Raw genomic sequence first — 143,043 nt, 5'->3', positions numbered from 1 at the left:
GGAGTTGGCCTCCATTCCCAAAGGTGGCTCTCCGGTCACCTGTCTCCACCTGCCTTTCCTCCCTGCGCCGCGCCCCCCCCGCCCAGATTCAGAGCCCAATCCCTGGAGCCCCAAGAAGGTGAGCTGCTGAAACCCAAGCCCAGCAGGACTCAGCTCTGTCCCAGCCTCTGGACGGCCTGGGCCCTCATAGGGACAGGCAGCCCCATTCCTGGACCAGGATGCTGACTGGCTTCCGGAGCCACTATTTTGGGTCCTGCTGACCATGCACAAGCAAGAAATAGCAGCAAGACTGAGTTTTGAGGTGGAGAGGGGTCTGAGGGACCTGGGGCAGCAGCTTGGGCTGCTGACCTGGGACGAGCTCCGGCTGCTGTGGGGATTTGGGCCCCTCCAGGCCAAGGCTGAAGGGAGAGCATTTTCCACCCTGGAGCGGAGCAGAGCCCAGGCTGAGTGTGGCTCCTGCTGCACTGGCCCTTCTGCCATCCCCCAGCGAGGGCCTGGGGCAGCCAGCAAGGATGGGGACCGAGTGCCATGGAGAGCTGGCCAGAAGAGCTGGCTGGGCAGCAGCTGCCCTTGAGCCAGAGCCTGGGCATCCTGGACCCAGGAGGAAGCTTTTCAGCCCTGTCTCCTTTCTTCTGAGCCTCGGTTTGTCTACCTGTGAAATGGGGATATGAGTCCTCCCAACCAAGCAGTGTAATGTGCTGTGTGGACTGAATTGCAAAAGGGATGACTGAGAACTAAAACCCTGCCAGTGAGTTTTAGCCCCTAATGCGGGGGTGCGTCCACTCAGGAGGAGGATGAACATGGTTCCTTCACTAAACTGGCTGTCCCGGGCTGCTTCTGCCTGAAGGTTTGGTTTGCTTGGGGATGAGTTTAGAAAAGGGAACACCTGTTCCAAATGTGGATAGAGCAAAAGCACTTGCTGTCCAGGAGCAGAGCAGATGGCAGAGAAGGCAAAGGCTCTGTAAGCCCCTGGGAGTGGGCAGAGCTGGCCCAAGACCCTCGGTGGAGAGGAGTGGGGTGGGAATGTGAGCAGGTGCTGGCTGGCATGGGAGGTTGGCGGAGACTCCCAGAAGTGATTTCTACAGTGAGGCCTCAGGGAGAAGCCAGAGTTCACCCAAGGAAAAGGTGAGCTCGGTGCACTCAGGTGCTGCAGCCTGAAGCCTGTGCGGCACAGAGGCAAGTGGTGGCCCACACCTGTAATTTCTGGGAGGCTGAGGTGGGAGGATCACAAGTTCCAGCCCAGCCTGGGCAACTTAGCAACTTAGTGAGACCCTGTCTCAAAATATAAAAGGGCTGGGGAGGAAGCTCAGTGCAAAGGCCCTGGGTTCACTGTCCAGTTCTGCAAGGCGGGGGGGATGGCACACATTCTAAAAAATGGCTTATGATTTCTTAATTGCATAGTATGGGCAGGAACAGAATTACAACATGCCTGGAGAGGCCCCAAGTGGTGGCACACACCCATAGTCCACACTGCTTGGGAGGAAGAGGCAGGAGGATCTCTTGAGCCCCAGGAGTTCCAAATCAGTTGGGCAACATAGCAAGGCACCATCTCTAACAACAACCAACCAAACCAACGTGGCTGGAGACAGGAGGAGGTTTTGAGATGCATGAAAGGGGAGCACCTTTCTACTTTGTCAAGGTGTCTGTATTTCAGAAGTTTGAAGAGTGAGTGTGGCTGATCATTTTAGTACTATGTCTGCCTGTTCCGGACAGCCCACTAGCAGGGTTTTGGAAGAATCCAGGTGAGGAGTCATGAGGAAAATGAAGCTATGAGAGCACATCTGGATATTTAGGAGTCCAAGATGGCACCCGTCGACGGCTTGGGAACAGTGTCTGTGAGAACCTGTCACTGAGATAGGGAACTAGGAAGAGCGGAGTGGCCACAGGTGGTGAAAAGCTCTTTGAGTTTGAAGCTCAGGCACGATATTCCCGTGGAGGTGGCCAGTTGGAGGCAGAGGCTTTGAGCTCAGGAAAGAATCGGGGCAGATCTGTGTGGGATCTTTAGCCTGGAGACGTTCGCTGAGGCTGTGAGAGCAGAGGGAACCTGGAGAGTGGGGACTCCAAGCACAGCGGGGGGCACAGGACAGGCCCCAGCATTCCAGGGCCGCCCAGGGAGAAAGAGGGAAGGCAGCCATTGAGTCCTCATGGGCCCCTGGGGTGGCGCTGCTTATGGGTGAGCAAGCTGGGCAGCTTTCTGTGCTGCTTTATCTTTTCAGGGCACCCAGAAACTCAGGGCTAAACATCTGCTGCATCACGGGACACTGCTCCTTCACCCAATGGTCTTTCACCTAGGACTCCTGCTGTGTCGCCACCCCACCCCCAACCCTGTCTTCCTCTTGTTTAATGGCTCTAGGGCTTAGGTGGCTGGAGTGTTAAGCTGTTCTTTGAGAAGTTTAGTGTAAAGGAAAAGATTAAACCAGGTGTGGTGGTGCAAGCCTGTAATCTCAGCACTCAGGAGGCTGAGGCAGGAGGATTGTTGTGAATTCAAGGCCAGACTGGGCTACATTCTGAGACCTCATCTCAAAAAAACAAAAACAATGGGGTGGGGGATTTAGCTCAGTGGTTTAGCCGCCTGCTGAGCAAGCACAAGGACCAGAGTTTGATCCCCGTGTATCAAAAAAACAAAAACAAGGCCAAGGATTTATCTCAGTGGCACCGCACCTGCCTCACAAGTGCAAGGTCCTGAGTTTGATTCCCCAATACCAAAAAAAAAAAGGAAACAATTGGTTCCAAAAGACACAATTTTGCACTGTGTGTGTGTGTGTGTGTGTGTGTGCTCGCGCGCGCGTGTGCACGTGCTAGGCAAGTGCTTACCATTGAGCCCCATCCCCTTCCCCACCTCCAGTTTGGTAACGGCTCTGGGTAGGGTGGGCACATGGAACTCTTCTTTATCACATAACCCGACCCATGGGCGAGGGCAGGACAGGGAGTGGTGGAACCCTCAGCTCTGTACCCAACTCCTCTCTCTGGTCTGTGAGAGCGAGTCGCCGTCCCTCCAAGCCAGGCTCCTGCTGTCTTTACGTCGAACCTTTTATTATAGAGACAGACTGAATTCTCTTCCGCATAAAGAATCTCTGGGTCGGTCGGGTCAGGGGAATCCACTGCTAAAGCCCCCCACCCGGCTCTCCCCGCCTCTGCCTCTGCCGAGCCCTGTCCTGACCTCTCAGGGTCTCTGGGAAGGGCAGAGGCTGCTGTCCCCCGCCGTGCTCACCGGGCGGGCCTTTGCGGGTGCAGGGCCCGGCTCCGGTGCTCACGGTCACAGCTGCTCCGTCTCCCGCCCCAGCCGGTTGTCCAGCACCTGGAGCTGCCGCAGGAAGCCCGAGTTGGGGCAGATGTCCCGGTGGGCCTGCACCGTCTGGATGGCCTCCACCAGCGTCATGTTCTCGCAGATCATGAGGAAAGCCAGGACCAGCGTGGCGGAGCGGCTCACCCCCATGGCACAGTGGACCAGCACGCGGCCTGCGGGAGAGCCTCCCCTGTCAGCCTGGTGGGCACCCCCACCTCGGCCATCACCGCCCCCTTCCGGCCATCCTTTCAGCACTGGTGCGGATTCCAGGAACACGTAGACTGACTATCCTCACTGAGGCCCAGAGAGAGAAGGAGCGGCCCTCCAGGTCACACAGCAGGTTAGTAGCAGGGCTGAGGGTGGCAGCTAGGATTCCCTCCTCCTGGTCCAGGGTGCTCCCTCTAACATCCTTTGCAACCCTTGAGAGGGATGGTTACTGAACTCCTGGGGAACTCTAGACTTCATTAGATCATAGAGGATGCCTGCCCACCAACCTCTCCCCCATCCACTCCCTCCCTGTCTGTACTAAGACCTCATCTTAGAGGGGCTGCTGGGGCCAATGCCTGGCCTCTTATTGAGGGATACAGTTACACTGATGGCCACGGTACATCTTTTTCTATGTGTGTTTGGTTTTTTGAGACAGGGTCTTGCTATGGAGCCCAGGCTGGCCTGGAACTCACAGGGATTCTCCTGCCTCAGCCTCCCCAGTACCGGAGTCACAGGCCTGCACCACCACACCCAGCAGTGAGTCTCAGTTAAACCTGAGGTTGTTGGTTTCTAAGGTGGGAGGGTTGCTGATGGGGCCAGTGGGTTGGACTCCTCGCCCCTCAGTGCTACTGGGGAATGGGGGAAGCGCCAGACCCACCCTGTGCCCAGCCTGCCCAATGCCACCCCAGCAGCTGACCTCGGGGAACACTGAGGGCAGCTCGGATGTAACGAGCCACAGGCAGGAAGTAGATGCTGATGTCGAAGTTGGGGTTGTCATCTGCCTCGACGCCATAGTACTCAAGGGGCAGCCCATGGTAGAACTTGGCACCTGTGTCCACCTGAAACCTGCCTGCAGCGGCATTCACAACGTGGGTGATGCCCATCTGCATCAGGCGGCTCCTGTCCCGGGCAGCATACCTGAGGGGGATGCGGGGGGCTGACTTCAGTGGATGGCTCTGGTTGGAAGGGGACCTGCCCTGCCCCCTCTGGGCCCCTCCAAGGGTCCTGCAAGCTGCCCTGGCAAAGGGGCTGCTCCAATTGGAGTTGAAGGCCCCCTTTCAGCCGGGCGTGGTGGTGCACCTCTATCACCTCCACACTCAGGAGGCTGAGGCAGGAGGATCGTCAGGAGTTCGAGGGCAGCCTGGGCTACCTAGTGAGTTCAAGGGCAGCCTGAGCTACACAGTGAGACCCTGTCTCAAAAACAACAAGGGCTGGGGCTGGGGATTTAGCTCAGTGGTTTTGCTGCCTGCTGCGCAAGGGCAAGGACCGAATTCAATCCCTGGTACAAAAAAAAAAAAAAAAAGGACCAGGGATTTAGCTCAGTGGTTCAGCCACTTGCCTCGAAAGCACAAGTTCGATCCCTGGTACCAAAATCAAACAACAACAACAAAAACACAGAATTGTACATATGAATAGGAGAACACAGTGTATCTAGGCTTTATTACTGTCTTCGGTTTCAGGCATCTGGAGAGCTGAGATCTTATACCCCCACAGGGGGAGCTACAGGGCGTCTAAATGATGAAATACGTGCGACCACTAAAATGTGGCAGACACGGTACATAGGACAAGATGTTTATGTTATATCAAGAGCCTGTGAAATGCAGGCTACAAAACAGAATGTTACATTTTAAAAAAATGTGTAGTGTGATCTCATATATAAAGCAGATCACCAAACTTGTTTTGTGAAGTGATACCATTTTTATTTTTAAAAAAACCTATTAAAAGCATGTATATGTATATGCATCTTAGAATAGCACACAAAAGCTTTATCTGTATGGCAGGAATAATATATTCATCATATTGTTAACAAGTTATTAATCTATTTTTCTAAATGCTTATATTAAGGATAATTTCTAAATTCTATATATATTTGGTCCATATTTTCTAAAATTTAAGACAAATAACTCAGAATTCTATTCTCTGTTCAACCTAGAGAAATGCATGTGTTTTCCCAGTATACATGTCCTTAAATATTCCCAGGATTACTTTTTTTTTTTTTTGGTACCGAGGATTGAACTCGGGTCCTTGTGCTTGCGCAGCAGGCGGTGAAACCACTGAGCTAAATCCCCAGCCCTCCTAGGATTACTTTCATAATAGCCCCAAATTGGAAATGTCTCAAATCTCCATATATAATAGAATGCCTAAACTGTGGTACAGTCATGTGGTGGAATATTATACAGCAGTAAAAATGAATGGACTGCAGCAGCCAGTAATAACACAGGTGTCTCATAATTTTAAGCAAATAGTGCTAGACACCAAACACACAGTGTGATTCCATTCATATAACTTTAAAAGGCAAAAGAGATACATAGGTGGTAAAGCTGTAAAGAAAAATAAGGAAATAATGATACTGCCACTTAGGGAGTAGTTATTCACTGGGAAAAGGGAAAAGTTATAAGGAGAATTCAGTAAAGGCTTATGGAATACAAGTAATGTACTATTTCTTGGCCTAGGAAATGAAACTATCCATCTGTGCTCTGTGCACTTTTCTTACATGTGTTCTGTTTCCACAGGTGAAAAAATCATAAATGTGTGAGCCTGTACATAATAGTGTGATCCCAGCACTCAGGAGGCTGAGGCAGGAAGATCTCTGGGAGTTTGAGGCCAGCCTTGGGTGCATAGTGAGCTCAAGTCCAATTTGGAATATATAGTGAGACCCTATCTCAAAACGAACAAAAAATCCCCAAACAAAACTAAAAAACAGAATAATATAAGAGGGAATAAAAATGGGGAAAGAGACGGTGGGAGGCAGAGGGTGCCACTTCACACCCTTCCGCCACCCCAGGCTCCTGTGGGTCTCACTCACGCGTCTCCCAGGAAGAGGTTGGGCCAGACCTCGTTGACGTGGTTCAGGGTGGTGGCCCTGCGGACCCACAGCAAGCGCTGCAGTGAGCCCAGCGTGGGCGGCTGGTAGGGGGATGATACCCTTCTGGCCCCGTGTATCTTGGGCCTCCGGAGGTCCTGCTTCTGCAGTGAGTCCATCCTGGAACAAAGTAGACAGTGCAGTGGCTGGGGACAGGCTCCCCAGCTGACAGGGAGGCTGTGGTACAGGTCCCAGGGCCCACATGTGCTGTGGGTGAGGCCCCAGATTTTTTTTGAGACAAGGTCTTGCTGTGTGGTCCAGGCTGGCCTCAAACTCAAAGAGATCCTCCTGCCTCAACCTCCCAAGTGCTGGGATTACAGGCCTGCACCACCATGCCAGTAGCCCCAGCTATTCTGGATGAGGCTGTTAACTAGCTTAGCTGGTCTTTTCTCCAAGAACAAACTTGTCACTATGGTGGCCCTGAACACACCTCTCTCCTAAAGCCACAAATGTTGGAAGCTTTGGGGTTGGGTTCCCCATTTATGGCAAAGCCAGTGCAGCCTTAAAGGGCTGGTCAGTTGGGGTTTGTAGGGATGGGAGCCCCAGGTGGCTGTGGCTCTCAGAGGGCACCCGGGAAGGCCCCCAACCTGGGCAGCTCAACTTCAGCCCCACCCTTGCCACTTCTGGTGTGCTCCTCAGCCCCACCCCTCCCACTTTCAAAAGCTGGAGATCAGAGCTTCCCATGAGGGTGAGAGCAGAGATGTGGACTGGTATTTGTGAGCACTGCCCACGGGGGATGAGTGGGGCCTCCCTCCGGGTGTCCCTGTCTTACACAGGAGGTCGCTGGGGCTCAGAGTGCTTTCCACACAAAGCCACATGGCTGATGAGCATGAAGGCTGCAGTTTCCATCCAGGCCCAAGAGCCTTCCAGTCCCACCCCAAGCTGCTCAGCCGCCCCCTTGGAGACTTGAGAATGGTCACAGCCCTTCCAGACCTTTCCTGGGGAGCCTGGTGTTGCAGAGCCCTGCTCTCCCTCCTTACCCCCGAGACTGAGACTCGGGCCCTCGAGGCTCCACAGGCCTGGCCCGGGTGGGCTGGGCTGTGTCTGTGGTCGGCTGGCCCAGGGTGTCTGGGGCTCTGCAGAGCTGGGCTGTCAGGGGCACCAGAACCTGGGCCTGGTGCTGCACTGGGAAGGAGGGCCTGTCCTGGCCGACCATCCCTGCTCCCCTCAGCCAGCAGCCAGGGAAGGTACAGACTGGGAAAAGCATCTTTTCCCTCCGGTCAGCGGTGCCAGGACCAGCAACGGCAAGAGGCACCCAGGAGACCATGGTGTTGGCTGTGCCTGCCCAGCGGGTGGCTTGTGGGCAGGGCGGAAGTGAGGGTCCAGCTCTCCCCTTCATCCCCACTGTGACCTCTCGGCAGGCTGGGTGGCCTGCTACCAACCTAGGGCATGGTCTGGGGCAGGGCTCTGGTGTGAGCGGAACAGGGCCAGGGCAGGTTCTGTCCGGAACACACGTGCTGTGAAATGACCAGGATTCCAGGCCTTGGGCCCTCGGGGGTGGGGCTGGGAGCGGACCCAGCCTGTGGCCTGAGGTGGCATCCTCCCAACCCTGGCCCTGTCCAGAGCACCTCTGGGACTGAGGGCCCTGATCCCTGTAGCCACCCTGAAGATGGGCGGCTACCTGAGACAGTGGCCAGGTACTTCAGAGTCGGGGAGAAGACTGGCTCCTCTTAGAAACAGGCCGCCCCTGACTGTGGCCCCCTCAAGTCTGCTGCCTGGCCAGCTTCTCCCTCTGGCTGAAGATCCTGGCCTTGCCTGACTTCTCAGGTCTCTGGGGCTCTGTCCCAAGCAGAATACAGGGCATTAGGCAGTGTAGCATGTTGGGGTGAAGAAGGCCCAATGCAGGGGAATCCACAGCCACCCTGGTCTGCAGCACCCAGGTGGGGCTTCCCCAGCTGCGGGCAGGACCCGAGGGGCCTTGGAGCTTGGTGTGGGGTAATGTTGCCCTCTGGTGGTCCGTGGGTGCCATGCAGCCCAGCTGTACAGGGAGCAGGGAGCCAGGCTCTGGCTGGACCCACTGCTCCCAGGGATCAGAGAGGTCAGGGATGGGGGCTGCTGGGGCACAGCCAGGGCCTCAGCATCCTAGGAGACCTGGCCCAGGTCTGCAGCATGGAGCTCTTCCCTGGAGTCGGGCCATTCCTGCACAAGTCCCACTGAGGCCCCGGTCCTGAGCTCAGGGTGACCGGTCCATCAGGTCTGCCCTGGCACACCCAGGAAGGGGAGGCTATGGGCACACTGCCTGGGTCCTGCCACTCCAGCCAGGGTCTGTAGAGGGCGCTCCCTGCACCTCCCTCCAAACCTCAGCCACAGCAGGTGAAGCTCGGCCGGAGTCCAGCAGGACAGGGCCCAGGCCCAAGCCCTTCTTATCCCACCCCTCACTCTGCTCCTCACTCCCCTTGGCTGAGCAGCTGCCTCTGTGAGCCTCATTTTCCAGCTCCTGCACTGCTGCTGTTTACAAGCTCACACTCCCATCTTCTGTCTTCATCCAATTTTCTCCTCTAGGTTGCTCACCCTCCTTGCCTGTCTCCCACCCTCTCCCAGGAAGTGCACACTCCTATGCAGCTTCCAGAACCATGCCTTCTATGCCCATAGCTGAGATGCTGTGAGTATCCCAGGAGATACCTAATATAAAGCACCGTGCTCCCATGGGATGTTGCGTCACGGTAGATGCCTAGTGAATGACACATTTTCCTATTGTTATTAACTATAATTACTCTTCCCTCTTCAAGCCTCAGCCAATGGGAAGAGAGCAACTTTTTTTTTTTTTTGGTATCAGGGATGGAACTCTGGTCCTTACACTTTCAAGGCAGGCGGCGGCACCACTGAGCTGAATCCCTGGCCCCAGACATCAGTTGGTTTTTTGAGACAAGGTCTCACTAGGTATTCCAGGCTGCTCTTGAACTTGCTGCATAGCCCAAGCTGGCCTCAAACTCACAGTCTTCCTGCCTCAACCTCCCGAGTGCCAGGATTACAGGCCAGTGCCACCACGCCTGGCTTTCCACTCACCGCTCATTAGGGAAGGACGTACTGTGTGGCAGACAGAGGAAGTGCTTGCATTTTCTCACTGACTCCACGCAATGCCTTACGAAGGGGGTGCTGTTATTATCCCCATTGCACAGAGGAGGAAAGCAAGGCTGGGAGAGGTTAAACCATTTGCCCAAGGTCACACAGCCAGTCAATGCGTGTGGGGATTCAGGATTTGGGCCTGGGTCTTTCTGACTCTCTTGTGCTTTGTCCTTCTGTCTCGTTCCCATTTGGTAGCCAGCCCACCCTCACCCTCGCCCCATACATGGGCATGAATGCCGGCACCCATTCCCTGGGTTAGTGGTGGTCACCCACCTGTGGGGGTGTCCAGCCCGGGCCGAGGTCTTCTCCAGCACACAGCTTGTGCCTCCGGCTGCCAGCCACAGGTCTCTGCACACTTGATGCTGTTTCTATTTTTTGATTTGAGTGTAATTATAAAGCATGCCGTCTGCCTCCCCTTCCGGCCACCCTTGCCACTCCCAATCATCCACCGGCCCCATGGCATGGTCAGTGCCAGGCCTGGCCTCAGCTGGGCCCACTGGGGAGACAGCTGGGATGGCACGGTCGGACAGAGGGTCCCACAAGCTCTCTGGGGCAGGAGCACCTGCCTGAGTTCCATCCTTGGCACAAAAACCAACAACTCCTGGGCAGGGGATTTAGCTCAGCAACACAGCGCCTGGCTGGCAGGTGTGAGGTCCTGACTTCATCTCCAGTACCAAACAAACAAACAAAAAACAACTCCCTTGGTCTCAGAGGACAGGAAGTGGGACCGGAAGGATTGCTGGAGGGCAGAGAAGAGACATGCCTGAAGCACACACAAGTTGGTGGACTTGCCAATGTCAGTGCCCAGTCCCAGAGGCCTTATTGGGAGCTGAGGAAGGTGGGACCGGACCAGGATTAAAATGTGGAGATGCAAAGGGTGTGGTGGTACATGCCTGTAATCCCAGCACCTGGGAGGCTCAGGCAGGAGGACCGCCATGAATCTGAGGCTGGCCTGGGTTATATACTAAGTTCATAGTAAGTTCACTATGCCTGGACTGCAGAGTGAGACCCTGTCTCAAAAAACAAAACAAGGGCGGGGGATTTAGCTCAGTGGTTTCGCCGCCTGCTGTGCAAGCGCAAGGATCCAAATTCAATCCCCGGTACCAAAAAAACCAAAAACAACAACAACAAAAAAACGGCCGGGGGTGTAGCTCAGTGGCTCCACACTGGCCTGGCAAGTGTAAGGTCCTGAGTTCAATCCCTGGTACTGCAAAAGAAAAACAAAACAGAAAAAAGATCTGGAGCCACAGGCCAAGGGCCACAGTGCAGACAAAAGTGTCTGTGGAGCACAGATTGGGGCAGCTTTTGTCCAGGGATCACTCCCACCTTCCACCACCTTCTCCTGCCCTCAAAGACAAGAACATTACCAGTGTCGCTGGCCCTGGCCCACAGTTCCATGGGGAAAGTGAGAGCCTCCTGAGGCCGACTATAATCATTAGAGTAGATTTGGACCTGTTAGGAACCCTCCTTGTTGCCCAGAGACCATTTTTTTTAGATAGGGTCTCGCTATGCATCCCAGGTTGGCCTGGAACTTGTGGTGATCCTCCTGCCTCAGCCTCCCGAGTGCTGGAATTACAGATGTGCACCACCACTTTCGGCTTTTCCACCTACCCTGTGCCTGAAGTCTGAGCTCCAGGAAGCTGGGACTCAGCCTGCTGGGGTCCCCTGAGCCCTGGGGAGGACTGAGGAGGCAGCTGTGGTCCAGGGCTACCAGGGACACTTCAACTCCTCCTCCCCTCCTCTACCTCCAGGGAACTGCTGGTCCCTGGCCAAGGAGAGGCCCACACCCACCTGTGGGGACTGAAGGCAGCCGGTTTGAGGGGTTGCGGGGTACAGGGAGCAGCAGATGGAGGCGCAGGCTGCAGGGGGCGCCCCCTGCTGGGCTCTTAGTGCCTTCTGGGCGTCCACCTGGACCAGTGCCTCCAGCAGCAGCAGCAGAGCCAGGGCCAGGGTGGTGAGGTGGCAGAGCCCTGTGGTGAGGAGCAGGGACAAGCTCTGGGAGAGAGAAGCTTTGTGTTACAGGGAGGTAAAAAAAGAGCCAGGCTGGCTGGGGCCTGTTAGGACCGGGCGAGCACTGTCACCCAGACCTGCTTCTGCCTTGGGTCCTGTGCATCAGGTCAAGCAGGTGCGGGTGTGAGGAAAAATGAGGAAGCGATTGGTGTACATGACTGGAGAGAGAGGACCTCTTCCACAGTCTTCTCATCTGCAGGGTCCCCAGCCACAGAGCTGCCAGGTACACCTGCACAGGCTGCGCACTGCACAATTCCTGGGGGCTCCAGTTACACAGTTACACGGTTTTGTGGATGGCGCTTCCATGGGTTTTGCAGTGCTGCAAACCTCACAGACCAACTACCCCAAAGCCAGCTGCCTAATCGGCAAGATGCTGAGGTCAGAGGTCAGGGTGCCTAAGGGCCCATGGTGAGAAGTGGGTGATGGGCATATGATCATACCCCTGCTGCTGTACCAGGCTCCTGGATCCTATCTAGCGCAAGCTGTGTACGTGCCACTCCCAAGGGGGACATGTCCGCCTGGTGGCCTCCCACCACAGACAGGCCAGCCAGCCAACCCCACTCCTTGTCCCCCGCCCAGGCCCGAGCCTGACTTCCCACTGCCAGCCGCACGCACCCAGCCTCGCCGCGCCCCTCCTCACCCGGCCCCTCAGCTGCGGCTTGCACCCCCAAGTCGCTGGTCCAGCTGGCGGAGTTGGTGGAGGAAGCCGCGGTTGGGGAAGATCCATCGCCGCTCCCGCACGGCAAGCACGGCCTGGCGCAGGGACAGCCGCTGGTGCAGCATGAGGTAGGCCAGGACCAGCGTGGCCGAGCGGCTCACGCCCACCACGCAGTGCACCAGGACCTTGGCTGGGAAAACGACTGGTGAGAGACACTGTCAGTCTCACAGCCGGCCCACCCAGGGCACCTTTCCCCGCCCCGCCTGGGTGTGGGCCGCATAGCAAGTTGCTCAACCTCAGCTTCCCCATCTTTGGTTTGTTTGTTTGGTACCGGGGATTGAACTCGGGTCCTCGCACTTGTGAGGCAGGCGGCGTATTTGGTTGGTTTTTTTTGAGACAAGGTGTTGCTGTTTAGCCCAGGCTGGCCTCAAACTTGCAGGGATCCTCCTGCCTCAACATGTTTCTGATCTTTCACATGGGTAAACCAACCCCCATTTTTCTGGCTTTGGGATGGTGCCCAAATCCTTAACATGGCTTAGAAGACCCCGAGGTGAGCCTGCAGCCTGTCTCATTGGATCCCCAACCCTCAGCTCTGGAAACACTGGTCTCCAGTCTCCAGCCTTAGCCAGTGCTGTTCCTGCTTCCTGGGATGCATCTCCTGCCTTCAAGTGTCAGCCGAGACAGGGCTTTACTGACCCGGCAGGTGTCACCTGAATCACAGAGCAGCTCACCGATTTTGCATGTGGCCCAGCGGCCCTAGCTGTGGAGGGGAGTCCCCACTTCCTTGACTCTGGGGACTCGGCCCTTGCCCTGTGTTCTCGTATTTGTTACCCTGGGAGCAGCACTCAGGAGACTTCACTATCTGACTGGCAAGTCCTGTGAGTGTGGGGACCCTGCCTTGTGGAAGTCTGGATTCTCAGAATCTAATTCAGTGCCTGGGATAGCAGATACTCAGTGAATAGCTGACAGATGAATGGATGAAGAACAGAATGTCTAGGTGCTTTGGACATTAAAAATTGGTATGAGGGCCAGAGATTTGGCTCAGTGCCGCCGCCGCCTGCCTCACAAGTGCAAGGTCCTGAGTTCAATCCCCTGTACCAAAATAATAATAATAATAATAATAATAATAATAATAATAATAATATTTTGTCTGGGGATTTAGCTCAGTGGTTCCGGCGCCTGCCTCGAAAGCACAAGGTCCCAAGTTTGATCCCCGGCACCAAAAAAAAAAAAAAAGTTGGTATGAGCTGTAGTCATGTCATTCCCATTACAAAGATGAGGAAACTGAGGCAGAGAGGGACACTGGCTTGTGCAGGGTCACGTACCAAGGGGCACAAGCTGTCTCCCAGGATGAATACAAAGCCAGGGCTCCAGCCAGTCTCTTTTTGTTTGGTTGGGTTTTTTTTTGAGACAGGGTCTCTCTATGTAGTTCAGGATGGACTTGAACTCACTGTGTACCCCAGGCTGGCCTCAAACTCGCAGCAAACCTCCTGCCCCAGCCTCCCAAGTGCTGGGATCACAGGGATGTATCACCATACTCAGCTAGTCTTCTTTGTTGTATTCTGGGTATTTGAGGGTTTTTTGTTGTTGTTTTTAAATTTTAAAGTATGTCAGGGTAGACATTAGGTACTAATGGTGATTTCTTTTGCTTTTTTTTTTTTCACTTTTCTTTTTTGGTACCGGGAATCAAACTCAGGGCCTCAGGCTTCCCAGGCAGGTGCTACACGGCTGAGCTACACCCCTGGCCCCCAGTGGTGATTTCTTGAGGCTATTACAGAAAAGGAATTGTCCTGCTAATTTGGAGAGCTGGCTCCCCACCCAGGGCTGCTGCTGACCCCCCTCGTGGCCTGATACTGTTGTCTGCTCCTCTCTGGGAGGCAATGAGGAGTAGTGCTGGAGCACTGAGGGGAGGGTTTTTTAAAACCAGGGAGGGAAAGGCACTGAAAAGTGAGGGAAACGGGGCGTCCTCCCCACAGATGCACAGGGTGGGGCCAGGGTTCCCACCCACTCCTACCCCCCGGGCTGCTGAGGGCTCGGTGGATGAAGTCTGCTGCAGAGGAGAAGTAGGTGCTGATGTCGAAATCGGGGAGGTCGTAGGCCGGCACCCCTAGGTAGCTCACTCTGCTGCCGTAAAAGTCGGGGCCGCCTTGGCAGTAGAGGCCCCCGTGCGCGGCGTTCAACACGTGGGTGATCCCCAGCTTCCATAGCTCAAAGCGGTTGTTTGCCGTCGCCCTGGGGAGGGCAGGAAGGAGCTGGAGGCTGGCTGAACCGTGGGATCCAGGAAGGAGGTGTCCGTGTCTCCCTCCCTCCCTCCCTCGGCCAGAGGGAGCCAGAACCCAGTAAGCCCCGCTTCCGGCGCTTTCAGGAGTAGAGCTGGTGCGGGTTTAGTTTGGATCCTTCCTGCTTCCTTGGGGCATCTACCCCCGGCCAGGTCAGGAGGGAAGGGACTGTTTCCACCTGGGACCCGGCTGCCCTGCCCTTCTTGCCCCATCTCCTCCCACACACATCCTGCCTCACTTGGTCACAGCTGCATACCTCCTTCCAAGCTGGAAACGATTAGAGCGACACCTCTGTGTCTCACCATCATAGGCTTCTCCACCCACTCTGTGTCCAGAGGGGGAAGCTGGGACCAGGAAGGGGTCTCTCTGTTCACCTGGTCTCAAACTCCACACACTGTCCCTCAGGCCTTTGTCCCCAGACTGGCCCGTTGTCCTGGATGTGCCAGGGGCCTCCAGAGCCCTGTGGGAAGTGCCCTTACCACAGGCGGCGACAATCCCCGCCCCTCCCCCATCCGGTGGCCACACCTGGTCCCTGCACTGTCTCAGGCAAATGGAAGTCCAGGAGAAAGGCCCACCGGCCCAGGATTTCTCCTTGTTCCCACCCACCCCCTTGGACCAGCAACCACTCACGCATCTCCTATGAAAAGATTAGGCCAGACTTCGTCCACACGGCTGCAAGAAGCCTTCCCGGCCCTCAGGAGCTCCTCCAACTCCAGGACACTGGGACAAGGCGTGGCCTCTGTGTCTCCCCCCAGCTCTGGGAGTGAGGCCTCAGCCATGGGCCAGTCTGGCCCACACCTCTGCCTCTGTGTTCACCCCCTCTGCGCTTTTCCCATGTCGTTTCTCCTTCCCCGAGACTGGCAGGGACAGGTGGGACAAGAGTGAGTGACTCAGCGAGTCCCAGAGGCCTCCAGAGAGAGCAGGACTGGTTTCTCCCAGGCCAGAATCACCCCCAAACTCCTTGAGAACATGGAATTGTGGGACTGTGTGATTCAAAAGTTAATTACTCCCCTAGATTCTGTTGTAAATTTGATGGTTGGAGTGTGTTTGCCTCGGGACAATGGACAATCAGTAATAGGGCGAGGTTACTCAGCCATCTGTTTGCCCTAAATCCAAATGTCCCGGGGCGCAGTATCTATAGGACAATCTGTAAACAGGGTGGTCGTAACTGTCAGTCAGGATGTCTGCTGAACTTTGTTGTGCCCAGATTAAGAAGTCCCAAAGACCACCAGGAGGCCGTTTCCGATGTAAGCACACGAGGGTCATTTATTCAAGCTTAAGCAGGGAGTCTCAATTGTCACTGACACAGCGGATCAAGATTGAGAGCCCCGAGTTCCAAATTAGCAGGGTTTTTTTTGAGATTACAGCAAGCTTCAGTCATTAGCAGCCATATGATTGATTAACATTTAGCAAGTATGAAGTATAGAATTTTGATTGGCTAGGCTCATTGGAGGTTGAAGGGGATTACGTATAGGTTTTTACAAGAAAAATGGGGACAAAGGTTAGTGGTCTACTGTCACATACTGATGGTCAGCAGACATCTTGACTCATGGTCATGACCACCTTGTGTGGATAGTCAGCACGTTAACAGATTGTCCTATAGATAGTGGTCCCGGGACACTTGTTTCTAGGGCAAACAGATGGCTGAGTAATGAGTTTAGGAATCTTGAGTTACAGATCATGTCTTTTGTCCCAGATCAAGCACAAATTTGAGAGAACAAAGGAGACTGCTCCATTTTGGACAAAATGGAGTCATTCTGGTCCCACAAACATCAGCATGTGACAATGAGCCACTAACCTTTGTTCTTTTTTTTTTCTGTGAATCCGCATGTTAAACCCCCCTTAACCCCCTATAAAACAACCTCGGACTCTGAGCCAGGTGCCTCTCTGAGCTATTTTGCTTCGGGAGTGCCGTCTGGCCAGACTAATAAAGGTCTGTTTCCCAACATGGCCGGTGTGTTCCTTCCTGGGTGTGCTCCACTCCAGCTCCTTGGAGCGTTTGGTAAGGCCTTTGGTCTTACATTCTGGAGGCACCGCTGGGATCCCCGGGTGTGCTCCACTTCAGCTCCTCGGAGCGTTTGGTAAGGCCCTCGGTCTTACATTTTGGAGGCCCCAGCGAGATGCCTGGGTAAGGAACCCCGGTTCAGCCGAGACTCTGTGGCGGGATCCAGCAGGAGACTCAGGCACAGACCTCAGAAAACCTCCGGAGGTAAGTTTTTGGCCGGTTGCAACCGTTTGTTGTCAGGAGTGAGGTGGCTGATGGGCCGGTAAGCCTCCCCTGACCCCGAGGTTCCTGACGAGGAATAAGGGAAGGTTTAATTTCAGTTTCGTCGTGGCGCCTATTCGTCTTGTCATTCGTGCGTTAGTGTCCTGTCTGTTGTGTGTTTAATTTTGTATTTCTTTCCAAACCATCAGGACCGAGATGGGAGGATCCTGCTCCAAAAATACCCCATTGGATTGTTTTCTCACTAATTTTAAATTGGCTTTTTCCCCCGAACAGGAGAACGAATATAGGGTTAAATTTTCTCGCCGAAAACTTCGCTCCCTGTGTCAATTGGAATGGCCAGCCTTCGGAGTTGGATGGCCAGCTGAGGGCTCTTTTGACCCAGGTCTCTGCAGAGGGGTATGGAAAAGGGTCACCGGGCACCCTAGCCATCCTGATCAGTTTCCATATATAAATATCTGGGTTCGGGCTTGTCAAGAGCCTCCGGCATGGTTGCAGCGTTGTTCCCTGCGAACAAACTCTCGCATTCTGGTTATGGCCCCAAGGGAACCCCAAGAGGCCAAAACCCGGGCTCCCAAGCCGGTGCTCTCACAAGATCCTGAACCCTTAGATCTTGTTATAAGACCTCCACCCTATGTGGAGCCATCCTCCTCCTCTGATAAAGCCGGGCCCAGAGCTCGAAACTCTCTCTCCCCTCCTCTTCCCGAAAAAGGAAAAATCTCCAGAAATTGGCTTACAGATAAATGTTATTAAATTAAAGCCATGCCCTCCTTCCCAGGTTGCTAACTGATCAAAGTGCCACCGAGATTTATTTTATAAAAGTAATATATATTGTCACCTACATGCAATAATCAAATTGCAATAAACAGTTGTAAAATAAAAAGATATATATATTCTTATTCTTTGTCAAAATAAATAGAGACTGTGGGTATTCCCTTTGGTGAATAAAGAAGTGGCCACCCAGAAAATAATTATCTGGTCTTAATTCACTAAAGGGACTCCCTAGTAATTTTTATAATCTTATGGGAGACACACCACAACAAATATTGTCTCAATGTGTTATTATAAATTGATTACATTGGTTATCATTGAAGTTTAAATACTAAATATGTTATAAATTGATTACATTGGTTATCATTGAAATTTAAATTCTAAATATGTTATAAATTGATTACATTGTTATCATTGATGTTTAAGCGCTAAATATGTGATTGTAAAATGTTTACATTGGTTACGTTCTGAATATGTTATTGTAATATGTCCACATTGGTCATCTTCAAAAGCTTAATTTCTGTCTCATAAAAAAGAGTGTTATTAGAAAGATGGTTTTGGTACCAAACCACAGTGAAGAACATAAGGTTTTATGTAACTGTGATATTTATTACTGCTCTTTTTCTGGTGTACAAAACGTATTCATGCCATCTAATTGTATGGGTCTTCTAACATTGTTTATGGTAAAAAAAAAAAACCCTTTTGATTCAGGTATTTGCCCTTCTCTATGCTCCAGCCACCTATGAAAATAGGCACACTTGTATGCTGATATATTTTCCTTAGATGACATCCTATAAAAACCTACTCAGGGATTCAACCACAAGAACAACTATCATTGGCAATAATAACAGTTTATATTTTTATTCCAAAATGCTTATATCCAGGTAAAATTATAATAGTTGAGTTCACTACTCCTCTTACAATCCTAATGTTATTGATCTTCTCTTCTGGGTGTTCAACAACCAAAGTTTAGAGACCAAAACTAAAGAGGTATCTGGGCTAAGAAGGCAGCCAATATTTTGGCCCTGGCCCTCCAAGGTCAACTACAACAATAAGATCCAGGACATAAGGGAACCATCTCCAAGATCCTACATTTTTGGTGAGTCACCCAACCTCCTGAGCAGGGAGGTTGCTGAACACCAAAACAGTAAAAGATCCAACAGAAAGTGTGCCAAAGGAATGTCACCTGGAGAAAAAAAATCTCCCATGCTTTCGCAGGAAGCAACATGGTCAAGCAAGGCCGTGACATATCCTGATGGCTGACACTGACAGAGGAGCTAAGAGGCTCTATACATGGTTCCAAGACAGCGCCTACAGAGATTCAATTGACCTTGTTAGAGAGCAAGAGGTTGATTTATTTAATATAGGTCTCACCGTAACTTGGTCTTAAACACCCAGTGGAAAAGTATAACTAAAGACAATAGTTATTTGAGTTCAACAAAAGTTTTAAGTTTTTAAGCCCAATGTTTAAAACAAATTGTTAGATTTTTAATCCTTTTACAGCCCCAATGGAGAGAAATTATGCTTATTATAGACAGCTAAGCCGGGAGATTTGGTTTTTATTCACAAGTTTGGTTCCAAGTCCCTGAAACCTCATTGGAAGGGACCGGTTCCTATTGTCCTGTCAACTCCCTTGGCGGTAAAGGTGGCTGGACATTCTGTCTGGATACATAGCAACCATCTAAAACCAGGACCCCCCGCGGACATCAAAAAGGACAAATGGAAGATTATCAGCCAACTGGGCGACCAAAAGCTAAGATTGGAGCGGGTTGGATATGCTTCGCCTTCATGATAATATTTTCTAAGACATTGACAGTATTGCCCTCAGGAGAGTTAGATCACACAAAAAAATATATAGATTCAATTGGCAAACTCACTTAATCTATCTGAATTCTGTTTAAATGTTGATGTAAATTTCCATTATGTATTAGGAAGTTGTCTTATCCCGGTATGCACCCCTTTAGAGTCAATACGGCCTTATACTCTGTTTAAAGATATTCCAAAAAAAAAGAACCTTACTTATATAGATAGTTATAATTGGGGACCTGTCACATGTCGTAAGCCTAAAAATGCTGTAAAATTGTATACGCCTAAAGTGATCATGTCAAATAAGACTGAATGTGCTGCATATGAAAATTGTACAACTAAATGTTTAAGGATCAAACGGTTAAAAGAAATGTCCTGCCCTGTAAAACAAAAAAATTGTATATAACAACTGCCATATTTCCTTGCAAATGGGATGGTTCTATACCTGTAAAAGAGATAAAACAATTAGAAGATCTGGCTCAAAAAGTACATGATAAAGATGGCGGGGACTTATTCAAATGGTTGACTTCGTGGTTACCCAATCTACAATGGTTGAAACAACTATTTGTTGCCATTATAATATGTATTTGCTTATTATTATCATGCTGTTGTATACAATGGATGCCTACATTTATGAGTAAGATTACTTAAATTACAAAAAATCAGTGGGGAATGTGGGACTGTGTGATTCAAAAGTTAATTACTCCCCTAGATTCTGTTGTAAATTTGATGGTTGGAGTGTGTTTGCCTCAGGACAATGGACAATCAGTAATAGGGCGAGGTTACTCAGCCATCTGTTTGCCCTAAATCCAAATGTCCCGGGGCCCAGTATCTATAGGACAATCTGTAAACAGGGTGGTCGTAACTGTCAGTCAGGATGTCTGCTGAACATCAGCATGTGACAATGAGCCACTAACCTTTGTTCTTTTCTTTTTCTGTGAATCCACATGTTAAACTCCCCTCTTAACCCCCTATAAAACAACCTCGGACTCTGAGCCAGGTGCCTCTCTGAGCTATTTTGCTTCGGGAGTGCCGTCTGGCCAGACTAATAAAGGTCTGTTTCCCAACATGGCCGGTGTGTTCCTTCCCGGGTGTGCTCCACTCCAGCTCCTTGGAGCGTTTGGTAAGGCCTTTGGTCTTACATTCTGGAGGCACCGCTGGGATCCCCGGGTGTGCTCCACTTCAGCTCCTCGGAGCGTTTGGTAAGGCCCTCGGTCTTACAGAATCAGACTGATCCCTGCTAGTCACTACCTCTCTCAACCTGGGTGTCTTTCTCTGTAAAGTTAAGGATGATCCTATTGCAGATAGGTAAGTTAATTAGATATCTTGTAGGCAGTTAGACAGGGCCGGCCTGCCAGGAACCAACACGGAGGACAATCAAGACACATTCACTGAAGGCCAGTATTGTGAAGAGAAAGCTACCACACCCACGTTCTCCTAAAGATGAATAGCAGTGATTGATATTCTAAATAGGTGTCCATCACCTGGGTGGGGGGACCAAGATCTTACCCACCCCTTCCAGGAACAGTCCCTGACTGAAAATCCTTGTATGCTTGCTAGGTGACTTGCTTCCCCATTGGATCCCCATCTAATGGATATTACCTAAGTGACAGGGATGGCAATTTAGCTCAGTGGTTCTGCTGCCTGACTCAAGGGCAAGGTCCCCAGTTTGATCCCCGGTACCAAAAAAAAAAATTACCTAAGTGACTGTACTTCTCATAATCTTATTGGTTAATCATAGTTTTGTCCACCTTGTGATTTCTCATTGGATCAGTATTACCTAAGCAACTGTACTTGCAGTTTTACTAGTTGACTAGCTTTTTTTTTTTTTTTTTTGGTACCAGGGATCGAACTCGGTACCTTGCGCTTCTGAGGCCCGAGGCAGAACCACTGAGCTAAATCCCCAGCACTAATTAACTAGTTTTATCCCACCTTGAACCCACCTCACCTCATGGCTCTGTCCCATAAAACACCTTTGAGAAGCAGGGTTGGCATGTAAGACCGCTGTCCTTACCAAACTCTCCGAGGAGCTGACTATAGTGAAGCACACCCAGGGATCCCAGCGGTGCCTCCAGAATGTAAGGCCAAGGGCCTTACCAGATGCTCCAAGGAGCTGACTGTAGTGGAGCACACCCAGGGATCCCAGCGGTGCCTCCAGAATGTCAGGCCAAGGGCCTTACCAAATGCTCCAAGGAGCTGACTGCAGCGAAGACAACCGGACAAGTTGGAGAGTGAAACAGACCTTAGTCTGGCCAGACGGCACTCCCAAAGCAAAGTAGCTTAGAGAGGCGATCAGCCCAGAGTCCGAGGCTCTTTTTATAGGGGGTTGCAGGGAAGTTAACAGGTGAAATTTACAGAAGAAGGAACAAAGGTTAGTGGTCTTACATCTGTATGTTAATTAGTCAGCAGATGCTTTGTAGATTGTTCTATAGATGGTGTCCGGAACAAAGAGTTGGATAATTATGGCTGATAGGATCTTATCTAGTGTCCTGGAACTAAGAAGCATCTTTATCTATTTACTCACATTCAATCACAGTTGGGGCTAGGGGAGTTTTATGATTACAGAGTTATGCAGTTCTACAGGCGGTAACCCATTTCCCATTAGACAGAGGTTATCTTTGTCTCAATACATTTTTTCCCGCTCTTAACCTCCGCTGTTCTTATAATTCATTCTTAGATTTTAGAGAACATGAATTCGTGCTTCAGCTATCTAGCAGATTGGGGAGTTACATCTATTTCCCCTATATCAGTCACACCTTCCAGAGAACGGTTGCAAAGGTTAAATGAAGTAAAGGATGTGTTGGGTCTAACACATAGGGGGTGCTTTGAAATGCTTGTTGGATTGATAGGTATAGAGCCCTGCCTAAGGCCATTTGGTTCAAGAGCCAGGGTGGAGCTGGATCCAAGGATGAATGATAGAAAAAGCTCTGCTAGATCCAGGTGTGGTGGCACATGGCTCTGATCTCACCACTTGGGAGGGCCACAAACTAGGTGGGAGCCAGATGTCTGTGGTGAGCCTGTGTGTTGCTAGAGCTCAGGGGCAAAGTTTGTAGAGTCAGAGAAATGTGGGGAGAAAACAGGAGGGACAGCATCTAAAAATGCCCACAAGGTTTATAGTGGAATCCACCTGCCAATGCTAGGTCTGGGCTGGGAGGGGGCCTTTCCTCGGAGTGGGGTGAAATAGTGGAGTGAGAACATAAATTCTCATATTAGACAGATTTGGATAGGAATAGCAGCTTGGACATATAGTAACTGTAATATGGTAAGAGGGACCTAGAAGCTGGCCCTGCACCTGTCCAATGGGTAACTAAAAGCAGGATAAAGCCTAGCATCTACCTTCATTTTACCTGTTTCCCTTTTTACTTTAGAACTTGAGATCAGATCTCTGCTCAGGTCTGCACACGGGCATGCTAATCACTTAAGGAGTGCCTGAATTACAAGGCTTATTATCCCTAAATTTACCTAATCTTTCAACCCCCTTTAAAACCAAGGACACCAAAAGAACAGTAAGTAAAGTAATTTTTAGGATTTGAAGGTCATCCAATTGCCAGCTTTTACAATGTGCAGTTCCAGACCCCCTGCAGTAATGCCCGGAAGTCTCCAGTCATTGACCTAAACCTGCAGCCATTTCGGATTCCAGGAAAGCAGAGCCTGGAAGACCAGCTCATGATGAGGTCATCCCTCAAGTGGAAGCAGTTAGCCCACTTGCTGACAGGATAGGAAACTGCCCCTCAAAGCAAGAGTCCCCACCTCACAACCAGAACGGAATTGTGCCTCAGTCCATGGCTCTCCCAGAACCTCACAGAACCAGTCCTGAGATGCCCACCAACCAGGCTAAGGACATGGCCAGGGCGACCTGTGCTGCCAACTTGCCAACTCCCAGCTTTGTTCCCATTTTCTCTAAGACCAAGCATCTGTAAGCCTCTTAAGGACAGATCCTGAACTTTATCCGCACTTTCCAGCATGGCCATGTTGATTAAAGGTACTTTCCTGCCCTTTGCCGTTGCTCTTTGATTGGAGTTATGGAACAAGTGGCTGAACTTGGTCTTCTGGGACCCATTAGCCAGAGTTTTTGCCCTAAAACTCTGGTAACAACCTGTCAATATGTTTCCTGGCCTCTCTGTGATGTATCATCTATCTACCTTGCAGAGCTGAAACCGGATTGAGTAATTATTTGGCATTTGGGATAGACACTGTCAAAGAAAAGGGGCAGTACATGCTAGCAGTACTTGAAAAGGAGCTGGCCCCCTCCCAAGGAATCCGGACAATCTTCTAGGCTCTGACCCTATTTATCAAGCCCACAGGTCCCCCTGTCTTCCCCACACCCCGTTGTCCCGGGTCGGCCCCGAGTCTGAGACGGGCACTCTCAGGCTCTCCGGGCGCGGTTTTCCCCCGGGCCCTCTGAAGTCCAGAGTCCCTTCCGGTATTGGCCCCGCCCTTCGCCGGTAGTGCTCCGCCTCCCGCCCGAGGGGCCCGCCTCCCGGAGCAATTCCGGGTCGGCTCCGCAGAGCTGCCGGCGCGGCGGCGACTGGGCCTGAGCGATGCCTGCGCGCAGCCGCCACCGCCCCCGCCTCCACGCCGGCTCCCCGCCCTGGGCCCCGCCTCGGACCCCGCCCCCTCCGCGCGGGGCGCTCCACTCCGGCGAGGTGCGGAGGCCGCCGGACTCCGACGGCGCCTCGGACGCCGACTCGGAGGTGGGTTCGGGGACCCCGATTTCCACCGCGGAGGTGAGCGGGCGCCGAGGCTGAGGCGAGGGGAGGCTGGGGGGCGCCTGCAGCAAGGGTGAGTGGGGAGTCGGGGCGGAGCCGGAGTCTGCGGAGGGGTCGGGAGCCGGAGGGGGAGACGGTTGAGCAGCCGGGAAGGCCGCTCTAGAATGGAATCCGGAGGAAATGGAGATTGTGGAGTCGGCGACTTGGGGGCGGCGGGGCCGGGGGTGAGGGGCTGGGGGGCGAGGGGAGGCGAGGGCTTGGGGGCTTGAGAGCGCGAGGGAGGGAGGAAGGGCCGAGGGGTCCTCGGGGGTGTGCACGGGAGGCAGAGATGCTGAGGGGTTGGGGTTGGGGGTGGGGGTGGAGGACCCGAGGAGAAGGCCTGGGGCCGGTGTGAACCCCGGGTCGAGGGCGAGGGCACCAGGCTGGGACTGGCAGCCCCCGAACAGGTGGCGACGGTGCAGCGGAGGGCAGGAGTCAGGGTTGATTGGAAGAAGGCGGAGGGGACTTGGGTGAGAAGTCGTCCGGCTTGAAGGGTTGAGAGAAGCATCGGAAAAGAGAAATGTGGTTAAGAAAGAAGAGGAGCCCTTGGGGATCGGATTTAGGGCTTTGGCATTTTTACAGGTTGGTGTCTCTTGAGGCAGAGATCCCAGAGCCAGGGCGGTTGGATTATAGGGCTCTACTCTTTGTAGACAGTGATGCTTTGAAGAATCTGAGAGGGGCGTTGTTCATCACTGATTTGCCCCCAGGCCTGGGGGAGGTAGTGGAGAGGAAGTGATGCTTGTAGAAGACAGTGAAAGGAGTGCTTCTGAAAATTAAGATGTCATTCGAATTTCTTCTCTAACAGTAATGGTGTACGTCAGTCTTTCTTTTTGTTCTTCCTTAAATAAATTTAAGTATCAGTCCAGTTTAAAGTCCATTTTAAAAAAAAATTTTTTAAAAAGATTTAGTACACTAGCTTTTAATTTCCTCCTGTCTCAGTCTTCCTTGTGCTGGGATTGCCTTTTAACTTTAAAAATCAAGCTTGAAGAGGAATTCGGACACTTGGATGTTACATATGGAGTGTTTGACTTGACAGTTTTACAGCTTGAGTTGAAATTTTCGACCGTCCATGAGCCTACCAGATCTTCCTCTCACTGATAACTCCGGGATTAGAATTATCTTGAAAATTTGAGGAGTACTTTTGACAGGTTTGCAGGAGGAATATTTATGTGCTATTTTGCAGATAATGTACAAATATTTTTAGGAGAGTGATGTAGAAAAATAAGTGTAAAAGACGGTTGTAGTTGGCAACTAACTGGGACAGATGAGTACACAGGTGGTTTTTTTTAATGTAATTTTTTTTTTTTTTTTTTTTTGGTATGGGGGATTGAACTCGGGTCCTTGCGCTTGGGAGGCAGGCAGTGGAACCACTGAGCTAAGTCCCCAGCCCCATGGGTGCTTTTTTTTAATAGAAGATAGTACCAGAAACATAATTGTGGCAGAAAAATGACTGCAAAATTTATATTCATTTTACCCCAGTGTGGTGGCGCACACCTGTAATCCCAGCACTCTGGAGTCTGGAGACTCAGAGTTTGAGGACAGCCTGAACTACATATGGAGACCCTGGCTTAAAAAACACCAAAACCAATTTACATTAATTTTAGTTGAAATAAGTTGATTTTCTTTTGTAATTGTTAGATTATAGCATGACTCCATGAAGTCCTTGACTGTAGCCAGGTGTCTCATACAATGTGTGGCTTTTACAGTTTTTTCTGATTATAGGTTTTTGCAAAGTCTTTGGCCACTTTTAATCAATATTTTCTTTTTCTACTCTGTCGTTTAATCTTCATGAGATGATAATTTACTAATTGCAATAACTTTTCCAGTTTATGTGTATAGAGTATATGTCATACCTTCAAATGATCAGTGGAATAATAATTATTTCTTCAAAGAGGTGAATTCTTAGCTTCACTTTTAGATTAGATTAACTTCTTTTTCTTCAACTAAATGAAAATGAAGTTTATGTAATATTAACTGAGCTTCTCTAGGGAACTTTTATACTTGGCTCTGAATAAAAACCTTGGCATGTAAAAATTTGCTGAACAGAGCAGTAGTACAAGAACTCTATTGTAACATCTTAATGTTATTGCAAAATCCAAGAGAAACTGTTAGAGTTGTACAATTAGATTAAATGCTTGCGATTATTTTATTTTCATTTCCCTTTGCCAGTTCTTACAGTCACTTGGTTATTTAAAAAAATCAGTTTTATAGTAAAGCATATTATTAAGGCAGAAGCTGCCATCCTGCACTGGCAGAACTTGCAGGCATGCTTGGATAAATCAGTTGATTTCAGTAGCATACTCTTCATTTTGCAGACTCTTATTCACATTGCACAATTGTTTGTAAATGTGTTTATTTTGTTAATTACTAGATCCTCAATACTGCTTCCAAATTTTGCCATAACTAATTGAGAAATTTTCATGGCTTTTCTGCAAATTTAAAATTTGAACACTGCTTTTGAAAAAGTGTTTAATCACAGATATTATAATGAGTAATACTATTTTGTCTTATAAAAAATGCCATATCAACTAGTTATTCTTTCAAGATTTTTATACTTCTAAGCCTGATATAATATGTGATGTTACTAGTTGGACATATCTAGTGTGGCTATTACTTAAAGAGATGGGATTCTTTCCTGTCTTCCATTTCTACTCCCTTCATTCTTCAATACACCATATGATGGTGTGTTGTTAGTGAAGGTTGAATTCACTTTTTTTTTTTTTTTCTGAGACAGGGTCTCACTACGTAGTTCAGGCTGGCCTTGAACTCACTATGTAGCCCAGACTGACCCTGAGCTCATGGCAATCCTCCTGTCTCAGCCTAAAGAGTGCTGGAATTTACAGGTGTGTGCCACCACGCCTGGCTAAAGCTTATACAGCTTTTGATTTTTTTTTGACATCAAACTGGCTTATATGAGAACACAAGTCTATATATTCTCCTAAGTTTCTTGTGAGGCTTTTTAAAAAAACTACCATGTTTGGTGAACTTGAGGTGATTTAAATTCTTTTAATAGATTTAGGCTATAGAAAAGGGACTGTACTCTTTGATTCCTAGATTAAGTGTTTTAGTATTCACAGAGATTTTGGGGGAGGGAAGCCTAGATTTTTTTTTCCTGTGTGTGTTTGTGTGTGGGGGGGTGGTGTGTGTGTATGTTTATATTTATTTACAAAATGCTGCCACCTACTTTTTGCTTGCATGTGATTTGGGGAACTCTTGTGTGTCTAAAGGTTTGATGTGACACATTGAGGCGTATGGAAGTTGGAGAACAGAAAAGCATCTGACTACTAGTATCATCATGACAGTGATTCTTACTTTAGATCTTGTGGTTTTTCTTGGCCTTGAGAAATCAAGAAGTGAACTAAAAATAGGAGAGCGTGGACCACGCACATTTGGAAAAGAAATCAGTGTTTACGTGCTGCTTGTCTGACTGCTGATTTGATAGCGGATTATGTGGATGTAGATTTGTAGAAGACTTGCGGTGTAACTCTTCCTGTGTATTCCTCTTGTATAGTCAGTACCACAGAGGCAGCAGCACACTCTTTTTTTTCCTGTGCTGGGAATTGAACCCTGGCCCTTGAACTATCACCTTTTGTCTCTGTTCAGTGATGATTTGTGCTTCTGTACTGAAGTAATGTGACTTCAGTATGTCTTAGCCCTCCCAATAATGTCATCACTTTGTGTGACTGTAATAACATGTGAATCTATTAGCTAAGAAACCTTTCTTATAATAATCTCACTGTAGTGTTTCATAATGAAATAATGCTTTATGTGTACCTCAGATGAGTGATGTTGTGGGGGCTGTGAGACATAGTTGTCTTACGTTTTTGTGAATTTAATTAAATTTCTGACTTGTAAAGAGAGGTAGTAACATAAATATATTATCTGGACACTTTTCCTGTTCTTTTGTTTTTGTTTTGTTTTGTTTTTTATGTTCTTTTGTTTTTTTAGGGATTGAACTCAGAGCCTTCTCACTGAGCTACCTCCCTAGCCCCTTTCCTTTTACTTTTAAATTTTTAGACAAGGTTACTAAATTCCCCAGGTGGGACTTGAATTTGAAATCTTCCTGTCTCAGTTGCTCAGATTGCTGGAATTACAGGCTTGTGCCAACCAACTGGCTTGAAATTCTTGAAGATAAGAAATTCTAGGGCCCGGGGTTTGGCTTAGTGGTTCCACTGCCTGCCTTGCAAGTGCAGGGTCCTGAGTTTGATCCCCGGTACCAAAAAAAAAAAAAGAAAAATTCTAATCGAGCACTGTGAATTCTGCTAAGTTAGGGGCTTTCTCTGGGTTCAGCTGTGTCACTGAGTTATTGGAAATCCTGCAAAGTGGTTTCACTGTGCAAATTTGAAACTAAATTAAGTTGATGTCAGTTTCAATAAAATGTTGGCATGAAAGCAGAGATTGTCAAAACCATACATTAATTAAAATTTGAGTTGAAAGTATGTTTTGGAGCAATAGAGTATGAAGTCTTGAGCCATTTTCTCATTTTCCATTAGAGTTGATTGGATTTGGGGATGTAGCATGTTTAAAAATAAAGATTTTTGGGCAGGGGATTTAGCTCAGTGGTTTCGCCGCCTGCTGCACAAGCGCAAGGACCCAAGTTCGATCCCCGGTACCAAAAAAAGAGAAAAAAAAAAAGATTTTACCAATTAACATGGCAAACCACTAGCCTGCCCAAATATTTTTGTTTGATTAGAATAAGAATTAGAATTTTACGTGCTTGACTTCTTTGCTGAAGTTCGGTGGCATGTGGCTAGGTCAGGAACCCTTCATTAAGTTTACCACTAAATTGTGATTGTTGCATACTAACTTTTGGTATGACTTAGGGTATAAAGTGGGCAGCAGTATCTGTCACATTCTTATTCACTGAGATGAGACAGCTCTGTATAGGTGTAGAACTTGTGCAGCCTGAGAATGGAAGTCTTCATTTAAAGCTAGGAGCAAGAAAAGATTTGCATTCTTTTATATGCATGAAAGTTTTGAGCAGTTATAAGAGGACATAGTATATAAGAGGACATGGTCAGGTCAGCAAAAAATGTCTCAGAACTGAACTTAATGCTTTCAATTGTGCTGCCCCAAATTCTGCTGCTCAGAAATAGGACAACAACATAGTAGAAAATCATTACTAACAAGGTGCAAAAATGGATGGTAGGAATTGGTTCAGGGTCTTTGGAACTTTTGTAATTACTGTATTGCAGATTCCATAGATGTTTTGGGAACAATGCCCTGTAGTTACTAAGAAAAATTAAAATGTCTTTGGAAAAATACAGAGAGAATAGTTTCTTGTTTTCTCACTGAAAATGTTTTCATTTATTGCCGCAGATCAGCTGTAGTCGGTGCAGGGTAGGAAGGGGAGAGGTCTCGGGCCGGCTAGTGAAAAAAGAACCTTCGCAAGCAATGTGCAGGTTCCCTCTGAGAAGTCTCAGGGTCTGATTTATTTTTATATCTTTAAGCAATAGCTAAGAGGCATTGGGCAGAATATGTTTACATTTTAGGTTGCCTTAGCAACATCTAGTGAGGTAAGGTTATTTTTACTAAACAATATATTTTTCTAAACTGATTCATTTCATTGAACATCATGAATACATTTCTTAAAAATCACAATTGTCTCCTTATTTTCCCATACCTAGGTAGAACAGAATGTAACTTAATCAAAATCTCCAGAGGGTAACTTAATTAGAATCTGTAGCAGCGGGGGTACAAGCAAGATTTGATTAATTAAATGTCAAACTTGTGGTCACCAGCTAGCCCTTGAGAAACTGCACAACAGTTAATATAGTTTGTTATTAGCTCTCTACCTCTCTATACCTCTGTTTATCTTAACTAACTGTCATTTGGGTTCATAGTTCATGAGCAGGAGATATTTTCAGCACTGTGAGAAATATTGAATAACTTGCCTCCTTAATGCATTTACCTGTCCCAACTTTCTCTCTGTTTCTTATTTCCCACTATTTCTTACATCTAAAGTCTGTCCTATCAACCTCTTCATAAGACCCCTTTAGTAATAAGAAGGTCAGCAATAAGAGGGGGGAGTTATAGTAGTGGGAAAACAGAGGGAGTTTCAGGAGAGGTTTCTTTAGAAGTGGTTGTGGCAGTAGAACTAAGAGAAACTGGAATTTGGGACTTTTGAGCCAGACCAGACTTCAATACATCATTGCCAATTTGCCTTATGGAGAGTTTGTTGTTAGTCACAAAGACAGTGATTCCTGTGACCAGAGTAACAGTTTTAAACATTATGGCATGAAAAAAATAAAACATGAGGGTACGATGTGTTCCACCCTTCTCTTCCCCAAGCTGGAACTTTGTCAAGCAGCCTTGGAGGTCGGTTGGGCTTCACCATCCCCCGCTTTTTTATTTTTATTTATTTTGGTGGCGTGGATTTTAAGTTGGATGGATATTCTTGAGGGCTCGAATTAATTGTCTGAAGATGACTGGAAGACAAAATAGGAGGATTAATATGACTACAATAGTGATTCCCAAATTGATAATAAAAGAGAAAAAGGGTTTTGTTGAAATAGAGGAGGAGAGGGAAGACAGGAAAGAGCTAGCTATTACTTCTGCCAAAGAGGTTTGTAATCGTGTCTGGCTAATAGCACTAACTTGTGAATGTAAATGTTGTACATCTATAGACAGGGGAGTATTTTTCCATACTCCCTTTAAATGGGCCTGTACCTGTTCTCATGTCATATGACTATCATTATAGGGTAATGGTGTGACACCGATCCAACGGAAATCTGAATGGCAGGCAGCAGCTGTACAAACTTTAAAGGCCTGTAGCTGGTTTCCTATATAAAACACTGCTTCCTCTAAAGCATTTATCCTGGATTCTAACTTTTTATCAATAATTTCTTGAGTGACCAATGCTAGAGAAACATTTTTTGTCAGATCATTAACATGATGTGTAGTATGAATTTTTTTTTACCAGGGCAGTCGTGGAGACAGCAAGTGAAGTTATGATGCTTATTAAGGCAGTAATGCCAAGAATGAGAGCTGCAACAAACCATTTTGGGCGTGAAAGGGCATCTACAATTAATTGAAGAGCCTGTAGGCCTGGATTATCATACCATTGTCTTGTAACATTTACTGGAAGCATAACATAAGGTGGCTGTCTTACCAAGAGGAACGTCTGTTGTCCGAAAGAGGAATTAAGGCCATTAGTTAATACACAATTATTACATTGAGTATCATAAGTAGAGTAATTAGTGACAGAAATGGACATAAAACCTGTTTTACCAGTACTTAGAATAGCGTAAGGGGAGAGTACACAGGCCTGTAAGGCTATTAGGGAAGTATTTTTTGTACTTGGTCATATAAAAAGTAACAAGGCCTGTGGAAGCAAACAGACGATATAAGTCTGTCTGTATCTTACTTGTGTTTGTTAAGGTATATATGGGAGCCACCCATCCAGGAGAATACCAACGCTTTACAGGTCCGGTTAAGGGTAAATTGGAGCTTGACCAAGAATAAGTAAAGGAATTTCTTTTAAGATAATCAGTATAATCATAGTTGAGACTTGACACGGACCAATCATATAAACTTTGATTAGAGAATGGTAATGGTGAGAAATTGTGGAGGTGATAAAACCACAGGAAAACCACGTGGGAAATCCGTGGCGCCTGTCAGTATTTTTCCAAATATATTCTGTATCGGATGCTGATTGACAAGGGGAGATAAGATTAGGCATAAAGCTAGTGTGTTTTGAAAACTGGGTTAAATTTCCAGGTAGCCGCAACCGAGAGGGACCATAAATCCCGTTTGTTTCTTCCCTCAGCAGGGGAGTCAGCATACATATTATTATAATGTAGAGGGATACATCCAAGAAGGGAAGTTTGGATAGTAGTAGCACAAATAGGTATGTCATCAGCATGACCTGTATAGTTAAAATGATGAGTATATTTGAGGGAGATAAAGGAATTATCTTCTCCTCCCATAAGTTGAGGATAATTAGTTACTATTTTAACATTATCATAATCCCAGGTGACTGGGTGAAGTAAAGGAGGTTCTGGGACATAAACCCAATAGGGAGAGGTCACGGCTGAGCAGGGTAAAATTACCTGAGTAGCAATGATAGCTAACATTGCAACAAACAGCCTATCAGAAGTCACAGGGAGGTGTTGACTATAGACGAGACCCTTGGCCCTTTTGGTGAGGCTCTTAATTTGGCCCCAGGTTGGTGGAGGACTTTGTCTGGTAGAGCATGCAGGACGGTGAGGATGTCTCTGTAGTTGAAGCTGGTGGAGACGAGCAGACAGCTGATCAACTCTGAGCTCTGATCTTTTTATAGGACGTCATTTAAGGAAAATAAATCAGCCTACAACTGTGTTTATTATCATAGGTGGTTGGAGCATAAGAGAAAGGCAAATATCTGAATCAAAAGGTTATTACCATAAACAATGTTAGAAGACCCATACAATTAGAGGGGATAAATACATTTTGTACACCAGAAAAGGAGCAATAATATTACAGTTATATAAAACATTATGTTCTTTAATGTAGTTTGGTACCAAAAGCATCTTCGTAATAACACTTTTGTTTATGGCACAGAAATTAATCTTTTGAAGATGACTAATGTAGACATATCACAATAACATATTTAGAACTTAACCAATGTGAACATTTTATAATAACATATTTAGAATTTAAACTTCAAGGATAACCAATATAATCAATTTATAATAACATATTGAGACAATGTTTATTGTGGTCTGTCTCCTATAAGATTATGAAATTTACTAGGGCGTCCCTTTAGTGAATTAAGACCAGAATAATTATTTTCTGGGTGGCCACTTCTTTATTCATCAAAGGGAGTCCCCACAGTCTCTATTTACTTTGAAAAACAAATAATATGAATATATATATCTTTTTATTTTACAACTGTTTATTGTAATTTGATTATTGCATGTAGGTGACATACACATTACTTTTATAAAATAAATCTCGGTGAAACTTTGATCAGTTAGCAACTTGGGGGAAGAAAGGCATGTCTTTAATTTAATAATATTTATCTATAAGCCAATCCAATAATAGGTGAATATCTTTCAAGGAAAAAAAATTTTGTTTTTTCAAAAGGTGAAAAGGAAAAGAGAAAAAGAAAAAATTGAGCTCAACTGTACAAACAGACAACAGACAAACATATAAGACAATTTATAAAATTAGAGTGCACTCAAATATATTTGGCCAAATTGAATTATAATATCCTCTTTATGATTATTAGATTTATAATTGTATGGCTGGTCAAAACTTTGGAATAGTCAATTAACAGAGATCTCTTGAGATTAGAATCAGAAGGAATAAAAGCGCTTTTATACCTGTAAATATAAAAAGAGCATTTTGAAGTTGTCCCCCCCCTTTTAAAATTTTTTACCATAAATCTATAATTATTATTTCTTTGGGGGCATCATTAGGTAAGTGCATCTGTTCCTGGGCAGTTACCCATTTCCCGTTTCCAAGAGCATATCCATAGTGATTTTCTTCTTTTGTCTATGTGAATGACCTAATTCTGTTTTGACCTTATCTTCATATTTCATTTTCCACAGTAAATAATCCCCTCCAGGTAGGCAGGCTTTTGCTACCTGTTGTCAATCGTATGGAGTCATCCATTTCCCTCCTAAGGTTTCTAGCAAAGTCATAGTATAGGGAGAAGAAGCCCCGTAAGAATGTACAGCAGCTTTAATTTCTTTTAGCAGTTTAAAATGTAAAGGCTCCCATACCGGCTCATAGTCCCAATCTGCGTCAAAGATGACAGGAAAACAGGAGAAAGTGGCATCGCCCGCCGCAGCAGCTTCACGAACAGCTCCTGCAAAGCCAACCTGATTTGGTGGTGGAGGAAAAGGTTGCCTGCGAGCCTTACCTTTAGATTTTTTAGGGCTGCACAAAGCTGTGGGCTGCAAAGGTGGCCAATCAGGATCGTGATATCAAGCTGTTTGTTCCTCTAAATCCTTCTCCTTAGAAGGAGACAAAGGCTCATCTGAATCATTTTCATTTTCTATTACACCATAAATGGAAGGAGATTTTTTAGTCTTTAACAATGGAGTTTCCTCTGGGGGTGCTGAAGGAAAAGTATCTGAGGGAGAAGAATTAATCATAGAAGAGCCCATAGATTGATTAATCACAGACCAATAAGAGAAAGCATTAACAGGAGTTTTATCTGGCCCATATTCAGTATAATATTTCTGTATGTCTTTTCCCACGCGTCCCCAAGTATCCGTGTCCAAAGTTCCTGCATCTGGGAACCAAGGACAACATTCCTGAATGAAATCCAGGAAGGCTAATAAATCTTTGGTAGCAACCTTAACCTTATGAGATTGCAAACAGTGTTGTAAAAATCAACAAAGAGTCCTCTTTCTTTAGACCCCTTGTGGCCCATTATCTTCTCTGTAAGTTCTGACTATTCACCGCTCTCTAACGCCTACTCTTTTTCTCTGAGTGCCGGGCCTGCAGTGCCCTATGGGGTGAAGACCGCCCAAGACCAAACTATAATTAATTGATTACCCCCCTTACCTGCCCCGCGTTGGGCGCCACCTGCCGCAGACCAGCTGTAGTCGATGCCGGGTAGGAAGGGGAGAGGTCTTGGGCCGGCGAGTGAGAAAAGAACCTTCGCAAGCAATGTGCAGGTTCCCTCTGAGAAGTCTCAGGGTCTGATTTATTTTTATATCTTTAAGCAATAGCTAAGAGGCATTGGGCAGAATATGTTTACATTTTAGGTTGCCTTAGCAACATCTAGTGAGGTAAGGTTATTTTTACTAAACAATATATTTTTCTAAACTGATTCATTTCATTGAACATCATGAATACATTTCTTAAAAATCACAATTGTCCCCTTATTTTCCCATACTTAGGTAGAACAGAATGTAACTTAATCAAAATCTCCAGAGGGTAACTTAATTAGAATCTATAGCAGCGGAGGTACAAGCAAGATTTGATTAATTAAATGTCAAACTTGTGGTCACCACCTAGCCCTTGAGAAACTGCACAACAGTTAATATAGTTTGTTATTAGCTCTCTACCTCTCTATACCTCTGTTTATCTTAACTAACTGTCATTTGGGTTCATAGTTCATGAGCAGGAGATATTTTCAGCACTGTGAGAAATATTGAATAACTTGCCTCCTTAATGCATTTACCTGTCCCAACTTTCTCTCTGTTTCTTATTTCCCACTATTTCTTACATCTAAAGTCTGTCCTATCAACCTCTTCATAAGACCCCTTTAGTAATAAGAAGGTCAGCAATAAGAGGGGGGAGTTATAGTAGTGGGAAAACAGAGGGAGTTTCAGGAGAGGTTTCTTTAGAAGTGGTTGTGGCAGTAGAACTAAGAGAAACTGGAATTTGGGACTTTTGAGCCAGACCAGACTTCAATACATCATTGCCAATTTGCCTTATGGAGAGTTTGTTGTTAGTCACAAAGACAGTGATTCCTGTGACCAGAGTAACAATTTTAAACATTATGGCATGAAAAAAATAAAACATGAGGGTACGATGTGTTCCACCCTTCTCTTCCCCAAGCTGGAACTTTGTCAAGCAGCCTTGGAGGTTGGTTGGGCTTCGCCACATTTAGGATTAAATTATTTATTTTTGTGGGTTTTTTTTTTTTTTTTTTTTGAGACAAGGTCTCACCATGTAGCATTGGCTGGCCTTGAATTCACTATTTACTGAGGCTGGCCTTGAATTCCATCTTCCTGCCTCAGCCTCCCAAGTGCTGGGATTACAGGGGTGTGCCACCACAGCCTAAAAAATTTTTTTGTTTTGTTTTTTGAGACAGGGTCTTGCTTTTCAGTTCAAGCTGGCCTTGAACTTGAGTCATTCTCCTGCCTCAGCTTCCCAAGTGCTGGGATTACTGGTGTGTACCACCATTTCTAGCTAGGATTAAAATTTTTTTTTGTAGTGGGGGCCAATCTAACTCAGATCCTTGCTTGCGAGGCAGGCGGTGAGGCAGCGAGGCAGGTGAGGCAGCGAGGCAGGTGAGGCAGCGAGGCAGGTGAGGCAGGGAGGCAGGCAGTGGAACCCTGAGCTAAATCCCCGGCCCAGGATTAAAATTTTTTAAGTGGAGTGGAAAGGCTGGATAGTCCCAAATACTTTTGCTGCAGTTATTAATCATAAAGTTTGTATGTAAATGCCCAAAGTAAACCTCATCTTCCCACATTGTGCTCTTTGTCCTTCATAATGATTGCTTTGTGCTCTTGTTTGTGGATCTGCAAATGGATGTAATTTGCATTTGTTGTGCACATGTTAGGTAAATTTTATTGTGTTAAATTAGATTTAAGTTTATTTTAGCAAAAGTGCAACCATAATATATAATTTCATAAGGAAAATTTATTAACACTAACTTTATATAACTCTTAAAAATCATAACTTGGTTGTGGTGGCACATCCCTGTAATCCCAGCTACTCCACAGGCTGAGACAGGAGGATTGAAGTTCAAGGCCAGCCTGGGCAATTTAGGGAGACCTTGTCTCAAAATAAAATTTTTAAAAAGGTTAGGGATGTAGCTCAGTATAGAGCACTTGCCCAGCAGACACAAGACCCTTGGTTTAATCCCTAGTGCTGCCTAGGAAAAAAACCAAAGATTAAAAAAACCTTTCCGGGGCCGGGGATTTGGCTCAGTGGTTTCGCCGCCTACTGCGCAAGCGCAAGGACCCGAGTTCAATCCACGGTACCAAACAAACAAACAAAAAAGAAATAAGAAAAAAACCTTTCCCCATAGTTTTGGGTTATAGACGTTGTGTTTTAGGTATTTTTTAAAACATTACTTGGAGGGCCGGAGATTTAGCTCAGTGATTTCGCCACCTGCTGCGCAAGCTCAAGCACAAGCGCAAGGACCCAAGTTCAATCTCTGGTACCAAAAAAAAAAAAAAAAAATTACTTGGAAACAGTAACTTTTTAAAGTTTTTACTGCGTATCAAATCATATCACTACTACTACTTTGTTTTTATAAATCAAGTTTTTTTTTTTGGCACCAGAGCTCGAACTCCCGTCCTTATACTTGGAAGGCAGGTGGCATAACCACTGAGCTAAATCCCTGGCCCTATAAATCAAATTTTATCAGCTGTGATCCTTACATTTTGATGATTAGCTTTTCAGGACAGAAGTTAGAGTAGAAGATAAGTGCTTCAGACAGCTTTACTCTGATATTTTGGAGTGTTTTGTGTACACAGATACTCATGTATGTATGTGTATGTGTGCACGGGCACACACACACTTTCTCTCTCTCTCTCTCTCTCTCTCTCTCTCTCTCTCTCTCTCTCTGAAGCCCCAGGGATGGAGTGGGGTGCTCAGCATACTCAAGACCTGGGATTTGAGCTCTAGGCCGCAAGACTTATCAGCACCAACAAAAGGCCTGGATATTTCAGTCACATATAGATACCATCTGGATATGGACATTGGTTTTATAAGATTAAACAGATTATATACAAAGGCTTTAATTTGTTGATACAGCCTCTGTATTGTAAAAGATTACCTAATGATACAGTATAAGCCAGTTTGATTTCTTGTGTGTTGATATAATTAATCCCAATGGAACTGTTTTCTTGCCAGTTACTTTCACAAGTTTCCCAGTTTCTTCTTAGACTGTATAGAAGGTATCAACAATAAACAGTTGCATTAATCTGTGGCATACATTTATTTATTTATTTATTTATTTATTTATTTATTTATTTATTTATGGGTACTGGAAATCGAACTCCGGTCCTTGGGCTTGTGCAGCAGGCGGCGAAACCACTGCACTAAATCCCTGGCCCACATACTTTCATTTTTAATTTTATTCTTTTCTTTTTTTTTTTAATTAAATTCTTTCATTGGTACATTTTAGGTACACAACACAATTACATTTCTCATTGGGAATTGTACCTTTACATAATGCATCTTGGTTCTTATTTTTTCCCCATTCCTAGCCCTCCCTTCACCCCCTCCACCCTTCCCTACTTACAAAGACTTTATTTCCATTTTTTCCATTTCTCATCATTTTTCCTTTCCCTTCTTTCCTTTCCCCTGCCCCTCCCACTACTCCTACCCCTTTGGACTTTTTCTTCCCATTTCTCATTATCAATTATTCATTCTAATCATTGGTACATTATAGGTATACAATATAATGACATTCATCATTGGAAATTTGCACCTTTACATAACCTGTCTTGGTTCTTATTTTTCACCGTTGCCCAGCCCTCCCTTCCTCCCTATTTACAAAGATTTTGTTCCTATTTTTCCATTTTCTCATATTAATCCCATTCCCTTCTATCCTTTCCCCTAGCCCTCCCACTTCCTTCCCCTTTCCCCCTTTTCTTCCTATTTCACATTACCTATTATACATTTTACTCCTTATTTACACTTTCACTTTCTCACACCAGAGAAACTATTCGGTATTTATACATGTGTGTCCTATTTATTTCACTTAAGAGTATTGCCTCAATGTGCATCCACTTAGCTATAAATTTTTTAATTTTTTTTCTTATTTTAATAGTACATATTTGTGAAGTACAGTACAATAATTCAATACTTGGATGCCGTGTAATGATCAAATCAGGATAGTGAGCATTTCTATCACATTAAACTTTTAAAAAGTTTTAAATTGCCACATAATAATTATACATATTTCTGAGGTACAGTGTGATATTTCAGTATGTGGATACAATGTGTGGTGATCATATCAGAGTAAATAACATTTCCATCCCTTTCTCCATACTTTGTATTTGGCGCCTTCAAGCTTCTCCATCTGTTCACGTGATCTGCAGTAGTTCCACTGTGAAATACAGTCATCCCACTGTGCTTTAGAACCCTGCAGCAGTAGCCATTATCCACCCTTCTCCTATCCTGTTTTCCCTGCCCTCCCCACCCTCTAGTAGTCACTGTTCTACATTCAGACTGACGTTTTTTAGCATCCATATGTGAGAGAGAATGTGTTGTCTATTTTGCTTTACTTAACGTAAAGTCCACTAGCTCTATTTTGCTGTAAATTATTATCAGTTTTTTCTTTTTAGACAGTCTCACTATGTTGCTTAGTCTAGCCCCAAACTCTTGGGATCAGTTCTTGATTGTAGCTGGGACTACAGCCATATGCCAGTGCACCTGGCCATGGATAAACATGGGTTTTTGGCTAAATATTTGTGTATATATTTCACATTTTCTTTAACTCTTTATCTATTGATGAGCACCAAGGTTGATCTCTGTATTTTAGCTATTGTGAATAGCGCAGTACAAAATGTGGGTGTGCAGGCCAGGCATGGTGCCCCATGCATGTAAACCCAGCACTCAGAAGGCTAAGGCAAGAGAACCTCCTTGAGTTCAAGGCCAGTCTGAGCTATATATAGGGCGACCCTGTCTCAAAAAAACAAAACAAAACAAAAAAATGTGGATGTGCAACTGTATTTTGATATACTGGTATCATTTCCTTTGGACATTATGTTGGTCAGCCTTCTGTTACTATACCAAAATGCCTAAGATAATTAGCCTATAAAGAGAGATAGGTTGATGGCTCATGGGTTCAGAGGCTCGGTCCATGGTTTGTTGGCCTTTGCCCTTGAGCCTATGGCAAGACAGCACATCCCTACATGGCAGGGAGCCCATGGTAGAGCAGAACTTCTCAACTCATGAGTAGGAAATGGGGGCAGGGTAGATGGGGTCCTATAATCTCCTTCAAGGAACCTCCAATACTGCTACAGGCTGAGGACCAAGCCTTTAACATACTGGCTTTTTTTTTTTTTTGAGACAAGGTCTCACTATATAATCCAGGCTTTCAGGCTAGGCTTGACCTTGCTGTGTAGCTCAGGCTGGCCTCAAATTCTCAAAGATCTTCCTGACTCAGCCTGCCAAGTGCTGGGATTACAACTGTGCATTACCCATCTCGCTAGGACTTATAGCTGTTTACAAATACAATATTTTTCTCCTTTCTGTAGGTTGTCTCTTCACCCTGTTTATTGTTTCTTTTGCTATGCACAGTTGCCTTAGTTTGATATGTGCCCATTGTCTGTTTTTGCTTTTGTTGCTTGTGCTTTTGCAGTATTTTATGATATACTTTAAAAAATAGTGCTGAGAGCTGGGGATGTGGCTCAGTGGTGGAGTACTTGCTTTGCAATTGGTGAGGCTCTGGGTATGATTCCCCAGCACTGAAAATAAATAATTATGCCAGACAGATGTTATGGTGGTACACACCTATAATCCCAGCACTCAGGAGGCTGAGAGAGGAGGATTGCTGTGAGTTTGAGGCCAACCTGGACTATAGAGTGAGTTCAAGACCAGTCTGAACTACATATTGAGACCTGGTCTCAAAAATAAAATATATGGGCCGGGGATTTAGCTCAGTGGTTCTGCCGCCTGCCTTGCAAGTGCAAGGTCCTGAGTTCGATCAATGATATTAAAAAAAAACAAAACTAAAAAAAGAACAGTAAATAAAAAATGTTGGTGAGTGACACACTCCTGAAATATTTATGAAGTACTTTTTTATTTAGTTGAGTTTGATGTGTGGAATTCTCTATTGGATAAATGGAATCATTTATTGTTACACTTTCTCAATTTAGGTTACTTAATTACATTGTTGGGTTTTTTTTTGTTTTTTTTTTTGGTACTGGGGATCGAACTTGGGTCCTTGCGCTTGCGCAGTAGGCGGCGAAACCACTGAGCTAAATTCCTGGCCCTACGTTGTTGTTTTAATGAAAGGTAATTCCATCTTGAGCAAAGCCTTTATAATATTTAACAACTACACATTTTCACCTATTCATATTTTTTTTGTATTATTCCAAAGATTTCAAGCCGGAAGATTTTTCTCTTGCTCTGTGGCTGACTATTTATTAATGATGACTTTTTAATGATTTCAGGCCTGTGTCACCACTGTCTAGCGAAAAGAAGAGTTGTTGGTTATGGCAATACTAGTTTACATTTATTGAGCAGTTTCTATTTGCTAAGCATTACTGTAAATGCAGTTTACATTATTCTCTGTAATCTTCACGATAAGGCTATGAAATAGGAACCGGTCTTCTCCTGTTTGTGTGTGCTGTGTGTGCACATTAGTTTTTGCGGATTGAGCTCAGGGAGTGCTGTGCTACATCCCCTGGGCTGACCACAAAATTGGGATCCTCCTGTGTCAGCCTGTGGAGTAGTGAGATTACAGGCATGTGCCACCAGGCCAGCTATCTTCACATTTCATAGATTAAGTCAGTGAGTCTTATGTAGGCTACAGAAATTCTGCAAGGTCACATGGATGTGAGTGGTAAATCCACAGTTCGAACCTAGGTAGTTTGATTCCAGAGTCAGTACTCTTTAACTGCTATGCTTAAATGTCACATTCTCTCCCTGAATAGCTCTGAAATTTAACTAGCTAGCCTTAAGTTTCTTCAACTGTAAATTGAAAAATTGTATTAGATCTCTCAGTTTGCTTCTGACTATAACATTGTAGAATTTTGTTCCTGCTGATTTTCAAAATGTGATGTATTTAATGCTTCAGATAATTTTTCTCCTGCTAATCTTGATCCCTTACAGTATGAGGGTTAAGCCACCTTCCCATGTCACACTGTTAATGAATGATGAGCTAGATCTAGAATCACATCTGTTTTTGGACTTTCCTGGTTTTGCTGGTTACCGCATAGGCATACAAGGGCTAATAATTGAATTTAATTGGTTTTCTTAATTTTTTATTCATATCTATTGAAGTGTGATATGGTTCAGTGAGAAATAGTTTTCATTTTAATTCTTTTTCTTTCTGATCAGTTATTACATACTCTTTGTATAAAATAGACATTTTAGGAATATTTAATCTAGAGAGTCAAAGAGCCTACCAGAAGAGTAGCTATTAATAGTTTGGGGTTTTTTTGGTACCGGGGATCGAACTCAGGACCTTGCACTTGCGAGGCAGGTGGCAGAGCTATTAATAGTTTGATATTTTCTTTTTTTAAAAATACACGTGCAACATGTTATTTTTAGAACATTCTACTCCTTTTAAGAAGTTTTTAAACTTTTAATTTTTAAATATAGATTTACAGGAAATTACAAAGATTGTAGAGAGAGGGCCGGGGATTTAGCTCAGTGGTTTCGCCGCCTGCTGCGCAAGCGGAAGGACCCGAGTTTGATCCCTGGTACCAAAAAAGAAAAAGATTGTAGAGAGATTCCTTGTACTTTTACTGTTTCCTATAATAGTTACATGTTACATAATTATAAAACAGTATTAAAACCGGGAGACCGACATTGGTTCAGTGTGTATGTATAGTTTTGTGTCATTTTGGCTTGTGTAGATTGAACCATTGCTCCAATCAGGATACAGAGCTATTCAGTCACAAAGATCTCTGTGCTTTACCCCTTCATAGTCACTCCCTAGCACCCCCCAATGACATACCATCTCATCCCTGGCAATCACTAATCTGTGTTCCATTTGCATAATTTTGTCATTTTGAGAGCACTGCATAATCACACGTGTGACCTTTTTTTTGGTACCGGGGATCGAACTTGGGTCCTTCCGCTTGCGAGGTGAGCGGTGGAACCACTGAGCTAAATCCCCAGCCCACATGTGACCTTTTGAGATTGCTTTTCACTCAGTTTAATGCCCTTGAGACTCATCCAAATTATTGTATCAATATTTTTTTTTTTTTTGGTACCGGGGATCGAACTTGGGTCCTTGCGCTTGCGCAGCAGGTGGCAAAACCACTGAGCTAAACCCCCGGCCCCTCAATATTTATTTTTATTGCTGAACAATATCCTATGGAATAAGTGTAACTATTCACATATTGCAGGGCATTTTGGCTTTCTTCATGCTCCCACAATTACAAATAATGCAGGTGTGAAATTTATGTGTAGATTTTTGTGTAGAGACAATATATAAAAATACAATTTTTTTTCTTCTCAGTCTGGAAATTTAACCCTTGCTTTTTCAGTGCTGGCAAGTGCTCTGCTACCGTTGAGCTGGACCTCCACCCTATTTTGATTTCTATATGCTGATTTTGTATCCTGTCTAATAATCTATTGAACTTTTTTTTTTTTTTTTAAGACAAGGTCTTGTTACATAGTTTAGGCTGGCCTGAACTTGCAGCAGTTCTCCTGCCTCAGCTTCCCAAGTGCTAGGATTACAGGTGTGGACCACCATGCCTGGCTAAACTCATTTATTCTAGGAATTTTTTTTTGTAGATTTCTTGGGATTTTCCATGAAGACTATCATTATCGGCAGATAGCAAAATTTTTATTTTTTCATTTCCAATCTGTATATTTGATTTCCTTTTCTTACCTTACTGCGCTGGCTTACAACAATTGTGTTGAACAGCAGAGTTGAGAATGGACATCTTTTGCTTCAGTCCTTGTTTGAGGAGGAAAGCATTCATTCTCATTAGCTGTAGGGATTTTAAAAATATTCTTTATCAAATTAAGAATTTCTTCTATATTTCTGTATTACTAAGAGTGCTTATCATTGATGAATGTTTATGATAATTTTCTTAGATGCTTTTTCTGTGACAGTTTGTACTCTTGTGTGTTTTATTCTTTAGCTGGTTAACATGGTGGATTTAGCAAACCCTAATTGGTTATATAGGTTTATAATTTGTTTTAAGCACCGCTGACTTCTGTTTGCTCATATTTTGTGAAGGATTTGTGTGTCTGTATTCATGAGGGACATGGGGTCCTCGTACTGTCATTTTCTTTTTGTTGTTTTTTTTGTTTTTTGAGAAAAGGTCTGACTGTAGTTCAGACTGGCTCTGAAGTCACTTGTAGCCCGGGCTGGCCTCAAACTGGAGGCAATCCTCCTGCCTCTCGGCCTCCCACGTCACACTGTCATTTTCTTTCTTCTTTTTTTTTTTGGTACCGGGGATCGAACTCGGGTCATTTTCTATAGGCAGCAGGGCAGAGGTATACCTCACTGTTGGAGGAATGAGGAGATGGAGTTTGTGGGTGGTCTCATTACCTCTAATAAGGACTGAGCCTGGTGTTAGTCCTCATCCCCAGGAGGGGAGGAGGGGAGTAGGGAAGGGGGCTTCATCAGTGCTGCATGGACTGAAGGCCTAATTCCCCACATTCTCTCCTCTGACCCATGCTGGGAGGAGGGAAAGCAGTGGTGACTGTCCTGGCTGCCTACCTGACCTCTTGACACCCTGACACAGTGCTGGTGTAGGGGGAAAGGCAGAGCCTTGTTACTTACAAGGTGAAACATCCAGGCTCTCCACTCAGCCTTTGCTGGTGTGGGTGGGGTAGAAGTGAATCCATAGTTTTTCTCTGTAGTATTTGGTTGGAATAGAATAATGGGTATTTTCTTAAGTTTTTTTGTCTTGCTAGAGTGCCTCTTCTTTGGTTCTTTGGCTGGAGAAAAAAATGCTTTTCTTAGGCCTCTTTTTGTCTGTATGTTGGCTCTCCAGGGTGCTGGCTTCTCTATTATTTAGTCGGGGGCAAATGTGGCAAAACAAACAAAAATACCCAGAGAACTCACCACTTTGTTGTTCCTCAGGTCCCAAGGTGTCTATTGCTTTTCCTCTCCATTAGGGTTTTCTTGTTTTTGTTTTTTTTTTTTGGTACCGGGGATCGAACTCGGGTCCTTGCACTTGCGGGCCAGGCGACGGAACCACTGAGCTAAATCCCCGGCCCTGTTAGGGTTTTCTTAATGTATGTTTTATGTAAAATGTCCATGAGTAATAGAGAAACTATCTGCTTCGTCTTCCTGCGAGAAAAAGTACACAAACTCACTTTCTCTTTTTAAAAAAGTGAACCTGCCAAGACAGTTTATAGAGTAAAAACCATATGCATAGTGAAGATAACCTGAAGGTAACTCTCCTGCCTTCTGTGCCTCTACTTTTTTGTTTTTTTGGTTTTTTTTTTTGAGACAATGTCTTGCTATGTAGTTCAGGCTGGCGTTGAACTCACTGTGTAGCCCAGCTGGCCCCAAACTTGCAGTGATTCTCCTGCCTCAGCCTCTTGAGTTCTGGCATTACAAGTGTGTGCCATGATGCTGAGCTTTGGGGTTCTACTTTTTAGAAACAGTTTCCATCATTCAGTCAGTCACTAATTATCATCCTGGCCTTGGCCTTCATAATCTGTTTTAGGCTCTTCTGACAATCATTCTTTCTAAAGCATACTCTGATTATGTCATCCTATTGATCCAAAATCTCTGGTGGCTCCCATGGTGTATAATTTGACCATAAAAGGTTTCCATGATCTGGCCCTGTTTTTAGTTTAACTTCTTTATCCTGATATCCCTTGTACCCTTTGTGTTTTTTTGTTTGTTTGTTTGGTTTTGGTTTGGTTTGTTTTTAGTATATGTGCTGCCGAACCGAGCACAGGTTTGGTTTGTTTTTTAGAGGCAGGATCTTGCTATGTACTTCAGGCTGGCCTGGAACTCATGGTGATCCATCCTCCTGCCTCAGGCTCCCAGATGCTGGGACTACAGCTGTGTGCCACCATGTCCCTCTTCCCTTGTACCCTTACTGATGATACTACATTTTTTCTATCTTCATACCTTTGCTCTTGCAGTTTCCTCTGCTCGTGTACCTATATATCTCCAGCTCTATCCACAGTGTTCATTGAAACTTCCTGCCAGGCTCAGCTCAAATGTCACATTTAAGAACTCTTTTTCCGAGCTCATCCCTTAACTTTCCAAGATTTTAGCAAGTTAATAAGTAACTGCTTTATTAGTATTGTTTTGAGGATTTGGTGAGCTAATTGTGTACCTTTTACTCTTTTTTTATGACTTTTGTTTTTCATTTTTTCTAAGACAGGGTCTTTAGTTCAGGCTGGCCTTGAACTGTAGCCCAGCCTGGCTTCAAATTTGCAGCAGTCCTGCCTCAGCCTCCCAAATGCTGGGATTACAGGTATCCACCACCACGCCCAGTTTATGATCTTTTTTTTTTTTTAATCTGTTTTTAGACTGTGAAATCATTGAGGGCAGGATCTGTTTTAGGTTCATCTAGATATCTTACTCATTGCCTAGTACAGTACTTTTCACATAGTGTGGACAAAAGTATTTAATACATGAATGAAGCTCACATGTGATGACATCTTAGACTCCCTCCAATGCCTTCATGTCTAGCACTTACAGAAAGCAGGTACTTGGTGGGCTGGGGATTTAGCTCAGTGGTTCCGCTGCCTGCCTTGAAAGCACAAGGTCCCGAGTTCAATCCCTAATACCACCCCCCCCCCCCAAACAAAAGCAGGTACTTGGTAGATAAAAAAATTGTGATTGTAAAGTGCAAGATCTGTGATTCAAAAAGGTTTTGTTAAACTGGGCGTAGAGGTGCATGCCTGTAATCCTATCACTTGGGAGGCCGAGGCAGGAAGATTGCTTGTGTTCAGGGCCAGTCTGGGCAACATAGTGAGACCCTATCTCAAAACCGAAAAGAAAAAGAAAAAAAGAAAGCTTCTGTTATTAGGCAGTCTCATTGCTATAATGTTTATTTAATATAACTGAATACCTTTGACACATCCTTTTGCTGATAACTAGAAAATATTTTATATTTATGAGCTCATCTCTGATAGTGGTGCAGTCTTCAGTTGATGTAGGGCTGTGCAGTGTAATAAGAACATGAACTTTGAAATGATACTGCCTGGGTTGAAAACTTATCTGTACTGCTTACTCTATCTAGAACAAGTTGATCTTGGGGAAGTTGCTTAACCCATGTATATCACTTATCTCATCTGTGAATAAGGACACTGTCCATGTGGTGCTGAGGCTCAAACCCAGAAACATGCACATGCTAGCCAAGGGCTTTGTCACTGGACTACACCCCCACCTTCGAAAGGAGGGAATTAATGGTGCTTACTTTGTATGTTGTTATAGAACTGCTTCATGATAAAACTTGGGCGGGGGATTTAGCTCAGTGGTTCTGCCGCCTGCCTCACAAGTGCAAGGTCCCAAGTTCAATCCCTGGTACCAATAAAATAAAAATAAAAGTAACCATTGCTGGGTGGTGGCTCGCACCTGTCATCCTAGCACTTGGGAGGCTGAGAGAGGAGGAGCACCGTGAGTTCGAGGCCAGCCTGGGCTACAATAGTGAATTGAAGGGGAATCTGAACTACATAGTGAGACCCTGTCTCAAAAAAAAAAAAAAGGAACCATTTCAGAGCTTAAGGAATTTGTGGGTTAATATGTACTACCAACTCCTTTTTCCTCCCCTACCTTTCCTTCCTCATCCTCTTCCTTCTTCACTGGGGATTAAACCCAGGGCCTTTGCACTGAGACACATCTCCAGTCCTTTTTTATTTTTAATTTTTGAGACAGGGTCTCTAAATTACCCAAGCTGGGCTCAAGCTTGTGGTCTTCGTCCTTCAGCTTCCCATAGTGCTGGGATTATAAGCATTTGCACCCGGCATGCTAGTATGTATATTCTTTTTTTTTGGTACCGGGGATTGAACTCGGGTCCTTGCGCTTGCGCAGCAGGTGGCGAAACCACTGAGCTAAATCCCTGGGCCCAGTATGTATATTCTTTTAATGAACAGCATTCTGGAGACATCAGATATCTTGTACCTGCACATCCTACCTGATTCCCAGTTGGTATTGATAGGATAGCTGATCATTCCAGCACATCATGGTACTTAAAAAAAATAAAATAAATAAGGGCCAGGAATTTAGCTCAGTGGTTCCAACGCCTGCCTTGCAAGTGCAAGGTCCGGAGTTCGATCCCTGGTACCAAAAAGAAAAAAAGGAAAAATAAAAAAATAAATCTACATTGACTTTTTAGCTCAGAAAGAATTAAATTTTTCATGCTGTGGAAAAATATGTACTTTGTTTCCTTTCTTTCAAGGCTGTGATTCCAAACTGTTTATTCTGATCGAATGTTTTCCCATTTTGTGCAGTTAACTCTTCTCAGTTGATAAACCCATATTCATCTCCACAAAGTAAAATGACTATTCAACATTTCCCATATTGTTTTGAATCTTAAGTCTGTTTCTGTTTTTGTTTTGGGTTCATTGAAATACTGTATTGGAGATTGAACCCATGGCTTCTTGCATGCTTGGCAGTTGTTCCTACTGCTGTGCTATAACCCTAGCTCCTTTACCCTTTCTCCAAGATTAAGTAGTTCAGAACTTTTTGTTTTGATTAGTTTGAGACAAGGTCTTGAGATGTATTCCAGGCTGGCCTCAAACCCAAGGCAATCCTTCTGGCTCAGGCTCTCAAGTGCTGGGTTTACAGATGAGCCATTACACCTGACCTCAGAATTTTTTTTATAACAGATGAATTCTACAATCTACTTTTATGTAAGATTAAAAGAATACATACAGTATGATTCTGTAGGGGAGAGAGTTTTTTTGTTTGTTTTTGTTTTTTGCGGTGCCTGGGATTGAACTCAGGACCTTGGGCTTTTGAGGCAGACATGGTGCCACTGAGCTAAATCCCCAGCCCTTTCTATTGGTTTTTTTACAGGATAAATGATATCTGAGCTGGGGTAGTAAATTCTAGGTGTATTGCTGTCAGGTAAAAGGGCCAAAGAGCAAGAGCAGACCAGGCCACAACAAGCCTTTATTAGGGGAATAGATCTGCCGGGCTGTCTCTGAACAAAGGAGAGACAAAAGCAATATGGCAGGGGCAGGGAGAGTCTTTTATAGAGACTGGGGTGGGGTTTGTAGGGGCTGAGGTGGGGTTGAGTGAGGTACTGACTAGGGAATGGAGGAGCCGGTGATGTCACTAGATGGTAGGAGATGAGCGAGTATTAGGTTACTTTCTAGGCGGGAGCAGGCATACTGGGAAGAAGGGTTTATTCTTTGGTGGGAGCAACCATCTTGGCATGATGTCACACAGGGGAGGGGGCAAGGCACGAAAGGAAGAGGGCGGCTACTATACATAATAGCTGCTGAGGTGGTGGGAGCCTATCAATTACTAAGAGATCTGTGGTGGGGGTGCCTGTCGAGGCTGTTGGAAGATAAGGGTTACTTCAGAGTTTGATTTTTCATGTTTTCTCCAACCCCAGTTATCAGTCTTCGGTAATCAAGGCTTTGTTCCAGCTCTGGTTTGTGAAGGACATCTGTTCCACAAGAATCACTGTGGCTTGCCGCATGTAGAAAGACAGGCGAAATGGTCCTTTTTTTTTTTTTCATGCCAGGGATCAAACTCGAGACCTTGCGCTTGCGCGGTAGGCACTGGAACCACTGAGCTAAATCCCTGGCCCTGACCCTTTTTGAAATCACAGCTCCTCAAGTGATTTCAGCTTAAAACAATAGCGTGCCACTTTAACATACTTGTCATAGTACATCCTTATCTCCTATTCCCTTCATACAAAATATGAAGACAGGTAAAAGTGAACTATATTGTGTATGGTTACATGCTTAGGGGATAAAGCTATAAAGGAAAATAAAGGGTTATTGCAAAGATAGGATTGTGGTTACTATGGGGGAAAACATTGTTTAGGAGGGGAGCACACAAGTACTGAGCTAGTGATCTGCTAGTGATTACAAAGTGTTGGTTTAGATCGAAAGTGGCCCCTAAAAGTCTTGTGTACTCAGAGATGGGGCCTTTAAAAGGTGATTGGATCATGAGGGTTCCAGTTTCATCCACTGATGAGATTATAATTTAATGGCATTACTGGAGGGTAATGGAAACTTAAATTTATTTTTAATTTCTTTTTTTTCCCTTCAGTTCTAGGGATGGAATTCAGGGCCTTTGGTGTGCTAAGCAAGGAATATTCTCATCCCTAAATTTATTAATACAAGACTGAAACACTGAAGAATGTATTATAAAGAATTGTAAAAAAAATAAAGAGAAGTTTATAGTAAAATTTACCCAGTTACATTCTTTTTTTTTTTTTTTTGGTACCAGGGATCAAACTTGGGTCCTTGCGCTTGCACAACAGGCAGCAAAACCACTGAGCTAAATCCCCAGCCCCCCAGTTACATTCTTGAAAATGAAATAACCACCTGGTTAAGAGCAAGTGTTTTTTTTGGTTTTTTTTGTTTTGGTACCAGGGATCGAACTTGGGACCTTGCATTTGCAAGGCAGGTGCCACTGAGCTAAATCCCCAGCCCAAGAGCAAGTTGTTTTTGTTTGTTTTATTTTGTTCTTAAAGATCCTGTTTGGAAGGGCATTGAGGAATTGAGTAAGTTAAATGATTTTGCTTGCTGCCTTTTTTGCAGATTCATTTAATAAATGACTCTTCAGAGCCTATTACGTGCTAATCGTACAAGGCCTTAGTAATTTTCTTGGTATTCCCTACCATCTATTCTAAAAATAAAACAAAAATAACCTAACAAATAAAAACTTAATAAGCTCTCCTGGTGCTCTAGCTATTACTTTTTCTTTTTTTGCTAGACACATTCTTATTTTGCTTTTATTTTCCTTTTTTCTTGAATTTGTAGGGAGGTATTTGCCTGCTTTCTCATTCTTGATACTGTTGGACCTACTTACTACATGAAGTGGTCACATCAGAGCTTTTGTTTTGTTTAAATTATTAATGGGACATTTTACCACTCAAATCTTTTCCCACTGACATTAAGTACTTGTTTGAGAAAAAAATAATTTTACAGTTTATTGAAACAAAATGTCATTCATCCCAAAGAATGGAAGCGTACATATATTTAATGGGAAGGGAAGAAAAAAACCATATCCTACTTAGTTTTCCAGAAAATTAAGGGAAACAACATAAACTTACTTGCCTTGCAGAACGTGGACCTTTTGTTTTTGTTTTTGCCCCACTTTCCCACCCTACCACTGACCTGTATCCCTAGCCCCCCACCCACCCTTTATTATTATTTTTTTAAATTTTGAGACAGGCTGGCCTCAAACTTGTGATCCCCCTGCCTCAGCCTCCCAAGTAGCTGGGATTACAGGTGTGTGACGCCACACTCACTAGAATGTGGACCTTATATGAGAAATTGAAGCCTTTAATTTTGGGCCCCTTCTTTGCTGGGAAAGATGACAACTCAGGACTGAATTGCTTGTATTCCATCAGGATTCAGTTGCAAGGCATAGAAACTAGGCTCTGGGCTGAGCTTCTAGCCATGATTTCTCAGATGTGGTCTGAACTGGTCTGTAGAGGAATGCTGCCTGTGCCGCAGTGGAGACCAGCATGGAACTACTGAGTTTAAGGTACTATCGCAGGACCAGGGATTTAGCTCGCAGTGCCTGCTTGGCAAGCACAAGGTCTGAGTTTGACTCCTGGTAACAAAAAAAAATTTTTTTTAAAAAGAATGTATTGGGCTGGGGATTTAGCTCAGTGGTTTTGCCGCCTGCTGCGCAAGACCAAGGACCTGAGTTCAATCCCTGAGTTCGATCCCTGGTACCAAAAAAAAAAAAGAAGGTACTGTCTCAAGCCAGGTGTGGCACACACCTGTGATCCCACCAAGTGGTAGTTAGAAGCTGATGGATCTCAAGTTCAAGGCCAACCAGACCACTGTAGGAAGACTCTCAAAAAACAAAAAGAAAAGAAAGAAGAGAGGAAAAAGAACATACTGTTTTAACACTGGAAAAATAACCTGATTTAAAAATGGCCAAAGCGGGGATTTAGCTTGGTGGCGCTGCATCTGCCTGGAAAGTACAAGGTCCTGAGTTTGATCCCGGTACCGCCAGAAACCAAAACCAAAATGGCCAAAGGACTTGGATAAGCATTTTTCCAAAGAAGATATACAAATGCCCAATAAACATATGAAGAGCGCTGAACACTGCTAGTTACTTGGGAAATCAAGTCAAAACCAGAATAGCCACTTCACATTCACTAAAATGGCCATTATTATTATTTTTTTCTTCTTTTTGTACCAGGGAGTGAACTCAGGACCTTGCACTTGCAAGGCAGGTGCGGTGCCACTGAGCTAAATCCCCAGCCCAATGGCTATTTTATTTTATTTTAGTTTGTTTGTTTGTTTTTTGGTACCAGGGATCGAACTCGGGACCTTGTGCTTGCAAGGCAGGCACTGGAACCCCTGAGCTAAATCCCTGGCCCATATTTTATTTTATTTTATTTATTTTATTTTTTTGGTATGAGGGATCGAACTCGGGTCCTTGCGCCGCTTGTGCAGCAGGCAGTGAAACCACTGAGCTGAATCCCTGGCCCTGTGGCTATTATTTTAAAAAGCACCCCATAACCAGAAATAATTGTTGGTGAGAATGTGGAGAAATCAGAACACTTTGTGGATATATTTGAATATATTGTTGGTGAGAATATAGAATGGTATAACTGCTGTGGAAACAGTATGGTAATGGCTTAAAAATTTAAATTGAATTGCCACATGAGCCAGCAATTCCACTTTTCAGTATATATCTGAAAGAAACGAAAGCCTGGACTTGAAGTAGGTATTTGTACACCTATATGTAAAAGAGCATTATTTTTTTATTTTTTATTTTTTAGAAGAGCATTATTCATAGTAACCAAAAACTAGAAGCAACCTAGGTGTCCTCTAACAGATGAAAGGGTGGACATATATAATATATACACCCAATGGAATATTTTTCCTTAAAAAGGAAGGAAATTCTCACATGTTACAACATGGATGCTCCTCAAAGACATTATGCTAAATAAAATAAGCCAGACACAAAAGTAACAAATATTGTATAATTCTATTGATAGGAAATAGCTTCAGTAGATAATTTCATAACAAAAGAAAACAAGTTACCAGGGCCTGGAGGTGAGAGAGTGTGGGAGTTACTGCCTGTGGGCATAGAATTTCCACTTGAGGTGATGAAAAGTCCCAGAGATGAATGGCGATGGTGATTGTTCCACAACATGAACGTACTTATTGCCACAAAACAATACACTTAAAACAGAAATAATACATCGTATCTGTGTAGCAGACCTTAGGAAGCCAGTACTGCTGCCCCACAGCTGACGCTAGTTCCTAACACTCACAAAAGCTAGCAGCTGGGAACTCCAGAGTTACATGTGCATGAAACACACACACACACACACACACACACACACACAGACACCCCATTTCTGCAGTTCTTAAATTTTTTTTTTTTCTGGTACTGGGGATCGAACTCAGGACTTTATGGTTGCAAGGCATGCGGAGGCACCACTGAGCTAAATCCCCAGCCTGGTTCTCCTTCTGAATAGCTAGAACTGGGGAAGGGACCCTTACTTCACCTTTTGTTTTCCACATCTTGTTTCAGAACTTTTGGTGGGCTAGACCTACTTCATAGTTAGAACCCTAGTTATAGTGGATCCTAGGGAATAGGATCTGTAGTATGAGAAAATAACTAGAGATTGAAGAGGATGATAAGTGCCAGGTCATCACACTGAGTCAGCAGTGATTCACAGACAGTGATGCCCTTATTAGTGAAGTCTGTTTCCAGTAGTGGCCAGATTGTCCTGCAGCTGGTCTGTCACAGGTAGGATAGGGCAAACCAGACAGCTTCAACAGGCAGAAGGAAGGGGTGGTTCTTAGTTATCTCCTTATGCAGTAATAGGCTGATTGTGCTTAGTTTGGTAAGCCTAACAGAGAGTATTTGCAGGGTTTTTTTTTTCTTGTGTTTCTTTCATTTGTTTCTTTTTTGTTTTGGTACTGGGGATTGAGCCCAGGCCTCCCACCTGCTAGACAAGCACTCTACCACTGAGCTACATCCCAGCCGTTTTAATTCTTTTCTTTTTTTGGAGACAAGATCTCACTCAGTTGCCTTGGCTGGCCTCGAACTTGGGATCCTCCTGTCCCAGCCTCCTGAGTAGCTGAGATTACAAGTGTGTCCCACCATGTTTGGCTTCTGTTTGCAGTTTTAATGTGGTAGAATTTAATTGAGATGTTAATATTATTGTGAAGAGATTTAGGTCACCAGCTGAAATGCATTAAAGACTCATTGATTGAAGAGTAGCTATCCTAATGTTAAGGAATATCAGGTTTATTATAAGCTTTTTAAATTTCATTAAGTGTATACATGGGAACATCAAAGAAAATACATTGAATCATTTTGCTCTTACACTGTTGAAATCTCTAATATGAAGTAAATTTGGGGGCCAGGGATTTAGCTCAGTGGTTTTGCTGCCTGCTGCACAAGGGCCCAAGTTTGATCCCCGGTACCAGAAAAGAAAATGAAGTAAATTTGGAGAGAAATGTAAGCATTGTGCCAATAATTGCATTTTTAAAAATAGTTTTCAGCTCATTTGCTCCAAGTGTTTAATTGATACCCAAGTACATAAAATTGGGGAACCTAAACCAAACCCAAATTTTTAGTGAAAAGAAAAGATAGGAAATGTAGCTTTCCTCTACTTGTGAACATTTTCAACTAAAAGAGAGGTAGAATTGGAATTTCAAAGACCAATTCAAGTACTAACAGTATAAAGAAAGTCATTTACATGATGGATTGTGTGAATACAGATAAAGATAAGAAAAAAACGAAACACCCATGTTATGACTTGTTTCTAGCTGTCCCCTCATAGTCTTATGTGGTTGCAGGTGGGGCTTTGGGGGTTAGCTGAATCTAGGATGTGTGCTGCTGGGATCAAGGATGTGATGGTGGAATTGATTCAGGGCCCAGTACTAGGATTAAGGCTGTGCCGTCCTCGCTGGGAGTGCTACTTGCCCTAAGGGTGAGCAGCCTGGATAAGATATAAGGGACAGAAAGAGGGTCATTTAAGCTGGCCACTTGCTTCTTATAGCTTGCTGCTTGCTGCTTTTGCTGTCTTCTGCTTGCAACAGACTGTCTTCTGCCATGCCACCCTGCCTTGGAGCCAGCCAATTATGGACTGAAACCTCTACAGTCTGTGAGCTGAAATAAACCTTTCCTCCTTTAAAAAAAAAAAAAAAAAAAAGTTTTCAGGGCCGGGGATTTAGCTCAGTGGTTCCACCTCCTGCCTCCTAAGGGCAAGGACCCGAGTTCGATCCCAGGTACCAAAAAACCAAAAAAAAATAGTTTTCAGATTTTTCTTTTCTTTTCTTTTCATACCGGGGATCGAAGTTGGGACCTTGCGCTTGCGAGGCAGGTGGCGAAACCACTAAGCTATATCTCTGGCCCAGTTTTCAAAAATTTCTAACCAGAGTTCACTCAAAAGATAAAAGGTAGGACCAGGGATTTAGCTCAGTGGTTTCACTGCCTGCTGCGCAAGTGTTAAGTACCTGAGTTCGATCCCCGGTTAAAAAAAAAAAAGATAAAAGGTTTTTTTTTTTGTTTTTTTTTTGTTACCGGGGATTGAACTCCGATGCTACCGCTTGCAAGGCAGGCGGTGGAACCACTGAGCTAAATCCCCGGCCCCAAAAGGTTTTGCTCCATATTATACAGGCTGATCAGCTGCTTCCATTTATCTATTTATTTATCTACAACTTGGAACTAAATTTGATTAATGGCTACTGATAGATTCTGCAGGAGCAGACTTTTTTTTATTGTCATAATACACTAACTGACCTTTGCTGCTTATGTATTTTCTTAGTTGCTCATGATTTCAGAATGTACTTTTAGATTTTATCTCATTGAAATGTTTCCTGCATACATACCGTGAACATTTTAGGGCTGGGGATGTAGCTTAGTGATAGAGCACTAGGCCCTGGGTTCCATCTTGAGTACTACTTAAAAGAAAAAAACAAACTTGGACAAATACCAAGTGTAGCAAATGGTGCACAAGAGACTACTCAGACATAGGCTTTGTGGGAGTAAAAAAGCTGATTTTATTCTGTCTGGTTGCAGACAGGCTAAGATCAAGAAAGATGTCAGCAATTGGCTGGAGAGGTAGTTGGTTTTTTGTTTGTTTGTTTGTTTGTTTGTCTGTTTTGGTACCAGGGATTGGGGGTAGAACTTAGTACCTCGTGCTTGTGAGGCAGGCACAGTGCCACTGAGCTAAATCTCTGGCCCTGTCCTAAATTTTCTTTACAGCTATCTGTTCTGTTTACTGAACACAGCATGGCCCATTAGTGGTATCCTGTTGTTTGTGGAGGGCAGCGTGTGTGCTGAGAGGGTCCCACTTAGGTCAGGCATGACACTGAGCTTCCATGTGAGGTGAAATAAAAGAGACAGATGAATCAAAAGTAGACAAGGAAACTCAATTTTTTTTTTTTTTTGGTCTCCCACATTACCTTAAAACTTTGAGATAGATCCTTTCTTATCTCATCCCTCTTCCAGACATGAAGGTAAGAGTAACTCAGGTAATTTTTAGAGTTCTCAGGGATAGTCAAATTGCCAGCTTTCACAGTGTTCAGACCGCTCTGGGGTGAGGTCTTCAAATCTATAGCTACCAGGATTCTAGGCTAAGCAGAGCCTTGCAGACGGCCCTGTGATGAGCTCACCTCCCCCAGGCAGGAACAGTTATCCCATGATGGGAACCAAATCGCCCCTTAAACCTTAAAGGTTCTTCTGGAGCTAGAGGAGCCAGAACTGAGATAATGACCCAGCGGAACCTGGCCCACTTCAGCTAAGCCGGCCTCACACTTTTGTGAGTGGACCTGCCTGAGCCCCTCTATCAGAACCTGACCCTCCAGAACCTGCCTGAGTCTTTTCCTGTTCTCCCTTAATGTGCTCTGCCTAGCAAACCCTGTCTATCTCTCTTACTGTACTGATGTGTCCTGGAATTCGTTTCCTTTGACCTGACTACTTAGCAGGCCAAGTTGAGGTGTCTCTTTCCTTTCTGAGGACTTCCTCCAATCCTGTCACAGGGAATGCTCTATGATGTAAATCAAGCTTTAATGTTGTAACTGAGTTAGTGTTAAATAACATCTCAGATTCTTTTATATAGTTACTGTATTTCTTTTTTTTTGTACCAGGGCTCGAACTCAGGACCTTGTGCTTTCAAGGCAAGCGGCAGAACCACTGAGCTAAATCCCTGGCCCTAGTTATTCTGTTTCTAACCTAAGGCACTATGGTACTATTTGTAATCATCCAATTGTGAGCACTCACTAATAGGAGATGGACAAAAGTACAGTAATACAATGGAATGTCACAAAACTATATTTTTGAAGTATATTTCATATTGAGTAAGACACATGCAACAATGTTAAGTAAAAGCCAAGCATGGTGGTACATGCCAGGTACACGCCCATAATCCTAGCACTAGGGAATCCCAGGCAGGAAGATGCTGTGAGTTCAAGGCCAGTCTGGGCTACATAATGAGTTCAAGGCCAGTCTGAACTACATAGCAATTCTCTGTCTCAAATAAACAAAACAGAATTTTAAGTAAAATGATACAGAATTATATACCGTATGATTTCTTTTTATGGATTTTTTTTTGAGACAGGGTCTTGTTATGTAGTTCAGGCTGTTCTTGAACTCATATGTAGCCCAGACTGGCCTTGAACTCACAGCAATCTTCCTGCCTGGGATTCCCTAGTGCTAGGATTACAGGCGTGTACCACCACACCTGGCCTCTTTATGGAAAATATGTGTGTGGGAAAAATATAACATAAGCAGTTCTCTAGGGAGGAATTTTAAAGTTTTTAAATGTTCTTCAGTGAATATGTATTGCTTATACATATTTTTCTATCTTCCTACCATAGAAAAGTATTACTATAAAAGATTCAAACAGTGCAGAAATTTGCAGACTTAAAAACCACAAAAACTCTCAGTCGTCCCCCCCCCCAAAAAACCAAAAAAACAAAAAACCACTCTCAGTCCCTTCCATAAAAAGATGAAGACCTTTTGTTTACAGCTAAGTTAGTTAAAAATATTATTGGCAGTCAAACAGGGCTGGGTCCTCAAGAAATCAATGCGGAAGATAAGAACTTTTCACAACTGTAGCATTAGTTGAAGGCCAGATTTCAAGACAAAGAGAATTGACTACACCTACATATTTTCCCCTAAGGGTAAACAGCAGTGATTGATATTCTAAATAGGCATCAATCACCTTGAGTGGGGAGCCAAAACCTCCCTAGCCCTTTCCTTGCCAGAAAAATCCTTGTTCAGTCCATGCACACCTGGTATGCGGTTTACTTCCCCATTTGATCCCCATTTAATCAGTATTACCTAAGCAACTATACTTGTAATCTTACTGGTTGACCATAATTTTGTCCCACCTTATACCTACCTTGTGATTTTCCACTGCATCAATATTATCTGAGCAACTATACTTGTGATATTAGTTGACTATACTTTGTCCCACCTCATCTTGTGGTTTTACTCTATGAAACTCCCTTGAGAAGTGAGGCTCTGGGGCAACCTCCTTTCTGGGCCCCCTTCTGTCTCTTAGAAGCTGTCTTTCAATAAATATTTTGTACTCTTAGTTTCTGTTGTTCCTAGAATTCATTCTTCAATTTTAGAGAACATGAACTCGGCTTATTGGACATCTACCAGGTTGGGAGTTACATTTCCTTTGTAGTATTTGGAGGTCCTTATATCACTCCTATATCATAGGCCCTATATCAGACCTTCTTATCCATTTGTTGTTTTTTGGTTTTTGCTTTTGATGTCTTATCTGAGAGGCCTTTACCTAACTCAAGATCTGAAATATTTTCTCCTATGTTTTCTTTTTTGGTACTGGGGATCGAACTCAGAACCTTGAGCTTTCGAGGCAGGCGCCAACACCACTGAGCTACATCCCTGGCCCTCTCCTATGTTTTTTTCTTTTCTTTTTTTTTTTTGGTACTGGGGATGGAACTCGGGCCCTTGTGCTTGTGCACCAGGCGATGAAACCACTGAGCTAAATCCCTAGCTCTCCTATGTTTTCTTATAAGAGTTTTCTAGTTTTAGGTTCTACATTAGTTGTATGATCTATTTTGCAATAATTTTGGTGGAAGATGTCACTGCATGTTTTTTGCAGAGTTATCCACTTGTTCCAGAACCATTTGAAGAAAAGATATCCTTTATCCACTGAATTGTCTTTGTACATTTCTATCAAGTGAGCACTATGTGTGGGTCTTTTATTCTTTTCCATTGATTTACTTATCTCTATTCTATTTTTTTTTCTTTTTTTTTTTTTTTGGTACTGGGGATGGAACTTGGGACCTTACGCTTGCGAGGCAGGTGCCAGAACCACTGAGCTAAATCCCCTGCCCCCGTTTATCTCTGTTCTAATACTGTACCACTTTGGCTTGGTTAGGGTTCTGTGATAGGCAGAATTATAAGATGACCTCTGTGTCTTTCTATAATGGAAGAGACCTATAAACATGGGGTACTGCCCTTGTGATTAGGTTATAGGACTGTATTGTGTGCTCTGCTGATACAGGAGAATATTTTTTGGTACCGGGGATCAAACTCGGGACCTTGTGATTGCAAGGCAGGCACCAGAACCACTGAGCTAAATCCCTGGCTACAGGGAGAATATTTTTTTTGTTGTTTTTTTTGTTTTTTGGTACCAGGGATTGAACTTGGGTCCTTGTGCTTGCGAGGCAGGGGCAGAACCAGTGAGCTAAATCCCCAGCCCCAGGGAGAATATTTTTAAGTAAGTCTAATATCTACCCAAAAAAAACCTGTTGGGATTTTGATTAATACTGCATTTAATCTGTAGGCGTTTGGGGAGAATTGATAAACAGTACAGTATTGACTGTTGTGGCCTACTCGTTTCTCACCATGTAGGTCTTTAATGTCTCTCATCAGTGTCTTATAGTTTTCAGTGCACATGCCTTTCCCATGTTTTGTCAGATTTGTTTTTGAGTATTTCATATTTTTATGATAATTATGAATGTGATTGTTTTATAAATTTTCAGTTTTTGATTGTTGCTACAGTGTAGAAATACAGTTGAAACTTTTAAATTAGTGTATGTTTGCAATACATAATAGTTGCAGTCATTTTGGAGAATTGATTCACATATATATAATTACTGATCATTTTCATTCCTTTTACCCCCACCCCACCCAACAACTGAGCTTTGTATGTTGCTTTTACGTGCAACAGTCTTGCTAATCTGAAATTAATTCTAGTACTTTTCTTTATATGGCACTGAATTTTTGTTGTTGTAGGCATTGTCCTGCTAAGCATGTACTCTGCTGCTGTGCTACACCCCTGCTCCCATCCTCCTCCCCATATGGGTGGCCTCATTAGTTTGTAGATCATTCTTGTGCAGGTGCCATGACAACCTTTTCTGTATCATTCTAATTTTAGAGGGTGTACTGCCCAGGCAAGCACCATTGAATTTTCTGCATAAATGATCAAGTTATGTGTAAATATAGTTTTATTTCTCCTGTTTCCATCTGTATGCCATTTATTTCTTCTTGCCTTTTTACACTTGGCAGAACTTCTAATATTGTATGCAAGTTGTGGGAGAAAACAATCTTGCTATATTCCTCATTTTAGGAGAAAAGGATTCTTTCACCATTAAATATGATGTTAGCTGTAGATTTTTCAAAGATGCCCTTTTTCAAAAATGGGGCCAGGGATTTAGCTCTGTGGTTTCACCACTTGCTGTGCAAGCACGAGGACCTGAGTTCGATCCTCGGTACCAAAAAAAAAACAAACCAAAAAGATGCCCTTTTTCAAGTTGAAATTTCCATCTATTCCTAGTTTGCTGAGGTTTTTATCCAGGAGTGAATGTTGAATTTCATCAAATGCTTTTCCTCATCTTTTGATCAACTTTGCATTCTTGGGCTATATATTTTTTTTTTAGATGTTGTTGGATTTGATTTATTAAGTTTTGAAATTTTATCTTTGTTCATGAAAGATACTGGTTTGTAGCTTTATTTTCATGTAATTTTTTTTGCTCTGTTTTTGGTATCAGTGTTGTGCCCAGATCGCGAGGTCCCCAAAGACCACCAAGGAGCCGATTCCGAATCAAACACATGAGGGTCGTTTATTCAAGCTCGAGCAGGGACTCTCATCCGACACCGACGCAGCGGGTCAGGATTGAGAGCCTCGACTCTAAAACACCAGGGGTTTTTATAAAGGTTACAGCAAGGCGCGGGGTTTCAAATCACACGCAAATCACACAATTGGCTAGCATTTAGCAAGTTTTGAAAGTTTAAACCTAATTGGTTGGGCCTTGCGCGCTGAACTGCAAACGGCTGCTCAAGTCATCGAAAAGAACATCTGGGATACTGGGGTATTGGGGTAACTACTGATTAGCTGTTGTAGGCCATCGAGAAGAGCATCTGGGACATTGAGGCAGCTATTGATTAGCTGTTGCTAGGCTAGTTGCTAGGGGACTGCTGAACATTATCACAGGCAGGTGGCCAAAGTACATCTTGTGGTTTTTCTTGGAACTAGAATTAGTCCAGGCCACCTTACTCTAAGATGGGGCCAAATTTTAAAATGGAGTTACTCAGGTCTCACATCAGGATAACACTGGCCTTATTGAGTGAATTCAGAATAATTTTCTCCTTTTCTGGGAGGATTTGTAGAAAATTCCTTTTATTTCTTCCTTTTTATTTCTTCCTTTAAGCATTCCTTAAATGCTTGTTAGAGCTCATGAGTGAAGTCTTCTGAGCCTGAAATTTTCTTTATGAGAATGTTTTTAGCTACATATTCAATTTCATTAGTAGATAGTTACTGAGGCAGTTAGTTCTTCTTGCATGACATTTAGTAATTTGTGTATTTAGAGAAATTTGTTCTTTCCTCTAAATTGCCAAACTTATTTGCATTAAGTTCATAGTATTCCTGTATTATGTGTTAAGTATCCAAATTCTGAAGAATCTGTAGTGATGTCACCACTCTCATTCCTGATGCTGCTGCTAATTTGTATCTCCTTTTGTTGTTGTTGTTGTTCCCTAACCATTCTGGCCAGAAGTTTATCAAATTCTTTTTTATTTTTATTTTTTTTTGTACCGGGGATCGAACTCGGGTCCTTGTGCTTGTGCAGCAGGCGGCGAAACCACTGAGCTAAATTCCCGGCCCAGTTTATCAAATTTTATTGAGCTTTAAGAGCCAACTTTATGATTTTTGAAAATTTTTTATCTGTTGTCTTTGTTATGATTTCTGCTCTCATCTTTATTATTCCTTCTACTTTGGGTTTAATTTTCTCTTTGTCTAGTTTCCTGGGATAAAAGTCAAACCTACTGATTTTATACGGTTTTTTTTTTTTCTTCTCTTCTATATAGGTATTTAGTTCTGTGAAAATTCCTCAAGTACTGATTTTGCATTGTCCTGCAAGTTTTATTATGTTGTGTTTCATTTACATTCAGTTGTAAATAGGTAATTTTTCTCTTTGAATTCCTTGATCTGTGGATAATTTAGTTAGTTGTATTATTTAGTTTCCATATATTTGGGGAGTTTTCTAAGGCTTTTTCTGTTACTGATTTCTTATTTAATTTTGTTGCGGTCAAGAGTACATACTTTATATGACTTGAACCTTACAAAGTTTATTGAGACTTGTTCTGTGGCCTTTAATATGACTTATCTTGGTCAGTGTTTCTTTTACACGTGAGTAAAATGTACATTCTTGTAGGGTACAATGTCCTGTCTTAGCTGGCTAAAGCTAATTGGTTACATCGTTCAAATCTTACTGAACTTCTGTCTGCTTGTTTTATCAATTATTATTATTTTAATTTTTTTTTGGTACCAGGGATCGAACTCGGGACCTTGCGCTTTCAAGGCAGGTGCCAGAACCACTGAGCTAAATCCCCAGCCCAAATATTACATCCTTCAGTATTTCTTTTTGTGGTACTGGGGATCATACCCGAGTCCTTGCGCTTGTGAGGCAGGCGGTGGAACCACTGAGCTAAATCCTCAGCCCTGTTTTATCAATTATTGAGAAGAAAATTGACATCTGCTAATTAAAATTGTAGATTTGTCTGTTTCTCCTTACAGTTCCATCAGCTTTATTTCACATACTTTGCTGCTGTATTATTTGGTGCATGTAGCCTTAGGATTTGTGTCTTCATGATGAATTGACTGTTTTATCATTATAAAATGACTTTTTAAAATTCCTGGTTCTGTTCTTTGCTCTGAAATCTTATTCTGATACCAATGTAATTACTCAGCTATTTTGATCAGCATTAGCATGGTGTTGTCTTCTCCCATTCTTATGACCCTTTGTATTTTATATTTCAGTTGTGTTTCTCATAGACAGGATAAAGTCATATATTTTTATGGAATGTGGCAATCTCTTCCTTTTAGAGTATTTTAAAATATTTGCATTTAATGTGATTATTGACATGGTTATATTTGGCTGTCATTTTGCTTTGGTTTTTTGAGGCAGGTTCTTACTGTGTAATTCAGGCTGGCCTTGAACTCACAGACTCCTCCTGCCTCAGCCTCCCAAGTGCTGAGATTGCAGGTGTGCACCACCGTGCATGGCTCTCGTTTTATGTCAGTTCATTAAGCCTCTTATGTCAGTTCATTAAGCTTCTTATATTTTACATTAAGCTTTTTATGTGTGTTTATAGAGTTAATTTTGCCTTGCTACTATAGCAAGATCTTTCTGTGTACTCTACCCAAACCCACATGAATCATGAGCTTTGTTTTGTTTTTTTTTCAATCTGGCTGTTTAGAGTAGGCATTTTATAGGTCATTCAAGAGATGAAAATTAAAACAATACTGAGATTCCATCTCACTCCAGAAAGAATGGCTGTTACCAAGAAATCAAGAACAAATGCTGGAGGGGCTGTGGAGAAAAAGGAACCCTTCTCCACTGCTAGTAGGCATGTAGACTGGTGGAACCAGTGTGGAGATTTCTCCAAAACCTAAAACTGGAAGTTCCACTTGAGCCAGCTATTCCCCTTCTTGGTATCTTCCCAAAAGAATTAAAAACATCATACTATGGCCATATATGCACACCCATGTTTATAGTAGCACAGTTTGTGATAGCTAAATCTTGGAAACAACTCAAACGCCCATCAGCCGAGAAATGGGTAAAGATGTGGGTTTTTAATACAATGGAGTACTACTCTGCCATAAATAAGGATGAGCTTGAGGCATTTACAGCTCAATGGATACATCCTGAGACTATATTCTTAAGTGAAATAAATTGAACACACATTTAAATACTCTGTTTCTCCTGTATGAGAAATCGAAAGTGGAAATAAGGACTAAAATGTACAACAGATGTGGGAAATGGGAAGAACATGTTCAAATGAGAAGGGGAACAAGGAAGGTGGAAAGGAAAGACAAAGAAAAAAAGAGAGAAAGGAAAAATGGAAACAAAGCTTTTGTACATAATGGAGGGGGACAGAATGGGGAAAGAAAAGGAAAAGCAAAATATATCATGTAGTGCCAGGGATTTAGCTCTGTGGTTTTGCCACATGCTGCACAAGCGCCAGGTCCTGAGTCCCCAGTACCAAAAAAAACAACAAAAAAAAGACATATCATGTACTGGTACAAATTCCTTATGATGAATGTTATTATTATGTCTAAAACATACTGATAAATGTTTTGAAAAAAAAAAAAATAGAGTAGGCATTTTGTTGGCCCTGTAGGAATGCTGGGAATTTTTTGGGTTGTGGTCTTTCCTAGGTCCTGCTTAGTTTCCTCACATGCATGCACTGATCAATGCTAGCTCAGTGTTAAGGAAGACCTCTGCAGATCTGTGGAGTTCTCCAGCCACACATCTCTCCTCTTGAGCATTCTGTTCTACAGACATTAGCCTCCTCATTACTCCAGATTCGCAGTTCTGATTCTTCAGCTTGCCAGGCCTGCCAGGCATCCCCAGGGCTTTCCATCCTGTGCCTCTCATGGCTTGGCAGCTCCCAAGGCAGAAAGTTGGGTGATGGAGCCCACCTTGTTTCCTGTCCAGTATCTTGAAACTTTTTTTTCATATGTTTGGACTGCTTTTTGTTTTTTCAGGTCAGAAGGTAAATTTGGTCCTTGTTACTATGTCCTGGCCAAAAGCAGAAGTCCCTTTCCTTGATAATTTGACTTATATCAATTATTGGTTAAAGCTGACAGCATTCTTAAACATTTACTAATCTTTTTTTTTACTTAAATTCTTTTATTGGTACATTTTAGTATACAATACGTTTACATTTATCATTGGGTGCTTGTACCTGTACATGTTGTATCTTGGTTCTTATTTTTTCCCCGTTACCTGTGCACCCTTCACCCCTCCACCCTTCCCTATTTACATAGACTTCATTTCCAGTTTTTTTTCTTTTCTCACAATTTGTCCTTTCCATTCTTTCCTTTCCCCATCTCCTCCCACCACCCCTACCCCTTTGGACCTTTTCTTATTTCAAAGTATCAATTATTAGTTATTAATCCTTTTAATCCTTATTTACTCTCAGTTTTTCCCACTAGAGAAACTATTCGGTATTTACACGTGTGTCCTATTTATTTCACTTGAGAGTATGGCCTCAATATGCATCCATTTAGCTATAAATGACTTTAGTTTCTCATTCTTTATTGCTGAGTAGTACTCCATTTTATTTAAAAAAACCACATCTTCTTTATCCAGTTTCCAGTTGATGGGCACTTGGGCTGTTTCCAAGCTTTAGCTATTACAAACTGTGCCGCTGTAAACATGGGTGCACAGATATCACTGTAGTATGATTCTTTTACTTCTTTGGGGAATATACCCAGCAGGGGAATAGCTGGGTCAAATGGGACCTCTAGCCCTAGTTCTCTGAGGTATCTCCACACTGATTTCCATAGTGGTAGCACCAGCCTGCACTCCCACCAACAATGGAGAAGGGTTCCTTTCTCTCCCCACCGCTGCCAGCATTTGTTATTGGTTGATTTCTTGATAGCAGCCACTCTTTCTGCGGTGAGGTGGAATCTCAGTGTTGTTTTCATCTGCATCTCTCGAATGACCAGTGATGTTGAACATTTTTTCATACATTTATTTGCTGCTTTTACTTCTTTGTCTGAGAAATGTCTGTTCATTTCAGATGCCCATTTTTGAATTGGGTCTTTGAAACATTTACTAATCTTAATTTTTTTCATTTTATTGATTTGTATGAAACCTGTGTCTGTAATTTTTCTTTGGTCAAAGTCTCTGTTGCTGTAATTGCTGTGATACAACAAATATTAAATGACTCTAAAGCTTTTTATCATCTTTTAATATACCCTTCTAATGTAGGCTTCTGTAGTACTAGCTAAGTAGTGATTTAGTGTGGGCTTCTGTTATTTAACAGGGTACAATTAAAGGACATGCTCTGACCTGATGAAGCAGAACAATGAAATGTGTGGAGCTCTTGGGGCTTTCCCACAGCAGGCTCAGGAGGCTTCTGTGTATGGTAACTCATATTTTCTAGTAAATGAGGTTGGGAGGAAGTGGTGAGCTAAGACAGGCAGAAAAAGCTATGAAAGAAGAGCAGAATCATTTTGAGCAGACTTAAGATGAAACTGTACTGAAGAATAATTGCTGCAGGGATGGGAGTGACCTGGAACCCATTGGTGGTGAGCTGTTAGAGAAAGAGGAAAGTAGCAGAATAGAAATAGAATGAAAAATCGGGCCTTGTTTTGTATATTTTTGTTTGTTTGTTTGGTACTGGGGATTGAACTCTGGTCCTTGTGCTTGCAGGGCAGGTGGTGGAACCACTGAGCTAAATCCCCGGCCCACAAGATGGCTTTTTTTTTTTTTTGTCATTTGTCTTTTTTGGTACTGGGGACCGAACTCGGGACGTTGTGCTGGGCCTTGTTTTGCAGGAGATGCTGTTCTCTCTCAGATTTGCTACCTCATAACTCCAACTGTTTGTGGTTTATGCTTGTTGGATATCCAAGGGTGAAGTAATTAAGTCAGAGCATACCTGGGGATAATAAACTATAAGTATATGATACGGTAAAATCATCTAGCTGTATGTGTGAACTTAAACGTATAGCAAAACCATACTTTAATGGCATTTTGTATACACTATGTAATAAATAGTATGAAATAGTAACATCAGTATATAAATCCCATGTGTTAAAGTCAGTAAATCATAATTCCTTGACCTTTAGGGGTGGTGATGATATTATTATAGCTAAGAAAAGTTGTAAGAGAGTTTTGTAACTTTGCAATAAACTTTTTAAAAAATACAAACTCCTTGTAGGCAGATATGATGTTAATTTTCTAGGACTTCAAAACTATGTGGGTTGGAAAAAAACTTAAAAACTGTGGGTTGGTAATTTCAAAAGCTCTGTTTGGAAACAAAAAGTAGTTTTGATAATACAGGTGGTGTTTATTACTCAAAATATCTGTCTTTGCCAAATCATTATGAGTCTTGTGTCAGGAATTTGTGTAGATAAGAGAAGGCAGAACATCTGCATTTTATTTTCTTCAGCCTAGGGAAGCATAGGTTTTTCATAATCCAGAATGCATATAATAAGGCAATGATAAATACCGGAAGCAGGAGACAGTACATCTGGGAGGGGAGGAAGAGAGTGCCTTTCAGGACACTGTGAGGGACATTCATTTGTCCTTCAGGATAGCATACCCATTTGTATTAGTGTTTTGTTTGCTTTTTAAAGCAAACTCTTTTATAAAGCTTAGCATAAATGGAAAAAATTGAAGATCCTAAGTATATACCTGATAACCATATGACTAATAGCTGCTGTTCAGATTAAGAAACAGAACAATTCTATTTGAAATGGTTTTTTTCAAGCTGGGTTGTGGGCACATGGTATTCATAGTGGTTTTTTGTTTTCTTTTGTTTTTATGGTACCAGGGATCGAACTCGGGTCCTTGCACTTGCGCAGCAGACAGTGAAACCACTGAGCTAAATCCCTGGCCCTATAGTGTTTTTTTTTTTTTTAATTTTTAAAAAATCTTTTTTGGTGGTACTGGGGATTGAACCCAGGGCCTTGTGCATGCTAAGCAAACACTGTACCACTGAGCTACATCCTCAGCCTTCACTCCCAGTGGGGTTTTTAAAATTCTTTTATTTAATGTTTTAAAATCTGTCATGTTTTAAAAAATTATTGCAGAAGGAAATATAGTCAGGCTTTATTAGTGAGAAAGTATATTTGAAAATAGTTGTCCCCCTTTTCTGTAATAGGCTTTTGTTTCATGTATCTGATACAGTTTATGAACCTCTATACCCTAAGTGATTGAAAAGTTTTACAGTAGAAAAAGAACATAAACAACGGAATAGAATCATTAGTAGTAAAAATCATTAGTTCTTGGGCTGGGGATTTAGGTCAGTGGTTCCACTGCCTGCCTTGCAAGCTCAAGGTCCCAAGTTGGATCCCTGGTACCAAAAAAAAAATAGTTCTTTAAAAAATATAGCACAATATTGGTCTTTTATAACTAAAGTGAAGTTTTTATTGTAATGTGAAGTTTTATCAAAATTATGAGTACATTGAAATAACAGTTTTCTTATTGTTGTTATTGTTATTATCATCGGTGATGCTGGAGATTGAATCCAGGGCCTCAGGCATCCTGGGCAAGTGCTGTACTACTAAACTACAACTACAGCCCAATATGACAGTTTTTTAAAAAAATTATCACTAAAATCACAGAAATGGTGTATTTATTTCTGTAATGGAATGTTCAAGCTATAGAAGGAACTGAGCTCTTAAGACTAAAATTCAGGGGTCAGGGATTTAGCTCAGTGGTTTTGCCGCCTGCTGTGCAAGCACAAGGACCCGAGTTCGATCTCCGGTACAAAAAAAAAAGACTAAAATTTATATCTAGCTTAAAGGGTCTATATCTGTTAGAGAAATAATTTTCCATATAGTAGTCAGAAATAATGCTAAACCTAAAGAATATCCAGAAATTGCAGTTACCTGTTCACTTTTGTGTTTTTTCCCTCAAGTGGGACACACCTTTTTTTTTTTCTTTTTTCTTTTTTGAGACAGGGTCTCACTATGTAGTTTAGGGTGGTCTTGAGCTCACTATGCAGTCCAGGCTGGCCTCACACTCAAGGTGCCAACCTACCTCAGCCCACGAGTGCTAGGATTACAGGCGTGTGCCACCACACCTAGCTAAGGGGGCACATTCTTATGAACATGAGGATTTGTGATTATTTTGCCTATAGCAAATCTTACATAGGTTTCATTTTATGAAAAATACAAATGGGATTTTACTCTGTTATCTACAACATACCTTTTTAAGTAAGCTGTGGCTGATTTGCTGTTGAATAACCATTTGTGTGTTTCTGTAAATTGTTGGTCGTTTGCCTTTCTTCTGCTGTTGAGGGTTATATGCATAAAATTGTTAAAGTGTTAATCTATTGAAAATCACTTATTGAATAATTTTTACTTCTTTGACTCTGGAAGCCAATAAGGCAGTGTAGGTAGGTTACAGTTTCTAATATGTTCATGTGTACAGTATTTGGTTTTTGGAGAAGTTGTTAGAACACACTGAAATCTTTGTTTTCCTGTTTTCTTCTGACAGGCAGTGGAGGAAGAAATGGCAGGTCCCAGTCAACTTTGCATTCGCCGCTGGACTACCAAGCATGTAGCTGTGTGGCTGAAGGATGAAGGCTTTTTTGAGTATGTGGACATCTTATGCAACAAGCACCGACTCGATGGACTCACACTGCTGACGTTGACTGAGTATGATCTCCGCTCTCCTCCTTTGGAAATCAAAGTCCTAGGGGACATTAAAAGGTTAATGCTTTCAGTCCGAAAATTACAGAAAATACATATTGATGTTTTAGAGGAGATGGGCTACAACAGTGACAGTCCCATGGGCTCCATGAGCCCGTGCATCAGTGCTCTCCAGGGCGCAGACTGGCTGTGTAATGGGGAGCCTTCTCATGACTGTGATGGACCCCTCACTGACCTGAGCACTGATCAGTACCAGTATATGAATGGCAAAAGCAAACATTCTATTCGAAGACTGGACCCAGAGTACTGGAAGACCATACTGAGCTGTATATACGTTTTTATAGTGTTCGGGTTTACATCATTCATTATGGTTATAGTCCACGAGCGTGTGCCTGACATGCAGACTTACCCGCCGCTCCCAGATATATTCCTTGACAGGTGAGTTTCGCTTCAGCGTGCTGTCTCTGCAAGGTTGCTGTAGTAACAACAGCAATGATATATGTGTGATGATTATGTTATTATTGTGTTGCTGTTGACACTGGCTTTATCTGGCAATATATGCTTTGAAATCACTTAAAGTAAATTAGAATTTAGGCCTAGGGGAGCAATAGAGACCACTGTTTAATTTCTTTTTCTATAGGTTTAACTGTGGATACTTCAGATTTTAAGAGGGTGCCCTAGTGTCCTGAAAGGATGTATATAGTAAATAGAACTTGGTCTTGGTCACCTTTTCCTTTTTCCTTTTTTGTTTGTTTGTTTTTTTGTACTGGGGAGCAAATGTAGAGGTACTCTGTTACTGAGCTACATCCCTAGCTATTTTTCTATTTTTTATTTTGTGACAGGGTCTTACTAAGGTGTGCTTGTGGGAATCAGACTTGGAATCCTTCCTGAGTCCTGAGATTATAGACATGCACCACCACATTTGGCTTCGTCACCTATTTTTTTTTTTTTAAGAAAATGATTTTCTTGGCGGGGGCATTTAGCTCAGTGGTTCCACTCCTGCCTTGCAAGTGTAAGGACCCGAGTTCAATCCCTGGTACCAAATAAATAAATAAATAAATTGGAACTGTTTGTTTTTTGAGATGGTTTTTTGGGGGGGGGGGGGACGACTGTTTGTTTTTATAACTTTTGTTTTTGCTGTCTCACTCTGTAATTCAGGTTGGCCTTGAACTCACTAGGTAGCCCAGGCTGGCCTTGAACCAATTGTGATCCTCCTGCCTCACCCTCCTGAGTGCTGGGATTATAGGTGTATGCCACCACATCTGGCCTTTTTTTTTTTTTTTTTTTTTTTGGTACTGGGCTCCTTACACTTGCAAGGCAGACAGTGGAACCACTGATCTAAATCCCCGGCCCTGGCCATTTTTTAAATAATTGTGATTTTAAAAACTCTTTTAAAAAGTTGTTATATCTTCTTACTTTGTTTTGTTGTTGGTTTGGGTTGGTTTTTTTGAGACAGGGTCCTCCTCTGTAGTCAAGCTGGCCTGGGAAAATAGCCCAGGCTGGCCTCCAACTTGAAATGGAATTGCAAGTGTGCCCCACCACCCCTGCTCCATTTTTGTTTATTGTCTTGTCCTTCTGAAAAGTCCCTTGTATGTGGGCATTTTTTGTATTATTTTTGGGGACTAGGAATTGAACCCAGGGCCTTCACACTTAACTATTATCTCTAACCCTTTTTATTTTTATTTTTTTTATTTGAGACAGGGTCTTGGTAAGTTTCCAAGTCTGGGCTTAGACTTGGGATCCTCCTGCCTCAGCCTCACATTGCCGGGATTGCATGCACATGTCACTATAGTATATATACTTTTAAACATCCACATTAATGGCAGAATAATACATGCATCACATTTTATTCTTTGTCAAACCTTGATTAAAACTATAATGAGTTTGTTGTTGTTGTTGCTTTGTAAGCCTACAAGGCGATGTGGATAAAAGAGGAGAAAACAGCTATACACTTTTGGAAGTTTGAGAGCAGACAGATGAATGACAACCAGCAAACCTAAAATATCCTAATTCTGAAATAGCAACAGGGATAATTGAGAATTAACTCAATTTATATTACACATTTCTCAAAGGATTAGATACCGGAGGTGAAAGGGTGATGCCAAAATAGAGAAAATTGATTGAGAGCTGTTTAAGAAGTCTCCTTTGCTATTCTATATAATGTTCCCAACTAAAAACCTAAGAACGTAAAGGCAGAAGCAGAAAACCATGTGCTTATCTAGGGAGAAGAGTACTTTAGGCAGAGGAAGTAGTATATGCAAAAATCCTGAAGTTCGAGTGTGCCTGGTATGTTTAAGGAGCAAGTAAGATGAGGACGGCAGTTGAAGACCAAGGCTGAGTGGAGACAGGAACCCAGATTGTTGTAGGGACTTGCAGACCATTATAAGGATGTTGGCTTTCATTCTAAGTAAAAAGAGAAGCCACTAGAAAATGTTGAGAATAGCGTGCTCTAACTTCAATTTTAAAAGGTCACTCTAATTACTGTATTGAGAATAGCCTGGGGAAGCAAATCTGTTATGATTGTTACTGAATTCAGCTAGAGAAGAAGAAGTTAGATTAGATATGGCTGGTAATACATAGTACAGTATGTCAAATCCTGTATATATTTTTGTTTTTGTTTTTGTTTTTTGGTACCAGGGATCGAATTTGGGTCCTTGCGCTTGCGCAGCAGGTGGCAAAACTACTGAGCTAAATCCCCAGCCCAAATCCTGTATATATTTTTGAAGTGGAGCTAACAGGATTTGTTGGTGTACTTGGGTGTGAGGTGTAAGAGAAAGAATGAAGTCAAAGATTATTTCAGGATTTTTGACTTATGCACCAGAACGATGGAGTTGCAATTTACAGAGATAGGAAGAAAGGAGCTGACTTAGAGAAAAGATTAAAGGTTCCATATTGGACACATTAAATTTGAGATATCTTTTATAATAAATCACATGTCAAGAGGTGGAAAATTAGCCAAAGTTCAGAGAGTGAGCTCAGCTAAGATAAAGGAGTTTGCAGCATGAGTAAAGCCGTGATTATTACAGACAAGGTCTCCTAATGAGTGAGTGCAGAAAGGGAGAGGTTTGAGGGTTCAGCCCAAGAACATTCTACCTTTAGAGGTTGGTGAAGATGACTGAGAAGGCCAGGGCAGAGAGAAATTTCCTGGAAGCCAAGCAAAGAAAGTTATTTTAGGAAGGCAGGAATAATTAGCTGTGTCAAATGGTCTGAGAGGTCCAGTAAGATGATAGCTGATCAGAGGATTTAACAATATATTGGTCATCAGTAACTGTGCCATTTAATAAGGGCAGAGCCCTGACCATAATGGGTTTAAGAGAGTGTGAGACACACTGGAACTTACCTCACAGCATTTTTCCACAAGTATTTTTTAAAATGGATAAGTAGTTATTTGATGTGACATTCGTACTAATTATAAATACTGGAAATAATTTAAATGCTTATCCATGAGAAATTGTTGAAGTGCTGGAGTGTGGTTTAATTATTAAAAAGAATGCAGTTTTTATGAACTGATATGAAGTAATTTTCAAGAGAAACTCAATAGTCACATGGTTTCTAAATACCATTCCCCACTAAAAAGAACCAAACTAGGGGTCCTTGAAGTGGCTGATTTTAAGTCTGGGGCAAGGAGAGTGTAAATCAACCGTGAAGCAGATCTTGCGCCAAAAGTCAAGAAGGCCACGATCCAGTAGAAACCTGTAAAAGACATGGGAACTGCTTTCCAGGAGCTCCTGCTGATCTGATTGGGACAGTTGGAACATCAAGAAGAATAATGATGGCAGTGGATTATAATGTACTAAGAAAGGGCTGGGGATTTAGCTCAGTGGTTTCACTGCCTGCTGCGCAAGTGCAAGGACCTGAGTTTGATCCCTGGTACCAAAAAAAAAAAATTTACTAAGAAAACTAATCTGTAAATCTGTAGTAATAAACAAAAAAATCAAAAAAAAGAATCAGAGGAGAAGCCCTTCAAGAACAGTCTCAGCGAATATGAAGTCATGTATTCCATGTCCTCCAATTCAGCTGATTCAGGCAAGTCCAGGAGGTAAAAGGCCATTGGTAGTAGCGCATTCGTGCAATCTGAAGGAGCCATCTTACACATTACTTAATTACAGAAGGGATCAGAGACCTATGTGATTGCAAGATCTGGCATGCATCATCCTAACCAGCTGAGCAAGTGGTAGGTATGTCACGGTGGGAAAACGAGCATGGGGTACATTTAATGTGATGTTTATGACATTGCCTGTGTAGTAAGCTTGCTGCCCAATTCCTTTTACCCCCAGTCTAAGCATGAGGAAACAGTCTAGTCATGGAACACATGACAGCCATCTGGACCATCCAGAAATCTCAGTGTTGTGGCAAAGAAAAACCAGGGGGATTGCAATGGAATTGAAGAAACATAACTAAGAGCAATGCATGAATTTTAATTGGATCCTAGATTAAGAAAAAAAAATCTGTAACGGAGCCTTTTAGGACAATTCAGAAAATTTAAATATAGACTGAATATTAAATGATAGTACTGGGGGGCTGGGGATTTAGCTCAGTGGTTTCACTGCCTGCTGTGCAAGCTCAAGGACCCGAGTTCGATCCCTGGTACCAAAAGAAAAAAAAAACACACAAAGTACTGGGCTGGGGATTTACCTCAGTGGTTATGTAACCTGCCTCAAGCACAAGGACCTGAGTTCAATCCCTGGTACCAAAAATAAATAAATAAATAAATGATAGTACTAAATCATGTTACAGTTTCCTGAATGTAATGCAGTAGTATATTGGTTTATGGAAAGGATATATCTATTCCTAGAGATAGATGTTAAAAATATTCAGGTGAAGCTGTGCATAGTGGTGTATGTCTGTAATTCCAGCCCTCAGGAGGCTGAGGAAGGAGGATCTGTGAGTTCAAGGCCTATGTGGGCTACATAGTGAGTTCAAAGCTAGCCTGGACTACAAAGGGGGACCCTCAAAAAAACCAAAAAAAAGTATTTAGGTGAAAAGTATCGTAAGGTCATTAACATACTCTTATAGATTTCATTCTCCCCCAAACAGCAGGTGCCTATGAGGGTATGTGTAGAAATAATGAAATAGAGTGAAGGTTGCAAATGTTAAGTATTACAAACAATTGAAGATTCAGATGAAGACTATAAAATGCTTATTCTTATAACTTCAGTAGGATCAGAATTTTTCAAAGTAATAGAATTAGTTGAAGAAATGATAAGAGAAAGAGAATAGAAACAATAAATAGACCAAGTGTGGTGGCATATCTCTGTAATTCCAGCTTTCAGGAGGCTGAGGCAGGAGGATCACCATGAGTTCAAGGTCAGCCTGAAAGACATAGTAGACCCTGTCTGAAAAAAAAAATAACAGAAGAATTGGAGATGATTAAATCTTTCCTATAGGGCAAGTTTTTCTGTAAGGCTGCAGACAAGTGGAGCTGTAGCTTAGGAGTGGGGAGGATATGAGATCAGAGTGTATGGGGGGGGGTACTGGGATTGAACCCAGAGCATTCAAGCTGAGTTACATCCCCAGCCTTTTTTATTTTGAGACAGGGGCTTGTTAAATAGCAGTCAGGATTTGAATTTGCAAGCCTCCTGCCTCAAGTCTCCTAAGTGCTAGAGTCACAGGAGTGAACATCTGCACTCTTGAAAAAGGTTTTTTGGCTTTGTTTTGTTTGTTGTACTGATGATAGGAGTCACACAGTTTGGAGGGAGGGGTTAGCAGTGGTGTTAGAAGTAAGAGGCTATTGTTGGAGCCCTGTCCCTTATGTAGATAAAAAGCAATGGGACCTAGTGGAGCCCTTCCTAGGTATCAGGAAAAAAAAAATCTAAGAGGCTAATAGACCTTCTGTGTTCCAAGGGGCATTTGCCTGTGAGGCACTATGGACACCATGAAAACAAAGATGACATGTTTTCAAGAGGATTAACTAAAAGTGTACAAGTGCTTGTACATACTTTTCACTGAAACTTTCAGATTGAGAACCCATCCTCATCTCTTCCCACCTCCTGTCCTCCAACCACAATAACAGATTCTTGAAAAACCTGCACAAGCAAAAGGGTTGTAGGTAACTGTTGCTGGAGTGATATCCTTTTATCCAGTCAACCAGACCTCTGCCTAATCACTGTGCCATGAAATCCACAATGTGACAGCACTTAGTTCATGTACTCAGAACATCTGATTACACAGAACATCTAATTATCTTTTTTAGTACTTCATTTTGTATGTTCTGTGAAGAATGACCAAACATCAGGATACAAAGTCAGTACAAAAAAATCAGTGGCATTCCTGTACACCAATAATGAACCCACCAAGAAAGAAATTAGGAAAACAATGCCATTCATGCAAGCATCAAGAAAAAGTATATTCTTATGAATTAACCTAACAAGTGAACTCTCTAATGAAAACTATAGTATTCTGAAAAAAGAGATCAAAGAGGACATCCAAAAATGGGAAGGTATCCCCTTTTCTTAGATATTGTCTTGTTTGTTTATTTACTTGTTTGTTTTGAGACAGGGTTTTGCCATGTAGTTCAGGCTACATAGCATAGCTACACACCCAGCTAGATATAGTCAAAATGGTCATACTTTCAAAACTGATGCGTAGATTTAATGCAGTCCCAATCAAAATACCAACAGCATTCCTCACAGAAATAGAGAAAACAATCTTAAAATTCATAATGAATCAGAAGAGACCCAGAATAGTGAATGCAATCCTGAGCAGTAAGAGCAAAGGGGGCATCACAATCCCAGACGTCAAGGTACATTACAAAGCCCCAGCAGTAAAGTCAGCATGGCACTGGCACAAAAACAGATGTGTGGGTCAGTGGGACAGAACAGAGGATGCAGAAACCACATATCTGATCCTTGACAAAGGGCCAGAAATGCACACTGGAGGAAGGGTGACCTGTTGGGCAGATGATGCTGGGAAAAGCTGCAGCACAGCAAAAGAAACAGCCAACAAAGGGAAGGGACAACCTACAGAATTTGAAAAAATTTTTTGACAGCTAATCCTCGGTCAGAAGACTAATACAGTATCTAGAATATATAAAGAACTCAAAAATTAGAACCCCCCCCCAAAATAAAAGACAGTCAAAAAAAGGGCAACTGAAATGAATAGATACATACATGAAAAAATATTCCAGTTGGGGATTTAGCTCAGTGGTGTCGCGCCTGCCTTGCAAGTGCAAGGTCCAGAGTTGGATCCCTGGTACCAAAAAAAAAAAAAAAAAAAAAAAAAAAATTCAACATCTCTAGCCATTAGAGAAAAACAAATTAATATAATGCTGTGATTCTATCTTACTCCAGAAAGAATGGCCACCATCAAGAAATCAAATAATAGCATGCTGGAGCCAGGTGTGGTGGTGCATACTTGTAATTCTAGCACTGGGGAGGCAGAGGCAGGAGGATCACCAGGAGTTCGAGGCCAACCTGGGCTACATAATGAGCTCAGGGTCACCCTGAACTACAAAGTGAGACCCTGTCTCAATAAAAGAAGTAGAAGAAGAAATGGAACGTTATGTGAGAAAATAATATCCATCCTAGCATTCTCAGTCCAGGTAAACATCAGCTGGATGTAAGGCTGTAAACCAAGCATGTGTAAAAACTTGCAGGTCTCAAAATATTACTTTCCCTGTCTCACACCTATTAGACTTGCTAAAATGAAAAAACCTGACAGTGCCCAGTCCTGATGAGGATTCCAAACAACTGGTACTCTCATACATTGCTAGTAGATGTGTGAAACGGTACAACTGCTTTGAAAATAGTTTCATAGTTTAAGAAGTTAAACATACTCTTAAGATAGAACTTAACCGTTCCACTCATAGGTATTTACTCAAGAGAAATACAAACATGTCCATGCAAAACCTGCATGTGGTCTTCATGCATAGTCCCCGAATGCTGGAGATAACTCCAGGTACCCCTCAGCCAGCTAGTGGATGGAGAACTGCATGTGCAGCAATCTAGATGAACCGCACCTGCATTGTGCCAAGTGCGAGTGGCCAGATACAAAGACTATCTGAGCAGGTACTGTACAATTCCATTCTGGAAGAGGCAGCCTTTCAGGGACAGAAATCAGGTCTGTGGTTGCCTCAGGACTAGAGGGGAGGGAGATTACGAGAGGGACACAAGGGAAAGAACCTTCTGCAGTGATGAAAATGTTCCGTATCTGTATTACGGTGGAGGCTACACTTATGTGTCAAAACTCACCGAACTGTGCAGCTAAAAGGTGAATTTTACTGTGTGTAGCCTCAGTAAACTAAAGAGTAAACTAGGAAAGAGGAGGACATGGGGCTTAGGAAACGAAATTTGATATAGCAAAGAAGAATTCCCAAAATGAAGGTTAATTTTACTCAGAGAAATAGCCATGCAAGAGAACTACAAAATGCAACCATTCTAAATTGGAATAAGAGCAGAAAGAACACAAGGTTTTTCTCCAAGAAAAATTCAGTTTGATAAAAAAATAGTTTGGGGATTATTGATGATAAGCACACAGAAAACAGCAAATTTAAAAAATAAGTATTTATTCCACAGATTTTTAAGTTGTACAAGGAAGGAATTTAATCATGGTTCTTTTGCTGGCTCCACTGTAAACATTTTTATATATTTTATTTTATTTTTATTTATTTATTTATTTTTGGTACCGGGGATCGAACTCGGATCCTTCCGCTTGCAAGGCAGGTGGCGGAACCACTGAGCTAAATCCCCAGCCCCTATATATTTTATATTAACTAAAAGCCAAAAACTATTTTAAACAAGATTATGAAATAGTAAGAGCAAAAGAGACTGTGAGCATGTGTTGGGGGAGTATGTGACTAAAAGATTTAGCTGCCAGATGAGACAGCTAGAAGATTAAAAATGATTGCCTTTGGGTAACAAGAATTAGGTTTAGTTTACCCAGGCAAGGTGGTGCACACCTGTAATTCCAGCTCTTGAGATGCTGAGGAGGGAGAATCCCAAGTTCTGGTCTCACTTGGGCAGTTAACTTAGTGAGACCCTATCTCAAAATAAAAAGGCCTGGGGATGTAGCTTAGTGTGAAGAATTGAAGTAGTTCAGTCCCCAGTTCTGGAAAAAAACAAAAAAGGAAGGAAGGAAAAAGGTTAGTTTAGAAATAGGGACCGAAGACTTATTTTTATCATAAACATTAGGAAACTATTTATCTTTGTATATATGTGTATTATTTTTGAAAGTGTTTATTTTAAAATTGAAATTTTCTGTTATGTGAAATAACTCTTCAGTAACACCGGGTAAATAAGATAGGAATAAGTTAAAAGTACACAAATGCTTTCTGATCTAAAAATCCCTAAATGAAGATGAGTAACTCTTTTCAGTTACTCTTGAGTAAAGTTTGGAGTAGACCATTAATATCATTTCTTTCAGCCGGGGATTTAGCTCAGTGGTTCTGCCGCTAGGACCCGAGTTCAATCCCCAGTACCAAAAAAAAAAAAGAAAGTACAAAGTAAAAATAAAGCCAAAAGTAATACTACTACTGGAGATTATTTGAACTATTTCCTCCTTCCCCCTCTCTCTATTCCCTTCCTAAACCGCACCCCTGTCCTCCCTTCCCTTATCTTTCCTCCACTTCACTTTTTCAGTGTTATCTATCTTACTAGTGCATAATCACTGGAACTGTGGATTGTAAGGGGAAAAGAGTAACAAATGGAAAAGACAAAAGCAAGAGCGGAGGATTTAGCTCAGTGGCACCTTGCCTGCCTTGAAAGTGCAAGGACCTGAGTTCCTCCGTACAAAACAAAACAAAACAGAAAAGATAAAAGCAAACCCGGGATACAAAACAAGGGAGGACTGACAGAAAACAGTTAAAAACAAGAATGAGCCAGGGGTAATAGCACATGCCTGTACTTCCAGCCCTCCAGAGGAGGCTGAAGCAGGAGGACTGTGGGAGTTCAAGGCCAGCCTGAGCTGTAGAGTGAGTTCAAGGCCAGTCTGAACTGCATAGGGAGACTGTCTCAAAAACAAAACAAAACAGCTCCCTGCCTCGCAGCACGGTCTGGTCTGGAGTTCGATCCCCCCACCACCACCAAAAACAAAACAAATATTTTCTACTTCTTAACAAAACCTGTTATTCCTTATCTATCTGACTTTCACAGGAAAAGAGTGGTTTTACGTAAGAGAAATTTTCCAATTACAAATTTTTTGAAATGACTTCTAAAATTTAAACTATAAAAAAATGATATAAGTAACATACATAGTTTTCAACGTTTATGGAATTTTAGTTTTTTTTAAAGGCAGGGTCTCACTACATAGCCCAGGCTGGCCTTGAACCCAGCACAGTCCCTCCTGCCACAGCCTCTCCAGTGCTGGGATTACAGGAATGCACCATGACGCCTGGCTACCTACAGAAATATTAAAAAGACAAGTTGAAGTCTTCATTGTCTGACTTCTGAAATAACATCACTTAAGAAGCAGGCCTCTCCCATTCTTGGTGGGAGGTCCAGTGTCCAGGTCTGCTGTGCTTTAGGGTGGAAGAGAAAAGATGTTACTTCTTCACAGAGAACCATGACTGGGAATCACAGATGACAAACAACTGATGAGCAGGATGCTTTGTGAAACAGATTTTCTCCCTAGAATCTCCACATAGAACCTTTGAGAAAGAAAGGATATAAAGCAATGTAAAAGTTATTATTAGAAGAATCTCTTACTATAAAGGGTAGCATCTACTTTGAGCTCAAATTTTTTTCTGTTGCAGTGTTCCCAGAATCCCATGGGCCTTTGCCATGACCGAAGTGTGCGGTGTGATTCTCTGCTACATTTGGCTCCTGGTTCTTCTTCTTCACAAGCACAGGTACCTTACATATAAAATTAAAAGACTCCAAGTGTTGTGACTCTTCCATCAGGTCATCTAACCGTGGCCCCTGCCTTCACATTTTTCTGGTTAATTTTCTTTTTTGGTCAATGTGACATTATAGTTATTAGCAAAGGAAAATGTTTGGGATTAGATCACCAAAAATGTCAGCCTAAAATAATACTTACCTACTTAGTAATATTCTGAATGTGTTTTGCAGGGAAAGATCAGAATTAGGGATGATCAACCGTGGATAAACCCTTGGCAGTTTGGCATTGTCATTCATTCATTCATTCATTCATTCATTCATTTTTCTTAGACAAACTGGAAGTGTTTCTAAACTCCTGCAAGGATAGTGTTTGGGCAGATGTTTGCATGGAAGAAGTTGTTCTCTGCTTGAAAGAGGCCCATTTAAAACGAAGTTAATCTGTACACCATGCGATCATCTAGTCAGTGTACTTTACTTCAGATGGTGTAGGAAGTCGCTAAATAGGGAAAGTGCTTCTTGGCACCAAGAAATACAAAGAGAAGGATTTTTTTTAAATAAAAAAAGGGAAGCATAGAGGAGAGGAGACTTTCTGGGGAAAATCACTTGATTTGAGGAAAAACTAAGGCTTGTAGAAGAACTGCAAAATTTGTGGTTATTGCTGTTTATTGTTTTTGGAACTCTGGAGAGGAATAGGGCTTTTATTGTAATTTTTAGTCCTTTCTCTGTATCTGAAGTGCTGAGGTGACCATATGATGGCTTTTAAGTCCTAAACTGAAGCTATTTTAGTACTTCAATGTGAAAAGAAAGGTTGATGATGACTTTTCTTATCACACTTTGAGGCCATATTGAGCCTCTTTCTGTCCCATTTTGTCTTGTTTTATAATATTTTTGTTTTACACATTGTTTTATAACATTTTTCTTTTTTAGAAATATTTTAAAATTCTAGATTGCTTAAAATCAGATGTGGTATTACTGTTGCTTTCTGGTTAGTTTTGCCTTACAAGACCCCATAGTTGTGGGGTTTTTTTTGTACTGGGGATTGAACTCAAGACCTTGCACATGAGAGGCCAGTGCCAGCACTACTGAACTAAGTCCCCAGCCCAAGATCTAAATTTTTTTTTTTTTTTTGGTACCAGGGATCGAACTCAGGTCCTTGTGCTTGCAAGGCAGATGGTGGAACCACTGAGCTAAATCCCTGGCCCAGGGCCCCATAGATTTGAACTTATCCACACTTTAAAACAAAAAAAGGGAACTATTTTCAGAAACCTTCATGTTAGCAAAACACAGTAGGAGCCAGTTAAATAGAAGTGGTAATATATACTTAGTCAAAGAAACTATTTCTCAAAGTATGGCCTTGCATCACTTTTCTGAGAATCACTGGGAGGTTTGTTAGAGTGCAGATGCCAAGCTCTACACCAGTGTACACACTGAAGTTTGAAACATGCCAAACACTGTTTTCAGTGCTTGTTTTTGAGGGAGACAGGACTATTTTGAAAAACAAAAGTCTCTGTCCCCAAGAATCTTAATCTGTTTGGACATTTAAATAAATAATACAGCCAGGCAAGGTGGCATACGCCTGTAGTCCCAGCACTTGGGAGGCTGAGTCAGGAGGATTGCCACAAGTTCGTGGTCAGCCTGGGCTACATATTGAGTTCAGGGCCAGCCTGAACTACAAAGGGAAGACCCTGCCTCAAAAAACTAAAAATAAATAATTTAATTAATTAATTAATTGTACAAATGGATGTCACTGTGCAGTTCATTCTTACCCGAATTATAGTTATTCTAAATTTTTGTTTCATATATACTTAATATAAAACACTTTTTTAAAAATTTAGTATTTTTGTAGCATTTAACCTAAAGACTTCCGTAATCCATTGTCCTATTCCATTTTCCCCCTTTATGTTTACTGAAAGAACATATCACCATTAGATGTCTAAAGGAATTAGTAATAAGAAGCCTATTTTTACAAAGTAAACCTATTGAAATGGATTTTTAAAAATATCGGAATAATCAACTTTATGCATTGACTGTGTAGATGCAGATACATTATAGAAAATGTCTTTTAAAGCTCTACTTACTCAAAAGTAAAACTATCAGAGAATGTATAATAATTTAAGACCATGATAGTGGAGTAATAGCTAGAATTTAGCACTTTTAATGCTAAACTGTGACTTTTTCAATTTAACCTTAGAGTGGGGGTGGTGGGAGTGTGAAGAAATGTAACAGGATACCATTGTGATGCTTATGCAGTATTTCTTATAATTGTCTAACCCTTGCGTATTGTTCTAAAAACTAAAGATTAAATTTTCCTGTTATTGCCTGCTAGATAATGCTGTTCTTTGGTAGAAAATTCCCATAGTCTTTATTCAAGAAGTGCCTGATTTGTGTTGATTTTAAGTCCATCTAATAAATTTTATATGTTTCCTATGGTTAAAAAAAAATAGAATTTTAGAACTTTAGGAAAAGAATATTAGCTAAGTCATCAACCAATTTGTTATTAATGAGCAAAAAAATTCTAGACTCAAGTGATTAACTTTATATCTTATAAATAAATAATTCGAAGCCACAACATTTTATGAGTAATAGGACTAAGCTTTCAGGTGTTATTTCCATCTTGTAAAACTTCTTCTCGAGCTGTGTTTTATCACTGATCTGATGCTTTTAGAATCTAATTTATGTCTGGAGTGTTCCATATGGCAGGCACTAGCCACATGTGATTAAAATTTGAATAAAAATAAACTTTAAATTTAGTTCCTCAATTACATAGCCTCATTTCAAGTGTTCAAAAGCCACATGCAGGTAGCGTCTTGGACAGTGTAGTTGTAGAGCATTTCAGTCACTGCAGGATTCTGTTGATTGGGTGATGATGCTTTAGGGTAGTGTCTAAGATTCCTACACTTTTCCAAAAGTCTAGTGGTTTTCTGCTTGCTTTCCCATTAAGTAGACATTTGATGCCTCAGTTGGGGTGGTGCTTTTTTTTTGTTTTTTGGGGATTTGTTTTTGTTTTACTATGTTTTCTTCTGATCTTGCCCCTCTCTGGTCGCTCTATTCACAGGTCAATCCTTCTGCGAAGGCTCTGCAGTCTGATGGGCACTGTCTTCTTGCTTCGCTGCTTTACCATGTTTGTGACCTCCCTCTCCGTGCCAGGACAGCACCTGCAGTGCACTGGAAAGGTAGCCTGCTACCTTCTTTATCACTCACTCTTCCTCTTGTTCTTGTTTAGTTGATTGCACAATATATGCAATATGGCTAAGATGTTGTCTTTACTACTGAGATGTATTTCTTGGTTTTTGTAATATCTAAAATAAACCTCTACAGATAATTTAGTAATAATCTTTCTTAAGACAGGCTCTTGTCTCCCTGTTATTTGTAATCATTGATACTAGTTCTGTGCTGTGGAGCTATAGTTTTCTAGCTGTAGAAAGGGGTTTTTTTCAGTTATCTTTTCCCCCAGTTTCCCTTTCCCTCCATCCTGAGCATCTTCAGTCCCTCATTTGTCATGGTCTTGTCCCTGCATTGTCCTCATCACTCCTTTTTAAGAATTGTTTCAGTTTTAGCATAGCCCATAAAATGGAGCACCCAGAACTCTACACTGTTTCTGGGATATACAAAATAATGGCGGATTTTTTGTTTTTATTTTATACTTTGTAGCTTCTTGTTTTGGTATACAGTGGACACATCTCTTTTGGTTAAACAGAGAGAAGAAATTATACTGATAGAAACAAAAAAAGTGTTGTTTTTTAAAAAATGTTTTGAGACTTTAAAAAATCACCTATACTCGATATGTAAAATTGGTTATTGGGCCAGGGATTTAGCTCAGTGGTTCCACTGCCTGCCTCGAAACCGGAAGGTCCCAAGTTCGATCCCTGGTCCCAAAAAATAAATAAATAAAATTGGTTATTGCAACTGATTAAATTTGGACCAAATTTACTATCCTACTTTTCTAAGCCTTCATACATTAGTTTTGTATTTCCACATATTCAAATGTATATATTCACACTTTTGTTGTTATTTTAATGTTGCTTGTAAAACAAAATTAGCCGTTAGTTCCTGTTCTACAGTATAAATAGCTGACATACAACTAGGGAAGATTAAAAAGCCAAAGAAGATCAAGAGCTAAAAATATTACCCTTGAGCTGAAGGGTAATAAACCTTCTCCAGATACTAGGAGTGTTGAGACTGAGTAGTAAGAAAAAGAGAGCTGGGGCTGGGGATTTAGCTCAGTGGTTCCGCCGCCTGCCTTGTAAGCGGAAGGACCTGAGTTCGATCCCTGGTACCAAAAAAAAAAAAAGAAAGAAAAAGAGAGCTGGCTAATATAACTTAAGATTTAGTATAAAAGAAATACTTCGAGTTCGATCCCCAGTACCAAAAAAAAAAAAACAAAAGAAAGAAAAAGAAATACTTTATGGGCCGGGGATTTAGCTGTGGTTCCGCTGCCTGCCTTGCAAGGTCAAGGACCCAAGTTCAATCCCCAGTACCAAAAAAAAAAAAAGAAATACTTTATTTCATTTTAAAGGTAAAAGCTGTTTGGGATTTTTTTTATTGTTGGCAAAAAAAGAAAAATAATTTTTTCTACTTATAAATTTATATAAGCTTATTGTTAAAAAAAATCAAATTATGTTAAGACTCTTGCTAGAGTTTTAAGAGCAAAAGCCCCAGTCACTGGGGACCCAGTAGACGAGGCTTGCCAAGCGTCCCAAAGCACCAGTAGAGGAGACAAGCAATGGCAGAGGGCAGGAAAGGAGCTACAGTCAGCATGGCCATGCTGGGAAGCACAGATGGAGGCTCCATATCTGTCTTTGAGGGGCTGACAAAAGCTTTGGGGCTTAATGGGAAAAGGAACAAAGGGAGGTTGGCATGGCTGGCATCATGGGCACTCCCGATCAGAGTGTGGTCTGGTTGTTGGATTGGTATCTCAGGACTGGTTTTGCAAGGTTCTTGGAGGGCCGTCATCCCTGGCATTAATGAGATGACAGCTCCTGCTAGTGGGCTGTGGGGTGGGGGACAGTTTTGGTTCCTGTTGTGATGTAATTTCTCCTACTTGCAGGGGGTGACCTCACCATGGGGTGGTCTGTGAGGCTCTGCTTTTCTTGGAACCCAAGGTGACTGCAGGTTTAGGACAATGACTGGAAACTTTTAGGAACTGGACATTGCAAGAGCTGGCAGTTGGATTTCTTTACAAATCCTGAAAATTTAACTTACTTGGTTGTTGGTGTCCTCGGTCTTTTTTTTTTTTTTTTTTTTGGTATTGGGGATCTAACTCAGGACCTTGCACTTGGGAGGCAGGTGGAGGAACCACTGAGCCAAATCCCCGGCCTTAGTGTCCTCAGTCTTGAAGGGGGATGATATAAGCTAGGTCAGTGATGACAAACCTTTTAAAGACAAATGCCTAAACTGCAACCCGTAGAAACCTGCTTATTTATTCAAAGTCCCAACAGTGCACTTAAACCTTAATATCTGATGTTTGGCTGCTGGGGCGACTTGGCTTGCGTGCCAAAAGGGAGAGTTCTACATGCCCATTGTGGGATGCGTGCCATAGATTTGCCACCACTGGGCTAGGTAAATTTAGATCTAGTGAACCTTGTAATTCAGAAACTCCTTCAGTGACTAATATGTCTATGTGAAGACCTGAGCAGAGCTCTGAAATGAAGTTTTAAGATGAGACAGATTAAAAAAAAAAAAAAAAAATGAGGGCAGAGATGCATAGTTCATCCTGCTTTTAGTTACCAGTAGGGCCTCTGCAGGCCCAGCACCTAGGTCCATGTTAAAACACTGTTTCTTTTTTTGGTTTGTTTCGTTTTTTGTTTTTGAGATAGGGTCTTGCTATGTAGCCTAGGCTGGCCTCAAACTGGCAATCCTCCTGCCTCAGCCTCCTGAGCAGTAGATAGGTCTGCAGATGTGTGCCACCACGCCACACTTACATAATGAAAGGATTATATTACAGATACCGTTCTTTATCCTCTTTTTTGGTATGGGAATCGAACTCAGGACCTTGTGCTCCCTGGCCCCTTTCTTATTTTTTATTTAATGTTTTTTACTTTGTTGATAAAATTTATAGCTATCCTCATCTTTTTAACATTTGCATGGTATTCTATTGTGTTTTTCCAGTCTCCAAGTGATGTACATTTTAATTGTTTCCAAATTTTATTATTTATAAACAGTGCTATATTTATGTGTTTATAGTTTTTCCTTTTTTTCTCTTTTTTTATTAGTATATATTTACAAAACATAATGAATACATTTATCACGGGGAGTTTGTATATATACATACCACATCTCAGTCCTTTTTACTTCCTCTTCTCCCTTTCCTCTCCCTCCAGCTCTAGAGTCCTTTCCCATCTGCAAATTATCTAACTCCTTTTTTTCCTATTATCTTTTATTTTGCTCTTTAAGTTATTTATAACTTTGGGTTTTTCAAGTAAAAGAAACCATGTGATTTTAACCTTCGGTGTCTGATTTGTTTCACTTAGCATTATGATCTCAAGGTGCGTGCAACCCCCCCTTTTGTTTTTACAAATGACTCAAATTTATTCTTCTCATTGTTCCAGAATTCACAGAAAGAAATACACGGAGATACAGAATTCGGGTAAAATAATAAAAGTTTGCTTGCAAGCAGGCAGGACCACCAGAATCTGGTCTGGTCAGTGTCCTCAACTATGCTTGTTCTGCTTTCCCTTTTATACCCTTTTTGGTCATTATCTTATCCCTAGTCTTTGTTGAGTAAGTAAAAATTCCAGTTCCCATTTAATGGGTTAAACACAAGTGGTTTCTGTTAATGGTTACAGCCATAAGCACATGACAGTTAAAACATATATTACAAATTTGCCCAAGCATTGCAACTTTGTTTTCAGAGTTAAGATGTTATCTATAGTAAAGCTACAGATCAAAGAGTCATATAACCTTCACTTTAAACAACAAGAGCAGGCCTGGGGATTTATTTAGCTCAGTGGTTCCGCCACCTGCCTCTCAAGTACAAGGACCGGAGTTCGATCCCCGGTACCAAAAAAAAAAACACACAACAAGAGCAAAGGGAAAAAGCAAGTCTTAAAGGGATACATTACCTATTTTGCTTCTGCAGTTACTTTAATATTTAATCTACTGAGCTGTCTAAAACATTTCCCTATCATCATGACTGAGTAGGACTGCATTGTATATGTATACCATTTTTTAAATCCATTCTTCTCTTGGACATATAGGCCATTTCCAAGAGTTAGCTATTGTGAATTTGCTGCTATAAAATATGTATGTATCATTGTAGTATAATGTTTCCACTGGCATTTTACTCTAGGAACTTTGTTTACTTCTTCCTTGATACTTTGTGAGATCCATTGATTATCCAGTAATCTATTGTTTAATCTCCATGTGTTTATGTACTTTCCTTGGTTTCTTTTGCTGTTGATTTCTAGCTTCATTCCACTATGATCCAATAATGTGCTATTGATTATTTCAGTTCTTGTATTTGTCTAGGCATGCTTTATGGCCTAAGATATGGTCTGTTTTGGAAAAAGCTCTGTGTGCCACTGAGAAAAATGTGTATTCTGTTGTTAGATGAAACACTCTGTAGATATTCGTTCAGTCCATTTGTTCCATGTTATGGTTTAACTCTGATATTTATATATATATATATATTTTTTTCTGGTTGAACTAAGAGTGGGATGTTGAAGTATGATTGTTTTGGAATCTACCTGTTCTTTTATGTCTAGTTGTTATTGTTTCTTGAAGTTGAGTGCACTGTTGTTTGGTGCATAGATTTTTATAATTGTTATCTCTTCCTGTTGAATTGTTCCTTTGCCACTATGTAGCAACCATCTGTCGCTTCTGATCAGTTTTGGCTTGATGTCTGCTGTGTCTGAAAATAAGATAGCTCCTCTTGCTTGCTTTTGAGCTCGGGTTGCATGGAGTATCGTTTTCCGTTCTTTCACCCTGACTCTCTGTACTTCCTTTGGGATGGCATGTGTCTCCTATAAGCGACATACACAGTTACATTTTGGTTTTTTTTACATTTTGTTTTTTGATCCATTCTGCCAGTCTGTCTTTTGACTGGGGAGCTAACTAAGACCATTGACATTGAGAGTTATTATTGTAAGGTGCTTATTGAATCCTGTCATTACATTAATTTTCCAGTACCGATTCCTTTGTTTTATTTTGTTTTTCCTTTTGTTTAACTACTCTTCCAGTTAGGTGCGTACTTTCCTTTGGGCTCTTTGGTGCTAGTGGCCTCCTATCTCTGTCTAGAATTCCCTTGAGTTTTCTGTAATGGTGGTTCAGTGATTATGTATTTCATTAGCATTTATCATGGAAAGTTTTACTTAGTTTTGACAGCTGATTTTGCAAGATATAGGAATCTGAGTTGACATTTATTTTCTTTTAGGGCTTGAAAAACTTTGCTTCAGGCTTTCTTGGCCTTTAAGGTTTGTACTGAGAAAACACTGTAATTCTGATAGGCCTGCTTTTATAAGTAACTTGCTGCTTTTCTCTAGCAGCTTTTGGTAGTCTCTCCTTTTGTTGAATTTCTGGAATTTTAATTATGATGTGTCATGGAGAAATTCTTTTCTGGTTGTGACAATTTGGGATTCTATATGCCTCTTGCACTTGAATATTGAATTATTTCCCTAGACTTGGAAGGTTTTCTGCTATGATTTCAGCACATAAATTTTTTCATACCTTTGGAGTCATCTTCTAATTATTCCTTTATTCCAAAAAGATTGGAATCTTTTGAGGAGATTTGTTTCTTTTGGGTCATATAGCAGCTGTTAGAGCTAGCTTGGTGTGGTGTCTTGTCATTTTTAAAGTATCATTGAAATACAGTCTATTATATCTACCTTGTCTTTTCTGATTCTCTGCCATCATATTGGTTGAATCTGCTAGCCGTGCTTTTCATTGAATTTTTCATATCTTGTATTGCTGCTTGCTTTCTTTTCATAATTTCTAATTCTTTACCAAACTGGTCATATTTTGTATTGTCTTGTTTAACCCAATTGGTTTATTGTTTTTGTTTCTTGAAGCTCATCAAGCAGTTTATTAGTAAACCCTTTTATCTGTTTAATAAAATTCTCTTTAAGCTCACTAAACATCTTATGAAATTGCTTGTATGTCTCTTTTTTGAGCTCTTAAAGCATTTTGACTGTTTGGTTTTTTAGTTCTTTAGTAGCCTGTGTTTTCCACTTCTTCAGTGTCCATGAGACTAGCGTTTGAGAGGCTGAGAGTGTTTGGAGGCATCTTGTTGCCTTGCTTTCTTGTATTTCTTTCTTGTATTTGTTTTTGTGCTGCAGATTGAAGATCAATTAAAGTAGAAAAACTGCCTACAATGTTGATCTCTTTAATTAGAATCTGTCTCCCTGTGATGTGTCCTTGTGCCTGGCTATGTTTTGGTGTTTGTACCCCTCTTCAACCTACTCAGTGTAATATTTGAGGGTCTTCTGGACACTTGCTCTCCAGCATCACACAGAGAAAAGAAAACAAACTGCAGTAATTTTTTTTTCTTGTTTTATTGAGACAGAGTCTCAATTTGTAGTGCAGGCTGGCCTTGAACTCTCTATGTAGCACCAGCTGGTCTCAAACTCCAGAACTGCAGTAATGTTGATGAAACAAAGACAGACAAGATATTGGCATACAGTAAAAACTGTAATAACTATGCTGCCATTGGCAATAGCCAGGAATTCAGCTGCAGTAATACAGCTGGAGGCAAATCAGATAGTGACATACCATAGGAAGCAATAAAAGCTACAACTATACTTCTCTTTCTTTATCTTTTCTTTTTCTTTTTTTTTTTTTTTTGTACCAGGGATTGAACTTGGGTCTTTGCACTTGTGAGGCAGGCAGCATATACTTCTCTTCTCACTAGGAAAGATCTACAATAATAATGTGACAGACACAAAAACAAACCAAATATTGATGTACAGTAATTATCTACTAAATGCAACAACTGTACAATTAACAGCAGAAAAGAATTTAGTAGTATCAGTCAAGTAAATAAACAATAAGGGTTAATAGTAATGATAAAATGGAGAAGATGGGGAGGGGGAAAAATGAAAGAAGTAAAATTTGAAAAAGAGAAGATGAAAAGGAAGAAGAGAGAAACGAGTCAGGGATTTAGCTCTGTGGTGCTGTGCCTGCCTCGCAAGTGCAAGGTCCTGAGTTCAATCCCTGGTACCAAGAAAGAAAAAATAAGAGAGAAATATGAAATAAAGAATCTAGCCAGGGGTGGGGATTTAGCTCAGTGGTGCCACCGCCTGCCTCGCAAGCCCAAGGTCCTGAGTTCAATCTCCGGTACCAAAAAAAAAAAAGAATCCAGCTGGGCATGGTGTCACAAACCTGTAATCTCAGTGCTTGAGAGGCTGAGGTAGGAGAATTGCTGTGAGTTTGAGGCCAGCCTGGACTACATAGGTAATTTGTTTGCTTTTTGAGATAGAGTCTCCCTATATAATCCAGGCTGGCCTTCAAGTCACCATGTTGCCCAAGCTGGCCTCGAACTCATATTGATCCTCCTACCTCAGCCTCCCTAGTGCTGGGATTATAGGTGTGTGCCACAACACCTGGCCTACATAGTGAATTTGAGGCCAGCTTGAACTATAGTGAGACTCTGTCTATGAATAAATATACATAACCAACTAACCCATCCACTTAGTTAAAGAATAAAATAAAGTTTGTAGAGGCCAGGTAGAATGGCACACACCTGTTATCACAGTACTGGGGAGGCTGAGGCAGGAGCAGGAGTATGACCACAAGTTCAAGGCCAGCTTGGGCTCCATAATGAAACTCTCGCCAAGAAAAAAAGTTAGTAGAATAAGCTAAAGGTAACAGAAAAAAGGAATGAAAGAGCAAAGAAAGGGGGGGCGGTAAAAGGGGAAAAATGAATCCAAAAAATTCCCCCACATGGATGAATGTTTTATTTCTAGAGGCTGTGGTATTAGAACCCACGAATATGGGAGAGGGACAGTGAGTCACAACCAGGGCCTCTTTTGTTTCCACACCCACATCACTGTGTGAAGGCTGAGTCCTGCCCCACAATTCCTACTTGGCGGAGTCAATCAGTGGTGTGGTTTCTGCCTTAGGGCTGTATCAGCAACTCTTAGTGTTTGTGCCCCTCTGTGCACTCTTCCATCATTTCTTTTTCCACCTAGCTTTACAGCCTATGGGCTTATGAGGCACCCCCTTGCTCCAGAGGCCCCTGTGTCCATGCCCTCTGGGATGTGTTCTCAGTCCAAGCTGAGGCACATTCCTGATCACATTGGCAAGTAGAGAAAGCAGACAGCTCACCGATACCTGGCCCCGTGCTTGATGAAACAGGGGTGTCAAGGGGTCCACTGGACTGAATGCCTTGGCATTTTCAGACCCGACCCTTTCAGAAAACTGCATGTGACTGGCCTGGCTTCTCACACAGAGAGTGGGACCACTGTGTCCTTCTGACCTAAGTGGGCTGCTGCTTAAACTTCTCATGGGGAGATGTCCGTGACTAGCCCCCTCCCTCTCTGGGACTGTGTCTTGTAGCCATCCCCCACCCAGTCATTGTGTAGGTAGGTAACCACAGAAATGCTGAAATGTGGCTTCTGATTCCTGGAGTAGCTCAGTCTTAAATTAGCCCCTTCCCCAAATGGCTCCTGATCAGTCAACTCCCAAATATGGCACTTACTGCAGTGGATTTCTTCTCCAGCCCTTGCCTGCCATGTGGAAGGGGTCACTTTCAGAGTAAAACCCCAGGGTGTATTTCCACTTTACTGTGACTGGGCTTTTCTTGGGGCTAGAGCTGCTGGTGTGTTATTTCTTCCTGGGCTGCCAACCCTCCCAGGCTTGCCTTGTGTCTGTGGAGACAGGGCCCTCCCCGGAAGCTGCTCTCCAGAATGCTTAGTCCTTTTCTCTGCATTGTCTTCATCTCCGTGGTTTCTAGCTTTGTTGTTGGCTCTTTATTGATTCTTGGAGCTCTTCCTTTTCTCTTTGCTAAGGTGCTGTTTTCCAGGTGTCTGGATAGCAGGTTCTGGAGAGGCTGTGCCCTGTGCTGACTTCACTCTGCCATTTTGTCCTTTGCACTTTGTGCTTATTTGATTATTTCCTTCAGATAAATTACTGGGAGTAGAGTTATGGAATTGAAAGACATATGCACATGAAAAGTTATATAACATGGGGGAGTGACTCAGTGGTAGCGTGCTTGCCTAGCATGCATGAAGCCTAGCATGTGATTCCCAGCACCACACACACATAGCAGAAATTTTTAAAAATTATTTAAAAATTGTGTTACACATTCCCAAAATGCCCTTTTGAAAATGCTAGTTCATTGCCCATTTGCTTAAACAGAGACACACCTTCCACTTTCTTTTTTTGTTTTCTATAGTATGGGGATAGAATCCCCCCCGCCTCCCCTACAGGGGTGCTTTACCACTGAGTTACATCCCCAACCCCACCCCAGTTTCTAATGTATATATTATTCTGAGATAGGGTCTTGTTATGTAACCCAGGCTGGCCAGAGCTTGCAATCCTCCTGCCTCAGCCTCTCAATTAGACACTTTCCTTTTTCTAAATAATTTTTGTTTTGAAAAGATGACATTGAGGATTCGGTTGTATTTACTTTTTGTTTCCAAACATACTCTGTTCATCATTGAAAAAACATTGATAAAAAAGTTCCCAGAGTGATTTTTTTTTTTTTTCTGGTACCAGGGATTGAACTCATAACCTTGCGCTTGCAAGGCAGGTGTGGTACCACTGAGCTAAGTCCCCAGCCCTGACACTTTTTTTAAAAATAGATTTTATTTTGAGAGTGACACTTTTTCCTCTGCATTTTATTTTGTTTCACATCCACATATCTGTAGGATTCGTACTGTTACTCTCTATAAAAATAAGTTCCTTTTAAGCTGGGTAATGAAGAAATTCTGTTGTTTTAGAAATTAGATTAGGAAAGAAGAGATAATTAGGACCTAATTTCCTAGTTTTCTAATAACTAGTGTAAAGCATAAGTGTATATTCCTTTGAAGTAGCTTGCATAGAGTAACTAAATATTTTACCGTGCCAGGTGGGTTGTTGATGCACACCTGTAATTCCAGCATTCAGGGCAGGTGAGGCAAGAAGATCACTGCAAATTTGAAGCCAACAAGGCCAACGTGAGCTATGTAGTGAGGTCAAGGCCAATCTGAACTACACACACTGAGGCTGTCTCAAAAAACCAAAAGAGTGAAAAATAGTGTTTTACCATGAAGATAGTGTAACCACATAGTGACCCCCATTCTTTGGGTGTTCATAGTTATGTTTAGTCTCCACTTCGATTTGTCTTGCTGGATTTATGGTCTTTTTTTATTTTGGTACCGGGGATTGAACTCAGGATCTTACGCTTGAGAGGCAGGCAGCAGCACCACTGAGCTAAATCCCCAGCCCTGGATTTATGGTCTTAAACAGCTCCACTGTTTAAGAATTATGTGCTGTAACCTGTCCCACAGCAACTGTAAACATAAAGACAAAGACTATAGTGTTACATACCTTTGTAGGTAGAAATGTCTAGTGAAAGAATTGATCTTTCTAGGGGGGAAAAAGGCTGGTTTTTTACAGCTAACAAGGTGTATGTATGTATGTCAGCTTCATCAGCTTCATCGCTTGTCATCAATCTTTGAGTCACTGCCATTCTGATTAATGAATGATGATATCTGATACATTTATAGTCCTTTTTTATATTTAAACCTTTAATCTGTTTTACAAAGGACACATTTTTCAGAGCTATTTCTGTCTGCAGCTCTCTGAATAACCAAGTCGAAAGATGCCAGAGAAGTACATTTGCGGGGAGGGTATTTTACTCTCCCACAAAGCATGTTATATGGACAAGAAAATTTGATCTCACTAAATTGTGAGAGCCATTGAGGCGAAGAATGGCTCTATGCATAATGCTGCAGCATGTGCTACAAAATAAATTAGGTCCCATTCTGTGCTGCATGAACATGTTCTGTCTCTGATGACTCTTTTCCATTATCAGTTAGTTATATATGGATATTTCTATTCTGATCTGTCCCGAATATTGTTAATTGCTTTGAATTATAATATAGCCTACTTTTTGACCCATATTATTTGTAGTAATCATTAAAAAAAGAAAGGGAGATAGTAGCAAGCAATCAAATCCTTTACAGTGAACTCCATAAGGTATCTTCATTATAATAAAGTAATTGCTTGAGGTTGCATTCCCGGAAATGGGGGGCTTGGGGACACATCCAAGAATGTGCCTGTTTCTGGAGTTTATGTACTCTTAAAGCAAGTATAACACCTTCTCTACTTAGAGCATCCTGTTCTGCTTTGGTTTTTCTGGAAGAATATATGAGAAATTTAGGATGGAAAGGGTGGGGCAGACTTAAGTAATTAGGAATTGCTTTCTTTCTAGTTTTTTTGAGACAGAGTCTCGCTGCATATCCTAGGCTGGCCTGCATAGCCCAGACTGGCCAGGAACTCACAGTGATCCTCCTGCCCCAGCTTCCCGAGTCTGCTGGGATTACAGGTGTATGCCACCGTGCCTGGCTAAGGGAGTTGCTTTCTCTTGACTGGCATCACGTGTTTCCTGTCCTTGGTTAAGACCTGGTCCTAGAACTCTCTTCAGGATTTTTTACTTTCTCAAGAGTACCATCTCATGTGCCAGAGATTTAGCTCAGTGCCACCGTGCCTGCCTCGAAAGCGCAAGGTTGTGAGTTCCATCCCCGGTAAAAAAAAAGTGCATTGCATATACTCATTAGAGGTCATGGAAGAAGCAAACCATGTGTAGCACTTTCACTTTTTCTTAGTCTGGTTCTTTTTTTTTTTTTTTGGTACCGGGGATCGAACTCAGGTCCTTGCGCTTGCGAGGCACTTTTTCTTCAATAATAAATTTTTGAGCCAGGTGTAGTGGGGCACACTTGTAATCCCTGCACTCTGGAGGCTGAGGCAGGAGGATCACTGTTAGTGCAAGACTAGCCTGGGCTGCATAATGGAACTCTGTCTCAAAAATAATTAATTGGGCTGGGGATTTAACTCAGTGGTGCTGCCGTCTGCCTCGGAAAGCAAAAGGTCCAGAGTTTGATCCCCGGTACCAAAAAAAAAAAAATTAATTCTTATCTCTCCCTTAACTGAGGCAGAAAGGGAAAACAAGATTTCTAATGTGGTTGCAACACCCAGTGAAGTTGTTTATCTTGGTCATTAACCATAATAGAATCTTTAAGACAGAGTTTTGGGATGGGATTCCTTGGGTTCATATCCAGGCCTTAATATTGCATACTTGTATGATCTCTAAACCAGTTTCCTCATCTAAAAATTAAATCACGTCATGAGGTTCTTGTGAAGATTGAATACAACAACACATAAAAGCACTTATCAGCATTCCTTACCCATAGGTGGATATACAAGGAATGATCAGAATATATGATGAATGTATAAATTTTAAAAATGTATTATAGTAAAAGACACATTACCATGAATCTCCCTCAAAATACCACCTCTTGCTTTTTTATTTTTTAGCAAGACATTTATTGGTACATTTTAGATATACATAATGATAACATTCATCATAGGGAATTTGTACATGATATATCTTGGGGTTTTGGGGGTTTTTTTGGGGGGGTACCAGGGGTCGAACTCAGGACCTTGCACTTGTGAGGCAGGTGGCAGAACCACTGAGCTAAATCCCTGGCCCTCTTGTTTCTTTTTTTACCCATTCCCCCCTCCTTTATATATAAAAGCTTTGTTTCCATTTTTTTCCTTCGATTTTCTTTTTTTCATGTCCTTTCTTTCCTTTCCCCCTTCCCCCTCCCTTGTTCCCCATCTCATTTGAACATTTTCTTCCCATTTCCCGATATCTGTTGTACATTTTATTATTTATTATTTCCATGTTCAGTTTCTCACACCAGAGAAACAATGTGGTATTTAAATGTGTGTTCGGTTTACTTCACTTATGAGTATGGTCTCAGGGTGCATCCATTTAGCTATAAATGTCTCAAGCTTATCCTTCTTTATGGCAGAATAGTACTCCATTGTATAAAAAAACCACATGTTCTTTATCCATTCATTTGTTGATCCATTCATTGGTTGGTGGACATTTGGGCTGTTTCAAGATTTAGCTATTAGAAACTGTGCCACTATAAACAAAGGTGTGTATATATTGCTGTGATATGATGCTTTTAATTCTTTCAGGAAGATACCAAGAAGAGGAATAATAGCTGGAACCTACAGTTTTAGTTCTTTGAGGAATCTCCACACTGGTTTCCACAGTGGTTGCCAGTCTACACTCCCACCAACAGTGGAAAAGGGTTCCTTTTTCTCCACATTCCTTCCAGCATTTGTTCTTGGTTGATTTCTTGATAACAGCTATTCTTTCTGGAGTGAGATGGAATCTCAGTGTTGTTTAAATTTGTATCTGTCAAATGACCAGTGAAGTTGAACATTTTTTCATATATTTATTTGCTGTTTCTACTTCTTCATCTGAGAAGGGTCTATTCATTTCATATGCCCATTGGATTAGGTCTTTAAAATGCAGGAGGGCTGATTTTTAAAAATTCTTTATATATTCTAGATATTAGTCTTGTTGGAGGAACAGCTGGCAAAAATGTTTCCTACTCTCTTCACTCTGTTGGTGGTTTTTCTTGCTGTGCAAAAGCTTAATAAGATGAGATCCCAGTTGTTGATTCTTTTTGGTAGTTCCTGTGCAACTAAGGTTTTGTTCATAAAGTCTTTGCCTACACCAGTGTCATCGAGAGTTCTACCTATTCTGTCTTCTAGTGAATTAAGTGTTTCTGGTGGGGGTTTTTTTGGCACCAGGGATCGAACTTGGGTCCTTCTGCTTGCGAGGCAGGTGGTGGCACCACTGAGCTAAATCCCCGGCTCAAGTGTTTCTGTTTTAATATTTAGATCTTTGACCCATTTCAATTTTAGTTTAGTGCATGGTGAAAGATATGGGTCTAGTTTTAATCTTCAGCAAGTGGAATGCCAGTTTTTCCAGCACCATTTATTAAAGAAGCTGTCTTTTTTCCAGTGAAGGTATTTGGCTCCTTTGTCAAAGATAAAGTGGCTGAGTATTTCTGGAGTTGTTTCTGAAACTTCCATTCTGCTCCATTGATCCTCAGGTCTGTTTTTTTGCCAGTACCTTGCTGTTATTATCACAGCAGCTTTGTGTAGTATAATTTGAAGTCAAGAATTGTGATAACCCTGCCTTGCCTTCGTTGCCCAGAATTGCCTTTGCTATTCTAGGTCTCTTCTGGTTCCAAATGAATTTTAGGATTGTTTTTTCTAATTCTGTGAGATATGCTGTTGGAATTTTGATCGGGATTGCATTAAATTGGTATAACAATTTTGGAAATATGGCCATTTTCATTTTGTTAGTTCTTACCCAAAAACAAGAGATATCTTTCCATTTTCTTTTCCATCTTTTTTTTGATACTGGGATTGAACTCTGGTCTTTGCGCTTGCAGGGCAGGCAGCGGCACTACTGAGCTAAATCCCCAGCCCTCTTTCCATTTTCTGATATCCTCTTTGATCTCCTTTTTCAGAGTACTGTAAAGGTCTTTTACTTCCTTCGTTAGATTGATTCCTAGGCAATTCATTTTGGGGGATGCTATTGTGAAAGGTGTTGTTTCCCTAATCTCTTTCTCAGTGAGTTTGCTATTTGTGTACAGGAATGCTACTGATTTTTTGAGTGTTGACTTTGTATCCAGCTAAACTACTGAATTTGGTTATCAAATCTAGAAATCTTTTGGTGGAGCTTTTGGGGTCTTCTATGTAGAGTATCATGTCATCTGCAAATAATGATACTTTAACTTCTTCCTTTCCTATCCTTATTCCCTTCATCTCTTTCTCTTGTCTAATTGCTCTGGCTAGAGTTTCCAGAACTATATTGAACAAGAGTGATGACAGTGGACATCCTTGTCTTGTTCCTGATTTTAGAGTGAATTCTTTCAGTTTTTGTCCATTTAGTATTATGTTGGCTGTTGGTTTGACATAGATGGATTTTTTTATCAGATTTGAGATAAAGACCATCTAGGGGACAGGGATATAGCTCAGTGGTGCCCTGCTTGCCTGACAAGTACAAGGTCCTGAGTTCAATTCCCAGTACTGCAAAAAGAAAAGCCCATCTAGTCCAATTTTCTGTAGGGTTTTTGTCATGAATGGGTGTTGGACCTTGTCAAATGCTTTTTCTGCACCTATTGAGAAGATCATACGATTTTGTCCTTGGCTCTGTTAATATAGTATATTACATTTATCAATTAGTGTATGTTGAACCAACTCTGCATCCCTGGGATGAATCCTACTTGGTCATGCTGTATAATCTTCCTGATGATTTACTGCATTCCATTTGCCAGTGTCTTGTTGAGGATTTTTGTATCTATTTTCATTCATTAGGGAGATTAGCCTGTAATTCTCTTTTTTGGTTGAATCCTTCTCTGGTTTTGGTGTCAGGGTAATGCTTGCTTCCAGGAATGAATTTGGGAGTATTGCTTCCTTTTCAATTTCATTAAAGAGTTTGAGAAGTAGTGGCATTAGGTCTTATCTAAATTTCTTGTAGAATTCAGCAGTGAATCCATCAGGGCCTGGGCTTTTCTTTGTTGGTAGGGTTTTTGTGGGTTTTTTTTTTGTTTTTTGGGGGTTTTTTTGTACAGGGGATTGAACTTGGGACCTTGGTCTTATGAGGCAGGCAGCAGAACCACCGAGCTAAATCCCCGGTCCCTGTTGGTAGGTTTTTAATTACATCTTCAATTTCATTGGATGACACTGGTTTATTTAGAATTTTTATATCGTCTTGATTCAGTTTTGGTAATTCACATATATCTAGGAATCTGTCCGTTCTGTATTTTTCATCTTATTAGAGTACATGTTCTCAAGTAGGTGTTAATGATCTTTTGGATCTCTGCTTGATCTATTGTGATATCACTTTTTCATTCCTAATTGCATGGATTTGAGTCTTTTCTTTTTTGGTAAGGTTGGCTAAGAGTTTGTCAATTTTATTTAATCTTTCAAAGAAGCATATTGTTTTCTTAGTCTCCATTCCATTAATTTCTGGTTTTTTATAATTTCCTCCCTTGTACGAGCTTTGGGGTTGACTTATTCTTCTTTTTCTAGAAGCTTCAGGTTGTTTATTTGAGCCTTTTCTGTTTTCCAGATATGAGTATTGATCGCTATAAATTTCCCTCATAGGACTGCTTTCATTGTGTCCCATAAGTTCCGGTATGTTGTATTGGCATTATTGTTTAATTGTAGAAACTGTCCAATTTCTTCTTTTTTTCCATGAAGTTTATTGGTACATTTTAGCTATACAATACAGTTAACATTCATCATTGGGATCTGTGCCTTTACATGATGTATCTTGATTCATTTTCCCCTTCCCCTGCCCTCCCTTCACCTCCTCCCCCCTTCCCTATTTACAAAGATTTTGTTTCCATTTTTTCCATTTCTCATAGTTTTTCTTTTCCCTTCTTTCCTTTCCCTTACCCTCCCCACTTCCTCTACTCCTTTAGACCTGTTCTTCCTATTTCACGTTATCAATTATACATTTTGATCCTTATTTACCCTTTTAGTTTTTCACATCAGAGAAACTATTTGGTATTGTCCAGTTTCTTCTTTAATTTCATCTGTGACCCACTGGTTGTTCAGGAGGGTGTTGGTTAATTTCCATGTGTTTATGAAGTTCTTTTAGTTTCTTTGGCTATGGATTTCCAGTTTCATTGCACTATGGTCTGATAATATGCATGAGATAATTTCAATTCTTTTGCATTTACTTAAGCATAGTCTATGAGCTAGTATTGTACAGCTGACCCGAATGTGTATTCTAATCTTGTAGGGTGGAACACTCTGTAGACAACTACTAAGTCCATTTGTTCAAAAGTGTGTTTCAATTCTGATATTTCATTGTTGATTTTTTTTGTCTAGTTGATCTATTTGTGACAGTGGGGTAATGAGGTCCCCCATTACAATGATTTTAGTGCTTATTTGATTTTTCATGTCTGTTAAAATTTGTTTTATATAGTTGGGTACATTACTATTTGGTCCACGTGTATTTATGATTGTTATCTCTTCCTCTTGAATTATTGCTTTTACAAGAATTTACTGACTTTCTTTGTCTCTCTTAATCATTCTTGGCTCGAAGTCCACTTTATATGCAAATAAAGTAGCTACCCCAGCTTTTTTCTGAGTTCCTGTAGCATGGAATATTATTTTCCATCCTTTGACTTTGAGTCTATGAATTTCTTTTTGAATTAAATATGTTTTTTTTTTTCCAGTACCGGGGGTCAAACTCAGGACCTTGTGCTTGCGAAGCAGGCACAGCACCACTGAGCTAAATTCCAGGCCCTTAAATAATGTATTTTTTGTATGCACCATATTGTTGGATCTTGCTGCTTCTTTTTTTGGGGGGGGGGGTACCGGGAATTGAACTCAGGACCTTGTGCTTCCGAGGCAGGCACAGTGCCACTGAGCTAAATCCCCAGCCCTGGATCTTGCTTCTTGATCCATTCTGCCAGTCTGTTTCTTTGGTGAATCAAGACCATTAACATTGATATTTATAACTGATATGTATTGACTTATCCCTGTCATGTTGTTTTCCTGTTGTTGGCCCCCATCTTTTCTCCTCTGTTTAATTTCTTGCCTTCCCTGGTGGATTCATTCTGTTGGGGTCTGTGGAGTTTTAATCCTTGTTATTTCTTTCTAGAACATCCTCAGAGCACTTCGGAGTGCTGGTTTTGTGTTCATGAATTTCTTCAGGTCCTCTTTGTCATGGAAGTATCTTATTTCTCCATCAATTTTGAAAGATAGTTTTGCGGGGTACATCAATCTGGCTTGGAGGTGGTATTCCTTTAGGGCTTGGAATACTTCATTCCAAGCTCTCTTTGACTTGAGGGTTTGTGTTAAGTCTTCTGTGATTCTGATGGGCTTTCCTTTTTTTTTTTTTTTTTTTTTTTGGTACTGGGGATCGAACTCGGTTCCTTGCGCTTGCGCAGCAGGTGGCGAAATGGGCTTTCCTTTGTAGATGATTTGTTTCTTTTCACTAACAGCTTTTTTATTACTTTATTTTATTTTGTTTTATTTTTTGGTTCTGGGGATTGAACTTGGGTCCTTGCACTTGGGCAGCAGGCAACAAAACCACTGAGCTAAATCCCTGGCCCTCTTAACAGCTTTTAATATTCTGTTCTTGCATTAAATTTCTAGAATCTTGACTATTATATGCCTTGGGGAAGATTTTTTTTTTTTTTGGTACCAGGGATTGAACTCGGGTCCTTGCACTTGCAAGGCAAGCGACGGAACCACTTAACTAAATCCCTGGTCCAGATTTTTTTTTTTTTTTTGATCGTGGCTAATTGGAGTTCTATGTGCCTTATCTGTATGTCAAATTCTTTTTCCCTCTTTGGGAAGTTTTCTGCCATTACTTCTATGAACTGGTTTTTTGTCATTTGTGGTATCTCCTGCTTTTTCATTGACTCAGCTCAATCTCATTCTATTCTTTGTATCACCTAGCAGTTGCTGGATTGATTTTTCATGGTCCTTTGCTATTTTTAAGAAGTCTTTCTTTTCATGATCTCTATTTGCAATCCTGTCTTCTATATCTGTTTTTGTTTTGTTTTGTTTTTGAGACAGGGTCTTGCTATGCAGTTCAGGCTGGCTTCAAACTCATGTCAATTCTCCTGCCTCAGCCTTCCAAGTGCTGGGATTACAGGCATCCTCTACCTTGCCCAGCTTCTATATCTGATATTCTGTCCTCACATTGGCTTCTGCTGCGTATACTTTCAATGACATTTTTAATCTCCTGGATATGTTTGAATCTGTTTTATGGATTCCATTTCTTTCCTACGCTAGATGTTCGTGGTTTCCATCATTTTCCTGAATTCCTCTGTTTTTCTAAAATCTGTACACCCCCCCCCCCCCATCTAACTCAGGACTTTGCACTTGCCAGGCAGGCATGGCACCAGTGAGCTACATCCCCAGCCCTATCTGTATCTACTTTAGAGTCACTAAGCATGTTTTTCATTCTGGTCACCATCTCTGTCGTTATCTGAGAAATTAATTCTGCTTTGAATTTTTCTAGAGGCTCATTCACCTACTTTGTTACTTCTGCTATTACCATTTCAGAGAATCCAGGTGGGTGGTTTTGAATCGTTCCACTTCATTTCTCCCTGTGTTTGCCTTTGGTGAGCTGAAAGTCTGAGGGGGTTGCATCTTATTTAAATATCTTCTCGTTTTCTTTCTTTTTTTATTTTACTTTAATTTCTTGGTTGAGGTTGTAGATTGCTTGTAACAAGTAGCTTTATTGTCAGTATTCAGAACCCATAGGGAGTGACTACTTCTCAGAGGTGTCTTATAGGTGTAGATGTCTTTGGGTTTTGAATCTGTTGCAAGATCCTGTTTCTTCAGTTTATTGAGAATCAGAAGTTTCTGCCTACTTGGCTCAGAGCCTGATTCTTTAGCACTGGCTTATAGTACTTTTTAAGACCCTTAGGCAATCTCAGTCTTGCTATGCTAGGAAGAACAACTGATTATGTCACCTTGGCTAAAGTAGTACAGTCTGCAATAACAATAGCATCAAACACAGCCTAGAAAATAACAAACTGTGGTAACTATTAATTTGTCACCTTTAACCATCTGAACTAGATTTGTGGCTATATAAGAAAATCTAGAACAAACCAGAAATTGTATGCAATAAATCAGCCCTCAATATTCCAATTTTACTCTAAGGGTCTCGAGAAGATTTAGAAGGGATTGGGGAGGGGATAGTAAAATAAAAGAAGAGTTTAGAAGCAAGCCTGGAGGACAAAGGGAAATCATACAAACTTTGAGAAACTGGTGAAAAAGACCGGGAGGAAAGAGAGAAGGAAAAAATAAAAATGAACAGAACATAATAAAAAAAAAACCCATAGAAATCATGTTCACATTCATGTAAAAACAGGAATAAACCATCAAGAAAAAATAAAACAGAACAAGAACAAAAACTAGAGCTGGAGGTGGTGGCACACACCTTTAATTCCAGCACTTGGGAGGCAGAGGTAGGAGGATCACCTCAAGTTCAAGGCCAGCCTGGGCTACCTAGTGAATTCAGGGCCAGCCCAAACTACAAAGTGAGACCCTGCCTCAAAATAAAAAAAGATATGTCTCTGCTGTCGCTGGACGACAATGCAGGCAGACAAGAGACCAGATCCGAGTTGTTTAATCCCAGCAAGCCAGCCTTGTATGGTGGGGTAGTGGATAATCCCAGCAAGCCTGGACCTTCTGAAGTTCAGGCTAGTTTCTGACTATGAGGCTGGAACCAGATTTTTGAGTCTGCCACCTGCTGGCTTGAACTCCCCTCCTGACCTCCCGCCAACTTGAACTCAGCACCTTCATGCCAACATTAGGAGCCATCAGATGGAGCTGGCCATAGCTGTTCTGAATGCCAAGCTCAGTTGGACCCTCTCCAAGATAGCTACCAGCCAGTTACTCTCCTGGTTGAGGTCTAAACTAGAATAACATCTGCCACTGTAGTCCGCTGTGTCCACTGCTCCGTTCCACTGGTGCCTTTCTCTGTGGAGGCCTCTGGGGTCTCCAGTAGTCACCATGTGTCTGCAGGTTCAACCCGCTCTTCCCACACCATAAGTCTGGACTCTAGGACAAAGAGCCACCTGCCATCTCCCTGTTTTTCATTGAAGTGTCTCTTGGCTCTCCCCGAGGACTTCTGTTCTCGCTTCAGATCCTTCTTGGTTCTCAGGAACCCATCCCCCCCCCCCCCCTCCATGCCACTATATCCTGCCTGTCGCTTTAAACACACTTATCGCATCATTCTTGGAAGTTCTTTTTTTTTCTTTTTGGTACCAGGGATCAAACTCAGGACCGTGTGCTAAATCCCCAGCCCTCTTGGCAGTTCTCACAGTCCTCTTCTGTGCCTTTAGTTGCACTCCCATGGGTCCTGAATCGATGAAAAATGTTTAGCTTTCATAGTCATTTTGACTTTGGGAAAGAGCCAGAAGCCACATGGTGCCAGATCTGGTGAATGTTGGGTGAGGACACACCATAATCTTTTTATTTGACAAAATTGCCATAAACATTTCAATCCTTTCAGAATGGTGAGGCAGCCACAAAGACACTCACAAAAGAGAACTTCTAGAACTGTTTCGCGAAGTGGCAAGAATGATTGGATAGGTGTGAGAGGAGGGAGTATTTTGAGGGGGTTTCATGGCAATGTGTCTTTTACTATAATAAAAATTTGGGGGGTTGGGAATTTAGCTCAGTGGCACCACACCTGCCTTGCAAGTGCAAAGTCCTGAATTCGATCCCTGGTACCAAAAAACAATTTTTTAAATTTAAATATTCACTATTTTTTTATTGCAGCTCATGGAACTTTAGCAGTTTTATTATTATATGTTCAGTTCCCTTTTTTTTTTTTGGTGCCAGGGATTGAACCCGCATCCTTGTGCTTTCAAGGCAAGCGGCAGAATCACTGAGCTAAATCCCCGCCCCTCAGCTCCTTTTTTAAAAGTGGCTGTTCTGGGCTGGGGATGTGGCTCAATGGCACCGCACCTGCCTGGCAAGCACAAGGTCCTAAGTTTGATCCCCGGTACTGCTAAAAAACAACAAAAAAAGACATATTAAAAAGGGGGGAGGGATGATTTAGCTCAGTGGTGCTGCCACCTGCCTTGCAAGCACAAGGTCCTGAGTTTAATACCCAGTACCAAAAAAAAAAAGAAAAATGGTTTATTCTGTCCCATGAAAGAAATCTGGTCTGGGGGCTGGGATTTAGCTCAGTGGTTCCGGCTCCTGCCTTGCAAGCCCAAGGTCCTGAGTTCAATCCCTGGTACCAAAAAAAAAAAAGAAAGAAAGAAAGAAATCTGGTCTGGTATAATAACCTTATGGAGTCATCAAAAACCCATGATGGGGACGAAGATTTAGCTCAGTGGTTTCGCCACCTGCTGCGCAAGCGCAAGGACCCGAGTTTGTTCCCAGTACCAAAAAAACCCATGATGCCTGGGCATAATGGTGCATGTCTGTGATCCCAGCACCTGGGTGGCTGAGGCAGGAGCATCACTGCAAGTTCAGCCTGGGCTGCATAGTGAGTTCAAGGCCAGCCTGGACTATAAATAAATACATACATACATAAACAAAAAAACCCATGATGTGCCCATGATGAAATCCTTTTTTCAGCTGTGCTGTTTTAACCTTTGGTTTGCATCCTTGAAGTCACTTTGTGGTCTTGATGGCTACAAGAACTCACTGTATCTGAGGCTAAAAGGAGGAGGAGAGGAATGATAAACCTCCTGGGAGCTGTTGTCTGCTTTCTTTATAAATAGCTTCTTTGTTGGTCAGATCTTCACTGTAAACAAGTATTTGATAAAAACAAAGGAAGAAAGATTGATTTTGGTTGACTGGCAGAATTGCCTCTCTGCTTGTAGTGAGGCAGAAGGGTGTAATGGAGAAAAGCTGCTCCCTTCATGGCATCCAGGAAGCACAGAGGGTGAGGAAGCCAGGGAGGAAGGGACCTGGGCCCATATAGTCCCCAAGGTCACACTCCCCGCTGTCCCACTGCCACCCACTAGGACTGCCTCCTGTTCCCATCACACTGCAGCCTCATCACCCGGCTGAAGCCCTTAGGATCCAGTTATTTTCTCAGCTCCACCTCTGAGCATTGTTGCAGTGGGGGATCAAGCCCTCGATATGTGTCTTTGGGGAACACTCCATATTAAAACTATAACAGCACTGCGCCTGCTTCACAGGCACAAGGTCCTGAGTTCAGTCTCCGGTACCAAAAAAAAAAACCTTAACAGCTAGCCGGGCAGGGTATCACATGCCTATAATGCTAGCATGGAGAGGCTGAGGTGGGATGATCACTGTGAGTTCGAGGCCAGCCTAGGCTCCATAGTGAGTTCAAGGTCAGGCAGAACTACATAGCGAGACCCTGTCTCCAAAATTTAAAAAACAAAATAAAAACAGCTGCCTAGAAATCCTTTACCCTTTGCTTACACCTTATTATATGGACCTAGTTGCGTGGCCACACTGGGCTGGAAGGAAGGCTGGGGAGCAAACACTGTTCTGGCTGAGTGCATGGCCACATTAATATATTTGGGTTTCTGTAACCAGTGAAGAATGGAAGAATGGATACTGAATACTGATCTCTGTCACAGCCTATTTTTAGTGATTGGCTAGTCAAGGAAACACTACTCTGATATCGGATTAAAAACGTGGAGATGTTTTTATCTTAGTGATCTTTTCATTATAAAGGCACTATTATAAAGGATTTTGAATTGCAATGATTTCATTTAATTGCCAAATATTTTGAGTATAGGTAAGCTTTGACCACTACCACCACTGTTTGGGGTGGGGGGTGATTTGGTTTTTTGAGACAGAGTCTCACTTTGTAGTACAGACTGGCCTTGAACTCATTATGTTAGGTTGGCTTCCAGCTTGCAGAGATCCTCCTGCCTCCACCCACCCCAGAGCTGGGATTACAGGCATGCACTACCATGCTTAGCTGACCACCCACCCATTCTTGAGGTGTGCCTGGAATTCTTATTTCTAAGTCATTCCTTATTTGAATTTCAACAGGAATGGATGTTGGGAAGCTCTTATCTTTCTAAGCACTTGAAGTACTAATTCATAGCTTTCTTTATAGATATATGGCAGTGTGTGGGAGAAATTACACCGGGCCTTTGCCATCTGGAGTGGCTTTGGTATGACCCTGACTGGCGTTCACACTTGTGGAGATTACATGTTCAGTGGCCACACAGTCGTCCTAACTATGCTGAATTTCTTCGTCACTGAATGTAAGTATCTCCAGAGTTTCTGTGCGTGATGGATAATTTGCTGCAGAACGGGCTGTGGGAAAGTTGTGAGGTCCCGTGACTAATGAGCGAAAAAACTTGATCTAAGAAACATGTGACTAAGAAGCCTGGGAAGGAATGTGGTTTTAGATTGACCTTTCTGTCCTTTTTCTAGATACACCAAGAAGCTGGAATTTCTTGCACACCTTGTCCTGGGTTCTCAATCTCTTTGGGATCTTCTTCATCTTGGCTGCCCATGAACATTATTCCATCGATGTGTTCATTGCCTTTTATATCACAACGAGACTCTTTCTGTACTACCATACTCTGGCCAACACCAGAGCTTATCACCAGAGCAGGAGAGCAAGAATTTGGTTTCCCATGTTTTCTTTTTTTGAATGCAATGTTAATGGCACGGTACCTAATGAATATTGTTGGCCATTTTCAAAACCAGCGATAATGAAAAGACTAATTGGATGAAGTTATCTTTGTAATGAGTTTGTGATTAAGTATACAGTAGTTGTTGAATAACTTTGCTTTCTCTCCTTAGGTTGTTCTTGGTGTTGCATTTTGGCTTATATATTGACAGAGTTCCCAGTTCTGAACAAGGCTGTGATTGTAAAAAGCAAGAAAGAACAATGAAGAATCCTTACCTAGCTGTTTGAACAGAAAGCTTAAGTAGAGGTTCTCTGCCCTTCATTTTAGGAAGATTCAAATGTTTGAAGTCAGGCTATTGTTCTTACCATTGAGTATTTGTTTATTGAACTTAAGCAAATCAGTATAAGCAGCTTGCTGGATGAAGGATTTTTTGTGAGTTTCCAGCAATACACTAGTTAAGAAATGATATTTTTAAAGCTCTTTATCTTCAAAAGAAAAAACTGTATGTACAGCGTGAGCATACTTGTTCTTTGAACTAATTATCTGTGTCTGTCTGGAAAGTGATTTGTTTTATTGACAAATATGTTTTGCCTTCTGAATTACCTTTAAGAAAGTTTAGTGAGCATACAACATGCCTGAAACAAGGGAACGAAAGGGGTCATCCATGAGGTGACCAGAATGCTGACAAGGTGTTGTGGGGCTTCGCACTGATGTGGGTATAGGGCTGGCATTTTTCACCAAAGATGTAACGAAAGATGCAGCTCGTATTTTGTTCTGCAGGTTCAGTATGAATGTCAGCAAGTACTCCTGAGGAAAAATATGGCTGCATTCATAAAAATAATAATTTTAGTGGTATAGGTACATGGAATAACTCTGTGCTATCATTGCTAGACTGATGACAGCCCAATGTAATACTTTTTTAAGTGATGTTCTTTAATGAGCCAAATAGTGTTTTACCAGAGGTTAAGTTCTTATGGAAGTAAGTAGGGAAGTACGCATGCAAAGAATTTCTTCTTCTGAAAAGAAATGAATAACAAGTTGTAGGCATAGTGTTAACTTTTAACTTTTTGAAATTTCTCATTCTTGGCCATCAGAAGTAAACAGTATGAGGCGTATTTGGATACAAAGAGAAAGCTTTGTTGCTTTTCATTTGTAAAAGCAATTGTGTACATACATTCTTTCTGCAGTCAGGAAATGATACAAATTAACTGCTGTTCACAACACTAGAAATTTAATATCTTAAATAACCTCACCTCTGTGAGAACATTTGTCACTTTATTTTTAATGATTTTTTTACATAGCCGTTATGACAGAAGTAGATTGTAGAATTGGAAATTGACTCCCAACTGATGAATTTAGCCACTTAGAATATCCATTGTGTAGTTTTTACATTCCATTTCTAACAAGGAGTTAGCCGAGGTGCTGGAATACTGAGGCCTAAAGTTATGCCACAGGAAAGCCTGCTCCTTCCTTATCTGGGTGAAATATTTTATTTTTGCATTTTGAATCATAGTCCTACTCCTGCATAAGCTACAGAGGAGCCTGAATGAATTGGGTAGGAAAGGAATATTATGGGTAGAAGTTTCAGCCAGTGTTGAGTGACCCTAATTCAAGTCTGTTCTGAACATAATTTATTTCTCACTTGAGAAATGATACAAGGCAATTTGAATTTTATTATGTTTTCATTTTTTATTTTTGGTGCCAGGGATTGAACTCGGGTCCTTGCCGCTTGCGCAGCAGGCGACGAAACCACTGAACTAAATCCGTGGCCCATTTATTATGTTTTAAAATCTTATATTCAGAATCTTATAGTATCTTAAATTTTTGGTTCTGTTATGTGCTAGGGGCAAAAATGCCAACATGTGATCAAAGAAAGTTGCATAATCATGAAGGGTAAAGGATGTTTCCTATGCTCCTTGGAGTGGTTTGACCCTTGAGGTCAAAAGATATGTTATTGACTTCTTTTTTCCCCTAAATGACAGAACAGTGCTGAATTTAGCCAGGGAAGGACTGATACTGGCTTTTGGTAATATGTTCCAAAAAAATTCTGTGGCAATATTAATTTTAAATGTTAAATAGCTATTAATGGTGAATATCTTCTTTCCTTCATATAGATTCCATTGTAGGAAAAGCTAGAAAAATAGGGCAACTAAATTTGCGGAGCTTTTGACAATGAGAGTACCTAACAGCAGACTTCAGTGATAATTGTACAATAAGTTTTCCAGCTTGCATTTACTCCTATTTTGAGAAAAAAGTAAGCTAGATTCATAATTTATTGTTTTAACTATTACAAGGCAGTGTTTACATAAATTAATCATCTCAAGGCCTTCCTTGGAAAACTTTTTTCTGTACCAGGGATCAAACTGAGAATCCTACACTTGGAAGGCAGGCATGGTACCACTGAGCTAAAAATCCCGGGCCCTTTTCTTGGAAATCTTTGAGACAAAAATTATTTCTGTCATTTAAAAATGTAAAACCCATAGTTTAGTCATTTTTGTTTTGTCCAGAAATTTCCTCTTTTTTTTTGTCTTTATGTTTTTTTTCTTGTTAAAATCTTAATTGTAGGGCCACGGATTTAGCTCAGTGGTTCTGGCACCTGCCTCACAAGCACAAGGTCCCGAGTTCAATCCCCGGTACCAAAAAAAAAAAGAAATCTTAATTGTAGTGAAGATAGCCTTTATGTTTACATTTGTACATGAATGTGGCTGGGTGGAGAAAATGCAGGCCTTGTGTCTACCTTTTGTTTTTAACCACATTTGGTTCTACAGTTGCAGATTTATGAGAGGCCTTCTTCCTTGGGAGCTTAGTACAGAGGGAACCCCAAAGGGTTGGGTTTGGAAATGCAAACTGGAGTTTTTGTCAGAAGTCCTGGAAGCATTGTCTGTGATCTCAGGAGCAATGTTGCCTTTTTTTCCTTTTTTTTTTTTCTTCATATTTTGAGAACCAGACGGGGTAGTGTTACTGAGAGGTAATTGAAGTTGGTAGGGAGTAAGAGGTTTTGAAGAAGGCAAGTTTGATGTTACCATCAGATAATTCAGGGGAAATGTCTCTTCGCTGTGCTCAATTCTCAACACAGCATCCTTCCCATAATTCTGATTTCTAGAGCAAAAATGCAACTTCTGTATGCTGGCTCTGTTTATCAGTATCCTTCCCAGTTGGAAAGTAGTAAGCCTGGCCTTGGTTCTAGTCATTTAAGTAAGGGTGGCCTGCTGATAGCTTAACCCTTCTCAGAAGTGATCTCTCCTGCTCTGTCTATGCCTGCAGGTTAGGACTAGGAATCCCAGCACTCCTGTGATTTATAAATGGGGAACAGAGGAGCCAAATCCTTCCATAGCTGGTAAAAAAGTCTATTGGAGGAACATCGATTTAGAAGTATTCTTCATATACTTAAAAAGTCACATTCCTAACACTAATCTCTCTTGACTGTAGTCAGCAAAAGGTAATTTCAAGGCTTCTAGATCCAGAATGCTTTCGGATGTTAGACATACTCTTGTTTAAACTCTCTGAGTAGTACATTTGTCTTATTGTAGACTGCTGTTATCCCACACTAAGAATAATTACAGGATAGTCATTTGTCAGTTCTTGAAGTCAAGAGAGCTCTTTTAGAATAGCCTATTTGCTTTTTAAAAACAATATCGGTCTCATTTAGGCAATTTCAAACCCAACAGAGCATGTCAGTTTTAATGACAGCTTTAGTGGGCAGTTTAGACAGTTGGTATCTGTTAAGTTTATCCTGAGCTGGGCATGGTAGCACACCCCTGTGACCACGACACTTGGGACATGGAGGCAGAAGGATGGTGAGTTCAAGGCCAGCCTAGCCTGCATAGTGAGACTCTGTCTCAAAAAAAAAAGTCTGTGCAACCCCAAGGTCCTGAGTTCAATCCCCGGTACCAAAAAAAAAAAAAAAAAGCAAGTCTAGTCTGAATTGCCCTTGTACCAATATGGTGCAGAATTGTCAGGTAGCATCAAAGGTTAGAATGCTTCAGGTAACCAGTGAGAACAGAAGAGGCTGAGTTGGTTTGTGTTTGTTTCCTCTGTCTTGAGTTCCCCTCATGGTTCCCTTGTTACCTCACACCAAGTGAACAACACTTAAAGAACTCACAAGTAACTCCTTCGTGTCAAGTTCAGTACACATAGCTGAAATCTGTAAGCCGTTATCTCAACTACCAATAAGTTGTTTTTAAAAAATACATTAGACTCCAAACTAACCAAAGGACTTCTTATTTAGTGCGCTCTGTGCCTTGGCACATGGAAGCTGTGAGCCGAACCTGGCAGGAAGAGGAGCGCTGCGGTTTCAGCACACTCTGCGTCTGCTGCCTTGTCTGGAGAACACAAGATCATAATAGCAATGCAGTGTCACAAATGTTTCATTAAAAATTTTCCATTCAGAGAAGCCATGGTTTGTTAGAGCAACGAAGTATTTCTAATATGGAACAAGGAAAGGAAAAGTGGGGAAGCAGAGAGAGTTTGGACTAAAGTGGGTGTGTTTGAGTTGTGAGAATTCTACCCAGAAGTCTCCTTGTCCACAGAGAAACAAGTATTACCTAAGATGTGAAAGTGGTAGCCATACCTTGAAGCACAGCATTGTACATAAGTAAATATCTTGATTCTAAATTAAATTCAGATTTAACTAATATATATTATTTTATATTTTTGTTGTATTAAAATGTTTAAAAACACTAAAAATAAAACATTTGAAAGTTGGATTGCAATTTCTTATTTTAAATCTCTGCTTTGGGGGTTGATCAGGATCTTGCTATATAGTCTAGGCTGGCCCTGAACTTCTAAATTGTCCAGGGGAGCAGAGGGCTGGGGATTTAGCTTAGTGGTTTCACCACCTGCTGCACAAGCGCAAGGACCTGGGTTTGATCCCCGGTACCAAAAAAAAATTGTCCAGGGGATATGCCTCCCTCAGCCTCCCAACTCTGGGATTATAGGCATGTGCCATGGTGCCTGTGCCTGTGCCTTTGCATTATTAATATATCGTGCCTTTTATATAGTGAATCTTAATTTTTGCAAGTGATTGAGCTTGGCCACTTTGTTTTACTTTTGTGGCATAGAATCAAACCCAGTGCACCATGCAAGGCAAGCTCTCTACCCATGTACTACATCTCCAGCCCAAGCCCTGCAATTTTGAACCTGTAATACCTAATCCCTGGCATTTACTACTTCTTAGTTGTCTGTTAGATAAACAATTTGCAATCCCCCCCCCACCTTTGCTTTTTGAGACAAGGTCTCACTATGTAGTTTAGACTGGATTTGAACTCACTATGTATCGCAGGCTGGCCTCAAACTCACAGCGCTCCCGTATCAACTTCCTGAGTACTTTTGTATTACAGGTGTGTGCCACCACACCCAGCCTTCCCCTTTCTTTTCTGTGAAAGTTTGCCCTTACCCACTTCCTTCTGAGAAAGAAAAATAATTTTTTTTTTTTTTTTGAGACAGGGTCTTGCTGCATAGTCCAGGCTGGCCCTGAACTTATTGTGGAGCCCAGGCTGGCTTTGAACTTACAGTAATCCTCCTGCCTCAGCCTCCTGAGTGCTGGGATTACAGATGTGTGCTACCATGCCCAGCAGAAAAGTGATTTTCTTTAGGGCATTGGGATAATTTCATAGCATGGGATGTAGCTCAGCAGTGCAACACCTGCCTGGCAAGTCCAAGGCCCTAAGTTCTATTCCCAGTTTAAAAAAAAAAAAAATTTACATTAAGAAGTTGAGGGCTGGGCTTTAGCTCAGTGGTGGTGTGCTTGCCTAGCATGTTCGGAGGCCCTGGGTTTAATCCCCAGCACCACCAAGAAAAGGAGAAATTGAAAGGGTTGGAGGAGAAGCAAATTACTATTTTCTTCTGGGTATGTTAAAGGTTCTTACTGTCTTTTGCAGTGCTGGGATCAAACCCAGCGCCCTGTGCATAGTGCTTTACCACTGAGCTACATCCCCATTCCCTGATGTTCTTTGGTCTTGGTTTACTTGTAGATTATACAGAAAGATGCCATCATCCTGTCAGATAAGCTTTGTAAACAATGGTGAACCAGGAGAAGGGAAAGGCCTTGTAATCCCACCAGTTGGGAGGCTGAGGCAGGAGGATCACCCCCAAAAGAGAAGTAAGATGATGAATTACAAAAGGATGGAACTACAGGTAAGAACAGCGAAGGGCCGGGGATTTAGCTCAGTGGTTCCGCCGCCTGCCTTGCAAGCGCAAGGTCCTGAGTTCAATCCCTGGTACAAAAAAAACAGCGTGGAGGACCCCACAAGAGTAAGGTCACAAAACCAGGATTGGTCGTTACTGGCCTGTGCTCCCAGCCAAGGAGAATCAAGGCACTGAAAAATGACCTTCCAGCTGCTACTGGCTGGGGTAATAGAGCCTAGGATCCGATCCTCCCCGGATGCAGAAATTTCTGTGGTGGCCACGTACCGAACCCACCCACTGGAGTGCTGGGCTGCAGGCGCAGAGAGGAGTACAAGCCTTTTGGCAGAGATGTTTGGAGGTGGCTGGGGCAAGAGAGCCTCAGACGGCCCAGTTCTCCCTGCTTTGTGACTTTAATGAGGCCTTCAGTGACAGCTTTCAGGCCTCTGCTAGAGTAGCTTGATACTCAAATAATCTTGTCAGTGATGGCAAACCTTTGAGAGCTTTCAGTGTGATTCAAAGCCCCCTGCAGCACGAGTGTCCTAGGTTCACCGCCACTGCTCTTGTGTTCATTCATAGCACCCTACAGAGTCAGATACTAATCCTGACCCTCCCTCCAGCCGCAAAGTCCGGCTCCCCCTGAAGAGGCTATCTGTGCCTCATGGGTCTTCATACAGACTGCAGCAGCTTTCATCAAGAAGAGGCCCAGCACGTGAAGTTTGGACCTGTGCTTCCCCAAAGGCTGAGGTAGGAGAGCATTTGGGCAGTAGGGACCCAATTTGAGAACTTTGACACAGATGAAATTGCTCAAACAGAAATGTGACAAGCACTACTACTAGGCAAGATTCTCAGTTTTCTTTATTGTCTCTACACCCATGCTTAACAATTTTTTTAGATTTTAGTTTAGCTTTAATTTTTTGAGACAAGGTCTTGCCTTGTAGTTCAGGCTGGCCTTGAAATTCGGGCCATACTCTTGCTTCAGCTTCCCAAGTGCTGAGATTACAGGCATGCACCATCACGGCCGCTCTTAGCTATCTTTTTTTGGGGGGGGAGACCTTGCTCTTTCAAGGCAGGTGGTGGAACCACTGAGCTAAACCCCCAGCTATCTTATTTTTTTTTAAGAGTAGGAAAATTTATTGGGGAATAGAAATAGCTCCTCAGACCCAGGAGGGGTCTCAAATGGGTTGGCCAAAACTAGAGGTTCCATTCAACCCAGTTGTTTCCCTTCTTGTTATCTTCCCAAAAGAATTAAAAGCATCATACCTCAGCAATATAAGCACACCCATGTGCACAATTTGTAATAGCTAAATTGTGGAAACAGCCCAAATGCCCAACTGATGAATGGATAAAGAAGATGTGGAGTTTTTTACACAATGGAGTACTACTCTGCTATAAAGAAGGATGAGTTATAAGATGTGGACCGCGTAACAAAGAGTGGCCATTATGGAAAGCCGCTATCTTAGACATGTACAGAGGGAAAGGAATGTATGAGTCTACCAGAATCAGAGAGGCAAGAAATGATCCTTGTTCTACAGATATCACAAGGCCAGGCACTGGGAAATCCACCTGTCCTGTGGTAAGACCCTGGAGGAGCTGTGAGCCCTGGAGGAGCCTAGAGGGCAAGCATCAGAACCAGGAAACAAAATCCTTTCTTCCTGTGAGCTCTGGACTGACAGGTTCTGTTTTTCTGGAGAACCCTAATACAGACACTGATATTCAGAAGCTTACCACATTCTATAGGAAACATTGAGTACTACGGTCTCATGTGAGCTTGCTTCTCCAGATGAAGCAGAGATTCAGATGTCACACCAGCATGATCCAATTAGATGATGCAGAACAGAGAGCCATTTACTATCTGCCCTTAATACATAGGACAAGAATGACTGATTGGAGATAATGGAATAAAAGACTCAAAGATAGAGGAAATCAGCAAAGCATAGTTTAAAAGCTGTATTAATGTTGACTCATCAAAAAAATCACCAGGCTGAATGCTTTATGTGATATACATGGGTTCACTTGTTTGTTCAATTCCAAGACACTAACAAATAAACATGTGTAACAGAAACATGATTTAAAAAAAAAGGATGAGCTTAAGACATTTATAACTAAATGAATGCACCTTGAGACCATACTCTTAAGTGAAATAAATGGAACATACATGTTCCCACTGAGCTAAATCCCCAGCCCTGGAACATATATGTTTACCACATTGTTTTTCTGGTGTGAGAAACTGAAAGTGAAAATAAGGACTAAAATTGTAGTAGATATTGGGAAATGAGAAGAAAATTTTCAAATGAGAAGGGAAACAAGGGGGGTGCGAGAAAGAAGGAAAGGACAAGAAAAAAAGTGAAAATAGAAGGAAAATGGAAACAGCTTTTGTACATAGGGAGGGGAGGAGGGGAATGGGAAAAAAGGTGGGAGGTATCACGTACAGGTACAAATTCTCTATGATGAGTATTATTCTGTATGTCTAAAATGTACCAATAAATGTTTTGCTATACAAAATTTTTTTAAGTAATTAATTTTAGAGACAGATGTAGTACACACCTGTAATTCCAACACTCAGGAGGCTAAGGCAGGAGAATCTCCAGGAGTTTGAGGCTACCCTGAATACATAGGGAAACTGTCAAAACAAAAAAAATTACTAATTTTAAATAATCAATGAACATAATAACGAACAATATACTGAAAAATCTTTCCCTCTCACCTCCATGCCTCAACTTTTAGTTTTCCAATCAGGAGACAGCCTTTTATTTATTTGTTTGTTTGTTTAGGTTTTGGTTCTGTCTTTGCTTTTGCTGTACTAGAGAATGAACAACTCAGGGCCTTCACACTAAGCTACATCCCTGGCAACCCCACTCTTACTTTGAGACAGGGTTTCACCTTGTTGCCCAGGCAGGGCTCCACAAGAGACAACTATTTTTTTTGGTTTTTGTTTTTTTGGTACTGGGGATTGAACTCGGGTCCTTCTGCTTGCGAGGCAGGCAGTGGAACCACTGAGCTAAATCCCTGGCCCGAGACAACTATTTTTAAATAATTTTCCCGTGTGTTTTTCCACGGAAATTCTGTGCATACACAAACAGATACATCCTTTTACTTTTGCATAATTTTATACAAATTGTAAACATGTGGTTTGCACCTTGCTTATTCCACTTAATCTGGGCCAGCGCCTTCCAGCTAAGAGCAGGAGCAGACAGGTCAGAGGCCCAGCTCAGTGAAGGGGGCTTCACTCACCCATAAGGAAGGCAGGAATCTCACAGCAGGTATTCAGAGGGATTTGTCACAGGATGGACCTGGGCTGGGTGGTTTTAGCAGGAGGCTTTAAGGTGGAGGGATTTGATCTGGATTAGGTGTTTTCAGGATGTGGCAGCATTTCTGTGTCTTAATAAAGTCTTACCAAGGTGAGGGGAACAGATTGGGTGTTAAAGCTCTGATTGGTGAAGAAACAGCAGGACACGTGTTGGCTGGCATCTTGGGATGTCTGCATGTTCTGTGATTCTGATAATCTTCAGACATGATCACTGAGTGCTCTGGGTTTTTTCTTCATCAGTCACAGTGACAGATCTTGTGTCATGCTGGAGTCCTGTGAGAATTGTTCTCTTCCTCAGGAGAACTGAAAGGTCTAGCTGTGGGTGCCAGGCTGCTGTCCAGCATCGCCAGGCTCAGGTTGACAGGGGCACCAGGCTGGTGCCTGGCATCGGGAGCCACTCTCTTTACCTCGTGCTCTCTCGGCAGCGTCTTTCCATGCAGGCCCGTGAAGTCAACAGTGCTTCGTACTTGTTCTTTCTTTCTTTTTTTTTTTTTTTTTGGTACCGGGGATCAAACTCAGGTCCTTGCACTTGCGCAGCAGGCTGGGAAACCACTGAGCTAAATCCCTGGCCCAAGTGCTTCGTACTTGTTAAGGAAGCATGATACTCCATTGTGCAGAGGTGGGCGTTTAGAGTGTGTGCTGTTCACATAATGCCACTGTAATGTGTTATTCTGCCAGGTTTGTGTGCACTATAAATTGCTAAAAGTGAAGTTGTTGGATCAGTGGCCTTGTGAATTTTAAATTTTGTTAGATATTGTCAGGTCGACCTTAAAAAGAGGTTGTACCAATTAGCAGTAAATAAGATTGCCCGTTAATCTACGTAATTGCCAAAACAATGTATTACCAAACGTTCTTATTTTTGCCAATCTGATAGACTAAAAAATGGCATCTTAATTCTTTTTTTTTTTTGGTACCGGGGATTGAACTCAGGACCTTGTGCTTGCAAGGCAGATAGCAGAACCACTGAGCTAAATCCCTGGCCCTTTTTTTTTTTTTTTTTTGAGACAGAGTCTTCCTATGTAGGCCACGCTGGCCTCAAACTCATGGCAATCCTCCTGCCTCAGCATCCCAAATAATGGGATTACAGGCATGCAGCACCATGCCAGGCTTCTTAATTCCCTTTCTGTAAGAGTAAGCTGTGTATGTTTAAAATGGTAATATAATAAGCAAGTGGTAGAAAGGTGATTATTGCTGTGAAAATCTTAAAGCACTAAACTGCAGACTGTCATGTATTTTGTTGAAAGCCTTGTAGGGGAGTTTTAAACTTCCTTTTTTGCCTCTGAAACTTTAGTCTATGAAATGAACTATAGAGATAAACAGGAAATAACCGTACAAATGTATTACTGTCTGGAAGCACAGGGGCCAGGCACGCAGTCTGCGTCTCAGGGAGGTTCTTGGCTGACCTTAGAGGACAGGGCTCGGGCTGGGCAGAGGGGAGGAGGCCTCGCAGGGAGCAGGCCATCCTGGAAGGAGGAGTCTGTGTGCTGGTGCTTCTGTGGTGAGTAAAAGTTCCTCCCCTCAGGAATCTGACCTTCCAGACGGTAAACAAGTGTATGAGAAAGAAAAAAGCTATGGGGCGGTCACTGGATGGAACATTAGTGAGTTTGTAGAATGTCATCCTCATCTGGACCCTAATCATCCTCAACAGCCGGAAAGACCCTGAGCAGTGGCCCTCTCCCCTGCATACCATGAGTCAGGGCCGCTTTGTTCCTTCATGAAAGTTAAGACACTTAACCACAGTCCAGCTGTCTCGAACCATCTTTGAAATCACCTCACACTGCCAAGTTCTGTTCTCTCCCCCTGGAACGCCTCGTATTGAGTCACCACTTCACAGTTTAGTCTTTTGCTACCAGCCCTTCAGGGTCCCACCCCAGGGCCCTGCCTCTTTTGACCCCCACCTTCCTAATAGCACAGCTAACTATAGCACCCCATCATTCACTCACCTTTCAAAAGCCCTGCCTATGAGCACATGAAGCTTCAGAGGACATCTAGATACAAACTACAATGACAGGCCACCTGCTAGCTGCTGGAATGGAAATGGAAGGCTTTGTGCAGAGCTGACATTTAAGCAGAAGTGAGGTGAGGAGGGGAGCCGGTGGGTGCGGGGTGGAGTCCTTGTATTATTTGCAGGCAGTTCCTTCAGGATCCAGTCAAGGGCAGTGGTTTTTCAAGTATGGACATATGCAGCAAGGTCTGCGGCCTCATGCCAGTACTCCCAGCTCTTGGGAGCTGGAGGCTGGAGGATCGCCACAAGTTTGAGGCCAGGCTAGGTTACATAGTGAGTTCGAGCTCACCTGAACTACGTAGCAAGTTTCTGTCTCAAAACAAACAACAGCAACAAAACTGGTGCTGTGGAACTGGCTCCTGTGCACATTAGGGAGTGAGCCCTCAGAAGGCTGAAGCCGGGGGATCTTGAATTTGAGGCCAGCCTGGGCTATATAATAAAACCCTGTCTCAAAAGCAAATGAGTGAACAAGGGGAAAGAGGCCTCCAACTGCACAGGCCTGGGAGCTTGGCAAGGACCGGGTTTTGATGCGGAGCAGTGAGATGTCATTAGGGGAGGGACTCACATCCTCATTCCAAGTCTCCACTGAGGCCAGAGTGACCCTGCCCTGCGGCCCAGGCAGAGGCCTCGCCCACCCTGCAGCCTGGGAGTGGGGCAGCTCCCCGGGCCCTGAAAGACCCACCAGCTCCTCCCTTCATCAGAAGCTGGGAGGAGCACAGGGCCTGGAGGCTGCAGTGAGCCAGAAGAAAACGCTGTGGGAGCTGAGGTCACGGCGGCAGTGGAGGTGAGATCGAGCAGGTTTTTAACTTGGCTTAAATTAAATCCACAGACACCAGCTAGAGGTCTTGTTTTGCTGGGAGGCCGTCCTTACCCAGGGATGCCAGCAGAGGGCGTTGCACAGCTCCGGCAGCTCGTGCCGTGGTCACCAGCGCAACAAGAACCACCAAGTTGCTGTTTGCAACAAAGAACTGTGCATCAGAACCCGGCTTGTTAGCACACGCTGCTAACCCTTAGCTCGAGTTTCTTTCACTGGGTGGGAGGATTTTTTTTTGGTAGTGGTACTGGGGATTGAAGTCAGGCCCTTGGACTTAGCTACATCCCCAACTTATTTTTTAATTTTATATTTAGAGACAGGCCTTGCTAAACTGCCAAGGCTGGGCTTACACTTGCATCCTCCTGCCTCAGCCTCCCAGAGGGCTAGGATTATAGGCACACACCAGCTTGCCTGGCTAGGACTTTCCACTTCCAACAGGTTTCCCGGTGATCCCCAGGCTCGACTCAGACTGGTTCTCCGTTGGCAGTGATGATGCCATTCGCCATCCCCACCTTGGGCACCAGCCTGAGGCCATTTGAGAGAGTGTGGACTGAGGATGCGAGTGTTTCCAAAGCTCCTGGTTTCCTTCCCCTTCCTCAGGAGGTTGCAAAGTACTCTGTAAGTTGCAAAGCTCTGTAGGATGGATTCCTGCAAGTGTCTCACTTAGCTTTTTTATTCCCTATCCCGTTTTTAAAGTTGGTTTCCAATTGTACAATTTTAATGCACAATTTTAATGGCCACACCTATGTGGTGGCACACACCTACTGTAATCCAGCACTCTCGAGGCTGAGGCAGGAGGGTTGTCTTGAGTTCAAGGCCAGCCTGAACTACATACCAAGACCTTCCCTCAAAACAAAAAACTATAGTTGATTTTCAGTTGCTTATCTTTTATTCCATGACATTGCCAAACTCACGTATTAGTCATAAAGAGTTCTTTTGTAGATGTTTTCAGACTTTGACAGAGCAGTGGACAAACAATGTCTGTGAACAGGAACAGTCGTGTCCTTCTAGCCCACTGTGAACCTCGGTTTCTCTGGTGCTCAGAACGAGAGCTGCTGGCCCTGTGCTGTCATGATGCTCAGTCGTGGACAACAAGCAGTCCACAGAGCAACTGGTCGGCATTCTGAATCCAGCCGACACCACTAAGGACATGTGAAACAGTGACAAGGGCCATTGGGCCTGAGAGGAGAGAGGCCCAGCCGTGAAGCAATGTTTCCTACTGGCCTGAGCAAGGGAGTCAACTGTTAGGGTTGGATCTCAAGTGGCCTCCTAAGCCTCGCAAGTTTGGAAGGTGATTGGATTATGGGGCCTTATAGCTGACCTGCTGTCAGGAGGCTGAGGCAGGAGGATGTCCTGAGGTCTGATGGGAGGAGGCAGCTCACTGTGGGGGTGGCCTGGAAGGGTCTGGTCCCCAACTCCTCCCTTCCTGCTCTGCTTCCTGGGTGCCATGAGGTGAGCAGCTCCCCTGTGCCATGCTGCCCTGCCTTGGAGCCCGCCAACTCTGGACCATACCATCAGCCAAAACCAGCCTCTGATTTCTGGGGTCGGGTATTCTGTTCCAGCCAGAGAGAGTGACTAAGGCGTCTCCTTACCTGTTACTGGGAACACACCCCCGTTGAGAGCCAGAGCTCCTGAGCCAGCCAGAACTGGCATGTGGCATGTGATGAGACTCGGGTGAGACTCAGGGGAAGAGGCTGGAAGAGGCCATGGTCCCCTCCACACACGCAGTAGGCAGGGATCAGTGGGAATTCCCAGGCCACCTGCAGCAGTCCCTGTACCTGGGGACCAGCTTCTAGGCCAGCTCACTAAGCAGATCCCATTTACATGGTTTTTCCTCCTCTGTGTCTACATTTAAAAGTAGCTATTGCCAGCCGGGCATGGTGGCACACACCTGTATCCCAGCACTGGGGAGGCTGAGGCTAGAGGATTACAGCAATTTCGAGGCCAGCCTGTGCTACATAGTGAGACCTTGTCTCAAAAAACCAAAATAATAATGAAAAGAAAAAGAGAGAGGGGGGAGAGAGAGAGAGAGAGAAAGGGAGAAAGAAGGCCATTGCCTCCTCAGGAAGCATGTCAACATGTCTAAATGCATTGCGTTTTCATTTTCCTGGCAGTGGTGGGGCATCTTTTGGACTGGATTCAAAAGTTTTACCACAAAGCATGGTGGTGCACTTCTGTAATCTCAGCACTCAGAAGGCTGAGGCAGGAGGATTGCCAGGAGTTCAAGGCCAGCCTGGGCTCTTGTCTCCAAAAAAAATTTTTTTAAACTTTTACTGCCTTTGGTCTCACACTTTGGACTCAACTCTGGCTGCCTCTGTAATCTTTTTTGCTGGGAAACCCGCTGTTTAGAATGGAAATGGTGGACCAGGGATTTAGCTCAGTGGTTCCACCACCTGCCTCGCAAGCACAAGGTCCTGAGTTCAATCCCTGGTACCAAAAAAAAAGAATGGAGGCCAGGGGTTTAGCTCAGTGGTTCCAGTGCCTGCCTTGCAAGCGCAAGGTCCAGAGTTCAATATCCTGTACCAAAAAAAAACAACAACAAAAAAGAATGGAAATGGTTCGTGCTGTGATGGCCTGAATCCTGTCCTTGGTTGTGATGAAATGGGACTGTACGGGAGCTCAGCCAAGTCACTGTTCTACCTCAGTTTCCTCACTTGCTGGACTGTAGTACATCGTACTGTTGGGAAGGCAGCGTAGCATTGTTGGTTAAGAACCTGGACTCTGGCTTTCCCTGGCGTGATTTCGACCTGTGCATCTGTTCTCTGGGGGAGTAGCTGTTTATTTCCATCTGCGTTCTCTTCCGCCTAAGTGTGTGCCACCACTCCATGGAAGATTCCATAGATATGGACATGAGCCCCCTGAGGCCCCAGAACTGTCTTTTTTTTGGTACCAGGGATTGAACTCGGGTCCTTGTGCTTGCGAGGCAGGTGGTAGAACCACTGAGCTAAATCCCCAGACCTACCAGAACTGTCTTTTCAGTTGTGAACTAAAGGCTGACAAAGATTATCACTTTAAGCTGGATAATGATGAAATGAGCACCAGTTGTCATTAAGAATGGTCAGTTTAGGGGCTGGTGCAAAGGATGAATTGCACATTGTGGAAGCAGAGCCAATGAATAACTAAGGCAGTCCAATTAAAGTAACACTAGCAACTTTGAAAATGTCTGTACAGCCAATAGTTTCCCTTGGGGGCTTTGAAATTACACCACCTGTTGTCTTAAGGTTGAAGTGTGGTTCAAGGGCTGTGCATTTTAGTGGACAGTGGAGGAAGATGTAGAATCAGAGGAGGAGGAGGAGGATGTAAAACTCTTAAGTACACCTGGAAAGTGATCTGCCCCTGGAAGTGGTAGCAAGGTTCCACAGAAAAAAGTAAAACTAGCTGCTGATGAAGATGATGACAATGATGAAGATGATGACGATGTTGATTTTGATGAGGAAACTGAAGAGAAAGCACCAGTGAAGAAATCAATATGAGATAGTCCAGCCAAAATTGCACAGAAATCAAACCAGAATGGAAGACTCAAAACCATCCACACAAAGATCAAAAGGTCAAGAATCCTTCAAAAAACAAGAAAAGATTCCTAAAACACCCAAAGGACCTAGTTCTGTAGAAGATATTAAAGCAAGCAAGTATAGAAAAGGGTGGTTCTCTTCCCAAAGTGGAAGCCAAGTTCATCAATTAAGTGAAGAATTGCTTCCGGATGACTGACCAGGAGGCTATTCAAGATCTCTGGCAGTGGAGGAAGTCTCTTTAAGAAAACAATTTAAATGGTTTGTTAAAATTTTCTGTCTTATTTCATTTCTGTAAGAGTTGATACCTGGATATCCTTTTTTTTTTTTTGGTACCAGATCGAACTTGGGACCTTGCCTGCGAGTCAGGTGGTGGAACCACTGAGCTAAATCCCCAGCCCTGGATATCCTTTTTATAATCCAAAGTGAGAACTTTCCCTACCGTGTTTGATAAATTTTTTTTTTTTGGGTATGGGGGATCAAACTCATGTCCTTGGGCTTGCAAGGCAGGCGGCAGAACCACTGACCTAAATCCCCGGCCCATGTGTTTGATAAATGTTGTCCAGGTTCCATTGCCAAGAATGTGTTGTCCAAAATGCCTGTTTAGTTTTTAAAGACGGAACTCCACCCTTTGCTTGGTTTTAAGTGTGTATGAAATGTTATGATAGGACATAGTAGTGGTGGTCAGATATGGCGATGGAGGGGAGACAAAAAGATACATATGAAATAAGCTCAATATTTTAATTAAAAAAAAAAACCGAACCTGGACTCTGTAGCCAGGTGCCTGTATTCAAATATTCAGGTCATGGCTCCTCCTGCTTATTAGCTGTGTGAGCTTGGGGAAGTTACTTAGCCTCTCTGTTCCTCTTTTTGTCCTCTCTCTCCTGTACTTGGGATTAAACCCAGGGCCTTCACACTGAGCTTGATCCTCAATCCTTTTTATTTTTTACTTTGAAACAAGGTCTCACAGAGTAGTCTCAGGCTGAGCTGGAACTTGTGACCCTCTTGCCTCAGCCTCCCGAGTAGCTGGATATGCATGCACCATTATGCCCCGCTGGTCCCTCCATTCTGTGGTGGCGATAATACTTACCTTTTTAGGGTCATTGTAAAGACTGAAGAGTTAATATAGGTTATCTCTTATCCAACATGTTTGGGGCCAGAAATAAGGATTTCAGATTTCAGAGATTTTTCAGATTTTGTAATATTTGCATAGATGTTACTGACTAATCCAAAAATCTGAAAATCACAGATACTGCAAAAGCTGATACTCACACTCAAAAAAAGTTTTGAGTTTTAAGGTTAGAGGTGCTCATGGCTGGGGATTTAGCTCAGTGGTTCTGGCGCCTGTCTTGCAAGCACAAGGTCCTGAGTTCGATCCCCAGTGACAAAAAAAAAAAGATTAGAGGTGCTCAAACTGAATATCCAAAGGATATAAAACAACCAGGTGTGGTGGCACATGCATATAATCCCAGCACTTGAGAGGTGAGGCAGAAGGATTGCCCTGAGTATGAGGCCAGCCTGTGCTGCTTAGTGAGTACAAGACCAGTCTAAACTACACGGTAAGACCTTGTCTCAAACACCCACCTCCAAAAAAAAGGATATAAAACAGTACCTGACATATCGTTAAGTGTTAGATATTATTGTTATTATTATTACTACAGTATAAGTGTCATGGGTTATATCTAGCTATCTCCCCAGACCTTCACAAGCTCATAGGTGGGGCTTTTGGGAGTGACTAGATCATGGGTGTGTGGTACTGGATTGGTTCCCTGATTGGTTTAGCATAGTTCTGGGTGTGAATGATTGACTTTCTGAAGAGGGAATAGGCTTATAGCCTGGGGGGGATAAAAAGTGAAAGAGAAGGAAGTCTCCATGGTTCCTGCCTACCATGCCGTGGACTGTTCCTCTTTTGCAGTTCTCCTCTGCCATGCCTTAGAGGCAGCCAGCTACAGACTGAAACCTCTACAAACTGTGAGCCAAAATCAGCCTTTGTTCCATTAACTTGTGGGTGTTAGGTATTTTGTCCTAGCAACAGGAAAGTAACTAAGATGGTAAGTATCCAATGAATTTATATTGTAAAAGTGCTTTGAAAGTGAAAAGTGATATCCACCCTGTGACTGTTCCTGTTACCAAAGGTATGAACAGTGGGATTGGCTCTTCTTACCGGCAGGCCAAAGGAGGATTTCTGGAGCTTCATCTTTCCAGAGCCCTGCTCAGCTGCCTTGCCCAGCCATTCCTTGCCCACAGACTGGTAGGCTCCAGGTCTCATTCAGAGCCTGCCACATGGCAAGTTAGAAATGGAAGACACTGTGTTCCCAGGGGCTGACTTCACTTGCCCCACAAGGAGATGACTGGGAGACTTGGGCAGCAGCAGGACGAGGACAGCCCCAGGCATGAGACAAAGACCTGACAAGGAGTTCAGAGAAGCCTGGCTCTTGTGCCAGCCCTGTGAGGCTCAGGTGCCTGGTCCCTCAGGTCTCTAAGGCAGGAACAAAAGTTTGTCCTGCTGGCGTCACAATGTCTCAAAGAAAGTCAGCGTTAGTGGATCCCAATGCGAACAAGAAAGGCACCCTTGAGAACTGAGTGAGTTCCCACTCCTGAGCCTCCTCAGAGTGAGCTGTTTTAGGGGCTCGGGAGCTGTGGGTGCACAGAGACCTCTTCAGGCCCTGGAGTCCTTGCTGCCTCTCTATTTGCCCTGTCTGACTTTTGTGTGCCATTGCTCTCCTCACAGCGCTCATCCAAGGCCCCTTGGTCTGCCCAGGGCCCTGTGCGCTGCTATCTGGAGTCTGAGGAGGGCGCTGTTGCTCTTTAGCCCTCTGTGCGCACCTCACGTCATACAGGTGTTTTCATAGTGGGAGCCAAGTCCTCTGTGTTCTCTGTGAGTGATACTGGGCGAAGGGATAACCGCTCCATTTCTCAGCCGGGTGTGGTCGTACACACACCATAATCCCAGGACTCAGGAGGCTGAGACGGGAGGATGACTATGAGTCTGAGGGCAGCCGGGGCTACATGGTGAGTTCAAGACCAGCCTAAAGTCCACAGAGAGCCCCTGTCTCAAAAAAAAAAAAAAGAAAGAAAGAAAGAAAAAAGAAAGAAAAAGAAAAGAAAAGAAAACCATTTCTACAATGGAGAGGCTGTCCTTAGGGTTTACTCTAACAAAATTTGGTGCGAATGATCTTATGTGCCTCATACTGTCCAGGCAACTGGTGGCTTTCCCTTTCTCTCCCTGGGAGGAGTGTGAAACATCCTGTCAGGAAGGGGCCAGACTAAGCCTATTCCTATGATGCAGCATCAGGAATCAGCCCTGCAGCCCTTTTTTTTTTTTTGGTATGGGGAATCAATCTCAGGTCCTGGCACTTGTGAAGCAGGCACAGTGCCACTGAGCTAAATCCCCGGCCCTCTTAAGGTGCTTTTATACCCTACCTTTTTTTTTTTTTTTTTTTTTAATACCCTACCTTTTGAACCTAGGACTTCATTCAACCCAGAGAGCCCCCTAGTGCAAAAACCAGTTTATTTAGTTAGCTTATGAGTGGGGCAGCTGTTATGGAGTAGCTGCTTCTAAAACTGGCTCATCAATTGAACCAGTAGGGAAAGAAACATGCTCAGCAGAACAAGTGTGGGCCACTTAAAAGTAAGAAGAGAAGCACACTCTGCAGGATGAGAGTGGACTCAGCACTCAGTGGCACCAGTCTTTCCTCAGGCTGACATCAGATCTAGGCCCACCTGTCTTGATTTCTCTGAAGAATTGAAGATAGCACTATCTGATTGGTCTGAGGTGCAGGGCTTATGTGCATGTCCTGGGTCTCTGTGATTGACAGGTTACTCACTTGCCCAGCCAGCAGGCCATGCCCTAATCTCCTGCCTCATTCAAGATAAACTGCACCTCTAGCTCTTCCCCTCTTTTGAGGCAGGGTCTTGCTAAATCACTAAATTGTCCAGGCTGAGCTCAGATTTCTGATCCTTCTGTCTCAGCTTCCCAGTGCTGGGACTACAGGTGTGTGCTAACACATCTTGTTTTTTTCCATTTTGAGACAGAATCTCCAGTTCAGGCTGGTCTTGAACTCATTATGTAGCCCAGGCTGGCCTCAAACCCACAAAGATCCTCCTGCCTCAGCCTCCCAAGTGCTGGGATTCCAGGAATGTACCACCACATCTGGCTTAGACCTACTTATGTTGAATGAACTATACTTGTTCTTGGCCCTGCAGACAGCAGCAATTTATTCAAAGGTTGTGTTTGTAGCTTGTCTCATAACGTATCGTATCTGGGAACTCAGGTAACACTGATGCTGCTGTGAAGGAGGTGTCCCTAGAGCACTTTGGTCTCCATATTAGAACTACATGAGCTGGGTGGATTCTAATTGTAGGGAAAATGTAGTTGCAGCCCCAACCACAGGCACCTCTCCAAACCTTCCTTGCAAAAAACTACCCCTGCCAGGAGTGCTGGCACATGCCTGTAATCCCAGCACTTGGGAGGCTGAAGCAAGAAGATTGACAGGAGTTCGAGGCCAGCCTGGGCTACACAGTGAATTCAAGGCCAGCCTGAACTACATAGTGAGATACTTGGGAAATAGCCTCCCTCCTGTCAGACAGCAATGTCAGCTCCTCAGACAGGCAAAACCCCACATTAGGTGACTCTGGCAGACCCCACTGTGGAGTTGTGGGTCCCCTCCAAGTCATCCTCCTTAGGGGAACCCTAGCCCCAGGCTGGCCTGACACCCTGAAGAGGACAAAAAGGCAGTGGTCTGAACTAGGCAGGAAAACTCCAGTTCTGGATGTCCTAATTGTGTCCCTTCATTGACACACTGTCACCAGTTTTGCAATTTCCTTCCTTTGGTTTCCGGTCATTTTTTTCTTCCTTGCATTGAGCTGAGTCTTTCACTGTTAAAACAGCTTCTCGGTTGGGTTCAGGAGGATTGAAAGATAGCCACCTCTGCGGAGGGGTCTGGAGTACATCTGTGGGCCTCCTGGTCCTGAGTTATGTCTGCTGTCGTGGTTCAGTTCTGTCAGTACATACTAATTATATATCTTTTATATATGGATATAATACATGCATATATAAATATTTTATATAAATGTCTTTTTTGTTTACTGTTTAGTATTTTGAGACAGGGTCTCCCTATGTAGTTCAAGCTTGAACTCACTGTGTATCCCAGGCTGGCCTCAAACTCACGGTGATTCTCCTGCCTCAGCCTTCTGAGTGGTGGTATTACATGTGTGTGCCACCATGCCCAGCTATAAGTTTCTTATTTATATTGTAAAGATAGGTATCTGTTAGTATCCTTGGAAGAGCTAGGATACCACCCATACCTAAATCTGCTGAAGTCCCTTATGTAAATGGCACAGTAGTTGCATACAACCTGTGACTTTCTCTTGTATGCTTTATACCATCTCCAGATGACTTTAAATACCTAATACTATATAAATACTATGTAAATAGTTGCTGTGTATAGTACCACATTGTTTGGGGATTGACAAGAAGTCTGTCCCTGCTCAGTATAGATGCGGGTTTTTTGCTTGACTATTTCCCACCTGTGTTGACTATTTCAGTGCAGTGGTTGGATCTGTGGACCCAGCAGACACAAAGGGCCACTGTGCCTGCATTTTCCTAAACCACTGGCTACTTGGCCTGGTCCTCCTTGCTGGCTTTCTGTGCCTCTTCTCTGCCGTGCCCATTCTTCAAATTGTCACCCCCCCGACATACATGCGCGCGCGCGCGCACACACACACACACACACACACACACACACAATTTAACAGCTACTTTTTGGCCCACTGCTAATAAGACCTGTATCTCAGGTACTTCTGCAGCATTAATGGAGATCATGCTGACCATCTCCAAGAGTTTGTACTCTATTATGGCTTGTAGTAGGATGTCCCCCAAAGCCTTATGTGCTCATAGGTAGGGCTTTTGGGAAGTGGCTGGATCATGGGTATGTGATACTGGATTATAGGTATGATAACTGGATTAGTCCATTGATTGATTTAGCATAGTTCTGGATGTAGATAATGGGAAGCCATAGGCTTGTAGTATGGATGGGCTAAAAGGGAAAGAAAGGCTTGCTACTGGCTGCTTTTTGTCTGCCCTGCCAGGGACTGATTTTTCTCTGCCACGCTGCCCTACCTTGAAGCCAGCCAACTATGCGCCGAAACCTCTACAAACTGTGAGCTAAAATAAACATTAAGTTCTTTAATTTGGGGCTGGGGATGTAGCTCAGTGGCACTGCACCTGCCTGGCAAGTGCAAGGTCCTGAGTTCAATTTCCGGTACCAAAAAAAAAAGTTCATTAATTTTGGGTGTCAAATATTTTGTCTCAGCAATGAGAAAGTGACTAAGACATAATCTCTTTTTTGGTACCAGAAATCAAACTCAGGTCCTTGCACTTGCACAGCAGGTAACAAAACCACTGAGCTAAATCCCTGGCCCCCCATAATTTTTTATATTTTGTTTTTGTTTTTTGGTGTGTGTGTATGTGTGTGTGTGATACTGGGGACTGAACCCAGGATCTCATGCATATTAGGCAAGTGTGCTACCTCTGAGCTACATCTCTAGCCCTCTTTAATTTTTCTTTTTTTTTTGGTACCAGGGATCAAACTTGGGACCTTGAGCTTGTGAGGCAGGTGCCGGAACCACTGAGCTAAATCCCCAGCCCTTTTTTTTTTTTTTTGAGACTGAGTCTTGGTAAGTTGCTGATGGTGGCCCAAACTTGGGATCTTCCTGCCTCAGACTCCCAAGTGGCTGAGATTTCAGATATGCACCACTATGCCTGGTTAAGAGTTTATAATCTGGGCCCAGGGATTTAGTTCAGCAGTGCACCTGCCTGCCTCGAAAGAGGAAGGTCCTGAGTTTGATCTCTGGTACCCCCCCAAAAAACGTTTATAATCTAACAGGGGAAAGTAGAATAAACAAGGATGACTATAGATGATCTTGATCATTCTGTTTATGGAGCACATTTCATGGAATCCCTGTAGGCCTCCCCGGACAGTGGTCCTATCCTGCATGGTGCAGCCTGTTGGGAAGCTTGCCTCAGGCTCAGGATTCCTACCTGCACCACTGCCTTCCAGGGTTCACAGCAGCTTCCCAGGGCTGACCAGAGGGGATAGGGGCCAAAAAAGTGACAGGAGGCTCTTGGCAGAGCTGGAGCTCCAAAGACTTTATCAGCACACGTGAGAAAGGTGCCCTACGAGATACATGAAGAAGCTCCAAGCAGATCTGGGATGGAGGAGAGGGAGGAACAGAGTTTGAAAAAAGGCTGGCCGGGACACAGGGATGTGTATCTCTTCAAGCCAAAGGACCCACTAGGGGAATCCACATTTGTTAGGGACAGACCTGCACACTCAGCAGCTTGGAGCAGGGCTGTGGCTTCAGAGGAGAGAGCAGGGTAGCAGCCAGAGCCCTTGGACACTGGGCCTCAGCACAGCAGAGCCAAACATCACGTTTTCAGGGTGGGCAAGATGGCCCTAGAGGAAGCGGTTAGATATCTGGTGAGGCTGCATTGGGCAGGACTTTTTTTTTTCTTTGGTTCTGGGAATTGAACTTGGGACCTTGCGCTTGCGAGGTAGGCAGCAGAATCACTGAGCTAAATCCTCAGCCCTGGGCAGGACTTTTAAGTCAGTGTACTCTCTATGGAGCAGGAACTTCTCAAGGTTCTTTGTGAGACATCTGGGGCCACATTGCAGCCTATCTGACAGAGTCCTCATGCACAACAGTGGGGCTCTGAGAAGTTCCACATAGAGAAATGGGTTAATCTTGGCTCAGTCTGGGGGTTCCCCCACCTGTTTGACCCAGAGTTTTTTCTGTGTATATAAATTCTTTTCTTTTTTTTTTTTTTTGAGACAGGGTTTTACTATGCAGTTCAGGCTGGTCTTGAACACACTTTGTAGCCCAGGCTGGCCTGGAACTCGCAGTGACCCTCCTGCCTTGGTCTCCTGAGTGCTGGGATTACAGGTGTGTGGCACCACACCTGGCTCTGTATATATAAATTCTATTAATGCCTTGGGTAATTAGTGTTCAACAAAGCTGTGGTGGTTTAAGTCATATAGGGGAGAGCTTGCACCTTTATTTGTTTGTTGTTTTTTGAGACAGGGTCTCCCTGTGTAGTTCAGGCTGGCCTTGAATTCACTATGTAGCCCAGGGTGGCCTTGAATGTGTGGTGATCCTCCTGCCTTAGCCTCCCGAGTACTGGGATTACAGGCCTGTGCCATCAAGCCTGGCTTAACCTCTCTGATGTGTGGATTAATTTATGGAGAGCTCCTGCAGAGGGGAGTCATGGACTCATAGTTGTGTCCATCTGGTAGTCATGTGTAGTGGATAGCCCTCAAAGTCAGTCACTGATTTTCCATCCTTATAGCCATGAGCAGCCCTGGAAAATTGCTTCACATCCATCCAGAGCTCCAGGGGGATGCACATTGTCAGGAAGGACAGCAGGTTATCCAGGATCAATCTGACCAACCTCCCATCATCGCAGAAAGAATGACCCATTCTCCTTCTGGCTTTCTCCCATCCAAGTACTAACCAGGCCCGACCCTGCTTAGCTTCCGAGATCAGACGAGATTGGGCGCATTCAGGTTGAATGGCCATAGACCCTTCTGGCTTTCTCATCAGCAGTTCTCCTACTGCAAATCCTGGCTGTGGCCACCAGCCAAATTGCCCTTGTGACTTCCCAGGCCTCAGAATTCCTTGTCCTCCTTCTGCTGCCCACCCCAGCCTGCAAGACCACACAGTGAAGCAGGGAGCTGAGGCATGCGAGTCATGGGACATTCTCAGCAGGGACCCAGTGACAGGTCTGAGAAGCCAGCTCTCCCCTCCTCATTTACCTTCATGGTGCAGGCTCAGGACCCCACTGCAGATTATTTGGGTTTTTGAGACAGGGTTTGGCCGTGTAGCTCAGGCTGGCCTGAACTCACTGCATGGCTCAGGCTGGCCTCAAACTTGTGGCAATCTTTCTGCCTCAGCCTCCTCAGTGCTGGGTTACACATGTGAGTCACCTCACCTGGCCTCACCACAAATTTCAAAGGGAAAATTTTCTAAGGCAACTGTCTGTCAGTGGTTGCAATCATGACAGGGATGGGCTGAAGCAATGGACTCTTAGACTATTGTTTATATATGAGTCCATCTTAGCGGGTTGAGGCTCTGAGGACTGGAGGCAAGATGAGTTCCAGCCCAGCCTGGGGTACATTGTGAGTTCAAAGCCAGCCTGAACTGGATAGCAAGTCACTGTGTCAACCAACCAATAAAAGAACCATAAACAAATATTGAAGTCTTTTTTGTTTGGTTTTTTTTTGTTTTTGTTTTGTTTTTGGTACTGGGGATTGAACTCGGGTCCTTGTGCTTGTAAGGCAGGCGGCAGAACCACTGAGCTCAATCCCCGGCCCTAAATATTTTCTCTTTTTTTGGTACTGGGGATCGAGCGGGGGATTTTGTTGAAGTCTTCTTAATGATATGCACGCTGAAGTATTTAGGGGTGAAGTGTACTGTCTATAACTGAATTTGAAATGCACCCAAAAAGTGATGAATGGATATTTATCAATGGATTACATGCATAGAGAAATAAAGCTTTCGAGGGCTGGGGATGTAGCTCAGTGGCAGACCACCTGCCTCGCAAGTGCAAGGTCCTGAGTTTGATCTCCGGTACCAAAAAATAAAAAACAAAAAACCAAAGCTGTTGAGAGCCATTTTACATAATTTCGGGGAAAAATCATTTCATAATTAAAGTAGGACTACAGCTGTCTAAGGCCCAATGTCACCTTCCCAAGACCCAGCTGTGGCATGTGGGAACATAGCTCTGTTTTGCCTGTGGGCACAAGTTGAGGCCTCAGTGATCCAGGTCACTCAAGGGCAAGAGTACATCAGCTGAAGACAGCCTGGTTCTTCCAAAACCAAGTAGTAATAAAAAAAGAGAAAGGCGGGGCTGGAGAGTTAGCTCAGTGGTTCAGGTGCCTGCCTTGTAACCCCAAGTTCCCAAGTTTGATCTCTGGTACCAAAAAAAAAAAAAAAAAGAAAGAAAGAAAGAAAAAGATTTCACCTAGGGGAAAGACAAATTCTTTTTTGGGGGGTACCGGGATCAAACTTTTGGGATCTTACGCTTGTGAGGCAGGCACCAGAACCACTGGGCTAAACCCTCGGCTCAGGACAAAGTCTTTATTAGCTTGCTATTCCTCCCACCTACTATTGTAAGAATGCTCTCCTTACTGCCCTCATCAGTGTAAGCTCCTCATCAAGGTCCTCATGGACCTAAGATCCTCATCAGCACAAGATTACTGATGCCCCCACGTCACCTGATACACCTTCCAATTATTGTGTACCCAAGAAATAGTGGCCAGCTTAGCTGTGGGTGTCTTTGTCTTTGCCCACTCTGAGGCACTGACTTCATGGTCCCCCATATACTTTGCAGTTATGCAAGTCTTTGTTGTCTTTCTTTAGCCCTCGACCTCCCCTTTCTAGTCATTGGGAGAATTGATTGCCCTCCCATACAAAGCAAATAGAGCAAAGTGGTAATTACAGAATCTGACTAGTAGATATATAAATGTGCAGTCAGTCATCCACTGATGTCCCTGGGATGTTAGTTCCAGACTCCTAAAGATAAAAAGATAAAAATCCACAGCCAGGCGTAGTGGTGCACACCTGTGATCTCAGCACTGAGGAAGCTGAGGGAAGGGCATCACCAGAAGTTCAAGGCCAGCCTGGACTACAGAGGGAGACCCTGTTTCAAAAAACTAAAATAAAAAAGTCTACAGATACTCAAGTCCCTTATAGAAAATGGAGCAGCATGTGCATATGACCTGTGCCCAGCCTCTTGGCTCCCTCATATACTTTATTTTTATTTTTATTTAAATTTTTTTCCCATTAAGTTTATTGGTACATTTTAGGTATAAAATACAGTCACATACATCGTTGGGATCTTGTACCATTGCATGAGTATCTTGGTTCTTTTTTTTTTTTCCCTTTCCCCTGCCCTCCCTTCACCCCCTCCACCCTTCCCTATTTGCAAAGACTTTGTTTCCATTTTTTTTCTTTTCTCATAGTTTTTCTTTTCCTTTTTTTTCCTTCCCCTACCCCTCCCACTTCCCCTGCTCCTTTAGACCTTTTCTTCCTATTACACAATATCAATTATATGTTTTTTAAATTATAATATCAAGATCTAGGAGACATTACCACAGATTTTACAGAATTTAAAAGGATGTAGAAAGCATATTACAAACATCTGTTTTGAAATAAATTTGACAACTTCTAAGAAGTACCTTGGAAGACAAATTAATGAAACTAACTCTGAAGGAAATATAAAATTTGAACAGCACCTATTAAAGAAAGTATATTCCTAGCTTGAAAACCTACCTATATGACAACAGCAGGCTCATATACATTTTAACTGATAAATTATATCAAACAATTAAAGCAGAAAAAAGAAGGAACACTTCTCCCCTCATTTTAGGAAATCGACATTGTGCTAATACTAAAACTGGATAGGGCCAGGGATTTAGCCCAGTGGTTCTGTCGCCTGCCTTGCAAGCGCAAGGACCTGAGTTCGATCCCCAGTACCAAAAAAAAAAAAAAAGGATGAAGAAAAAAGTATGAACATAGATAGAAATTTGTTTAACAAAACAAACTATTAAAAGTCAGATCTGGCAGTATGTAGAAAGTGGTTTTGTTATAGGGATGGCAGTGTTGGTTCAGCATTGGAAGATCCACCACCAAAAGTCATTGTTTTAACAGAGGAAAGGAAAAAGCCATATGATCCTGTCACTAGTTGGAGAAAAAGTATTGGACCAAATTCTACAGCTGTTCATGGTAAAAGCTATCAGGAGACTAGAAGTAGAACAGAACCTTCTCAACAGATTAAAGACATGTACTCCATACTTCCAGTGAGAACGCCTTATATGAATGGAGAAGATACAGTGCTTTCCCCTTAATCCCTTATATACTTTAAATCATCTCTAGATTACTTTTAATAACTAATACAATATAAATGCCATGTAAATAGTTATTATACTGCATTTTTGTTTTGTTTTGTTTTGGTATTGGGGATTGAACTCAGATCCTTGCGCTTGCGAGGCAGGTGGCAGAACCACTGAGCTAAATCCCCAGCCTGCATTTTTAAGGCAATATTGACAAGAAAAAAATCTGTACATGTTCAATATAGTTACAATTTTTCCCAATTTTTTTTTTTGGTACCGGATATCGAATTCGGTCTTTGCGCTTGCACAGCAGGTGGCAAAACCACTGAGCTAAATCCCCACCCCACCCAATATTTTTGATAGGCAGTTGGTTCAATGCATGGATGTCGAACCCATGGATAGGAAGGGCTGAGTGTATACAGGTTTTCAACCTTCCTGTATGTTTGAACATTTTCACAATGCAATATTGGAGAAATGTACAACTAATGCCACAGAGGCTCCAAGGGAGTAAATGGGCTCTGGCTGGGAAATCAGCCCAATGCTGTGGCGGGCTCCATTGAGTTGGGCTGTGGAAGGACTCAGTTTAACTCCAGACAGTGGGGCCAGGGAGACACTGGCAATGCATTATCTGCAAAGCACCCACCTGCCCACCTGTGATTGGGAGTGGTGTTATTATAGAGAGATGAGCTAGGTAGAAATATTATAGGCAGTCAGACAGGGCTAAGTCCTCAAGAAGGCCAGGACAAAGGTGAAGCAAACCACAGCACCACAACAATTAGACTTCCTGGCTGTACACACAGAAAGGGACAGACCAACCTAAGCCAAGGGGATTTGCTGGAAGGTTATTGGGGGCTCTTGGTATTGTAGGCAGCTAAATTAGTTATAAATATTACAGCTGGCTATACAGGGCTGGGTCTTCAGCATGGAGGACGATTGTGGCCCCAGGCACATTCACTGAAGGCCAGAATAGTAAAAGGAGAGAAACTGCACACCCTCGTGCTTCCCCTGGGGATAAATAGCAGTGATTGATATTCTAAATAGGTATCAATCACCTGGGTGGGGGGTCAAGGTCTTAACCTAGCCTCTCCAAGAAATATCCCTGACCCCCACCCCCAAAAGTCCTTATATGCTTGCTACGTGACTTGCTTCCCAATTGGACCACCATTGCCTAAGTGACTATACTTGTAACCTTATTGGATGTTCATGGCTGTGGCCTACTTTGTATCCACCCTATAAAGCTCCTCTGTAAAGTGGGGTCTTTGACTACCTGACCTGGACCCCTCCTTCCCCTGAGGAGGTTTCCTATCAATAACCTCCTTTTAACCTCTGTCCTCCCTAGGGCTCTTCTCCGATTTCTTGATGTATCATACAGTTAACAGGTTGGGAGATACAACATTTCATATTTCATGTTTCCGAGACATTGTGAGCAGGCATGACTTTCGAGGCCAGGTCTTGTCTGCTGTTCTGTCAGGGAGCTTGTCCTGGGGGAGGTGCAGCCCCAGGGATTTGTGTTCAGGAACTCTTCTGTGGGTTTCTCATAACCTTGAAGCAAGCTGAGCTTTGCCTTTCTCTCTCTTTTTTTGTGTGGATATTTCTAATTCTTACTTACTTACTATTAGTACATGTTTGCAGTACATGATGTATGTATTCATCTTAGAGAGTAGATATGTGTACTTAACATATTTTAATAAGTTGGGCATGATGCCGCACACCTGTTATCCCAGCACTCCAGAGGCTGAGGCAGGAAAAACCAGGAGTTCAAGTCCAGCCTGAACTACATAGTCTCAAAAAAAGTCTTTTTAAAAAAAAATCCGTGTTTTTCACACTTCAGTAAGCCTAAGAATGGCAACCCAAGGTTAAAACCAGAACCCAGGCCCAATTCAGGAGAGTTTCACAGTTACTATGAAATCCTAGTATTGCAGATAGGTAAATTAATTGGATATCATGTAGGCAGTTAGACAGGGCTGGCTGGCAAGGAGCCAACATGGAGGACAATCAAGACACTTTCACTGAAGGTCAGCATGGTAAAAGAGAAACTACCACACCCATGTAAAATGAATAGCAGTGACTGATATTCTAAACAGATATCAATCACCTGGGTGGGAGGCCAAGGTCTTAGCCCAGGCCTTCTGGGAAATATCCTTGACCCACCCTTACTGAAAATCCTTGTATGCTTGCTGTGACAAGCTCCCCCATTTGACCCTCATTTAATCAATATTACCAGGGTGACTGTACTTGTAATCCCACTGGTTGGTCATGGTTTTGCCCCACCTCATGCCCACCTTGTAAATTTCCATTGGGTCTTATAATTTTGTCCCACTTTGTACCCGCCTCACCACATGGTTTTGCTGTATAAAACATCTTTGAAAAATGGGGTAGGCAGGCAACCCACTTTCTGCTCCCCCTTCTGTCTTAGACTGAAGCTTTCTTTCAATAAATTTTTCCTACTTTTAACCTCCTTTGTTCCTAGAATTCATTCTTTGATTTTAGAGAACACGAACTCGCGTTTTGGATATCTAGTAAATTTGGGAGTTACATCTCTACCCCCTATATCTCTAGGATGCCTGTTACCCCCAGTCATGCATTCTACTCCCCTAAATACAAATCCCTCTGTGCATCCACGTGCTCCCTGGCTCTGTCCCCAGCTGTCCGCGCTCCGCTCCTTTCCAGTTTGAACTCCCCGTGCTGCCAGTCCTCTGGCCTATCCTGCTGTGCCTCTAGATCCTGCCCCAAGTCCTCCCCAGGCTGTCACCCTCCTTACTGTTCCCAGGCTACTGGCTCCCAGGGAGCAGTCACTGTCCCATCCTGTGTGTGCCCTCATGTCAGCATCACAACCCTAGCCCCCTCTACTTACCACCGACTACACCCCAGCCCCATGTCATCCTTTGTGACCAGTTTCCTGTCACTTCTCCATGTTCCCTGTGGACTTTGACACCTGATCAGAGTCAGCTCCACTTCTTATCCTGGCAACGCCCTGGTGACTGGTGTCCCTGCTGATGACCTGTGCCAACCCCACCATTGTGTGTGGATCAGGGAGGGTCAGACAGTGCCCATGCCCCAGCCTTTTCCTGGTCCTCCCCACACCCCTCCGGTGAGTGTCATACTTCAGTGTCTGCTCACCAACCAGATAGCCCATTGCAGCACCCCCGGCCTGTGTTCCTCTTTCTTTACCAGGGATTGAACTCTGGTCTTTGTGCTTGTGCAGCAGGTGTCAAAACCATTGAGCTAAATCCTCGGCCCCTCCTCTGTCTTTCTTACCACCTTTCTCAGCTCCTCTTTCCATCACAGACAGGTTTGCAAGTCCCAAGCCCTCGTGTTCCCCTTAGACCTGAGTGAAAGGGGCCCCATCCTGACTCCTGCACTCTAGGGACCCCTGCTAACCTGAGGTTGTGCTGTCCCTAGATCCCTAGATAAGTCTTGAACTCACTATTATCCCACCCGGGGCCAGGCCACCTTTCCCATGTCTAGACCACACTCTGCCTAAGGAGACTGCAGATTTCCCTACCAACCCATCCTGGGCTGCTTTGGGGCCAAACAGACTTTTCTCCCAGCCCTTCATCTTCAGGCTAGAGTGGCTCACCAGAGTCATACCTCAGAGCCCAAGCTCTGGAGTGCAGCACAAGGGGATGGAGCTCGAATGTGTTGTCTAGGGTGGGATGGAGTCAGGGCAGTAGGAGAAGGAAGTACGGCTAGGGCTGGCTCCCCACACTGAAGTCCCCAGTGTCACAGGCAGGAGGAGGACTGTGCACTTGGCTGGATTTCAGAACTGTGGCAGCTCTGTGACTCAGGTGGGCCTCTTGCTCCACCCTTTTCAAACTGGGTGTCTTAGCAGGGGTCCGAGCCTTTCCCAAGTGGCATGTCCAGTTGGGAGCTCACCCCTTCATTAATTGTACTAGAGAAGCTATACTAAGGAACTGCACCAGGAAGCCTCCTTCTGATGCTATGAAGACTGGAGGTTGGGGAGATCTAAGAGGGAGAATGGAGACAGATACAACCAGAACATGGACTGTGTAGATCCACACTTTCTTTGACACTGAAAGAGAGAGCCTAGTTCCCCTCCCCTTGAGTGTGATCTGGTCCTAGGAATTCACTCCTTAACACAGAATAGGAAAGACAGCAGGGACAGTGTGATTTCTGAGGCCAATGATAGAAGAGATGGCAGCTTCAGTCTTGGTCCTTGGGTCACCTGCTGCCACGTCATGAGGACACTCAAATAGCCCCATGGAGAAGCTTCTGTGGTGAGGAACCAGGACCATGTGCAATAGCTGTCTTGGAAGTGGGGCCCTTAGGACACTCAGCCCTTTAGATGACTTCAGCCTCCTGAGAGCCCCTGAGCCACAGTCACCCAGGTAAGCCAGTTCCTAATTTTTGACCCATAGAAACTTTCTGATAATGTTTGTTGATGAAGCCATGAACTTATGAAGCAATTTGTTCCCCAGTAATAGTTATTAATGCTCTATCTTTAACTCCTTTGACCTCTTCTCAGTGGGTGACATTGTTGACGAATCCCACCTGATGATGCCCTCCTTTGGCTTCTATGAAAGAGCTCCCTAACCAGGTGTGGTGGCACAGGTCTGTAATCCAAGCACTTGGGAGGCTGAGGCAGGAGGATTGCTGAAGGTATGAGATCACCCTGGGGTACATAGTGAGTTCAAACCCACCCTGAACTATATAGGAAGACCCTGTCTCAAACAAACAAACAAACAAAAACCAAAAAAGCAAAACAAACAAAACAAACAACCCAGTCTAAACTACATAGTGAACTTTATCTCAAAAAACAAAAAACAAGGGCTGGGGATTTAGTGGCACCATGCCTGGCTTGCAAATGCAAGGTTCTGAGTTCGATCCCTGGTACTGGGGAAAAACAAAAACAAAAATCAAAACCCCCAAAACCCAGGCCATACTTGATGTCTTACACCTGTAATCCCAGCATTTAGGAGGCTAAGGAAGAAGGATTGCTGTGAATTCAAGGCCAGCCTCAGCTATGTAGTGAGTTCAAGGCCAGCCTGAACTATACCATTGCTACAGCTCAGTGTTACAGCCAAGTATTGCAGCTATCCAAAGTTCTCAGGAGGCAAAGAAACTGAGTGGCACTTGGAGAGATGGAGGGAACTTTTTATTATGCCAGTGGGCCCAGAGGAGTTCGAACTCCAAAGTCTGAGCTCTGAATAGAAATGGAAGCAACCTTATATAGAGATCTATGAGGTAAGAGGGTTGGGTTCACATACTGGGAAAGCTTTACAGAAGTGGAAGTGGAGTTAACATCTTGAAACATCACAGAAGTGGAAGTGGAGTTAACATCTTGAAACATCAAGTAGGGACATCTTGCAGCTTGAACAGTTACATTTGCAGTATAGATGGCTTTAACAATACTTCTTAGGATTCCTGGCTAAAACATTGGAGGAGTTTGGGAACAGACAAAGGCCTGGATGTTGCGCATTATTTCCTTATCACCATGAGACCCTGTCTCAAAATAAACTAAAAAAAAGAAAGAAATGCTCCCTTCGAGTTTTTTGCTAGCTTCCTGGCCAGTCTTTGTCAGTTTTCTTCATTAGCTAATGAAACACCAACACTCCCCATGGCCACATCCTTAGGCTTACTCTTTTTTCCTATCCTATCTCTCCTTGATCTTAATCACACACACACACACACACACACACACACACACACACACACACGGTTAGTCACCATCAAAATGAAAATGTTCATTCTGATGCTTCCTGTCCAGCCTTTTGTTCCTCTGAATCTCTAGAACTGCCTATGGGACCCCCTGACCCCTGGCTCCTGTTCTCATAGGTCTTCCTGTCAACCCTCACACTGCCTCCTCCTGCATACCTTCCCCAGTGTGTGTGGCCTTTGTCCTACCAGCTACTCAAGTCACAAATGCTGTTCCCAGCCACCTCAGACACCTATTTGCTGCTTTCTGAATCTTCAACATTTGACTCCAGCCAGTATATTCAGTCTAATGTTTTAACCTTTTCTACAGGTTGTTCCAGCTTTACTTTATTATTTATGGTTTTCAAACATTTCTTGCTACTTCTTACCCCATGGATTTCCACATAAGTCTTTATAGAATGGTGCCTTTCTATCCTCTGTTGGCTTTTTAATTTTTTTTTTTAACATAGTCTTGCTATGTAGTTCAGGCTGGCCTTGAACTCTTGCTGATCCTTCTGCCTTAGCCTCCTGAATGCTGGGATTACAGGCATGAGCCCCATGTCCAGCTTTGGCTTTTTAATTTTGCTTTCAGACTTCAGTGTGGTGGCTCCTCAGTCTGACTGCCCAAAGTTCTGTTGTTGTTTTTTTCTTCAGTATTCAGAATGCAGGGGTGCACTAGTACTGAGCTATACCCCCAGCTCTTCTTTTTTAAGTTTTGAGACTGTCTCACTAAGTCATTAAATATTAAATTGCCTAGGCTGGGCTCAAACTTGCAGTCCTCCTGCCTCAGCCTCCCAGAGAGCTGGGATTATAGCCATGTGTCACCATATCTGGCTTATACTCACTTCTTAAAATTATACTTGCAATTCTTGAATTTTTACCTACTCTGTGTCTTTGTTGGAGGACAATTCTCTATGGAGTTTCTCCATATCTTTTTTTTTTTTTTTTTTGAGATAGGGTCTTGCTGTGTAGCCCAGGCTGGCCTCAGACTCACAGTAATCCTCCTGCCTCAGCCTCCCAAGTGCTGGGATTACAGGCATATACCACCACGCCTGGCAGTTTCTCCATGTTTTATGCCAGCTTTTTCTCAGACTGTCTTCCCAAGGCTGTTTGGTAAAGGGAGTGCTCTCTCTGCGGCAGAGGGGAGATTTTATTTCCTGAGCAGCATCATGTCCCCTTCAGGGGTAGAGGTTGGGTAAGTTTGTTAGCAGACTCTTATAAATTGGGGTCCCTAAACTCAGCTGCTCTGCATCCTCCCTGGGACACAGGACACAGAGAATGATGTGCATATGAAGCTTAAGTTGAGTTTAGTCTTTGCCCTTGAGTTTCAGGTCCTGCCACCATCCAGGAACCTCTGAACCTATGGCAGGCTAACTTGTTAGCTTGCAAGCAGGGTATAGTCTTGGGCCCTTCACAGTCCCTGACACCTCTACATACATTTAACTGTAAGCCCCTGAGAACAGCGGCTATGTTTCAATGACTTTGTTTCTTTCTTTCTTTCTTTTTTTTTTTTTGGTACTGAGGATCGAACTTGGGTCCTTGTGCTTGGGGCGGAACCACTGAGCTAAATCCCCAGCCCTATTTCTTTTTTTTTTTCCTTCAGTACCAGGGATCAAACTCAGGACCTTGCACTTGCCAGGCAGGCGTGGTGCCTCTGAGCTACATCCCCAGCCCAAATGACTTTATTTTTTTCTGATCACACAAGGCAGTTGCTCAAATTGCTCAAAGAGCCTGCTTCTGGCTAGGCGTGGTGGCCTGCACCTGTAACCCCAGCCTTCTGGAAGCTGAGGCAGGAGGACTGCCAGGAGTTGAAGGCCTACCTGGGGTACATACTGAGTTCAAGCCCAGCCTGAATTACATATTGAGACTGTCTCAAAAACCAAAAACAAAGGGCCAGGGATTTAGCTCAGTGGTTCTGCTGCCTGCCGGGCAAGCACCAAGATCCTGAGTTCGATCCCCAGTACCGCAAAAAACAAAAAACAAAACAAAACAAGCCAGGTGTGGTGGCGCATGCCTGTAATTCTGGCCCGAGGTTGAGGCCAGCCTGGGCTACATAGGGAGATCAAGGCCAGCTTGGAATACATAACAATATCTGGCCTCAAAAAAAGCAAAACCACCAGTGCCTGCCTGGCAAGTGCATGACCCTGAGTTCGATTCCTGGTACCAAAACAAACAAACCAACCCAAAACCAAACCAAACCAAACCAAACCAAAATAACAAAAACCAAAACCAAAAAGCCTGCTTCCTGGCCTGCTACAGCTCAGTGGTAGAGTGCATGTTTAACCAGTAGGAGGCCTTGGCTTCCATCCCTCCATCCCCAGGCAGCTTTGGTTGAAAGGACTTGAAGCCTACATACATATTCACTGAATCCAAGTATCCAACACAAAGTGAATGCCTGGGAAACAAAGTTTCTCTTTGAACTTCTGTCCTGTTTCTCTCCTCCCTCAACCTAAGACAAGTCATAGAAAGAAGGATTTCTCTTCCACAGGGCAGGTCATAGAAACTAGAGCCCCTTTTCCCCAAAACTAAGGAAAAAAATATCAAAATATACAGCCTATTAGAAATGCAAAAAACCAGATCCATTGTTTTATTATGTCATTGGTGTTGAGAAAGGGTCTAACTTTATTCCAAACTGTCCTTGAGCTCACTTTGTAGCCCAGGTTGGTCTTGAACTCTTGGTGATCCTCCTGTTTCAGTCTCCCAAATTCTGGGATTAAGGTGCTAGCTTTGGCAGCACATATACCAAATTCTGGGATTATGGGTAGGTACCACTATATCTGGTTTGGATCCATTATGTTGATATGGGGGTACAGATATAACTCCCAATATGCTAGATGTCAGATACACTGAGTTTGTGTTCCCCAAAGTCAAAGAATGAATTCTGGGCTGGGGATTTAGCTCAGTGGTTCCAGTGCCTGCTTT

General features: G+C 43.0%; 3 protein-coding genes, 1 long non-coding RNA gene, 1 other non-coding gene and 1 pseudogene across 8 annotated transcripts; 2 read left to right on the top strand and 4 right to left on the bottom strand.

Annotated features, from left to right (window-relative positions):
- Positions 1-3,256: 3,256 nt before the first annotated feature.
- Positions 3,257-9,201, bottom strand: Dusp13b (dual specificity phosphatase 13B). Its single transcript, XM_087184678.1, has 4 exons — positions 7,337-9,201; positions 6,300-6,476; positions 4,191-4,411; positions 3,257-3,459 (listed from the first exon to the last, which is right to left on the bottom strand). The coding sequence occupies exons 1-4, from the start codon at positions 7,693-7,695 to the stop codon at positions 3,257-3,259; spliced, it is 960 nt and encodes a 319-aa protein (XP_087040804.1). The 5' UTR covers positions 7,696-9,201.
- Dusp13a (dual specificity phosphatase 13A) lies at positions 6,304-15,297 on the bottom strand. Its single transcript, XM_087184679.1, has 6 exons — positions 15,000-15,297; positions 14,105-14,322; positions 12,073-12,280; positions 11,214-11,417; positions 9,696-9,790; positions 6,304-6,476 (listed from the first exon to the last, which is right to left on the bottom strand). Exons 1-3 carry the CDS (start codon positions 15,146-15,148, stop codon positions 12,081-12,083), a joined length of 567 nt encoding a protein of 188 aa, XP_087040805.1. The 5' UTR covers positions 15,149-15,297; the 3' UTR covers positions 6,304-6,476; positions 9,696-9,790; positions 11,214-11,417; positions 12,073-12,080.
- An 8,360-nt stretch (positions 15,298-23,657) lies between these two features.
- Positions 23,658-111,520, top strand: Samd8 (sterile alpha motif domain containing 8). Of its 3 annotated transcripts, none has more exons than XM_004846328.4 (6): positions 23,658-23,897; positions 68,814-69,406; positions 79,656-79,751; positions 82,796-82,913; positions 106,289-106,439; positions 106,612-111,520. In XM_004846328.4, the coding sequence occupies exons 1-6, from the start codon at positions 23,712-23,714 to the stop codon at positions 106,914-106,916; spliced, it is 1,449 nt and encodes a 482-aa protein (XP_004846385.2). In that variant the 5' UTR covers positions 23,658-23,711; the 3' UTR covers positions 106,917-111,520. The 3 variants fall into 3 exon arrangements, with proteins under 3 accessions (XP_004846385.2, XP_021115310.1, XP_021115309.2); XM_021259651.2 differs by having other exon boundaries at positions 23,677-23,952; XM_021259650.2 differs by having other exon boundaries at positions 23,697-23,864.
- Positions 29,316-34,853, bottom strand: LOC147825560 (uncharacterized). 2 transcript variants are annotated; one of them, XR_015440310.1, is made up of 2 exons: positions 34,416-34,853; positions 29,316-33,978 (listed from the first exon to the last, which is right to left on the bottom strand). It is a non-coding gene; the product is annotated as an uncharacterized LOC147825560 (long non-coding RNA). The 2 variants fall into 2 exon arrangements; XR_015440311.1 differs by having other exon boundaries at positions 29,316-33,859.
- LOC147825559 (U6 spliceosomal RNA) lies at positions 59,652-59,758 on the bottom strand. The gene has a single exon (XR_015440630.1). It is a non-coding gene; the product is annotated as a U6 spliceosomal RNA (small nuclear RNA).
- Positions 111,521-122,077: 10,557 nt separating the features above from the next.
- On the top strand, positions 122,078-123,342 carry LOC101726010 (nucleophosmin pseudogene; annotated as a pseudogene).
- Positions 123,343-143,043: the final 19,701 nt, after the last annotated feature.

This window comes from Heterocephalus glaber, unplaced genomic scaffold, assembly GCF_053883595.1.
Source record: "Heterocephalus glaber isolate CG9 unplaced genomic scaffold, H.glaber_assembly_v1.0 deba00001497, whole genome shotgun sequence".
Taxonomy (NCBI): domain Eukaryota; kingdom Metazoa; phylum Chordata; class Mammalia; order Rodentia; family Bathyergidae; genus Heterocephalus; species Heterocephalus glaber.
Note: the sequence above shows the minus strand (reverse complement) of the source record. Positions and strands in the feature narration are given on the sequence as shown.

Excerpts from the sequence above, each read along its gene's own strand:
- Dusp13b (XM_087184678.1), bottom strand. The coding sequence starts at position 7,695 with ATGAAGGGGAGAGCTGGACCCTCACTTCCGCCCTGCCCACAAGCCACC. Across the intron at positions 4,412-6,299 it reads AACCTCTTCCTGGGAGACGC|GTATGCTGCCCGGGACAGGA; the intron begins GTGAGTGAGACC and ends CATCCCCCTCAG. Across the intron at positions 3,460-4,190 it reads TGCCCTCAGTGTTCCCCGAG|GCCGCGTGCTGGTCCACTGT; the intron begins GTCAGCTGCTGG and ends GCTCTCCCGCAG.
- Dusp13a (XM_087184679.1), bottom strand. The coding sequence starts at position 15,148 with ATGGCTGAGGCCTCACTCCCAGAGCTGGGGGGAGACACAGAGGCCACG. Across the intron at positions 14,323-14,999 it reads AATCTTTTCATAGGAGATGC|GGCGACGGCAAACAACCGCT; the intron begins GTGAGTGGTTGC and ends TGCCCTCCCCAG. Across the intron at positions 12,281-14,104 it reads AGCCCTCAGCAGCCCGGGGG|CCAAGGTCCTGGTGCACTGC; the intron begins GTAGGAGTGGGT and ends TCGTTTTCCCAG.
- Samd8 (XM_004846328.4), top strand. The coding sequence starts at position 23,712 with ATGCCTGCGCGCAGCCGCCACCGCCCCCGCCTCCACGCCGGCTCCCCG. Across the intron at positions 82,914-106,288 it reads ACCTGCAGTGCACTGGAAAG|ATATATGGCAGTGTGTGGGA; the intron begins GTAGCCTGCTAC and ends CTTTCTTTATAG. Across the intron at positions 106,440-106,611 it reads GAATTTCTTCGTCACTGAAT|ATACACCAAGAAGCTGGAAT; the intron begins GTAAGTATCTCC and ends TCCTTTTTCTAG.